The 144,179-nt window shown below is 36.8% G+C and overlaps 8 protein-coding genes across 11 annotated transcripts in view; 3 read left to right on the forward strand and 5 right to left on the reverse strand.

Moving 5' to 3' along the window:
- Positions 1 to 11,179, reverse strand: part of LOC100892588 (non-structural maintenance of chromosomes element 3 homolog) — a 24,150-nt gene extending 12,971 nt beyond the window's left edge. The window contains exons 1-9 of one of the 2 annotated variants that reach the window (XM_030972705.1): positions 10,991 to 11,179; positions 10,789 to 10,850; positions 9,158 to 9,341; positions 7,463 to 7,526; positions 7,097 to 7,176; positions 3,154 to 3,263; positions 2,710 to 2,789; positions 2,338 to 2,383; positions 1,525 to 1,587 (exon numbers count right to left, since the gene is read on the reverse strand). In XM_030972705.1, coding sequence (XP_030828565.1) covers positions 1,525 to 1,587; positions 2,338 to 2,383; positions 2,710 to 2,789; positions 3,154 to 3,263; positions 7,097 to 7,176; positions 7,463 to 7,526; positions 9,158 to 9,313 — 599 coding nt within the window. In that variant the 5' untranslated portion in view covers positions 9,314 to 9,341; positions 10,789 to 10,850; positions 10,991 to 11,179. The remainder of the gene's footprint in view (positions 1 to 1,524; positions 1,588 to 2,337; positions 2,384 to 2,709; positions 2,790 to 3,153; positions 3,264 to 7,096; positions 7,177 to 7,462; positions 7,527 to 9,157; positions 9,342 to 10,788; positions 10,851 to 10,990) is intronic. The other variant, XM_003726635.3, reaches the window with a different exon arrangement.
- Positions 11,180 to 17,802: 6,623 nt separating this feature from the next.
- Positions 17,803 to 27,764, forward strand: LOC100892656 (NADH dehydrogenase [ubiquinone] 1 alpha subcomplex assembly factor 3). Its single transcript, XM_003726636.3, has 5 exons — positions 17,803 to 17,932; positions 24,766 to 24,970; positions 25,622 to 25,688; positions 26,198 to 26,298; positions 27,429 to 27,764. Exons 1-5 carry the CDS (start codon positions 17,850 to 17,852, stop codon positions 27,516 to 27,518), a joined length of 546 nt encoding a protein of 181 aa, XP_003726684.2. The 5' UTR covers positions 17,803 to 17,849; the 3' UTR covers positions 27,519 to 27,764.
- On the forward strand, positions 18,302 to 22,576 carry LOC105443402. Its single transcript, XM_011676497.2, has 2 exons — positions 18,302 to 18,586; positions 19,601 to 22,576. The coding sequence occupies exon 2, from the start codon at positions 19,601 to 19,603 to the stop codon at positions 22,559 to 22,561; it is 2,961 nt and encodes a 986-aa protein (XP_011674799.2). The 5' UTR covers positions 18,302 to 18,586; the 3' UTR covers positions 22,562 to 22,576.
- A 7,854-nt stretch (positions 27,765 to 35,618) lies between the features above and the next one.
- LOC583545 (store-operated calcium entry regulator STIMATE) lies at positions 35,619 to 51,686 on the reverse strand. The gene is made up of 6 exons (XM_783449.5): positions 51,405 to 51,686; positions 46,594 to 46,642; positions 38,413 to 38,511; positions 37,511 to 37,745; positions 36,909 to 36,992; positions 35,619 to 35,971 (listed from the first exon to the last, which is right to left on the reverse strand). Exons 1-6 carry the CDS (start codon positions 51,520 to 51,522, stop codon positions 35,696 to 35,698), a joined length of 861 nt encoding a protein of 286 aa, XP_788542.3. The 5' UTR covers positions 51,523 to 51,686; the 3' UTR covers positions 35,619 to 35,695.
- Positions 51,687 to 52,458: 772 nt separating this feature from the next.
- LOC583525 (dnaJ homolog subfamily C member 2) lies at positions 52,459 to 74,038 on the forward strand. Its single transcript, XM_031000232.1, has 17 exons — positions 52,459 to 52,649; positions 54,098 to 54,294; positions 55,188 to 55,263; positions 56,680 to 56,781; positions 57,389 to 57,533; positions 63,226 to 63,306; positions 64,481 to 64,638; positions 65,080 to 65,201; positions 65,830 to 65,898; positions 66,825 to 66,905; positions 68,123 to 68,208; positions 68,761 to 68,833; positions 69,668 to 69,855; positions 70,347 to 70,447; positions 71,244 to 71,354; positions 72,061 to 72,242; positions 72,679 to 74,038. Exons 1-17 carry the CDS (start codon positions 52,580 to 52,582, stop codon positions 72,742 to 72,744), a joined length of 1,908 nt encoding a protein of 635 aa, XP_030856092.1. The 5' UTR covers positions 52,459 to 52,579; the 3' UTR covers positions 72,745 to 74,038.
- LOC115929984 lies at positions 58,573 to 62,880 on the reverse strand. The gene is made up of 2 exons (XM_031000231.1): positions 60,034 to 62,880; positions 58,573 to 59,997 (listed from the first exon to the last, which is right to left on the reverse strand). The coding sequence occupies exons 1-2, from the start codon at positions 62,067 to 62,069 to the stop codon at positions 59,928 to 59,930; spliced, it is 2,106 nt and encodes a 701-aa protein (XP_030856091.1). The 5' UTR covers positions 62,070 to 62,880; the 3' UTR covers positions 58,573 to 59,927.
- Positions 74,039 to 76,201: 2,163 nt separating the features above from the next.
- On the reverse strand, positions 76,202 to 101,864 carry LOC100893690. 2 transcript variants are annotated; one of them, XM_011676496.2, is made up of 9 exons: positions 101,603 to 101,864; positions 92,809 to 92,947; positions 82,247 to 82,334; positions 81,037 to 81,668; positions 79,641 to 79,830; positions 78,919 to 79,134; positions 78,428 to 78,600; positions 77,834 to 78,033; positions 76,202 to 77,333 (listed from the first exon to the last, which is right to left on the reverse strand). In XM_011676496.2, the coding sequence occupies exons 2-9, from the start codon at positions 92,936 to 92,938 to the stop codon at positions 76,524 to 76,526; spliced, it is 2,439 nt and encodes an 812-aa protein (XP_011674798.1). In that variant the 5' UTR covers positions 92,939 to 92,947; positions 101,603 to 101,864; the 3' UTR covers positions 76,202 to 76,523. The 2 variants fall into 2 exon arrangements, with proteins under 2 accessions (XP_011674798.1, XP_011674797.1); XM_011676495.2 differs by lacking the exon at positions 101,603 to 101,864 and having other exon boundaries at positions 92,809 to 93,036.
- A 10,218-nt stretch (positions 101,865 to 112,082) lies between these two features.
- On the reverse strand, positions 112,083 to 130,485 carry LOC586818 (protein RFT1 homolog). Of its 2 annotated transcripts, XM_011676494.2 has the most exons (15): positions 130,379 to 130,485; positions 127,082 to 127,216; positions 126,008 to 126,099; positions 125,320 to 125,436; positions 124,545 to 124,734; positions 123,648 to 123,749; positions 122,313 to 122,447; positions 121,550 to 121,628; positions 120,573 to 120,666; positions 120,211 to 120,298; positions 119,546 to 119,690; positions 118,608 to 118,713; positions 117,523 to 117,651; positions 116,591 to 116,711; positions 112,083 to 115,400 (listed from the first exon to the last, which is right to left on the reverse strand). In XM_011676494.2, the coding sequence occupies exons 2-15, from the start codon at positions 127,151 to 127,153 to the stop codon at positions 115,143 to 115,145; spliced, it is 1,728 nt and encodes a 575-aa protein (XP_011674796.1). In that variant the 5' UTR covers positions 127,154 to 127,216; positions 130,379 to 130,485; the 3' UTR covers positions 112,083 to 115,142. The 2 variants fall into 2 exon arrangements, with proteins under 2 accessions (XP_011674796.1, XP_791675.3); XM_786582.5 differs by lacking the exon at positions 120,211 to 120,298 and having other exon boundaries at positions 120,485 to 120,666.
- Positions 130,486 to 144,179: the final 13,694 nt, after the last annotated feature.

The raw sequence follows: 144,179 nt of genomic DNA on the forward strand, positions 1-144,179 counted from the left end.
GCAATTTGAGCTGGATAAGACCAAGATGTGTTACCAGAAGAAGCTCAGAAAGCTCGCTCAGGCCAAAACAAAATAAGCTGTGTCAGGGTGTGCATAAAACTAATTCATCTAAAGGAGAGCTTGGCATTGCAATTGGCTCAGGTGGGTGTTTCACAAAGCCTTTTTTCAATGACTAGTGAACAAAATCAGTGACAAATCTGCTGATAACCAATCAGAAGCAAGGATTTCAATAGCTTATAACAAAAACTGACATTTGTCACTGATGACAAGTTTTGTGAAACACCCCCCATGTCTCACCCAACCACTTGAGTATGAATGTATCTTGGGTTAATAGAGAATTAAATAGCATGTTAAATGGTGGGATAACATTCAATACACTTCCATGAGGTTAATTTTTTTCAGCGAGCAAAGCACTTTATTTCCATTTACACGTACCTCCCTAGCACACTTTATCTGCTCTATCCTGGTAATGTTACAATTACAATCTGCTTATAATGTTGCTACGAAGTGTCGAAGTTTGCCTGGGCCAGGCTCTCGTCCTGATCACCTGTATCAAATATGGGTCAGTAATATGAACAGGGCAAGGGGACGTCACCAACTTAAACCCAATCAGGAAAGAACACTCTTTATTAGGTCTCTAGCGTGTGAAAAACAGGAATTAGTGGGGTAATGATCACAGGAGCAACACATGTGCCTGTGCATCATCATTACATTACACAAGAGTAGATAGAAATGAGACGTACCTTTCTCAATCACAAGTTTTAACTTCAAAAATACCATCTATACAATAGACAAAAATAGATGAGGACTGATGATTATGAGGGCCATTTGATACATGCATATATTATTGGTAAAGCTATATCTTTGATGTAACATAAATACAGTAAGTCTCATAAATCAATAAAAACACCAGTGAAACCAAATGCTGCCATCTTTAAGAAGTAGTCTCCAACTAGTACACAAACAAAGCAAATATTGCTGCCTACGGCCCGGCACACACACTACACAACCAGACTATGATCCATTTGTGGAAGAATTTGCAAGAGCATTTGATGTGAACATTCAAACTTGTAAAATCTTAATGATCGAACATCTCAATAGTCATAACAAATTCTTAATTTCAACTGATTTGAAGCTTTCTTGGAGGAGGAAGCAAGAGCTTAATCAGCTCAGAATCGTAGTGACCTCAGACCAGTAGTGCGATTGTCTACAATTTGATGCCGATTTGGCTTTTATTCTAAATAGAACACTTAAATGCACTTAAATGCACTATAATTCCACTTGTTAGTATTCTTATCATTATTTAGATCCTAAGTCATGAAGAAGATGTTTGTTTACATTTCCATCTAATTTAATTACCATTTCGTCAAAATAATTCTACAACCCAGTGTGCTCGAAGAGGTCATTAAAATGCATTCAACAACAGACAGTGACAAAACAACACCTGCTTATCAATTATCTATCTCTGACACACAAATGCATGAACGGTAAACAGAAAATACGGATATATAAATAAAGACTTACAGTTGTTTGGTAAAGTCCTGCGTGATCAGTTTCCTTACATCTCCATAGACTGGGTGATCTTTCCTACATACATAAAAAAGAAATACAATCAAGACTTGCTTTGGCTTCTAAAGCTAAATCTTCATAGGAAGTTGCCTTAAATAACAAGACCTGTTTTGATTAAAGTCTGAGACAATGACTATGTGCAGGTCAAAGTGTCTGTTCATGCAGGTTTTCAATCCACATTATGTACATCTGTAGCCTACATATAAATAAAAAAGTTCTAAATTTAGAACACATGTTAATATATGTATTTGTTACATGTTTATTCAATATTTTGATGTGAAATTTAAAAGGAAGTATAATAACAATTTCTGCCTGAAAAAGCTTTAGAGAATCTAGATATTTCAAGCATCATTATCAGTTTGATGATTTAAAAAGAAAGAAAATTTTGCCTCTCCTTTTACCGTACCTCTATCATAAATGCACTCTGCAACATTTGCTGCAATCTTTTAAAAAGAGTTATCTTTTCTTCTTCTTTTCCTCTGTAATTGTTTTCTTGGCTCTCTTGCCAAATGAACAATCTTTTCCATTTGAGTCAATATATTGAAAGAAAGTTAATAAGAGCCTCTCATACTTCCTATCCCGGATTTTGTCTGTTTTTGGTCACGACAGAAACTAAAATAGACTTTGTAATTAAAGCATCCTACATTACTAAACCAGAATCAATGTGTGGTTTTTCTGGTGGGAAACATTATTTAAGTCTTCTTTGAAATTGTTATTATACATGTGATAGCCTTATTTGTTCAATTTTCACATTTTACCAGTACTTACCTATCTGGATCGAGACCAAGCTTTTCAAGAAGGAGCCACATTTGACCTTCAAGAAGAAAATATATATTATAACATTTTTGTATATTAATTTCTTGACTCAAACAGTATTGGAATCAGAGCGAAGCCAATCATGTGTATATTTATGGCTGTAAATAATATCATATTGTAATATATCTTCCTATAAGAGAACATATCAACAATACATTCAAATACATTTAAATTAAGCATTCTATGAAATATAATTGCCAATATTTTCAAAATTATCATATTACCGGTATTACAATAATTACTATAATCAACATTATCTATATCATTATTGTTGTTATTATCATATCACTTATGAATAGATTATAGAGTATCATTTGAGCCTACCATCAGACATGGTCCCTTCATTCATGAATATCAAGGCAAGGATAATGAAGAGCAGTCCAAACTTCACTTCATCATCATTCCTGCAAGAAAATAGAACAAAATAAAAGCCCGTTCACATATGAAGCAGTATAATGCACCTTTGTCCCCCTGTAATGTTTGGATAAACCTTATAACGATTCAAATCAGTGTTTGAATTAAAGAAATATATATCTGTGAATGATATTGACTTTTGTTAGTTTGGTTCAAATCAATATTTTGAAAAATTATTTACAAGAATTTTGTTTTTAACTATTAGCTAGAAATATCATAATCTTTAAAGCAAAATATATTATACAGCTTAATAAAGATATTATAAAAGTAGATATATGTCAAAACTAAACAAATCAAACAAATAAAAACAACACAAAACAAAAAGAAAAACGCAAAACATAAAAACTCTCATACCTAACAAGGTCTTGTGTAAGATCATTACTCAGTGTATTGAGTAAGAAATAACACTTGGTTTTCGTCTTGCCTCCGCCTTGTTCTGCTTCCACCAGTTCATATCCAAATATCTGCAATGATAAAACACAGAGAGTGCATTTGGAATAGATAAAGTTGAGAACTGGTCACATAATTACATTGAAAAAGAAACCACCTAGAAGATACTGGAAAGGGCTGACAACACAGTAGATAAGAACTGTGAGACCTTTTAAGCGCAAGAGACTGTCTCCCCTCTAACAAATTTAATATAAAGACAGAGATCTATAAATTCTATAAAAAAAAGCTCCTAGCTATCGGCAGAGCAAAAAAATGATAAAACTCTTTATGGCAATTTTTGCAGCATTAATAGGTTACAAGTTAAGCCTTTTAATAAAAATCAATCTCCACTTTAAAACATTTGTTGGCAGAGCTGATAGTGGGAGCTTGCCTGTATTTAAGGGCCCACACTTTTAATCCAATTAGAGAAGGGAAAACAAATTCAGTCTCATGAGGCCTGTCCTCATCATCTCAAGTTTGCCGAATAACGCACTATTTTCAGACTCGGGATATCATCCCAAAGCTCAAAATTGCTTCTTCACCAGACCGATATGCTCATCACAAACTAGGTCGGACGGGTGCAAATGAGTTCGCTATTTCCTAAATAGTGGGATATTTTGGAAACAAGACCAATATTTCTCAGGAAATTTTTTCTTGACCAAAAATATCCTCAACCAGGATTTGGTCTAGAAATATCCTGCTAATTTCAATTGCGGGCTGATGAAGATGCAAATTAACTGGTTATTTTACAATCGGGAAAGTTGAAATAGAACGTTATTTGGCAAACTCAAGCTGATGAAGACAGGCGTATGGTGAGGAACGAGAGGTACTTAATTTACCCGGCTCCTACCGGTAATCACTTTAGACTATAGAGGTGAACTTTTAAAGAAATAACTAAAACCCATAATTTTTTCTAGGGGCAGAGGCTTACAACATTAGTGAGGATACAGAAAGTGAGAAATTCATTCTGTAACTGTTTAAAGGGAATAGATGGAGTTCTGGTCAAGACTAATGATAGAAAGTACAATTCTCACAAAAGTCTGAACAAACCTTCAATGAATGCTTAAGACTGTATTTAATAAGTGAAAAATGCAACAACATTTAATCATGTACACATGTAGGTCTCATAGCTGGTTCCTGATGAGTGATAGGTTGCTGATGGTATGGAGAGAGAGAGAGAGAGCTAGCTATTTGAATTTAAATTAAATCGTTAAGCATTTATTTCAGAAAGCAATATACATGTACAATACATGACAGCCATGCTTAAAGTCGGGGTAATGATAGTGGAGCGCCAGAATTTGACAGACATGAGAGCTATGCAAGAATTCACTATCATCATCATCATCATTATTATAATCATGTGCATGTTTTTACTTAATAAACTTCACTACTGAATGAGTTTAGAAAGCAACAACGTCCTGGAATATCTATGACTAAAGTTGAGTCTGCTGCTCCTCAAAACAGCAAAATTTATTCTTTGAATAAAACGTGTTGTTACTTGTTAGGCAAACCAATCACAATCCTTGTGCTTTTAGGACTTTTAGGTAATGTTGTTTTGTTATTTTTTAAAGCTTCCTCTATATAATCAAACATAAACAGTATGTTTGGATCCATTGTATACAAGGAAACAATTTACATGTTTGTTAAACTACCGGTTTACAAAGAGAATAAAAGACAACAATTTTCATTCTTACATCAAGTTTTACATCAATTTCACTTTAAAGGGGGAACCAAGGGTGTCTTATAATCTGGTGACTCATTTGCAACAGAGTGATCCTTATCCAGCCACAATACTAACCACAAGGACAAAGCTCTGTCGCCCACCATTGACTCCTCTTTCTTTTTAGATCCAAGTCACAAGACACAGGAGAGAGAAGAAAGGGCGTATTACATTCTGATTCAAGGGAGAGCTTAAAGATAAAGAGGAGTACTGGGCATGCAAGTCCAATGTAAAAGAATCTGTCTGGTAGTGATTGGATAATTCTGATTATGTAGCACGTTTGAAGTATTTGGTGTATACTGTGAGGTTTCAGAATCATCAAAATGACAAGAAATTGGCCCAGTCTTGCTAAATGTCCTATGCATAGTACACCAAAATATGTATGTGGGGCAACAATAACATGTGGCATGAATGTGTGGTCCAAACACTTGAGCTATCTTTTGCAATATGAAGACATTTGAAGAGCCATTCTTGTGAGGACACATTTTTCTCTCTATGATAATCTTCCACACTAACATATGAAAAGGCTGACAATTATGTTCACCTTTCCAAGAACTCAATCTTGTCTTTATATAATAACCATGGACAAAGGATAAGATTGGGCAGGAACGATCCTGATTGATCGGACTTTCAAACTGATGAGATCAGCCTAATCCGTTCTTAATCCACCATTATCTTGTTTTGTAAAAGGGCAATTTCTCTCAGATGTTCAATGCCATTGTATTTATGCAGTGCTTACAACTTGCTAAATTCAGCCTTGAAGTACTGTACTGAGGTTACACATTCATGCAAAACATCAATGTACAATGATTGTATACAGTGTAGATTAATAAGAAAAGGCTAAAGGACTATATTCTCTGAAGAAGGAAGCAATTTGATGCTGGACCAAACACTATACCTAATCCTGAACTAACCTAAACAAAGGTCTTAAAGATAAAGTTGAGTTCTGGTCATGTGATTGCATTGTGAAAGAAACGTTGTGGAATCGATCAGAAAAGGTTGATCACCTAGCATTATTGGTGTGTACTGGAATTATCAAAATGATGAGAAATTTGGCCCAAGTCTTGGTAAAGTTACAAGCACTGTACACAGATATATGTATCTGGGACTACAGGAACATGTGGCACAAAATTACATCCTGATTTTTATGATGTTACATGCCATATTTGAAGGCATTTGAAAAGCCATGCTTTTTAGGGAACATTTTTTTATCTGATGTTCTTTCACACTTGCATTATAGCTTAATTATAGTTTATACAATGATAACGCTCACAAATTATTTTGTTCACCTCTTCCCAGAACTCAACCTTCTCTTTAACATTATATAAAACTTTTAACTGTGGCCCTAAAATTGTTTCAGTATTTGGCACAATAACGTTGGAGCAAATATTGCCTCAACAAGTGTTAGGTCACACACACATTATATTCAGTGTACAGCATCCCCAGTAGAGAGGGCAGCATTCACTCTTTTGCACAGAGAGCTTCAAGCTCAGAGCTGCCAACCTTGTGCGACCAAAAAAAAGAATCATGATGGCAAAAAAAAGGAATTCATAAAAACAAAACTTATAACCAAGCGCGACACACTTCCAATGCAGAAATGTTCATTCATCATGCTGTTTTTTTCCATACAAGCAGGAATTTTTTTTGGTGGTTATTTTGGTATTATCGGCATTTTATTTATATAAATTTTATAAAATTAGTTTTCTCTTGAATTTGTGATCGAATCACCATTTTAGGGCTGTTGTTTGACGTACGGTATGTAAAAAAAAATAAAAAAATAAAATAAAAAAAATAAATAAAAAAAGGTATTTTATGAAGAAAAAACGTAATACCATAATTGGGAGGAAAAAATGGAGTAATTCCGGCACAAACGGAATGGTTGGCAGCTCTGCAAGCTGTACTTGTGAGTGTGATGAGATATGCAAATAGCAAATGTTAGCTTCTCACAGGTAATTCTAAACAATAAAAACTTGAATATAATCGTCAATTAAGCAAAAATACACAAATGACTGCAGGAAAATTGTGTTTTGCGTGAAGAAAAAGTGAGCAAATTTCATAAAACATGAATATTTGCTTATTTGTCGTTGAACCCGTTCAATAGGTCTATTTAATCAATTTTTATATTCAACATATTCAGTGTCATCTTACCTCATCTAATTTGAGCTTTGCCATTCGCAGAACTTCCGGTAGAATAGCCCTGTGTTCCTTTAGTACATTCTTGTTCAAATCTGTTGAATACAAATAAAAAACCAGTAAACACTCAATGAGAAAATTCAATCAAAGTGTTTTCTCTTTCAAATTTGAAAGCATAGAACACAGTCTTCCAAATCATCAGAATCTAAGCTGAACCAATCAAAATGAAGTTTACTTACAGTTTATTAAAGGATACAGAAGATTCACTGATCAGTAAACACAACAATTATTATTTCATATCATCAACTGGCTATCAGATTAAAGCACTTTGAAAAGTAATGACTACCTGATATGTTAAATATACATTTAGTGACTACATACCTGATCTTTTTACTGGGTTCTTCTTTGCTTCCATAATCATCATGTACTGTACTAGATCGCTCACCTGTAACAACACAATTGTTCACAAGGAGTTGTCAAATACGAAGTTTTGTACAATGCGTTTTCTCAAAATGTTCTTTATTCTCCATGCCTAAAAATTGCAAAATGTTAGATATTGTTCAGTATTATAGTTCTCATTTGCATTGTTGAGGAAACCCAGAATTAAATAAATTCAAGCAACATACATTGCACTTTTCATCTGAGTGTTACTGGCAAAGGAAAGAGAAATCAACATCAGAGGAAATGTTTCCCCTGCAGGCAGTCCACTTAAGTTTGGCTAGTGAAAGATAATAAATTGTCTGAGAGATCAGAAGGGTTAAACACATTTTTGGAAATTACTTTGAGGTAAAAACTCTAAAGGATGACAAAAGGATGTTGACCTTGATATTAGGTTGGTTTTTTAAAAAGGAGAAAAATGAGAGAAACAAATTAGTGACAGTTTGAGAAATATTCAATTAAAATTAGGAAAGTTATGAACTGTTGAAGACTTGAAGTTGTCATCAGTGGAACACAAATTGGCAACACTGTAACGTATTGTGACACTTGTGAGCTCCTCTCAAATTTGCTCTGTACAGAAAATTGATTTTCTTAGTTATTGATGACGTAATAGGTTTGTGTCATACAGGAGTAGCATAAAAACATATTTGCGATAATTATATGTAGAGTGAATGTTTGATTACAGAATTTTCTTATGGGAAAATATACATTTGTTGAGGTTTTTTAGTACAGGGCAAAGGGGAGGGGCCTCACGAGATCGGAGATACGTCACCGAGTTGTCAATTTGTGATTGATTGATCACACCCTCAAAAAAGTATAACTAGATTTTCTATAGTTTTTGTGCAAACTTTCACTGAGCTGTTTCTTTCATTATTCTGCTTCTATTAAACCAACTCAATATCAGTGTGGACTTCACCTTTAGCGTATCTCATTGGTCGATCTTTTATTCTATACTACCTGATTCCATTCCCTTTTTATGCTCTTTAGCAAAAAAATAATCAACACGTATCTCACGAGGTCCCCTCCCATTTGCCCTGTACACTCAAACTACCATCACTAGAGTACCATAGACAGAGGGCTGATTTTCTTCAAATATACAAAATCATGAACGGATTTGAGGCTGAAGAGAAGAATGACATGTTTGAAATCATTGAAGAATCCAGAACAAGGGGACACAGGCTCAAAAAACTGCAAATCTAAGATGAAGCAGATGTCATTTTCAGTGCGGAGCATAAATAGCTGGAATAACCTTCCTGAAATTGCCATTAATGCCTCATCAATCAATAAGTTTAAGTCAGAACTTTAGAATCATTGGAAGCACCATCCGCTGAAATACTACCCATACCAATGCAAATCCAAAGCAGTAAAGAGGGGCACATACATGTAAGCTGAAGCTTCAAGCCTCAACACCAAAGTAAAGTAAGTTTAAGTAAACACCTTAAGTTCTTTCAGCCAATTTTATGATTTACAGTACAGGGATGTTTAGTGTATTTGTTACATGTTAAAAATTCATATTTTGCCATAACACTGAATATCATCGGATCATACCAGTTACATTCCACAAGTACTTGACTTTAACAAATTATAATGTAAACGAAAAACCTCAATTTTTTTTCTTCTAATTCTTGGTCTTTTCACCTTTTGAGCGATGACTTCTTTTGGTAAACTATCTGCTGCCCTCTTTGCTTGTGTTAGTGACTGTGTTTGTTGTGTACTCTGAGACATGGTGTAGTCCATTTCCTCATCCTCCTCCTCCCGCCTTCGACTACTCGGTCCTGGATTCCCTCGAGGCATCTTGGAAATATACTTGAAGATTTGAGTTCTGGAATGAAAAAAGAAAAGGATAATGTTCAAGTATTTTCTCCCATCTTCATATTCATAAGTGAAATTATATAAGATCAGGTAATAATAATAATTATTATATCATGGTAGCAGAATCACAACGAAAGGTTTTCTCTTGAAATAGATATTTTTAAAAAAAGAAAAAAGGATGGGGGACGAGTAACTAGGAAGCAGAGATTACAGTCCTAGATACCAAGCAATGATAGCATCGTCAGAAGCATGGGTGCTGGAAAAAGGGATTTTTCAAGGGCTTTTTAAGTTGTGAAATCCATACTATGTGTGACTGTGAGGTGGGTTTAAAACCCAAGGGCCAAGGCATCAGAGAAGAGAGGATAAAGCATATTCTCCTCTAGGCATGCAACAGCCTCTTCCAGGCTATGTCAGGATGTGGAACATACTACATTAGTACATAGACCGAAAGCATTGAACAGCCTCTTATATTGAAGGAATATGGTAAACTTCTGTTCTGTGTAATGTAAGAACCTTGAACTTGGCATTATCACTCCAGCAAAGCATAGAGAGTCAATGCTAATGCGTATTGACCTCTAGCACAGCATAGGCCTACATGCTGTGAGGCAGAGACCTAGAAGTCTAGACACAAATATACACACCACACAATTTCGCATAGACTCTACACAATCATGTCGATGCAGCTGTAAGCAAAGTTTGCCACTAGACTTACAATTTTAATTTTTAAATTATTCTTTTTAACATCAGTAAGTTACAAAAATGTATTTTACTGCTATTTAGGTGTCATCAATTGTCACTAAAGTACTGATTTTGAGTGAAATCAGTTGAGTTTTGTACAGTGGTGTTTGAAATGTTGAGAATCAAAAGCACAGCTTTTACTACACAGCCAGGATAGTGATGCTCCTATGTGTGGACATTATTCTCTTTTGCAGCTCACTCTGCTCTGGAAGCGCTGCACTGCCTTAATTAGACCGAATTTTCTGTCTCTTCGTTCGTTAGCCTCTTAATGGGGTAGGGTCAGCTCTAAAGAGAGAACCGACCCTACCCAAATAAGAGGCTAACAAACGAAAGAGACGGAAAATTCAGTATTACTGGGATGTATGCTATGGGGAAGGTTTTATTCTGCCTACAAATACAAATTACTATCTTTCATGACAACTCCCACATTGAATTTAACATCTCCACTCCACACAGAAAAATGAATCACTCGTGCAGATCTTGACGTCAGACTTGCCAACTCACTAGCCTTAGACTTATAGTCAAACATCATCATCATGTTACATAAGAGATATTAGATCTAGATCTAACTGTTACTGTTAGACCTAGAAGTCTAAGTTACAACAATGTAACTTCCATTCTCATCATCACCATCTGATCCAGACATTAAATGATCAATCATGATCATCATTACATCAGCATAGACAGAAAAAACCGTCTGATATGGGTTATTTAGTTACCTGTACTTAGCAGTCTAGAATTCGACTTGTACTTTGTAGAAAAATAAGATTAACGATTTCCACTGAAATAAAGAAAGAAAGAAAGAAAGTGCATCCCATTTGACAGTTGCAGTTGACATGGTTGATGAAATTCAAGAGTACGGTAACCCACTAGTGGACACCGAGGGGTAAATGAGTTTCGTATAACTTTATGCCAACTTACAACTTTCCAAGGTATGAAGCTTGAAGGTATGATGAAGTGCAACCGAAGACGTCAACAGAGATAGTTGACAAAACCGCGCGCGACAGTCTAGCTAGCTAGCTGTGTACGGGGGACTTGACCGGGAAAAACAACTCTTGATCTTGCTGATCGCAGGATTCGCAAGAACCGCGGCCGCGTGAAGATTGTGTATGGAAAGCTGGTTGTACACAAAAAAAAAAATATTGAAAAGTCAATTCAAAATTTAAAAAATAGACCTATACGTTCTAATTCCGGGTGGGGGGGGGGGGGGGGGGGGTGGGGTGATGAGTAAAAAATAGTTATTACAAAAATAATAATTTAGTGCTCATCCCTCCCCCTGCTGATGCTATCATAATATTGGCAGATTTTTTCTCAAAAAATAGGCAATTTTTCACAATTTTGTAAAAACCGGACCCATGTTTAGTCATATTTTGTAAAAAAATGGGACCCATGTTTAGGAATTTATTGGGAAAAGGCGACCTATTATAGAGCGGCACATCCCCGTATATGAGTCCTCCTCCCCCCCCCCTTTCCGGGTATAATTTTCCCCATAATATGCTATTGATTGAATTTGCATGGCAGGTGCAGAATTTTCAAATTCAAAAAACGGGGGAGAGGGTGGGGGGGGGGGGGTTAAATTGTAAATCAAAAATGTTAACTATCCTGGAAAAGCAGAGTGAAGTACAAACAAAATACTTGGGCTGAGATTTGCATACTGATCAATCTAATTAATCACATGTTGGACCTCCTAATGAGTTGCGCAAAATAATGCTCTTTAATTATTTTTATTTTGAAAGAAAGACCGTTGGTCTATAATATTGTAAAAAATACACGAAATGAGGTATCACCTCCCAACCTGAAGAATTTTTGTTCGAGATTTGAAGTCCTGTAGATGCATGACATTTTGTTCATTTTGGAAAATTACAAAAAAAAAAAACTTAATTAGGAAATGATACGTACTGCACAAACATCCAGGATGGGTGGTGGATCCCAAAGCTTGTATTCCCTCTCCCATCATAGCCAGAGAAATATCTGAGTTTTGGAATGCCCCAAGGGTCATTATGATGAACTTAATTTATCAGTGCAAGGAAATTAAAAGATAGGAAAATTCATTATTAGTATTATATCATGCATCAAAAATAACCCTGAGCCTCCGAAGTATGTGTGTTTGTGTCATCGGGAGGTGGGGGGGGGGGCGGGGGGGGGGGGGAGGAGGAGGGACTATTCAAGAGATAGTGAAGCAAACGGAACGGATGCAACTTCTTGATTGACAGTCAAGTTCAAGTTTAAGTTTATTTGTCTTTCTTCTAACATGAATGTAATACAAAAAGTAACGAGTTCATATAATGCGTTTATAAAGTGAGCACTAAAAAAAATGTCCCTCGAAAATTTAAAAATCGCACCCCCCCCCCCCTTGAGCACCAGAGGAGGGGGCTCGTCTCCAAATAAAGGTAACATTAATGTGTTTGTACCTGTTTTTTCACAGGGGTGGGGGCCGCCCGCCCCCCCCCCCCCCTGGAGCCGCTTTACGAGACCGTCAGCCCGTAGACCGAAAATGTCGGTCTCTTGTGCCTTATAGTCCCTTTTCAGAGGGTTCACTAATATAGACCGACATCCCACAATACCAACAGCCCACGAGACGGTTTCTTTGGCCTCTGGCCACTTCTTTTTAATTCTTTATTTTTTCATATTTTTTTCATGGGTATAGTTGGTTTCGTGGGCTGTCGGTATTGTGGGATGTGGGACATTTTGGAACTTTCTTCTTTGTTGTATTTTTTGTTTTTATTTTCTTTGTTTTGTCAGTCTCGTGGACACTGCCCTCTCCCCCCCCCCCCCTCTCTCTCTCTCTCGCTCTCTCTCTCCCTCTCCCTTTCTCTCTAGCTCTCTTCATCTATTCCCTACTCACTCTCTTATCTCGCTCTCTCTCTCTTTCTATCTCTTCATCTTTTCTCCCTTCCTTACTTTTCCTTTCTCTCCCTCAATTTTAGCATAACATTGTTTAGCACACTACATAATGATATATTAGCTCAAATGCGAACACACCCGTAACCACACTCGCTTCAATCACTTTTTGTTTGTCTTATTATTCTAACTCATACTTTTCAATATAGATTCACATCAATAGAATGATACTATCAAACAAACTCGGTAAACTGAAAATAATTAAACAGCAGACACATTTGTGGGATATATTTCTTGATTTATTTTTACAAAAAAGACTATAAAAATATACAGATTCTGAAGTTCACTAGAATCAATGTACAATATTTAGTTTTAAAATAGTCAAAAATTACTTAACAAGCATAAAAATGTGGTCCAAGACGTTTAAACAAAGAAAAATCAAATAGTTGATCTAAAAATTTATTCCAAAAGTATTAGACCAAGCTAAATAATCATTCCAAAGCTATAAGTTCAAAACAGTCAGTCCAAAACAATATTATATTCCAAAAGGATTAGTCCAAAACAGTTATTCCGAAACAGTAATTCAGTTCAACGCAGATATGAAGACAGATGGAGATGAAGAATGAGAGATGACATTCCATATGCACCATTTTAAACTAGAAAAAAAAAAAAAAGGGGGGAAATCTACAATGTATAAGATTAGTATGCACATTTTGATGCCCACTTTTCTTCATAATTAATATTCAAATTATTGCAATGATATTCATAATTTAGATTATGCAAATCGATGATAATAGTGCCCGACCCCCATTTCCTCCCCCATCCCATCTTCTTCTTCTTTTTCTTCTTCTTCTTCTTCTTTTTCTTCTTCTTCTTCTTCTTCTTCTTCTTCCCTTCTTCTTCTTCTTCTTCTTCTTCTTCCCCTTCTTCTTCTTCTTCTTCTTCTTCTTCTTCTTCTTCTTCTGCTTCTTCTTCTTCTTCTTCTTCTTCTTCTTCTTCTTCTTCTTCTTCTTCTTCTTCTTCTTCTTCTTCTTCTTCTTCTTCTTCTTCTTCTTCAAGCTTTGTTGTCGATTTCGAACCTATATGGAAAAGACAATCAAAAATATTGAAAGGAGAATTATGCCTGTATAAAGAAACACATCCTCTATTCAGTACGTGGTGGAACTGAAAATGTGTTATTATAACAAACCTTCTTCGCAGAGGAAGATGATGACGAATCATCGTCCATCTTACGCTTCCTCGAACTCGAGGTGGAAGATGGAACGAGAGGGACATTGATGGAAAGAGCAGGTCTGCTCTCAACAACGTCCTCATGTTGAGAAAACTCATCGTCCATCTTACGCTTCCTCAAACTCGAGGTGGAAGATGGAACGAGAGAGACGTTGTTGGAGAGAGCAGGCCTGCTCTCAACAACGTCCTTGTGTTGGGGAAACTCAAAGAGATACTCTTCTTTGAGTTTCACTTCCAATCCAAGGACATCGTTGAGTGGAAGTCGACGTCGACACCCCGATGGAGTAGCCGACGGTGTCGACGGTTTCGACCCCGACTTGAGTCGATGAAGCTCTTCAACCGCGATTTGGTTGAGGAGCTTCGACAACGGGATGATGAGCTGACGCTTGCCACGATGGTATTCAAAGTAGCCGTAGAAGTGAAGAGAGTGTCTATCCGTCCGATGACGATAGCGACGAGGGATGTATATGTAAACCTTTTCGCGGTTTGGAAGTCTCCGCTTCTCGACAAACTCGAGATTGGACATCTCGTCTTTCACGCTCTTAGCGAGGAGAAGAAGATGACCCTGAAGCTCGACGTCTGCTCTCAGATGACCCTGGTGGATAGGAAAAAAAGAAGGGAAAGATGAAAAGAATGAATTAGATTAAAATCTGCATGAGTTTGGTTAAAATAATAATAAAAACAGTAATAAAAGTAAGTAAGAAGAGAGATAAAGTGAAAAACGAAGGCGTTCGTTATGCAAAATAAAAGACTGAAATTAAATTGAATTTCAAAAGAAGGAAACATGAGTAAAAGAGAGGAAAAGAAGGAAAATAAGAACTTAAAAGATGGAGAATTATATGAGATAAAGAGAAAAAAGGGATTATAAGAGTGAACGAAATGAAGCAAAATATAAAAAGAGAGAAAGAAGGGGGGGGGGGGGGAAACTGGAAGCCTAGAGAAACTTGAGAAATAAACGTAAAATATAACAGAAAAGGAAGAGAATTTAAATGAAATTTAAAAAAGAAACAAGAAAAAAAGAGGGTGAACAGATTAACGCCTTAATCTTTTTTCTCTTCATTTCTCATGAGTCCATCCTCTCTAAATATTCTTATCTCACTTATTAGTACCCCTCTCTTCAACTATTATTATGCTCAAACAAATTATTTATCAAGTTAATGCGTCAACATCCGAAGTTATTCATTCATTTGTGATTATGCAATGCAATTCTAAAAATTAAAAGTGGAGAGGGAGGGGAAAAATAAAAGTGAAAAAAACAAACAAAATGTAGAGCCCATGGAAGGAAACTAAGAGTGAATAGGATGAGAAAAGGTGGAAGTTAAAGGAAGAAGAAATCTAAGAAAGAAAAGACTGTACAAGAAGGTTGAATGAAAATCAAGAAACAAATAAGAGAATATAAGAAGAACGAATCTAAAATAGGAGGAATAGAAGTAAAGTGGAAAGGAACTAACAAGGAGAACAAGGAGAACTATATTTTGTCCATATTTATTTCGCTTCATTTAAACTTAAATGGGGAACAGTTACAAGAACTTGACTAAGGCCCAATTAAAACACCTATATCGTAATTGTGTCTGAAAAAAAAAAAAAAAAACGTTTTATCACTTATGGTACACTGCGTTTCAGAAAACCCAACTTTGTTTACCCTGAAAATGTTTGAATATTGGCAAAGATGATCTGGATGAAAATGGGTTAAATTCGGTTATTAATATTATGCCGATACCCAATATTTTATAATCTAAAGTGGGCTACGTCTAAAACTAAAAGTCCGACTCGCATAACGAATTTCCTTTCTGAAGTCAAGTAAAAGTAGTAAAAAAATCACATATCGAGAAACAAATGACTCAGGGTTTGTCGGATAAAATATAACGGCATTGCCCGACATGACATCGCTTGATACACGTTAACTTTGTGTCTACGGTCATACTGTTACTGGTCATACTCATACCGTAGTTTGAGGACTCATAACGCTGGTAATTCTCAAATTCTCAATCTGGCAACGGATCTAGAGCTTAAAATTGCTTAGATGTTGACAATAACGAGAAATGAGACGCACAATCGACCAAAATTAGGCAAAAATTGGCTGAAAAGGCAGAGAAAAGTATAGTGAATAAACACTACGAGAACAATATAGATATTGTGAGGAATGTAAACAAAAATTGCTAAGGATATTCAACATACGCGCTTTAATGCGCTTATTCTTCACATTGCACATGCGCTCGAATCTATGACGAAACAATTACTAGTTCACGTGACGATCTCTTGTTACTATGCTTATTTATGTCGGAGACACGTACATGGGGGAGGGGGGGGGGGGTGCATGATAACCTCAGAAAGCTAACATATGGATTAATTAATCAATTAATTACAATGAGCACTTATAATTGCTTTGGCCCTTGAACATTTGAAAAATCGCACCCCCCCCCCTTGAGCGCCAGGGTAGGGGGTTCATCTAAAGATTCAAGATTCAAGATTTATTTATTTATTTCCACTTACATGAAAAAACATTTCACTCAGGAACAGTAGCAACAAGTACATCGTCAATTAGCATAAATACATTAACAATGAAACAGTTATAAAGACTTTAACAAATGTGGAAAAGAGGTGGTCTGTTAAAAAGCAGAGCTTGTTAAAACACATATCACCTTTACAGGAACAACTTTGTTTTTTAAGAAGTAGGTTACAATACAGGGGAGGGGGACTAACAATACTAATCTAGTTACCTATACTGACTATAAATAAATATATCAGATCTACCACTAATTTACAGAATATGGTAGACTAAACAAGAAAACAGAATAAAGATAACGGAATAGTAAAGAAATAGGGGAAGGAGGACAATGTACAACACGGGGGGGGGGGGACAATGCTAATCCAGATCTATTCACTGTAGGTGTACAGTAGATGAAATTTCAGCTTACGTTTGAACTTACAGAAGAGCTTACAGACTGCCTAACTGGTAACCCCGGCCAAAAAGGAGGTCAAATTAACGTGTTTTTACACGTTTTCTTCCCCATGGGAGGAGGCCCGGGCCCCCCGCCCCCCTGGATCCACCACTGGAAGAGACTATGCACAAAAGGAGACGATAAGAGTGATAAAAACACGGGCCCAGTGGTAAAAAAGTGGGAGAGGGAGAGATCGAGACAGAGAGATGGGAGAAAGAAAAAGAACATATCTTCACTGCAAGTAAATTAATTGTCCCTCCTCTCTCTCATCTCTGAAGGTTTCAGGAAAAAGAAAAGAAATAAAACGGCTAATTAGAAAAGCTGGTTACAGTACAGGCGATAAGGAAGAAAAGGCAAGTCGGCAGTTGCTATACCGGTACTTGAGGAATCGGGATTATGTTGAAATATAAATCACGGCCCAGCATCACAATTTGGAGCATATAGATATAGTTAGTCAGTGTATTGAAAGGCACATTATTCATCAGCAAGGCTACATGAATGATTATGATTTAGTCATTTATTTTCGTTATTCAGCATTTAAGTCGGGCCCCGGTTTGTTTGTCTAAGCATATTACAGATCGTGATAATTGGATGAATTATAATTATATTAATTATGATTATAATAATGATACGATGCAGCGCTCCATACACATATGGACTTGTGTTAACACTTCCAGAAAATGGATTATGATATTATTAGCATAGCGTGTACATGTGAGTCTACCTCTGCACATGTGAACGGACTTTCCATTACTCAATCGCTGATCATGGCTTGTGGTCTCACGAGAAGTCTAGCCCAGAAAGCACTCTTTTATGGAAAGTGTCTTTCCAGTTCTTCAACTGGCAATAGGTAATTGTAAATTGAATTAATAACTTGTTATTTCTGTTAAACATATGACTGTCTATACCGGTTTGAAAGTGCGCAATTAAGTGAAATACTGGAGTCATAGAGAAAGTGTGTAGTCCCGTATACTGAATATTGTGTTTTTGATTTTATGGGTTCGTTTAATGATCGATGACGCTCTTCAAAATCAGGGTTTAATAGTCATGTTTATTCACCCATAACAGCATTAGTATATTTTGTGGGTAAGAAAATAATTTAAGACACCCTTTTTTGATTCTCACAATTTAAACACCACTGTACGTACTGTAGAGTAAAGGAGCCCGTAATCGGCCAGCTCCAGTTTTCGGCCGATTGGTTGGATGCAAGGTATAGGTATGTTGCAATCTCCGCGGTCAGCGGCGGCTAAATTGTGTCAGTGAGAGTGTTCGCGTGCGTAGGAGGGGCTATGGGGATGTCCCCTAAAATGCAGATTTGTCATTGGTTATCGCAGGAATTTTCTTACTACGTCATATTTTTTACGTAGAGGTAAATATAATCTTCAAAATGATGTGCGTCGAATTTCCTGAACTTCTTGGATTAGTTTGATACCATCATCCTGAAAGTGACACTCGTTTTCAACGCTTTCCAAATCACCCATCGCAAGTTCTAACATCAGAAAAAGTAAGTCTAATGTTTAATTTATATTATAATCTTGTATTTGATAAAGTTTTATGTCATTCCTATGATGCGAAATATGAAATTTTGGGCCCGGAATTGTGCTCTGTCACTGCCGAGTCGATCGCAATTGTGTTTGATTGTTGTGGTCCGTGCGGGCGGATACGAGCGTGCATTGACCCACCTGTGATAATACATGTAGTGAGATACGATATACGTGACGAAATACGTGCAATGAAAACAAAAAGTTGTTTTTCGTTCAAGATTTTGCATATAAATACTTGTCATAAACTTACAAATATGCAATATTTTATCTTCTTAACTATTATGATTGTAATATTTCTCGTTGATTTATGAATTTAACTATCGTGAAATACGATGTTTGTCGATTCTTGAATATATGTCGTGTGGGAATTTGAGTGTATTTCGTATTTTGATTCTGTGTGTGTTGGTATGCTGCGCGTTTTCGTGCAACGGTGTGCCTTGAAATAAGACTGTATAAAATGCCTATTGCTGCATCAAACTTGTCCGTAATTGCGCTATGATATCTTTTCGTCACCGTAGCTCTACGTGCTCTATGAAGGGATATTATAGCGCGTGATCTCCTTGTGCGTTAGGTTTGTTGTTGTTTTTGTTCATAAGGATTTATTAAACAACTAGTAATATTATAGTCTCGTTTTCAGAGCTGTTTCAATAATTGAATACAATTATAATTGATCAATGCAAAAATAAAATTGTAATCATGAATTATCGTCCTCCTTTCTTACAAAATAATCAGGAAACACATGTTTTTTTAAATATAAAGAGCGCTAGAGCAATATATTATTCACACAATATTTTTAAAAGCAATATAGTTTATGTAACTGTCAAACTTGAGATTAATTTCCCCCATGACACTGCCCTAGCTCCCAACCCACCCCCACCCCACACGCACGCACACACGCACACACACACACAAATACAGTTAAGTAATGACAGAAACTTTGCAATAATATTTATTTTCCATTTCATTACATTTAGATGCCTCCAAAGAAGCGACACAAAACCGGATTGGATCTCGCTGCCCAGCCTGGCGTAGCCAGAAGTCATCTCGAGTTGAATTTCCCTGACCTGCCAGCATCCCCGAGTGATCTGAAAAATGGACATGTGCTGTGCTTGTATCTTTTGAACGATAAAAGTCAGACTACTACCGAGAGACAGCTGAGCTCCCATTTCTCCTTGCATCATGGGGAAGGCTATTCGTATTCAGCTATATCAAGTGTGCAGGTCCTTGTTAAAAAGACTTTGCTGAAGTTTAAAAAACTGAACAATCCAAAGGAATTTGATGTGTTCTCAAGTATCTGTGATGAAACTTTCAAACTCAAGAAGAAACCTGAAATAATTGCATCCAATGACATTGCTCAATCAGCTGCTATTGGTACAGACCCCTCATCCTCTTCTGCTTCCCATTCTGAGCCCTCGACATCTGGATTGCAAGAGCCAATTCGCCATGAGAAATCTCTGGACACAACAGCCAGCAGTCATGATCTGCCTGATCCAAATGCAGCAACACCAACATCAGAAGACACCATTCCACAGCCTACTCCAACAACTTCTGGTGCATCGACAAGAAGCAGAAAAGAACTTCTCACCCCAAGAAAGGAAAGACTGAAGAAAAGACTAGAGTTTGCTTCTAAATCCAAAGCTATTCTTGCAAGAAAGTACCAAGAGAAATTCAGTGACCTTAAGACAAAGTTAAAAACTCCAAAACGTGTTATCAATCAGTCATTGAAAAGAAAGCAAAAGATCATTGAAGGCAAGGATACAAAAATCACGATACTGAAATCGAAACTACAGGGTACTGAACTGGCTCAAAAGCTTGCTGAAACCAAAGCTGAACTCTTGAAACTAAAAAAAAAACACAGAAAATTGCTCCAGATCCGTTATGAAAAGAAAAAGGAGACTGTTCCAATCCGCAAATACAGGAAACTGCAGAAGAAACTGAAGGACAGAGAGGAAGACGTAAGACAACACGAATTTAATAACCTTCTCCTGCAGGAATCGCTGGAAAATCTCGAGGCTGCTGGTAGCACTGTCAGGGCTAAAATTGACAAAAAGACTTACTCTTCAACAACAAGAATGACTGTGTTTGACTGCATTGTCAGCAACACACCAACTGCCAGCATTCCAGTTCTAATAAACCAGATCTACCTAAGAAGTGGACGAGAGCTCGACCAAGTTCCACAAAGGAGCACCGTTGAACTAATGGCGAGAGAGCTTGGGGCAATTGCAGAGCTGCAAGCTGCGGAAGCTTTACTTGCCACGAAGGATGCCACTGTTGGTTTCGACGCCACCACACAGGAAGAGATGCATATAAACAGCATCCATTTCACCACACCGTCGACATGCATATCTGCAGCTGTGGATGAGTTGGCTGGCGGCACAGCAGACGATTATGCACAGCATATCTGCGACACTGTGGATAATCTAAGCGATACATATTGCTATTTCAATGACAACGCAAACGTACAAGAGACTAGAGAACAATTGATTAATAACATTACGAATACGATGTCGGACAGGTGTGCTGCCAACCACGCAGCAATTAGAGTGGTGAACAGAGAATGGGGCAAGACATTAAACGAGCTCAATTGCCACCTTCACCCTCTTGACTCCATTTCCTCTTCTGTTCGCTCGGCCTTAAAACAGCATGAGGAGACGTCACAAGGCAAGGTCTTTGGCAAGGACTGTCTGGCAGCAAACGTCATCCTCCAAATGAACAAGCTACGCTACAAAAATGCCAAAGGGGACCCCAGAGGCTTTGTTGCCTTTTTAGATGACAGGCACATTCCTCGTGGTGTCCTTCCTCGCTACCGTGGTAACAGGCTTCACATCATCTTCCACATCGGTGGAAAGTTACTGGAGTACTACGATGACTTTGTTGCTCTCCTACGTAGTGGCACATCATGTGGTGGCCTAAGAAATGCCATTCTCCATGACTTTACCATGGATCAAGCCCAATTAGAACTCCAGGTGTTGGGCCTTCTTGGGAAGCACTTGACAGGCCCATGGATGAAGAAGTTTTACACTTCAAGCCAAAATGAAATCAACCATGTGGATGGAATTCAGGTCGTCAAAGGTGTGATTGGCACCTTGAAGGAAGCGGCAGAGCATCCAAGAGACATGTTGACAGCCTCTGAGGATTTCTTCAATGAAGAACTTCATGTGGACCCAACTCTACAGGCATTACGAGAGCGTCCAGCAGATGACGAGTTCAGTTCTATGATGAGCAAGTGCCTGCAAGCCATCATTGTTGTCTTGGAAAGGCAATATTCAAAGTATTTCCAGGTGGACATAACCGAGAAGTTACGTGAGGAGGTGGCTTCTGCGAGGTCCCATAACATCGACTCTGAAGAGATCATGGGGATGTTCAGTGCCATGAAGCAGAAATGCCCCAATGCGACAATGTGCTATCTGTCGTGCAGGATGAGGGCCTGCAAGAATAGAACAGTAAAATATCTCGACGAGTTAGAGGAGGCAAGAAAAGAAGATGTGCTCCAAAAAGCAGTAAAGTGGGGCAGGATGCAGAGGAATAAGCGGAAAAGGAAACAAAGAGAGCTGAGACAAGAAATCATCAGGAGACAAAAGGACAAAGAACAATCACACGAAACGAGGGAAAGGAAAAAACTTGAAAAAAAATTGAAAGAGACTGACCTGGAAAGTGTTCGCATTGCTTTTCCTAACTTGGAATACTCAGAAGCAAAGTGTGCCATCGTAGAGGATATCCTGGGTGGCAGGATAGTAGGTAGAAAAGCATGCCATGCATGGTATGAAAACCAAGTACATGCTGTCTACAATGCTAAGTGTGAAAAACTTAAAAATCAAACATACAGAGTAGCATATTGGTCACAATCTGAGATGTACGACGATGCTACTGACTATGACATCTCAATGTTTCAGATGGCTGCTGATGTCCTGTATGGGGATTTGGTGTTTTGCTAAGCAGCTGTAAGTAAATGCCACATTCTGTTGATTAATAAAAGGTTAATTCAATTAAGTTCAAAATGGGTTACTCGTTGTAGAAAATTTCTTCGAGATATCTCAATTTTCTGGAGTCTGTCTGGAGTCTGTCTGTCTGGAGTCTTATCAAACAACGACTGTAATTACCAACAAGGCAACACATTGTTTATTACTACATATCTGGGACTCTAGTGTTACTTTTTCTTATCCAAATTGTTTATTACTTCATATCTGGGACTCTATTGTTACTTTTTCTTATCCGAAGAATACCACATTTTGTATTCACAACGGTTTCTGTCACAGTGGCCATTCACGTAATTAACTAATTTGACCTAATTAGTTAATTAACCATTTTAATACTATGTCATTTTGTAAGAGATGTATCCCATTTTGTTCGAAATGGGTAAATCTATAATTGTAGAAAATTTCATTAAGATATCTCAATTTTTAAGAAAGTTATGACATTTTAAGTCGTTCAAGTGGTTATTCTCGATCACAGCTTTTGTCTTTAGCTCATGTTGAAACAATAGAGAACAAAAGGTCCATTTCCGAACCTTAAAATGTCCATAACTTTCTTAATACATATGATATGAAAGTGTATTAGGTATCAAATGAAAGGTATTGACAAGCTCTATATGATGAGATAGATTACAAGCACTGTTTTTAATATTTAATTTTTTTGTAACATCCCTACAAGGTAAAATCACTCTAAAATACATCGCATAATAGCATAACACATATCCCACACATACCATACCATGCCAGTGTCACTGAAGAACCACATTTGCAATGGAAAATATATCCTAAAATATCACATTTTAGCGATGTAATCGCCGGTCCCGCTACCCAAATCTGAAAAATCGAGTATCTTACGCGTGTCTGTAAGAAATATGGGTACCATAAAATGAGCTTTATTTCAAGTATTTTTCAGATTTAAAGCCCGATTTTGTGCTAGTCGCAAGCTCAAAAGTATGTCATCGCATGTATTAAATCAATGCAGCCGCACACCGCGACGCACACACGATATCTCTGTCTAATTCAGATTCCAACTTCCGATCACCGCTGTGCCTGTCTTCGGCCAGGCGAGCACCATGGAGCTCCGGCGTGGGATACCTGCTCCGCCCGCTTGTGCTGTACATCAGCGCGGAAACGCACGGCGCGCGCGAGCGCTTCCTATTGACTTTGTACATGCGGCCGTAAACTGAAACGCTCGGCCGATAACGGGCTCCAAAACAGTGAAAATTGAAATGAATATTGTCATGGCAATTCGTGATTTTTTTCTGGGATTCTTTTTTTGTTTAAATAATAATAATATTTGCTTCATGATTTGAACAAGAAATGATAATAAATAGGAAGTAAAGAGTCCTAAAAATAGGATTTTGTCTTAAGTGGCCGAAAACGGGCTCCTTTACTCTACAAACTCACAAAAATTCACTCAAAATCGGCACTTTTGGAAAGTTTTTCTTTGTTTTCACGGAGGTGGGGTTGAAATTCCTTTGGAGTTCTCCCGAAGCTATACCTCTGATGTAGTTACATTGGCATTCCATCTTAAGTTGTTTTGGATGACGACGCCGAGGTACTTGGTGTTCGTGATTTGGGCAAGAGCAACTCCTATCAAGTTGTATGAAGTATGGATGGAATGCCTGTTTCTGGAGATGCGCATGGTGGTACAATTGGAAGGATTTAACTTTGTGCCTCATGTTTTTACCCAGGTGACCATTTTTTCATGGTCAAGTTGTTAGTCAAGTATAAAGGCGTCAGTTGTTAGTTTATCATAGATATTTTTTACCAGGTCATGGAGCATCGAGATCAGCTGCGTTTCTCATGACCTAGCTTTACGGAATGCGTGTTGGTTGTCTGAAATAATGTTCCACTTGGAGAGGTGCATAATTAGGTTGCTATCAATGATGTGTTCAAGAAGTTTACGTCATGTAAATGTCAGCGAGATGGGCCGATAATTTGAGGGTCACAATTAAATAATGTATACTGGTACTAAAATTGTGATAATATTTTAGGAACCTTTTAATTAAATAATCAAGAAATTTCAAGGAGGAATAACTTTGATACAAAGGCAAGTGACAAGTGACAAAACTGATGAAGGCTAAGTGTTACAGAAAGTTAAGATCACTCTTCAATTTATTCCGTGTATATGATTTTGTTCTCCCAAACATCTATATAATCTGCAGGTTATTGAACACAACCTCACTATGCCTTGGCAAGCTCCAACCGACCGATGATGAATTCTACACAAAAACAACAATCAGCCTCCTCTCAAAGGAGACCTCAGATGTTCCCTTCATTTCAAACTACAGCATCCAAGGTTTTACCATCAGTGGAGACAAGGTCTATGGGCCGGTGGCCATCTTGCCCAGGAGTTTGCTATCATGGAATGTAAGTAAAAAAGTGAAAATTGATTGGATTTAGAATGATCAATTTCTAGGGAAATTATGGGGGAAGCTTGATAACATTTTGAATGGCAAAGGCCTGATTTTATTTGAAGTAAATATTTTGTCCTTTTTATTTTGATTGTAGTGAATGAAAACAATATTTTAATTAACAAATAATTGCATGGGGGAAAAACTAGCCAATGGAACTATAGGGCTTAATATTCTGTACTGGTATGTCTATTTTGTTGCTTAGGTTGATAGAGAATTCATGCTGCTGCTAATTGAAACTTGTTAAATGCATTGTAAAATGTCAGTGGTAATCCAGTGGTAATGGGTATTATTGGTATGCTCTGTATTAGTTTAAATATAGACTGTATTTCTATGAAAGGACAAAATATGAAAACTATTAAATGTTAAAATATTTCAAAGGCATCATTTTATGCAAAATAACTCAAGTGAGATTCATAACCATCATCATAATTCTTGTATGAATTGTAATCTTTCAGTCATCAATTAAAATTATATTATTCATGATATAATCCATCAATTTTAGAGTACTCAATTAGATACACACATTCATTTTAAACAAGGTATTGAAGGACTTTGTAAGAGAATGGAATATTAAAACTCCCCTCCCCCTGTTGTTTACCTTTAGATTGCTGGATTGCACGATATTAATGAAGACAGTCTATCATTGTTTCATCTGATAGAACCCAAAATAGGTGAGTACAGTTTGTATTTCATATGATTTCACAGGGGCAAGGTATTGAATCTCAGGCAACAAATTTGATATTCGTGTACCTGTACTTTTAATCATTAGAAATTTACACTTTCTGTGTTTATTTTTGTTAATGAATGATAAATCCTCTTATTGTATTTTCCATTTGTTATGCCTGTCATGTTGTCTGAATATTGATTCTGAAAATTTTGAAGGTAACAAAATACATGTACACCCCCCCCCCCAAAAAAAAAAATACTCAACAAAGAAATCTGCAAATATTAGTCTACATATTGAATATTGTAAATCATTACAATACAAACTTGTTTCACATCACTTTCAATGATTTTCTGTCACTTGAAAAAAAAGGAACTGATGGACAATTCAAAATCATTATTTGATGTATCTTCCACCAATGAACTTTTCATTATAAGACATCAATATTTATATTCATAGTCAAAAATTCTTATCTAAAAAGAAACTCAAAGCAGTTGCATCTTCTCTTGATCTCAGAAATCTTGGTGATAGGAACTGGAGCAACACTTCAAAAGTTAAGTCCAGAGCTACACAGGTTCATGAGACTGAAAGGAATAGCATTAGAGGTTCAAGAAACGGTAAGATCAGACCAAGTTTTATTCACTACATTCATTTATATTTTTGCAACCAACTTCTATACTGTTCTGCAAAGCCAAGTGATAATTAGAATTATATTTTGTATGAAAACTATTATTCGGAAACATACAAGTATAAAAATAAAATACCCAATCCTGTACTCAAGTTGACTCACTTTTGACTAGACTTGGGTCTTGACCTCTGCTGTTTCGATGTGACCATGAACTCAAACTTAGAGGCTGTTCACACCGGCAGAGATAGCGCGGTCTAGCGCGGGCTATCTCTGCGGTGTGGAAGGTACAACGTCGTTTCGGTCCGCCCAACAGCGAGCCACGGCGAGCCAAAACGGCGTGCCAGTACTGGAGCACCTCTTGGGGGTGGTCCACGAGAGATAGCGCGGCCTAGCGCGCGATAGAGCGCGCGCTAGACCGCGCTATCTCTGCCGGTGTGAACAGCCTCTTAGCTGTAGTGGCTCTATTATCATACTTGCTTTAAAGGCCATCTGTACTAGTTTGGCCATGAGGGATTAGACCACACAGCGTGGTCACTGACAGGTGGCTATCTCATCAACTCGGCTCTCAATTAACATGAGAAAAAGAGGATCGTGGGGGACCAACGGTCACTGATTAGGCATTTTTTTCTATATAGAGGGAGCAAGTAGCTACAAGTAGGACAGTGGGGCTTTAATCAGTAAGTCAGCTCAGGGTTGAACTCCAGCCTGTTCTTAAAGCTTAACTTGATTTGGTGTCAGTCACAGTCAGGGGAGACTGATGACTTGTTTCCATGTTGATTTAACTCCACTCTGGACTTTAGCTTTAGGGACTCGACTACAAACTGGTTTGCATCATGATCTCTAGGTGGACAAACATATTTGATATGTAACTTTGTAGTCTGGTTAATTTGTCAATTACTGTAATAATTTTTTTTTAAATTATGAAACAATATGTCTTTTATGTATATTTATCTGTATCTGTATCTGCATGTGAAATGCGAAACCAATAAACTCAAACATTACACATTGATACAAGGTTAGGGTTACTTGTGATGGGGAAAGGAGGGGGGGGGGGGTATTCTGCAAATGTTGGTTTCAAAATGTCTAACTTGCCACTATTCTGTTTGTTCCTCTTTATAGTCTCATGCCTGTGCAACATTCAACTATCTAGCCAGAGAGAGCAGAGTGGTAGCAGCAGGGCTTTTACCACCAGAACAAGTAAAACGATGATCCTTCCCTGGAGCTAATTTGCTTGGTGATATTTATTGACTCTTAATGGCCCAGTGTTAGTTTTGGGGGACTCGTTCCCCTAATAGCCTGATGCTGAATGTTAGGACTTCTTCACCAAAGAGAGGGGTTAACCATCTCCCAAATGGCCCTGTTGTTGAATTGAAACCTTCTGGTGTATGAGTGCAGAGACAATGGGGAAGGCAAAAAGAATGTTGCCTAAGGGAAATTCCACAAATTATGAGACATAACAACAAAAATTTAAATCAGTATTTCTTCTATCTTTCGTATGCCCAAGATGGTTGAAATTGGGATTATATATGCCTAGATAGAACAGTAGAATCATTTTGTACCATTAAAGATAAAGTTGAGTTCTGGTAATGCGACTGCAAAGTGGAATCATCAAAATGATAAGTTTGGTCCAGTCTTTGTAAAGTTACAAGCACTGTACACAGAAAGATGTATATGGGACTAAAAGAACATGTGGCATGAAAATTTGTCCTGATTTTTATGATGTTACATGCCATATTTATCATATTAAGGCATTTGAAGAGCCATGCTTTTCAGGGAACATTTTTTTTTAAATCTGATGTTCTTCCACACTTGCATATTACAATGATAACGCTCACAAATTATTTTTCACCTCTTCCCTGAACCTTCTCTTTAAAGTTGATCATCTTTTCTCACAAAAATGTAATGTAACTAACCACTGAATTGCCCCTATGCATTCTGGGCCATTTCAATGGATTTTTACGTGGGTCAATTTGGGGTGTAGCATGGTACAAGCTGTTAAAACGGAGATTGGCGAGGTGATGGGGATGATGATCCTAATGCTCTATGTGTAGTATTGGTTATTTTCACTAAACTAGACTGTTACCGAATTCACCTTTTTACTTCATGTATGGTTATGGTATGGCACATGAATCCATGTTAAAATCATCCTGTAATTTGTGTGAAAGTGAAAATTTTCTAAACTTAGGCCCTACATCACAATCCCGCAAAAAATGTGTATTCATGTTTATATACATGTAAATGATATAGAATATTATTTGCAATAAAATCTTGTACAAGGTACATTCATATTATTGGAAAGGAAAGAAACATTTTTCATGAATAAACAAAATCATGAATAAAATGCCATTCTGTGTATTTCTGTCTTCTAGTGTTTCTACTCTAATAATTACATTGTAAGTTCTACTTGGATGAATTTAAGTGCTTGGGGTTTGTTATATTAGTTTGTTTCCATGTATTGCTGCTCAAGTTATCTTGGGTTATACAGGGCTGCACCCCCTATTTTCTTAAAGGTAATACAAAGTTTTGGGAAATATTGAAAATTGGGTGGATAGTAATTCTTTACAATTTTGATATATTTGGATGTATTATAAGCATCCCCTATGGATGTATTATAAGCACTAGAAAATTTAGACCCTATTAGAATATAACAATTTACCGGTGCTCCCGGTAAATTTTGATAAATTTCAAATAGCGCCTACGGCTATACAATGGTAACTGCGACCATGAAAATCACAGAATATGTAGTTGGGATATACAATTTCCAAACGGGAATAGCTAACCGGTCAATCTTAGTCAAGAAACGTTGTTTCACAGCTAAATTAATATCTTGACCTTGAGAGGGAGCTATACAACATAAAGAGTTTATTATTTACAATTGCATAACTTAAGACTCAATTTCAACTGCGATAACAATCAATGAATATTGTAAGATTACATATGCTTCCAATATGTTCATTTGAACCAATTTCATGACCCCATACCAAAACTTTGTATTACCTTTAATGTTATTAATACTTTTTTTTAATTCATTATGTTTTGTTTTTTGTTTGTGGGGGGGGGGGGGTCCTCAAAGCGCCGAACACTGGTTAATAAGAAGCAAGTAGTTTTCAAGTGCATGCATTAGGGCAACTATACAGTCTTAAGCAAAAATAAAAAAAATATTTATTGTAATATTTCTGGTACATTATATTCTATTCATCCTACATATCACACGATGATGGCCAAGTCAACGTGGAAATTGGATAACTTCATGGATAAACAAAATGAGTATAGTTTGTAAAAGGCTCGTCACAGGCTGGTCACATTCATGTATCATTGATTATGAGACCGATACAAGCTCTCAAATCTGTCTAGGTGTAAAAGGTATTGGACATCCGTTGCTCACTGATATGCTAATGATTATTGAGCACTGATTTACTTATCAAATATCATTTATACTTTGACCAATTTTTATAAGTTAAACTATCATGATTGTTATTGTGACCAGGCTTAAAGGCACACTGTCCTACTTGTAGCTACTTGCTCCCTCTATATAGAAATCTTCCCCAATCGGTGCCTGTTGGTCCCCCATGATCCTCTTTTTCTTATGTTAAATGAGAGCTGAGTAAATGAGATAGCCACCTGTCACAGTGACCTCGCTGGCTCGCTGTGTGGTCTAATCCCTTCTGGCTGAAGTAGTAAAGCCTCCCTTTAATGATCACATTAAAATGATTAAAAGTAAAGCATTTGACTCTTATATATATTTGTGCTTGATATCATATGTATAAAATAAGTATAAAATTCAAATGAACACAATGTTTAACATTTGCAAAAATAAGTTTTTATTGATCTTAAACATACTTTATACATATAGAATATTAAACCAATAATATTACTGTCAATCAACAGATTGCATTACATTTCCCAATAAAAAATCATTTCATACAAGTATCATTTTAAGGAAACCAAAACCTTCATACTAAGTTACTTTTATTGTAAGTTTGAAATGTGAATAAAATCAGTGGAAATTTGAAAAATATGAGCAATACGGAAATAACTTGTCACTAGAGGGTGATATTCTATTTGTTGAAATCATTTATGGACAATTGTCCGTGCCTTTTGGACTTCAAATTTCTAAGCCTTTCTTGTGATTGAGATAATCTAATCTCATGAAAACAAGATATAGTGTGCAGAATGATATTCTACTTGACAGTTAATGAGGTCGGACCATGAACACAAATGAATCCAAAGAAAATGAAAGGATTGTGAAATTTCATGGTCAGAAGGTATGGAGAGTTATCCATATGTCATCAAATCAAATATTGCCCTCTGGTGACATGATATTTCAAAAAGTTTGAATTTCCTTACCGTTATTCCATTTTCACTGAATTTATTCAAATTGTTTAAACTTTAATATAAAAGTAACTTGGTATGAAAGTTTTGGTTCCCTTTAATAGAGAAAGGGGGAGTAAGAATGGGCATAATTTCTCTGAGTTGGCTATCACAATGATCCAACAAATTAAAAATATTACGTGAGGCGCTAAAATTAACAACACTAATCGATATTCATTGATGCGTACAGGAGAGAGAAGCAGAAGAAAGTGACTATAGAGATCCATTGAAAGTTATTTTTGTACATGAAAAAAAAGTGTTTGGTGATATGACAGTAATATTCACTATCTCTGAGTATATTAGCAAACTGATTACAGCTGTATGGTAAGTAAGTAGCAATGATAATATTTCATGATTACCGTACTATCATTTTCACTAGTTAGTGTTGTGATTTGCAATACAATTCGTTTCTAGTAGCTACATGTAAATCTGAAATGTATACCTATGAAGGCAAAATCAGATGACAGACAGTACATGTGTAACAAATGATTTTATTAGTATTTAATTTGAATATCATGGTTGGATAGTAACAAAATATAAGTAATATGCACAATACATCATCACAAATGGTTAATGTACCACAGGAAGAAAAAAAAGTCTTGACAAAATAGATAATCAACCTGTTTAAGCAAGTCACATTATTGGAATAATGTCTATTATTCATATTGCCATAATCGACATCTACTACATCTACATTGTTAAGTATCATAAAATTACTCTGCAAAATATAATCTTTGGTTATTGAACACCAATATCTCTTGATAATATCTCATATTTATTGAGGTGCATCATTCAACTCCATTACCTTTAAATATCTTCCCAAATAAACAATCATCGGATTATTAAAAAGAAAATCAATGACCTTTACAAGTACATGTATATAAATGTAATTATACATGTAAGTAGTTAATTACTACAAATTTTACGTTCATTTAATAGGCAAGAGCTAAAATGAGTTGCTAGAATGTACATAACTTAGTAAAATACTATTCGTAATAACTTGTCAACATTTAAATTTAAAACAAGTAAAATTTCATAACATTTGGTAAATAAATCCATTTTTAACTTTTGAGTAAAATGATTTTACATGTATTTGAAACTCAATTATTATATTTGAAAAGAATTACCAGCTATTTTGGGGGTAGGGGGAGGTGGGGGAGCAGGTGGAATCTGTTTGCCAAAGAAAGGTCCATGAAGTCAATTTTATAGCTCCAATCCGATTTTTGATATGTATCATTAAAAACAAAACAAAAATATTTGTTAATATATCTTTCTTACCTTACATTCTGTAACACTTAAGATTCAATTTTGAATCATAGTCCAAAGGATAAACTTATTTATGGCATTCCTCAAATATAAGTAAGATTCAGATATTTAGTCAATTTTTGACGGGTCTTTTTCATCGCAACTTGTTGAACCTAACAGTATCATACTATCTCAGAAACAGTAAATTAATTCTGCATAATTCATGGATTTGGACATGGTCTTTATAAACAACATAGCATAAGGCGAAAATATAAAAGAGGGCATACAAAGAATAGAATTAACATTCGAGATGTAACATTAAAGAGTACCTCTGGCACCAAAAATAACTTACCTTCAATAAAAGTAGAAAAATCAGTCAACTAAAAAGATAGTTGAGAAAGTTTTTGATTTTGAAGCACAAATAGAGACAAAGTTCCATCACTGTCTTAAGTTTGTGATGGCATTCCCTCACAGTCTACAGTTGTGATCTTTTTTAGATCTGATAAATTTCCTCTTTATTTCCAAGAAAATGATTTCCTCGAGCCGTTACCCAATTTCAATGGTAACGTGCTTTTACATGTTTAGATAACATTATAATAAGTAACTTCTTTCATCAACATGAAAAGAGCAAAGGCATGAAAACATTGTTTTTTAGAGTACAATATGTAAAATTTGAAATATCAAAGTATACAAACAACTTGACGAACAATCAAGGAATTATATCTAAAATCCATGGTCAAATTTTCTCCTCTTTGTGGTGATTTTCATGATCATTTAGTAATTACAAAAGACTTTCTTATATTTAAGTTTCATGGTTTTCCTCAAACTATTTATCAAACTTTTGATCCACTCTGACTTCTGCTTCCATTAAACACAACTTATTTTAGGGGCATGGAGTTATCCTTTATCAAATCACTTAAACTATATATTCCACGGAACATACAAAATACTATGAAAGGCATTGTACAAAATATCAAGGTTACAATAGGTTTCTTACATTAAATAAATATATGCTATTAAACATGTACATTGAAAGATAAAAATGAGTTAAATGGCAAAAAATACATACATAAACTACAGACATGAAGGCATGAATTGATAGAATGTGATATAGGCTGATACATGAAAAACTCATAGTGCACCATTGCACATAACATTGGAAAGAGCATCATGGCAATGTATTGCTAGTACTGCAACTAAATAATCTATCCTCTCTTCATTTTCTGTAAAGATACTTTTCAACTTTTTAAAAGTAAAAATTAAAGTGGTTTAAACCTTCAGCTTCTACAAATTTCATGCAGTGTATGCATTCACTCACTGAAAGAAAAAGATAATCATTTAATAATTTGTATTCTTTAAGAAAGATCTGTAATATAAAGTCATTTCCTGTTGATGTTTATCATTATAAGTTACAACAGTATGCATTTTCAACAGAACATAGCACACAGCAATGCACAATTTAGAAACCATCTGAACATTTTTAAAGTGACTCAGACAGTACAAAAGGTAAAACTGCTTGAAAAATCGATTAAGAAATTTATATCCAAAAGTTTATAGGTCAGTGTGTTGAAATTATATGCCCTTCTATTTTTCATAAATTTACTTGAGGAGAGGGAGAGGAGGGGCAGGGGGGGGGGGGGGCATTAAACCTATGTATGCTCTTTTTAAAAAGAAAAATACTTTCCTTGGTGTTCGCTTTTATTTTTGCTTTTGTTAGAAATATTTTATGAATATATCATTAAGAGTATGGCTCAACAGACAATGTTATATTTAGTCTGTTCAGAGCCAGATTGGTGTTAATACTTTCTCAAAGCACATGACTAACGCTCTTCTGGCTCCAAACAGAAGACTAATCATCCTTTGGCAAGACATTAACCTACATTTGCCACTCTCCACCCAGGTGTTAAATGGGTATCGGCAGAAAGGAATTCCTTGAATGCTGTGAGCGCCGCAACAGGTCGCCTAGCAGAGCCGGGGTAATATTGGAGCGCCTAGAGCACCTTGCATGGTGGATATGTGCGCTATATAAATATCCAATACATCTATTATATAATAATGATATAATAAATACAGCTTTCAAACTTTGAGGCAGTATCTTACTCTGGTTGGCACATGGACTGTTATCCACTTTCTTTCATATGGATGAAAGTGTCTGTACTGGTATATAATTGTTTCAATCTACCAAGCTGTACTTCTTTCACACAGTACACGTGTCACACAAATATATTCATATATCTCAAATATAGATTAGAAAGCATTCAGTTTATATCATTCTAGAAACATGATTGAGATAATTGCAATGGTAAGAGAACCCGAAAAAGAAGAAGACATAGTGTATGAAAGATAGGAGACTAAAATGATTCTTTAGACAGAGCCTAGAGTGAGAGAAAGCAAGAGAGAGAGAGAGAGAGAGAGAGAGAGAGAGATGAGATAGATATAAAAAGAAGAAAGAGAGCATAAAATATAGTATACTGCTTATCACAAGTTGGCAAAGTGCCTTTCTTCTGAGTTATATTTGTGCTTGGAGATGCATACTGCTGCACCTAATTCCAAACAATAACATCCATATTTGGCAAGCAAACAAGTGGGGTTAATTACCACTCGTAACTGAGAGCCAAATTTATATATGAACAAGGTTCATATGAGTACTATATTAAAACTATTAATAAAAGGGGAACAATTGCCACACCTGCAAAAATATTTCAAGTACATGTACATAATTACTTAGTGCCTGGGAAAGGAAGTCATTAATATTACTGTTTGCATGGAGCAGTATTGCTGAAAATACTTATTTTCATAAAGGTCAAGATAAAATGAATAAATTTGTAAAATCACAGTCCCTCAACTCAATTTAAATTCAAACCTTATCTTGATTAAGAAAATTCATGGTATACAGCTGTATATAGAAATATAGATACGGTAAGGCATTTTTGTAATCGATCTAGAATTATTATGGGGAAGGGGAAACAAAGCTTACAAACTTGATTTTGAATAATAATAATAATAATATTCCATTCTTGTATGCCACATTATTAAGTAACATCTTTATATTATATACACTTCAAAGATCTTTGGAATTATCATGGATATCCTTCATTGCTTTTTCATATGGCTGCCATATTAAATTCATGAATTGTATAAATACATTTCTTATCATTTTTATGCTTGAAATATTACAGTCCAAGTTTAATGCCTTGTAGTGCCATAAAAATTCAGGGTTTTATAGCACAACTACACCTAGTCGCCTACAAAGGAGTATTATTATCTTGGCTTGAGCCCATTTCCCCTTCGGCACCAAAAGCATTCAAGGAATGGATTCCTACCAGGTTCCTATACTAAACCTGGGTGAAGAGTGACAAATGTAGATTAAAGTCTTGCCAAAGGATGATTAGTACCACGGTGGGACTCCAACCACCAACCATGTGATCCACAGTCTGGTGACGTATCCACATGATCACGACACCTCTACATGTAGATAAATGGCAATTAGAAATGGAAAAAGTAGCTTGGCGCAACAAAGGTCCTACGCATACCGGTACTCACTTATCTGTGTGTTACAAGATGCAGAAATGTGAAGCGTAGTAAATCACCGCATATGTTAAACATACTCTCTTACCTGTATAACACAGGATACAGATATGTTTGGCGTACTCTACTTAGGTTGTTTCATTATGCTGCAGCCTTTTCAAAAGACAGGCTTTATGAGTATTTTCTATAGCACTTTGCAGAATAAAACATTTCAATACAACAAAATAAATTACCCAAATCCCCTATAAATAATTTTCTTTTATTCTCTTCCCACTCAACCTCTCCTCTTCTGGCTCTCTGACCAATAGCGACCCGTTCGATGCCTTGGTGTCGTCATCATCACATGAGACCAGAACCTCTGACTCTGATCCGTCCGACGACTTTCCTGGCACGCTGCGGTAGTAATGCACTCTCTGCTTCCGGTCTTTCCCGTTCAAGCCCCGACTCTCCTTGTCGTGACCTTTCAACTTTGACCTCTTTCCCATCAAGAGGTTATCAATCACCCAGAACATAATTGTCTGTGAAGAAAACAAATGTTTACCATGATGATCTTCAATGTAACTGTTTGACACAGACTGCTATCACATGACTCCTAATAAGTATTTAAGATTCACCAACACATATAAAAATAAGTGTAAAACAGTTAAATGTGAATCTGTACAAATGTTGGAACAGTCTGCTATATGATAATGATAATGCAGATTTTAAAGTAAACATTAAAAAATACATTGTCACTTATCAATTCATGTGTGGTCCCCTCATTTTTGTTTGCAATGTTGTAATTGAGTCCCCTAAAGATAATGCGTACCTAATTAAATTAATCGAGAAGGATGGAGTCTTGACTTGAGCTAGTGACTTTACTGAAGTCAGCTTTTTCCAACTGACAGAGGTTCAACTTAAGTTTGAAAGCTAAGCTTGAGTCATGAGTCAAGTCGTGTCTTGAGTTGGGAGGAGTCTCTCCTAGATGTGACTTGAGTTAGATCTCATCTAGGTCAGACTCCAATAAAGTTGAGTCAGCTGAAAATGCCAGCATTAGCCGGACTTGAGTTGAGTCCTTGACTTAAAGTGTACCAATCCAAAGAAAATCTTTCTTAGGTATGTTAGTAGTTCCATGACGTAATATGATATTAAATATATGAGCTTCAAACATTACTTCTGTAAAGAGACTTTTGAAGTTTAAATACACACTCAAGTATTAAACATAAACACAACTTGTGAGAAGACTGCTTGAGGCACCTATATGTGCTCGCATAAAATACGGCCCGCACAGAACCCAAGTCGACTTGGATTCCATGTGAGCCGTTTTATGCTATTCTTTATTTCCTTCGAACTCCTTAATCCCTAGCCCAGCATAGGCCGGATAAAGTTAATAAGGTTGATTTTGTTTATTCTAGGTGATTGGTAGACATTACGTTATTCCAATACTGCATTGTGGGTAACATGAAGTTTACTTACGTTCACAATGAATGGTATGATGAGCATCACCAATGTCAACTCTACTTTAGGATTATGTATAGGACTCAGTAAGATTTCAGCGACCTGTAAAAACCAAACATATAACACCTTCATTTCTAAGACGAAAGAGATCAAAGAATAAATGCTATTTGGAGTATAGTGATTGGAAATTGGGAGTTGGACCTAAGACAGATTTGGATAAGGTTTTAATACAAGGTCTCGTATGGTTTGGGATTGGTCTAATACATGCAGTTTAGGATCAATGGCTTCTTAACTACTGTATTCAATTTGACACTGTATAAATATGTTTCCTCTCTCTGCCAAAATGTCAATGCTTTACTGTATGTTTAAATAAAGATCCCTTTTAAAAAAAAAACCTGACAACAAAACAGGTATGGATTGTACTTTTTTTTCTTCTATGGAATACAATTTTAAATGAAAGTATGGCAGATTGTATAACAGCTTACAACTATAGCTAGGGCAACATTAGCATAAGGTTTTTCTTGTCAAAGATATAGGGATATATAATGTGACTTTAAAAGTATTCAATAACATAGTTTTACAGTAAACTTGACAGAAGAGATGATGTCACAATGCCTCACCTTTGTCCAGAATGGAATAAACGTAAGTAGAGTGATGCCAATCTTTTCTATGATGACGATGATGATGAAGACACCACACTGTCCGATCCAAGCATCCCATTTGGGAGGGTCCCCGTACTCTCCAAACATCAGTGCCTTGCATGCACACCTTATAAAGATCCTCTGGGCGATTCTCACTTGTAGGTAGATGAACAAGAGCCCGGCGGTGGAGTCCAGTAAGAAGTATATGACATACCTAGTGTATAAAGATGGGGATAAATAGAAAACGAATGATCATAAAACACTGGGCTGAATATGCTTAAAAAGCAATAGCCTAGTAATTTGCTTTTTTATTTCTGTGTATAATATAAAGGACAGTACACAGGAGTTGCTCTGCAGGAAGCCATGCAATGAGCAACATCAGCTCTTCAATGATTGCTTCAATTTGATGTTTCTTTTCTCAATCATTGATAATAATAATAATAATAATATTTAATTTTTATATAGCGCTTAATAAAAATGTCTCTAAGCGCTTTACAAATATACTATTTATACAAAAATCATCTGGAATCATGGACAAATCATCAAAGTATCCAACACATTTTTTCATACAAATATAAAGGACAATACTTCCAACACATTTAACTGATTTCATTCCAATTTCCTTTTCACAATCATTAAAAAATACATGTAATCTCACTATTCATCGGATGGACTGCAGAACAATGGGAGAAGGAGAGGAAAAAAGATGGTCCAACCAAAGAAAGTTGGAAGGACAGTATAAATGAAAATAGACGAACGTGTTACAGATAGAGTTAGATGGAGAACGGTATCGAAAAGTCCCAAAGTCCCAAAGGGTGCCCAAGGGCTAGATGATGATCTCACTCTAAATAGCATTATTGAGGAAGATAAAGCCATCTTACCAAGTACAGGCATCTCCTCTCACGGAAATCATTGACAATAGAATGTTGAAGACATGGATCAGGCCAGCACCAAGAGCCTGTTTGGAGGTATCGAAAAACCTGCAAACATACAAAACAAATCATTAAATTGGCAGAATTTATAAGAAGATCATCAAGTCACATGTTTACCTGAAGAGTTTTACATATATTTGAAGTTCATCCATTTGTCACTCATTGTATTCATCTGATAACTCATCTTGTCATTAAACATGTGATAAATCACTCCGTTAAAGATCAAGCCTTCATGTGCAAATTCATAATTAAAGCAAGTTTCTTTGTAAAAAAAAGTGTAATAGGTACATTATGCAGCATATAAAGAACATAACTCTTTTAAATTTCTTAACTGAACTTTGCACTGTCCTTCGTTTGAAGGATTACAAATTTATTTGGATTTTATATGTTTGATGACAGTATTATTCCTAAAATAATTTCTTGAATAATCAGATATTCACTTTCTGACAAATTACGCAATCTCTATTTCGGTAAAACTTTCCAACTTTTATATTTTTACATCAAGTATGAAGTAGGCCTACCGTAATTGTATGAAAACAGTCATAAAAATATATATACCGGCAAGCTGTATTTCTTTGATAAAACATAACTCCTTGAGATTTCATTAACACTTCATTACAAGAAATGAAGTACCAGTATACAAAGCAGTCTGTGGAATATGGACTTTTAATTTGAATAATGTAAATCAGTATAGAATTAGCCTATGCAGTACTGAGCTACATGTGTACAATGTGTACACATACATGTACAATGTATGTACAGTGTACATGTACATGATTTCACATTCTGAAAAAATTATGATTTAAATTAAATTCTGGATTATGCAAACAGGAAGGTATGGGAGAGGTGATAAGGATAATCTACAGTGTACATGAATCTAGCACACTCACGTTTGCATTGAGAGTACACTACGTCATGTTATTGCTCACACGCTACACGCATTATGTAAACAAAAATCAATATTAATGCCTGTTGTCATTCTGACTCTACAATGTAAAGCATGCATGTACAAACAATGTATATTGCATACCGGTACATGTGCATGAAAGAGCACAACTTGTAATGCAGTACTTACTTGCTACCTCACTTCCTTCCCAGCTTTTTATTAAAAGTCAGGAAAACACGGATTGAAACCTAATCTACACTCTCGTTAATGTTGAAAATAGTTGTATAAACCATCAAAAAGATATAATAAATATATATCAAATTAAAGGAAATTTAGTATACTCTACTAACATCAAATAAGATCCAGTATTTATTTCTCATGCTTGAATGGCACATTTATTTAACAGTAAGAAGGTTTGCAAAAATTGCAAAAAATAGAGCAAGTAGCCATTCAAACATGTGCACCTGTAAGATATTCTTGTTCAACAATTGATGGCAGCAACGAATGAGTAACAATATACAGAGGATGGAGCTCTAAATGTCAACTGTAATTGTCTCAGCACTACATTGTTTTGACAAACACAGTCAAGATCAGAGCTCTCCTTACATGTTTCTCATGATTGTTTTTAATAATTAGACTCTACATGATGAAAATTTATGCTCATCAACATTTGAATGGCCAGATGGCCCATTTTGCAATTTTCTTTCAGGGGCTTATTTTCTGTTAAATGGCTATGCTCACTCATGCGTGAATGATATAATTCCAATTCTCGCTACCCCAAATAGCGATTCTGCCGAGATCCGGGGAAAATCCTGAAAACGCGCATTGCATTATGGGATAGCTTTTCGACATTACAGCTTCCTGTGCAGGCGCTATATTACTAGGCGCGATAGCGCAAACGTAAAACGCCGTCGCCACACAACGTGTATGCACCGAATATGTCGTCTGCTCGGTCTTGTTTTTTTTTCGCAAATATTTCAACGTTTATTTGAACATTTCATTCGTTGTTTTTTGCGTCTTTTGACATCAGTGACGATGGTTTTCTTTTGTGAGGCTGCACAGTGCTGGGCTCATGATTCCAAGCGTAAGAACCCTGAAGTTCATCGATTTTAGCGTGCGTGAAAACTCTGCACAGCGAACACAGGCGCTAGCGCCAGCGGGATGGGACTCTATACCGGAAGTTGTAGTGATGACCCGAGAGAGTGAAAATTACCTCGTCTCGCGAATTTCGAGATTTTCGTACCTATTTAGGGTAGCGAGAATTGCAAATCATTTTAAAGAGGATTATTGTATATTTCTTTTTTCTTATATACAGTGTATGAAAGATAATTTTCATTTTTCAATTAATTTGAAAATCTTTACTATAAAAAGTGTACTTTCTTTTTTTGCTGAGTGTACCGTACATTGTACCGTAGTTCAACAGTGGTCTATAGTCTATACACTGTCAACATAAAGTGCATGTGTACTGTAAACTGTTTATTTATGTGTAGAACATCATATCAAACAAGACAAGTAGATTCCATATTGTCTACCTTTAAACACAAATCTGGCCAAGACACCTGAACATTCTTACAACAAATTTCCAGCCAAAAACCGGTTACCATGGTAAGGCAGCTGCAGGAACTATACAGATTTGGAACTATACAGGTATACAATGTACATGTATAATGTCAAACATCCTAACCCATGGTTTCCTCTCTATTTATTAGCGCACAATATTGTTTTTCTTGGCTATCAACTTAAATGCAGTTGGTCTTTCTTAGAACAAATTTATGATTATATTCTTTGAAATCTTTGTACACATTCAGCTTTCATACAACAAGAGGTTGGGGCTATCTCAGGACCCTCATTTATTGCATAAAAAGTTGCATTAAAAAACTAAAGACAACTTGATTTTCAACCAATCAGGATCGCTCATTTGGGATTTGCGTTTAATTTTTTAAGTTGTGATTAAAATATGAAACTTTTTAATTATATATATGCAAGAGGGCCCTGAAAACACAAGGGGACAATTCTGACTCTACAGCTCTTTTGGAAATTCCCAATTTGACATTAATTTGAGATTCATCAATGCAAATAAAATATATACTGTATACTATATGGAATCTATAATAATAATACGCTAAGGCTCCGCGGGGGGCGCGACGTCTCGGCGAGCCTTTGTATTCTATTGTTTTTTAATGAGATCGCCGACCCAAGTTGGTGCGGCTATCTCCTCCTGAACCCTCCCCTCGGGGTACCCGTGCCCGGTGCCGTCGTCCGCGGGAGAGTCTACTCTAGCGAATTGGCTATACTCCGCCCGAGGTCCTCCTCCGTGTCGACGTCCAGGGCGAAAACAGACGCGACATGCATAATGCAGGATATGCGTGACGACAGAGATACCTCATGGATATTCAACATGACATCCGTAGACACACGACCGATGACCATCCACTCACATTAAGTTGCGTATTAAATGCACTATGCACAGGGTCGGGCACAAGCCACAGAGATACACACGAAGCTTCCCGTCCACGTCCAAACTTAGAGACCTATTTCCATCATTATTGCCGCGATTTGTATATAGTTTTCGTGAATGTAGGTATGAAATGAAAGCTTATTTTGTGATTATTACGGCAATGTATACTAAAATTTGATTATCATTTTCTAAAGGAAAGTTTTCCCAAGAAAACCATTGGACTGACAGTTCCGTCGCAAGCTGCCTTCAGTCAACACAAAGTGCAGTGCTGATGTGTAGTGTGTGTGAGTTGCGATGAGCTTGCAGTAAGCTCCAACACCGCGCACCATAGGCGTCCGACGCCTGCGGCGCCGGTGTTGAGCTTAAGGAGTTACGCTGCAGTGTGTGTGAGTTCACCTAAGCTTGAGTCGAAGAGATTTGACACTTTGAAATTGTTATCTGTTGGTTTGCATCATTATTGCCGCGATTTTAATATAGTTTCGTGAATAGATTTACGAAACCTGAGCTTAGAATTAGTAAAAGTATTACTAATGTCTACGTTTTTAAACGACTGTCAGATTTTCTTGTGAAAATTTTACTTTGAAAAATGATTATCGAAATTAATGGTCAGAAATATTCACAATCTAGGTTCTATTATGTTAAAGTTCTTGCATCAAATCAATGCATGAAAACTTAGTTATTGAACTAGAAAAATGTTTTGTTTTTTTAAATAGGCAATTATGAAGAAGGAAGCCTGAAACCTAATAGCCTACTAAACAAATCTCAACAAAGTGTAGGCCTATCCTTATATGATTTAATGAAAAAGTAGCCCCAGAAAAAAGAGCCCCCGAGAATTTCCCTAAAATTTGAAATGGAGCCCCCGAAATGAAAAACTTAATTTTTTGCCTGCGCCCCCCTCTAGAATCCCGCGGATTTCCACGGGTCCTGAGTTGCGTGTATATATAATATAGGCGTGGGGTCCACGGGTTTCAAGGGGCCATAAACCCCCAAAAGCTTGGAGGTTACGTTCTTCAAAGTTGGGGGGGGGGAGAGATCAGATCGCAGCGAGTTGAGTGTATATATAAAATAGGCGTGGGGTCCACGGGTTTCAAGGGGCCATAAACCCCCAAAAGCTCGGGGGTTTTAGGCGTTTAATTAGGGTCAGATGAGCATATTTTTAATACTTTATTTGTGACACTTGCGGGTCACTAATTGGCGTGGGGTCAATACGTAGAGTTGCGTAGTGTTGCGTACCAACTACGCTGGCCTACGTCACTATATGCTGAGGGACGGAAAGGGGTACGCAAGGTGAACGAAAACAATTCAACATGTTTAATTTTTTTTGCGTACTTTCGGCGTAGAAACTTGACGCAGAAAGTACGCCTTTTTACGCAACACTACGCTACATGCCTACGCAACAGTACGCTACCCTACGCCAGATCGACTAAGCAGTAAAAGCTTTCCACACAGTAAGCAACCATAAGCAAACCTGTACGCCAGCCTACGCATAACCTACGCAGGGACTATTTTCCCATTAATACGCAGCCTAATTTCTGCGTAGTCGGTACGCCACACTACGGAACGCTACGCAGTTCCAGTGGCTTAAAGAATAACTACCGGTACAGTTGGATTGTTTTTTTAAATTTAATGTAAGGCCAAATTAAAAAAAAAACATGCTTATAGCGTCCTGTTTTTTTGAAAAATGGGAAGGAGGAGGCGCTTTTTTTTTTTTTTCTTTCAAAATGGCCGCTCCGTACATTTTCCCTAGCATTCGGGCTATTTTTCAAGATGGCGGCCGAAATTTTTTTTTTTTTTTTTTTTTTGTAAATCAAAAATACATTTTAGCAGTGCTTTTCTTTTTTTTTTCTTTCAAAAAAAATTAAAAAAAAAAAAAAAAAAAAAAAAAAAAAAAAAAAATAGGAGGCGGCCCCCAAAAAGGAAGCAGGCGGGGACGCTAAACATGTATATTTTGTAATGGCCTGAATGGCAAATAACGTTATTGGTGGTTTTAATTTAGACATTCTCTATATATCTATTTACACCGCCCTCCCCCTCTAGAATCCCGTGGATTTCCGCGGGTCCTGCTAGTTATAAATTATAAGTTCAGAAACAATGTCATCCATGATCAGTACGCACATGTATAAGTATGTAATTAAGCAAATAATGACACATGTATATATCAAAATACTTTCACTCAAGGTTTGCTACATTAAAATACAACCTTCCCTACATGTACATGTACATACCGGTATGCACATGTACATTGTACATTGTATGCACTACACAGTAACACACAGTATCAAAACCTTGTTAATTACATTCAGTCGACCAAAATTCAATATCTGCCAATACCATGTGGACGCTTTTAATTCTTCATTCCGAGTGACAGGCAGCGTGCCCATAATGTAAGCAATACAGAGGAGACACCTCAATAACCTCAACAGTATGCCAAGCAGCCTCAAGTTTCAATTAAGAGGATAAATGAGATGTAGCAGTTAATTGGATTGTCAGTTAGAACTATAATCCTATCTCGATACACAGCCTGCTGCTGGCATTCAGAATCTAATTTTGAAGCTGCTGTATGCAATATCTGCAAGAGATTATACATTAACTAAAGTAATAACTATTCAGCTATATGCATAAGAACAAGTATAAATTATTTGTATTTTTCTCATCCACATCCTGCAAATTATGAGAAGAGGACTGGAGAGGGTTGTAAATCAAGTACATGTATAAGTGTACATTCTAAGGAATACAAATTATGCTATGAGGTCTGTTCCAACTTCCAAACGTTACAAAAAAGGTCTGGTTCATAATTTGTATGCAATTGTAAACTATATTCATATTTCATAACAATTTAAAAACAGGTTTTTATTATTGTTGCTGTTACTTTCTGGTCTAGAAGTCTACATGTACATATTGGACTTGACTTGATCTGATTTGTTTATTTAACAACAGCAAATATTAAGTACAATTCATTTCATACAATTATATTTAGATATTATACAATAAGGGAGTTTACAGATACAATCTGCGTATGAGCAGATAAAGGTCATTTGTACCAAAATGGTAAAAACCACAGAGATGAATACCGGATATGCGCTCATGAAAGTTATGTGACATTATTCATTCATGCACTAACGGTACATTCTATGATACGCAGGTGGAAGTATTCTTTTCAAGAAGTCAAACAAAAGGTATTCATGAAGCACATCTAGGACTTTGGCAGACATTATTCAAAAGATGCTCAAAGTGGAACTTCTCCATGTGTAAAAGATCTGTGGATATTTGGGGTCATTTGTACCATGTGCTATCTGTAAACTCCCTTATAAGAGACATGGATTGGTTGGTAGAAGGGACCAGATAAACAACAACAAAAATAAATAAATAAATAAACAAATAAAGGAAGCACTTAGATAAAGTAGAAGCGGATGAAGGAACAGAAACAATGGCCTGAATTTACAAAGGAGGTTTCGATTTAACCCATGGCTTAAACCTTCATTTTATAACCCATGGTTTAAAACTGAATTAGCACAAAATAAGCGTACTTTGCCTTGTGCGCGTCTAATATTGGACCTCTGACTTGTGTCGTGCTTATTTTGTGCTTATTTTAAACCATGGGTTATGTAAATGAAGGTTTAAACCATGGGTTATGTAAATGAGGGTTTAAACCATGGGTTAAATCTAAACCTCCTTTGTGAATTTGGGCCAATATGTTTTACTTAGCCTCATGCAAGATGTTTTACAGGTAAACTCAATCAAAAAACATAAATATATGAAATTACAGACTTTAAAAAAAAAACCTCAAGTGTGACATTATACCCTACTACTTAAATTGCCTGTGCATTATACGTCAGGAGACAAAACATTTATTAATTGGATACATTGTTTCAATCTAGTTTTGCTGCATATAATTTGACATAAGTTTGGTTCAACATTTTTCACATTTTCCAATATTGCTCTATAAATTATGTGTTTATGCACTTACATGTCACTGGTAGTGATAACAAAACACATACCAACAGGAAAGCAATAATTACTACGCATACCTGTACAGTGTATCTAGGCACAATTAATCTTTCCCCAAAATGTCAATTCCATTTATTTGTTTCACTTCTCACTTCCTTTTCACACCAACACAATGTCATACTGGGATCCATCAGATTATTATAATCAATCATCCATGAAATATGGAATGTAGCCACATGTCCAACGATTATAAATTCTCTATTGAATGTCCATAATCTAATGTATGTACCCATGTCAACTCACCGATGTGTGAAATGCACTGCATACAGTACATGTACATCTTCATATTGGACTCTACACTGGTATTTCCTCAAAACAAAATATGTCAGGAACACTGCGCATTATTCATGAACAATTAATAACAAATTTTCTGGAAATGCTTTGACAATCAGAATACCATCTGAAGTTGTACCTGGCATTCTAAGCTATCAATTTTACCTTAATCCAGTCATTCACACATACATAAATAGGGTATTTAAACTGACAAATATCTAGGAATTGATCAGAAAACATCAAGGTAGGCTTCCCTATAATATTCTCTGTTTATTTCTCCTCACTTTTATACCGTATAAACAGAACTTTCATGCGATGAAACTTTTGGGAGTCATACATGTATGTATAAATGGCCATTTCGCTGCAAGAAAATGTGGCAAAAACAAATACTGTTGCATGAATTATTCGCAGCATGACAATTTTGCGAATCTGAACCATTTGTGAATTTCACAAACATTTCATGCATGCAAAGGTTCTAGTTTTTCTGGTTGTAAAACTAACTTACCAAATCTTCCAAGGCCTTCTCTCATCCTTGGGTTCTCTTAGTCTCTTAACTGTAAATAAAAAAGACAAATTCAAGGTAAATTGGGACAGTCAAAATCACAAACTCAAATAGACTTTAGGTTTGACCTGTAATGTGAAAGATTTCCAAGCAGTGTTCTATCATAGAATTGGGTAACTTGCAACAACATGACAAACAAGTACATGTACATACATGTATATAGTAAAATCCCTCCTGGTAACTCCAAGCACTCAAACAAAATATTATGGCACTCGCTCTTTCAAACATTCTTTGGCCGAATTGTGGAACAGCTTGCCTGATATTGTCAAACAGGCAAGCACAACAGAGTCATTTAAATTTTAAGACTCTGTTAAAGACCCCTTTTTGTAGATTGTTAATTTCGCTCCAGCTGTTTAGTGACTTCTTTGGTTATAGTATCATGTAGTACATGTACATATTTAATATTTAATTTAATTTTCATTTAATTGTCATTTAAAAATGTGTATTACCTGAATGTACAAATTATTACATACGCATGTAAAGCTATTAAATACATGTAGGAATTGTGTATCATTACTGTTGTTTGTAATTAATTATTTTCATCTTTCAGGTAAAATGTTCATTTCTATTCCGCCCTATCTCTATTTCCTTCTTTTCTAAGCGCATAGGGACTTTCTTTGTGTTATATGCGCTATACAAATATCGTTCATTATTATTATTATTATATATCTGACATTGTGCTTTACAATAATTCATCAATCTCCAATTAAGAATTTAACTGTGCTGTATTATTTTTGACATTTCTCCACTACAATGACATATTTGCTACATAGATTGTAGTAAGATGACCTTTTGACAATTTTTAACAATTACTGCTGTGAGTTGAGATACACCCGATACAAGCATGTACATGTACCTGCCTACATATATTATCATTTTCCTTTTCATAAAAGCTCTTGAATTTTTTTAATCAAATTAATATGGTAGTTTCAATATTTCAAATAAATTGTACTACAATTTCATTTACCTGTACATGTAACCAATTTTGTACATTTGCACATATATGCTTCTGGAGAAAAAAAATGCATCTGCTTTTAAACATGACTTTGGCTTTGGCTTGAATAAGACTGATCAGTGGATGAATATATGCAGGTAGTATTTCACTAAAATACTCATCGGCTGAAACTGACCTCTCTGTCATTTGTGCAATCCATTATTTAGAGCTTCAGATGATATGCTCTACATTATGTGAGTCCATTTGTGGACAATTTGGGGATGAGGCGAAATGGAAAAATGGAAAAAAATAAAAATATGGATGGCAAAGAAAGACCAGTTACATGTACATATTATGTACATATTATGTACATATTATGTACATGTATACCCTCCTCCCCCAATATCAAAGAGCTTGATGAGACTAATACTAATACACCCCCTGTCTGTAGATGATACACAACCCATGATAAGATTTATTCATGAATCCACACCGCAAGCAATTTTTATTTCATATTGTGTCTATTGAACCTAAATTTACAAGTACAGTACATGTATTCTTAAAACCATATGCAATCATGTTTGTGGACGGGCTGAAATGTATTCTAAACACCAACTGAACAAAATTGATCTATCTGTGTACACACCATAAAGATTCACCCAATACAATCAGCATTATTCAACTTGTCTGATATTTACGCAGTCTAATTTTAAAGGGGAAGTCAACCCGACTGTCTGTACATTGTACATGTACATGTAAGCTGACATAAAGTCGGCTTTAAAAGCAGAAAATGACTCAAATAAATCTTTTACAGTTTTCTCAAGAAACTTGTGATTCATCAATGATCAAGCACAAGATGACAACTCTTAAATTTCCCTAGTTTCCAGCTTTTCTTACTTTTCGGTAAGGACTGACAATTTCAGATATTTTTCTCAATAGTACAGGTACCTGTGCCTTACAAGTTGACCTTCATTTCACACATCCACTCTAGATACAAAAATACATCTATACTTTCATCACAAACAATGGAAACTGATATTTTGACAATTTGTATTAGAAAAAAAAAACATGTACATGATGTACATGTAGCTTCTTCTCACAAGGAAGATCATAATGTTGCTGATCTGTATTTGGTCAATTACAAATTTTAAAAAGAGAACATTTTTATCTCATCAGATTTTCCTCAAACTTTGACTGATAAATCACCTTGTCCTTTTCTGTTTATCAAAACTAAGATTGTATGATACAATACATGTAGGCCATTCAGCCACTGTTTGTGATTGCTTTTACAAACAATACTACACTGTTAATCAACTAAATTGACCTGGGTGACATTTAGATGCACTCAAATATATTTATAGCCTGACTAAGTGGTCTGCTGACTCTACCACACAAAAGCATGTTTACATTGAAACTAAGTCGTGTCAAAGGATGTCAGGATTTTCCCTTTAAACCGTGTCACCAGCTCCTTGTGAATTTTGAAATATCTGTTTACTGTCTTTAAACAGATGGACAGTTTTGAATAAACACTTTAAAAATGGACATGGGGTTACTTCAAAAATCTTTTTGTTGTTGACAAAGAGAAAGAGACCCCTAAATAGCAAATCGTTTACCATTTGAGAGAAGAAGACATATGAAAGAAAGACCACTATCAAATCAGTCCAACATGTATTGTACATATGTGTGCAAAGTTGCAAAACACAAATTTTCTTCTTGTGTACACTGAATGTACCAGTAATGTGTTTAAAATCACATACATGTTGTATGTATGAACAATTGTACCTTACTGAACTTTATGCAAAAGGCCCACAATTCACACTGTGAGAACATTACAATTTCCATTTTGTTGTAAATACCCTTTACTGGATTTGATGTCATGTCCCCCTCTCTTTCCCTTTCTCCCTCTTTCAGCTCATAGCGCCTCCTTCCCTCTGTCCTGTTTCTCGCTCACTCTATCTGTCCTTATCTCTCTCACTCGCTCACTCTTTCGCTCTCTCTCTCTGTCTCCCCATCTTTTCACAGCTCTATGCCAAGGATCATTGCACATCAGTATGCTCTCCCTGCAGGGTATGAATTTATAATGACATCACAAAATACCCTGCTAACATGCTGCCTCTGCAACCTTTTATAATCCTTTACTGGAGCACTCATTATGCTGTACATTCCTAAAATTCATAAACATGGTTTTATTGGTAAAGAGTTGAATATGCCCAAATTATTAAAAAAATGCAATTTACTATGTAACTGAAGAAGAAAAAATTGGGTCAATAATAAAAAATAAAATGTTGTTGTTGTATTTATGTATTCAAATTTTATAAAAAAGCAGTATCAGACTGGATTATCAGTTGATGAATTTACTTTGTATCATTTCATCTTCTGGTGTATTATCCCTTGGTCACAGATTCAAATACCTAAAACTTACACTGAATGTGAATAACTACAAATAAATGATATTTTGTCAAACGGCTTGGGTTATTTATACATGTAGTACATTTACATAATAATAGATACAGTAGCTTGGATATTTCATACAAACAAGAAAGAAAAAATACACTTGTACATGTCCCAAACTATGCACAATTGCACATTTGTATGTAAAATATGATCTCCTATGTATGTACATGTACTATGCAAACATGAGTTCTCCTTTTCAATCCATGTGATTTATATTATTAAATAACAAGTGTACATGTACATGTATGTGAGTTAGTTTAATATTTTAATTTGAATTCATATACTACCCACCTACTGCATGATCAACAATTTATAATTACTTTGAGCTACATGTACATGTACATGTACCATAGTTTCTCTCCAAGTGGGACTTTCATACCCAGTAGTACTCAAATTAATTTTGAAAGGTGCAAGTAAGATCCGTGTGTAAAATAGCAAGAACAACAAATTAATATAAATGTACATGTACATTAAAAAACACTGCTATTTTTTATTGTATGTACATCATGTAGTCTACGCTTTTTACAATTAATACAAAGCGTATACTTTGCATTACAATTAATAATCAATTAATTTAATTTCTTTATTATCTTCATTCACATTTTCCAAAATTATCTAAAATAAAATCCCATTTTGAATTGCAAGAAGAAAAGATTATAAATGTAGGTCTTAAATAAGTTAAATTATCATGTAGAATTTTTTTTCTTTGACTTTATTTGAACTTGCTTTCAAAGTCTTATAGATTTTTACTTTCTCATTACTTTAACCGGATTTCTTTTTAAAATCTTTAAACAATAAGAGCTTTATTAGTCTTTGCTCTTGAGTGGTTTTGTAAAGTTCTGCAAGGTTCATTTTAACTTTGATTTTTGTTTTTCTTATATCAGAAAGATGAAGCAATGTATATTGCAAGTCACTTTATTAAAATGCTTAAATAGCCAAATGGCTATGTGGTATATATCACAGATAAAGTTCTTATTTGTAAAAAGTTCATAATGCCTAGTCTACTTGTATTTTTTTTTTGTATGTTAAAAAAAAAAAAAATCCCAAATCATCATCATCATCATCAAAAGAAGATGAAAAAGAAGAAAGGAAAATGAAAAAGAAGGAAGGAAGAAAGAAAAAAAAAGAAGAAGACAATGAAGAAAAATCAGAGGAAAAATCAGAAGAAAAAAAGAGAAAGAAATTTAAGAAAATCAGTAGGCCTATATGGTTAAGGGTATATTTGTATAAGAGTAGGGGGAAACCCCGGTGTAGTACTTCATCCACACACTTCAATCAGGCCAAGTATATACGGCATCTGCAAGAATCTTCAGTATTGAACAAGGCAGATTATCTTGAAGAAGAAGAAGAAGAAGGGTTTACTTACGTATCAAAAAACTGAAGGCAAGAAATGCAAGAATCCCTTGCTCGAGCATTCCAAAACGATCTGTGAAATTTTCCGGTTTGCAGTGGTCAGTGGACGATTCATTTGTGGGCATTGCCATGATTGTACCTTTGTTGCTTTGACTTCAGTGAAAGAGATCTCCTCGTTGACCCTTTTTTTTTTCAATTTAGAAATTTTAGTTTGATTAGTTCTAATTGGTAAAATAATTTGGTATGAATGTTGAAAAGCTAAATCATGGAATTATGCCATCTGGATGGGACCTAGATCGTCTCTAACAGTTAGACTAGATCTATATCCTGTTTAAATGGAATGTTGAAATCTTCTATTATCTAGAGTCTAATTTGTTACTGATCTACTGGCTGTTGTTGTTGGTTAACAAATATCCATGTTTTTTCCCCCGGGGGTTTTCTCAACAGAGTAGATGTCTAGAGTCTACACGTCACATTTATTTGCAGCAGCTTGCAAAGCAGGGCGAGTGATCGCGATCCGCGATGACCGACACCGCGGAAGTGCAGGCGGCAAAACTGTTCATCGTCCGATGCTAATGTAATGAAATTGAATGGCTGTGGTTCTTGCTCACTCTTCGCAAATCAGATAACTAAGGCTAGGCGTCGACTAATGATGATCATCAATTAATTAAATGGTCAATCAAAAGGTACTCAAATAACGCTGAAATGTAAAAATATAGTCCGATTAGCTCCATACTATTACTTTTGGCCTGTCGGTCGGTCTGATCTGTCGGTCGTTTCGTTATCAAGTTATGACAAGCCTGATGACGTAGCTTAGATATGAAAAACGATTTCAATACTTAATTGGATCTCTCTGTACCAAATATGTTATTATCAAAGTAATCGAAGAGAATTTTGAATAATTTTTTGTGAAATTTTTATTACTTAATTTTACTCATCTCATTTACAGGTGTTTTTTGTTTTAGTTTGTATTTAAGTCCATGCATAAACTAGCTGAGAGATTGGCCTGCCATATTAAGAGCGCATTACGTACGCGTACCGCGCGTTATACTCTACACACAACACATGTGCTATACATTACATGTACTGCTATGATAGCTGTACACATGCAGCCTACTCTAGATATCTTGCCTTTTCAGACTGTTTTAATACATTTCATCTCTCAGTTCGTGTTACCCCGGCCTCATCATGGTTATGTTGCTGCTACCACCAGCAATATCAGACACAGATGAAACAGAAATATATGGCACCCTGACCGGTAAGTCAATTTGTTTTATATTTCTGAAGCCTGAACTGTTCTTGAAATTGAATGTTATAATTTTTCTAGACTCAGCTCAATATAATTTTATAGAGACTTGTACTTGTCAATGTCATAACAATAACATTATCAACTTGATGGCATTGAAAATGAAGGAAAGGGACCTAAGCGAAGTCATAGTTATTCACCTCATTTAAAATTTGAGTTTTTAACAGTCTTACAATTAAAAAACAAGTCGACTTGATGTCATGTAGTAGATCTATGTACCTTTACAAAATTCAAGGTTTTGTTTTTTGTTTTACGGCAAGTTTTAAAACTTTGTTGGCATTGCATTGTTGCGAAATTTTGGCTGAATGCAAAATTACTTTGTTGAAAAAACAAGACAAAATAAGCTTGAGCAATATCCAATTAAAATTAAGTTGTAAACTTTTGAAGTTGTCATATCATCAGTGAAACACAAATTGGCAACTCTGTGACGTTTTTCGCGAGGTCCTCTTCAATTTGCTCTGAACAGAAAATCTCATAAGCTTTTAGTTTCTTAGTTATTGGTGATGGAATAGATTTTGATTCATACAGGGGTTTATGTAATAGGCTGTGGATGATAGATCACATATTTGCAATAATAAATTGAAATTATTTAATTTAAAAAAAAAGGGAAAATAGAAATTTCTTGATTGATCAAGTAAAGAGCAAATGAGAGGGAACCTCGCAAGATACATGTACATTACAAAGTTGCCAATTTATCAGTACCGGTATGTTATATGTCATGTATTTCAGCAATATAATTATGTGCAATATTTATGATTGGCACAACAGGTTCTTCCATTCCTTCTTATATTGCTTGTACTTGTATCCTTCCTCTCACTCTCTCATCCCTTTTCTCTATTTGAACTTGCTACTTTTCAAATTTCCTTTTCTCTTCTTCAGTTCTGGTCTTTCCTCTCTATTTCTATTTCTATTTTACTCCCATCCCCCTCTCTCTGCTCTCTCTGCCTCTTCCTCTTTCTCCCTGCCTCTTCCTCTTTCTCCCTTTGTCTCTCCTATCTCCTCCCTGTTTCTCTCTCACACTTTCTGTCTCTCCCTCCTCTCTACCTCTTTCTTTTCTGATGATGTTTTACAGTACAACATGTTTTTACATGCTTTTTTGTATGTTTGATGTAAACTTGCATTTTTAGTCTTTGGACTTTTTGACAAGTCTTGAATAAAACCTCATTTGAATTGAATTGAATTGAATTTGTGTTGGATTAATTGATCGGAACTTCAAATTTTCTGACTTTACTTATTTTTAATCATGTTTTGCTCAAACCTTAACTGATCTGCTGCTCTCATTTTTCTGCTTCTATGAAAACTAACTTACCGGTAATATCAGGGTGGACTATCCCTTTAAGTTCAGGAGTTGTCCTTATGATCATCAATTATCCCGGACCTTTTTTTTCTTTCTTCATCAGCTCCAACCTCGGTCCAAATTGAGCCTGTTGGACGATGGTTTGAAGTGAGGCTCCACAGACAGCGCAATCACCTGTCAACATCGTACACAGAATCATTGCCAAGTGATGATGACGAGGAGGAGTCCGCCGAGGAGGATCTCTATGATGATGATGAAGATGATGCTATGCTCCAAACTTTAGATCCCAAGGAGTATAAGGTAGAGGAGAATATGAACTTGGTGTTTCGAATTTCAAATTGGTGACAATTGGACAAGTTATGAAAAGCCTTGGAAGATAAACCCATTTTGGTCTAACATGAAATAAAAGAATGTAAAGATTACATTGATATAGAACATGCTTCAAACCTTAGTAAGATCTTAAGGAGTGGTAGGTTTTTCAGTCTGAAGCTAATTTGACAACTAAACAAAATAAAAATAGGTATATCTAACTTGCGGCTTTAAAGTTCAAACTAGTGGAAATTGTTTTGAAAAGTTCTTGAAAGTCTTGGAAAAAACAAACAATATTATTAGTCTGACATGGAATCAAAAGCATTTGAAGCCTGTATTGACATTACATTGAAAATGCACCGGCCCTAAAATTGTTCTTGAGGAGTAGAAGGTATTTTAGTCTGAAGCTAATCTAACAACAAAAGAGAATCAATAACTTGCTTCTTCAAAGTTGAAAGTGATCTAGTAACTTGTTCAGACAAAGTTCTGGAAACTCTTGGAAAATAAACACATACTGGTAGGTCTAACATAAGATGTCAGTGTCTGAACTTGATTTTGAAGTGAAAATACAAAAACACTTTTTTCTTGCAAACTTTTGTTCTATGTTACATCATGAAGTGATCCTGGGTATGGATATTTTCTTGAAATAAAGTGAACTGTATCAGGGCAACTGATCCCCTTACGTAAAACTACTCTTCTTTATATGAGGTGGTTCTCCTTCTAGGGAGTAGTTTTCCTCTATATATGTGTGCGTGTGCATTTAAATCAAATGTCACTTTCAATATGCAGGCCTACTTATAGTCGACGATCTTTACACAAGTTGAACGTGCTATATTTCAGATGATTTACTAAATAAAAATACTATGTTCTTACTTCTCTAACAGGACCATGATCACTATGCAATACTGGGGCTCTCTAAACTGAGATACAAAGCAACACAACATGACATCAAGAAAGCTCGTAAGTTGGCCAAGTGGAAACCTCAACTATTATTTCTGAAGTATTTTGTCTTTTTTTGTCCTACACATTTCGAGATATAAGGATCACAGTTGACATTAAAGATTTAAAGTTTCTCTTATCCAAGTTAGTAGGGCTGATTGATTTCAAACAATTATCAGGTATGCTAAAATCTTTGATGTAGTCAGTAACGTATGGTGCAAGATATCTTGGATTTCAGGTTGTCCTATGGTGATACATACTATCCGTCCGTCCCACTTTTTCCGTAAGTCTGTCCGTCCTTCCCACTTTTTTGTGAGACAAATTGATCAGATTTTCGGTAAAAGAAGGTCAAATGTCAAAGGTCGGCAAGTCAATTTTCATAAAATTATAGGTCTTTTGACCTATAGAATGAGCATAATTGCAAAGCTATTATTTGTCAAATTATAATGGGTTTAGTGTATATAAATGTAATGGCATGTCAAACCATTCAAAAGGGGATATGACCCGATTCTGATAACTAAAATCTTTTGCTTGTAAATACACAGGATAGGGTTAATTAACAATCAAAGAAACCAGATTTTCAAATTGAACCCCCCCCCCCCCCCCCGATTGATATTAAGGACGGCATTTGTTCCCTCTTGAAACCCCAAACATACCGCGGTGTGTGCAGCTGAAGATACAATGGCGTCTTATTTTGTTTACAAGCGAAAGATTCCTTTATTTTTGTATCGATGCATTTGTCATCAAAATGAAACCATGCACGGGATTTACAGTGAGGCAATAGATTATACATTTAGCCTGACGGTAGCGAAGTAGAGAAAGAACTCAAGAGAAGATGAAAACACAGGCACTGAAAATGTGTGAGATGTCATGGGACATCTTCTGCTTGTGCAAATCATGTCCATACTGTGATCTCACATATCTCAGCAGCGTTCGGAGAGCTCTTCAGGTGCTATGCCAGGGCTGTATTTAAGCGTTTTGTAATTTATAATAATCATTACTTCGATGTTTCCAAGCATTGAATTTTGATAAACTTTTCAAATCAAAGTTTCAACTTTGCAATAATGAAAATAAAGTCATTTTTTAAAATCAATGAATATCTACTTTAAGCTATTTTAGTGAGAACTTAATACCTGTAACTGCATCACTGTACAGAACAAAGTGATCAGATTTTGGGGTTGTCAGCTGAAAGGTCCTAAAGATCAATTGTCATGTAAGTATAGGCTTTTTGTTCTCATTGTGATATTCCAAGAATAATTCAAGCCATGATCTTAACTGCATTTAGACAGAGGCATATTGGAGACGCAAACGCATATGTGTGTCTTTTTTTCTTTCTATAATAACTGTATCTTAGGAAATCATTTTTAAAAGGTGACCTCTCTTTACATAATACATGTCACTTCATTGCACTGGCTTTTCTTTCTTCTTTGATAATAGACAAGCGAAAGGTTCTGAAGCATCATCCAGACAAAAGAGATGACAGGAAAACCAGAGTAAGGAAATCTGGAGATGATGATTACTTCTCTTGTATCACAAAAGGTGAGACTTTAAAGGTTGATTCGATGTTGTCAAGTAGTCAAGATTACTATCTATACATTTTTCATTAGGTAATGGGCTTTTGAATGAAATGGGATTCAATAAACATTTGCTACAAGGCTAGAAATTTAAACATAATTGGCTTCTCTTTTTTCTTCAAAGAAAGCTTCTTATGCTACAAAGATCTATGACAATCTGTTTGTATCTAAGCTATCTCTAAGCTTTAGAAACATATTTTGATTGACTGAAAGTTTTGATTCTTACTTATGTATTTTCATGCCTTGTTATGACCAAAAGAAATTCATGGCATGAAATTTTCAATATATACTATCAGTTATATTCAAATGATCCTTAATATGCATACATATAAGGGCCCAATGTTGTACTACATTTTTAGATCCATAATAGATAATGCCTCTTAAAATGCAATGTCACTGCAAGATGTTAACATTAGGGAGATGTGAGTTCGTTGAGTGGTCAACTCCTTGGTCTTTCTATTCAAATTAACATGCATTTCAAAGCAGAGTCCTGGCTGGCAGGTCGTGATGCTTATGGTCTTTCCAAGATGTACATGCATAACCCCGTCTTTCATATCACACCTTTACTTCAGCGTATGAGATTCTTGGTAACCTAGTGAGAAGACGAGCATATGACAGTGTTGATCCTGAGTTTGATAACGACGTCCCTCCAAATAACCAGCAGTCAAAGGACAAATTCTTCAAGACCTTTACTGACCCTTTCAAGAGAAATGCTAGGTGAGATTTATATTTTCATGCAGGTCGATGCATGATGATTTATGCGAGTAATGGGTTTTATTTTACTGAACAACCATTTTAGACTTGTGTTGCAGTGAATTATTCAGGACAGTTGCTCACATTTTGAGATTTTGCTCAAATTTTGATTCATAGTCTTTTGAAAATTATGAGCAGAAGAAGGAATTTCTGCACACATGATAATTTTCTTAAATTACCATTTTCCATTTACCGGTAATTCCGTTTTTTTTAATGGAAAAGAAGCATTCAATTGATTTAATGAGGAACATGATGACAAGTTGTTAAAAGGAACTATTTTTCCACAAAATTTGACAGTTTTTTTTCAATTTTCACTATTGCTTTTGGCCATTGAAGATTGTATATTGTTTTCAGATTTGTTCTTTTAAAGCCCATCTACACTTGTTTGGCCAGGAGGGATTAACTCCTTGCGTGGTCACTGGCAGTTGGTTATCTCATCAAATCAGCTCTCAATTACCATACAAAAAAGGGGACCAAGGGGGATCAACGGGTACTGCTTAGGCATTGTTGGCTGTATAGAGGGCGCAAGTAGTCACAAGTAGTGCAGACCCGCTTTAAGGAGCAAAATGTAACAATTATAGGTAAATGCAGGTGTTGTCAATTTGAAGAAGGAATTTTGATCATCTTAGCCCTTGAAAAATGTCTGTGACACGTGAGTGACTTTTTTTTAATTATTTAAAACTGCTACTTTGTTAGAAACCACACCAGAACACAATTGTATAAGTTTAAATGAAGGTTTAATATTCAGCCTACAAATCGTGGCGTCAAATATCAACAGAACAAAAAGAATAATAGTTTCTGCCACTAAATAAAACTACCTCGTGCATTAAACGTCTGCACCGTAGCACTGACTTGAAGGGTTCTGCCCATTATTCTACAGCAACTTCCCTTTCCCATTTCTTTGCCAGGTCCTTCACATTCAAAACCTCCTGGGTATGCCAGCTATTTCTATTTCTATCTACATTCAATAGTGTCACGCAAAAACGACAATTAATCTTACTGGTTTTAGGTCTCGGCTCAAAGAGGCTTTATTCATGGTGTAACTGAAATCCAAACACCAAAGGAAAAACACACCCTATTCAGGGTAACATCATTCTTAATTCTCATGTGACAATTAGCCCCCCATTTTAAGAACAATTTACTAAAGTAAAATTTCTACACAAATCATAGAATTATTGGCAATTACATATCTCATGGAATTTTTTAAAGCAAACTGTTTCAATGTTTACTGAACATCTCATTCCAAATGTACTTACTATAGCATGTTTACAATCAATATTCTGCACAAAACCTAGAGATATTGGCAAATACATATGTCATGAAAATTTGAATATCAAACTTTTCCTACAAAAATCATAGAATTATTGGCAATTACATATCTCATGGAATTTTTAAAGCAAACTGTTTCAATGTTTACTGAACATAAATCATTACATTGTCATTAAAGCTTTCCAATAAGTATCATCAGTTTCTTTCTGTGATCCAATATATCAGTCCAAGTTGTGAGTAAACGCGTATGCTAAAAACCATAGTCTCTGTGATAACAAGGAGTATTGTTCGTAATGGGACATCATCTCGGTCATTGTTTGTCGTTTGAGTCCAACCTTTGTGATACCTGAAGACTTTTAAAGATGACCACCAACAGAAGTCCAAAGCTAATTATGGCAAAACTCACATCTAAATCTGTTATAATGTCCACAATGATATAGCTCCAACACTAAAGTTCATAACGAGTATCATACATAGACACCGTTCAAAAAAAATACATTGGCATTGTTTAAAATATACATTGGCATGGTTCAAAATGCAGTGATTAACATTCCTGCATTTGCATAAACTAAAATACATGTAATACTGCTGTAATACTTTCTTCTTAATATCAACCTTCAGTAGAAACAAATATCCAGGATAATAGTGTGTATGCACTATCATTTACAGTTTGATGGTACATACATTTGTAGTTTGCAAGGTCAAAATACAATAACTGCTGCCATTTAGACAGACAAGCTCCCTATACATAAACTATGCTCGAAAAATTACGAGAAAATAAACAAATGATGTCTACAAAACTCTTGCTATCTCGTGCTAACATCGTAGATATTACATAATCTTATTAAATGCAATGTGTATCCAACAAAATTGACATTAATAAACTGTGTTAACCCATGATACATAATACACATATTCAATCATTTACAATGGTACGCAGACCAAAATAAAAACATGTGTAGTGCCTTTTACACTCTCCTCATTCCATTTGCTGCAACACTATCCTGACCCTTTACATCCTAAACCTGTACTCATCTCATGATTCTTAGTCAGATGCCTGAACAATTGGCACTTTGCGGCTGATGTCTTCTATGGTACATCAGAAAAGACCTCATGATACTCACGCAATGACTGAGATATCCCTTTCCTACGTCTCTCTTTCATGGACTCATTCACCCTGACATGCCCTATGAATTCCTTCTCATGTATGGGTGGCATCACTGTCACGTCAGCGCCATCAACATCACTAATCTGAACCTCAACATCTTCCGCTGAATCCTCACAAACCTCGCTACTCTCTTTGCTTATATAACAACAGCCAGCCATTGGCAAGTTAACCTCCTCTCTACCTACTTTGTTCCACAATGAACTCAAAGATGGATCTTTCTTCTGTTCATGAACAGAACCTGCAGGCTCTATGCAGAAAACGGGACTTCCAATTTTCAAACCCTTGAGCGGTTTGACCTTGACCTCCTTCTGAGATCGAGTTTCAACTGCCATCACCCCTGGAATATCCTCTTTCACACCAGAGATATTTGCAACCTGCTCAACTCGCTCAACTTCATCAACCACCTGCACTTCAATAGTGTCCTTGACTTCACCAATGGTACTCTCACCATCACTATTCACCTGATCTGCAACGTCACTTACTACTCTACCTCCTTTAGGTACCCAGTTCAAATCTGGATCGCGGGGTTCACGTGCACCAGTTATATCCCCAATAACAACATCAAATAGTGAATGAGGCATACACAAAGCCTCTATCTCACCCACATAGTATGGAGAATCAACTGTCAGACTCGCAACTGAGAACTCCCTTACTGTACCATCAATGAGCAACACCAACTGCTTGTACCCTATCAGCTGATCTTCATCGACTAGTTCGGATTTAACTACACAAGTAGTGCACCCACAGTCTCTCAAAACTGACACTGCTTTGTTCCCTTTTTCCAGCCTACCTGAAACTGCGGGCATATGCTTCGTCATAGCCCCTACCAGATCATAAGCCATGCCTAACTTATTCACAATGCTTTGTCTTGCCTGCTCTAATGAATTCAATCCATTTGCTTCTACTGGTAGTAAACATATACTAGCTAGACCAAGATGCACTGTATTAGCATTTGGTGAACTATCCACAGACTTCAATGAACCAATACTATATCCTGTATCCTCAACACCACTCGCGACTAACTGAGAACTGTCATTACCCTCTACTCTTTGGGTGGGGAAATCTGTCCCCTCCAAAGTCATCATTCCTTGCGCTGAATGTATCTGTTTGCGCAACGGACATTCGTTCTTAAAGTGCCCCTGGCTACCACACATATAACAACCTCTAGCAGAAAGCTTGCCTGCATCATAAGCTCTTCCACCCTTACTACTTGGTGTACGCGAGTTAAAACCCTTAGTGTTAACATTGCCCTTTGGGACACTTGGCTGAGCGGGACTAACACCACCTTGTGTACTAGTAACCGTCGGTTTGAATCCACCTGGATTGCGGGGTGTACCGAATGTATGTAATCCATGGGCCCCTACATAAACCATAGCCCTTTCAACAACCTTATCAATGCTACTATCCTGCCCCTCTCTAACAAACACTTCAACTTCCCTTGGGCAACAATACACAAACTGTTCTCTTAGAATTAAATCAAACAGGGAGTCATAATCCTCTTCAATGTTTGATAACTCAATCCAATTCTGCAAGTACCCCTTCAATCGTACACTGAATTGCCTAGGCTGTTCATGCTTTTCTGGCTTCGCCGTACGAAATTTTCTCCTATAACCATCGGCGGTCAAATGATAGAACTCCATCAACTCTCGCTTTACTGCCTCGTAATCTTTGCGATTTTCCCTTGACATTCTATTCACTACCTCCAAAGCCTGCCCTGTCAATTTAGAAATAAGGTGTAAGGCTCTTACACTGTCAGGTACCTTTTGACTAGCCATGACTAATTCGAATTTGGTAATGTATGCATCAAATTTATCACATGTGTCATCAAATTTACCAATTTTCAACCTCAAACCACCCGTATCAACACCGGCATTCTTTCTCTCCTCGACCCGAAGCTCGGCTAGCTTCACTTCCTTTTCGCGCTCTTCGCGATCACATTCTAGCTCTTTTACTCTTAACACTTCGGCGCAGCGCTCGGAAACGAACTTGTTAAGCTCACTACCCGCAAGGCTCATCTCTCGACCTAGGGTTGAGAACTCTTTTATCTGATCTATACTGGCCATTATGAAATTATATTCGAAATCACAACTGGGTATCAACAGGTACGGAACAATCCCCGTAGAATCTATTCAAGAAAACACTGACAACCATCAAGACTCTTGTTGTAGAGGTCTAGCTTAATTCCCAAGACAAGAACCCGTGAAAAACTATCCACCATTTGTCTTAATTAACATAGACATGCAATATCAAGACCCGTCTCAAAGTCAAAGTATGACAACAAGTATGACAACAAGTATCCCTGTGCATCCAACCTGGATTAACTCATGCTCACACACAGCTAAATCCAATACCATGTCCAATTCAGGTCATTGAAACCCAGTACAGCCCTCGCACACAAACCTGTATACACCGCTGCAATAAACAATGCCTACGGACACCCATGCACATAACACGCATACCTGAAATCTGAATAACAATCTACACACGATCCCGTATACCGACGCAAATCACCCACCGCAAATACTGTACGTCTATTGACGATACACGCACTGCTGAAACCGTGGCGAGAGACACACCACACCGAACCGCAAAATCACTCCTTTTGCTAACATCCGTCTCTCTTTTCCAATACAACCTACACGTACAGTGTAACGGATATTTAACCAACAAAATGGGATATAACATACGAGACCTAAAACTTTGGTCCTGGCAAGGTCGCCATAAATTGTCACGGAAAAACGACAATTAATCTTACTGGTTTTAGGTCTCGGCTCAAAGAGGCTTTATTCATGGTGTAACTGAAATCCAAACACCAAAGGAAAAACACACCCTATTCAGGGTAACATCATTCTTAATTCTCATGTGACAAATAGCCAACCCAAAATCATGCAGATCAAAACCCCCATATACTATGTGTGTTAAATGTAAATGTATGGAATAATGCATCCTATGCTTGGCTACCTCTAATTGACCTTAGAGTAGTACATTTCCTTTGAGTAGTACATTTCCCTTCTCGCCTGGAAAAAATTCCTTTCTTGACAGTCTGTCCTGAATAAATATCAGACTGACTAGACTGGACATATAATTTTGTGTTAAGCAAAGGTTCACAAATATAACTATATATATACTATTGTCCTACTCTATAATGCTAATTTACACTCCTATTTCCACTCACTTAATTGCATATAGTAATTTAAATATTTTCTTAATTACATTCAGGTGGTCTATAAAGAAGCCTGTTCCTGATCTTGGTGATGACAAATCAACTTATAAGGATGTAAATAACTTCTACAACTTCTGGTAAGTGTAATTGATGCAGCATGAGCGATGCAAATTTTTGGTATATTTACATCAGATAGCAATGGATCATCATAAATAATATATGCCTTGAATTATTTGTAATTGTAATTAGAGGCTTGTGGGTAAGTCACCTGACTGGATTACTATATACAGAGCTCAAAACCCTGCCAAACATGAACATTCTTTGACAAGAAAATAAGACATCTCAATTTGCTGCTCTCCACCCAGGTGAGGTAAACGGGTACTAGGTAGATTATTTAAAGCTTGCGTTATGATATAATATGATAGTTTGGATTAAGCACAGTAGAGTCAATTTGTATACTACGCTATACTGTGTGAGTCAAAAAAAAGTTTACACCTATAAAATTGCTTATTATTTTTAAAATCATCTATGCTCAGTAAATTATACATTTCATGAAAGAGAGTTTTATCCCAAATCATTTGGTATCATTTTTGTGTGGTATGTGTTCACGCTTGGAGGAACAGGAGGCATTGTTTGCGAGAGTGCAAAAATCGAATTGCGCCAAAGTGATGCCTACAGTATGTATTATGTTGGGATTAGCGGAGTGAGAGAATGAATTGAATGTATCAAATGAAATGCATTGCATATGCTTTTTGCAGAAGCAAAGTCACACACACACACACACACACACACACGCGCGCGCATAATTGTTTGTAGATATTAGATATTCGATATTTGATATGTGTGGCATGATTAATGTTGTTAGGGATGCTATTTGAATCTGCAAAGACCGAATTAATACCGAAATCCCAATTGTTTTATTCAAACATCACATAAGCAACTTTGGTGCATGTCGATTTTTGCACTCTCGCAAACAATACCTCCTGTTCATCCAAGCATGAACACATACCACACAAATATGATACCAAATGATTTGGGATAAAACACTCTTGCAAAAGATGTATAATAATTTACTGTTCACAGATGGTTTTTAAAATAATTAGCAATTTTCGAGGTGTAAACTTTTTTTTTTACTCACACTGTAGATACATGTCTGTTATTAGCATTATCGATATTATTATCACTAATTTAGGATTGGGAAACCACCAACTTATTATGATAGATTCTGTAACGTTTTTTTGTAGAGATATGAGAGCTCTTTTTACATTAGGAATATTCTTTTGATTATCTGTTAACAATGCATTTTGTCAGGTACGACTTCCAATCGTGGAGGGAGTTTTCCTACCTCGATGAGGAGGAGAAGGAGAAGGGAGAATGCAGAGAAGAGAGGAGATGGATAGATAAACAGAATAGGGCTGAGAGACAGCGGAGGAAGAAGGAAGAAAATGCAAGGATGAGATCACTTATTGGTAAGGTTTAAACTTGTGATTGATGGAGTGATATCTCTTCAAGTTCTTGTGCAGGTCTTCATTCCTCCATTTCAACAGAGACAATAGAATTAAAAACAAAAAGAGAACTTGAACTTGGGGTGACAGAGCTTTTATAGCTGCTGCACCCAGGTTTATAGAACTCCCTACCCCATTCAATCAAAATGTCAGCCAATCAAAATTTGTTCCAAAAAAACTTGAAAACCCATCTAATGTCTGAATTCCTTAGTTAAGATGTACTGTATTTCACAATCTGATGTAATTAACATTGTTTAATTATATGTAATTACGTTTAAGTATCTCCTCATTTACTATCATGTTTAATTTATCTACCTTGTTAGGCGCCTTGGGCATCCCTTGGGGTGGATATGTGCGCATCATAAATGTTATTATACTTATTATTACTACTGTTGTCCTTTGTAGACAATGCCTACGCTTGTGATCCCCGCATCAAACGATTCAAGGATGAGGAGAAGGAGCGCAAGGCTAGCGAGAAGCGAGCCAAACAAGAGGCAGTCAAAGCAGCAGCCATGGAGAAAGAAAGGGTAAGAGGCTTTCTTCTAAAATCTATTAAACCTTGGGGGTGTTTCACAAAGACTAAGATCGACTTTAAGTTGGACTTCACTATGGCAGGCCGTTAATTCCACTGTTTGCTCTCACCATTTACTGGTATTGTTCTCTCAATGAATGTATAAATCGTGGTCACAAATCTACAGAATTTACCTTTTTTGATGGTTCATTATTGAAGGAAAAAATATTATCTAAAGATCATAATTGAGAGACCAATGGTGAGAGCAACCAGTGGCATGAATGGCCTGCCATAGTTAAGTCCAACTTAAAGTCGATCTTAGTCTTAGTGAAACACTCCCCTTGTCTTGTAACCATTGATGCTTTCTATGAGATGCTGGGTCTTCTCCATGAATGAGATTGCATGTGAAGTACATGATAATGACAATATGTCCTGAGCACATTTGAGAAAAATGTGGCTATGTGGTATGAGGCATAGCTTTGGAATAAAACAATATCTATCCGTCCTGAACCCATTGGCGGATACAAATAGTGGTACATAAGTATGAAGCAATAGCATGAAGATGTTGTGTAGCTCTGGAAATGTGTTACAATGTAAATAATATGTTGTAACAAAAGTGCATTGACTCCTGATTCTATTCTCAGGAACGGCTGGCTGTCCTTGAAGCAGAGAGGTTAGCCAAAGAGAAGGAAGCGGAAGAAGCTAAAGCAAAGGTGAGATAGTATAATAATGATAATAACAATAAAAACGGTGCTTATAAAGCGATTACCACCAAAGTCTCCCAGCACTATAACAAACAAAATACAATGAAAAAAACAATTACGTATTAAATAAAACAAAAAAAATACAAATACACCTACGGTACAAATTACAATACAAATGAAATATACATCAATGTGAACAGAGTAAGTTATTCATCAAAAACAATTTTGAATAAATGTGTCAGTATGTACACTGTTATGACGGTTCCCACTTCTCCTTGGGTCTCATCTGAGATTTGGGTAGATATGTAGAACTTCTAAGCAATTGCTTAACGATTCCGAGGCTTTTTAGGTTTGTTTTTTTTCTCTCTCCTTCACAAATTTATTTTTTACAAAAATCATTGATGGATGGTCTTGATTTCATGTATTATTTCCCAGATGCTTCTGGATGTATTAGAAACATAGATTTTTTTAAAGGGAATAGTTTTATATTCAAAAGTTTCAAAAGACCTATATAATTTTCTGGGAGCAAGTATTTGCTTTTTAATTCCTTTGTATTCTGCAATCTGCATGAATATATCAGATCTTTGGTCAACAAATTAAGGTTTGAGAGAGAGAGAGAGAGATATATATATATATATATATAAGAGAGAGGAGAGGGAGAGACAGAGAGAAAGAGAAGAGAGAAAAAGAGTGAGAGAGAAATAGAGAGAGAGAGAAATAGAGAGAGAGAGAGAGAGAGAGAGAAAGAGAGATAAGAGGGGAGTGAAAGACAGAAATAGAAGAGAGAGAGAGAGAGACACACACACACACACACACACACACACAGACAGACAGACAGACAGAGGAGGATACAGACTGAGAAGGAGAGTTTGAATATCATCCAACTTCGTATACCTAAGCATTGTATTTTCATTTAATTATGCCCTATTTATTAGGCACAAGCAGCCAAGAAGGGGAAAGAGGCACTCAAGAAAGCCATGAGGAAAGAAAGAAAAGCCTTGAGAGAAACCTGTAAGGTAAGTGTATTAACCGTAGACTCACACTATCTAACAATGACTTGCTAGTATTTCATTATGTCATTATACAGTGCAAGTGGGACAGCTGCAGGGACGAGGGGGAAGAGGTGGGGGAAGGATGGCGGGAGGGAAAAAGAGGGGCCCAAGTCCTCTAACTGAATGGCAAAAGAAAAAATAGAAAAAAGTGAAAAAGAGTGAAAGGGAGTTCACAAGGCAGCCATATTGATGGCCATGTGAACTCATATTCAACCACTTAGTGACACCTAGAGACAGAGCCTCCCCTCCCCCTCCCCCTCCCCTCCCCCTCCCCTCCCCTCCCCCTCCCCCTCCACAATGATGCTATCATTCAATGTCCTGTAATTAGCCGATTCTGTTTATGGTTCTGGTTATTAGAAAAATATTTCCAGTCTTCAGACTGTACTCATAATTTATGAAAACTGTTGTGTGGTCATAATAGAGTGCTACCAGGAAGAATCATTTATCCTTTGTCATAGCAAGTATTTCTTTGATTGGGATGAAATTAAAGTTAAGCTAAATGCATTTATACAACTCACTCCCAGATCCTAATCAAATGATTGGTCATGCGCGGTACAGGGTGATTTATTTACTGAGCCTATTGCACTCGTTTTCATGAAAAGGAGTGCAATATTTTCCAGTACTATTGAACTTGTATAGAGCGCAGTAGTGCGCGTAGAGGTTAGAGCGCTTAATACTGCGTGAGCATGAGCCTATTCTTGCGCAGCACTATGCGTAAATGGGTATAAAGGTAATTAGTGCGCTTGCTATATCTATAGCTTTGTGTGCGCACTAAACTAAGCCTCATTAAACTTGAGATTTATTTGTCAGCCATATACTGTCACAAAACAATCTTGAATGAATTCTTTTTACATCAAATAACAAGGATCTAGGAGTTTTGTTGTATAAAACAAATGATGTTGATGCTGTGTGTATCTATTGCACTCAGCCTTACGGCTTCGTGCGATAGATACACACAGCCTCAACTCGAGTGCGGATAGATCGTATAATGAACTCATGCGCATGCATCATTTGTATAATATATTCTACTGGACACAATTTTTACAGACTCACCCAGTTGTCAATTACTCAGATAACAATTGCTCTCATGTCTGTATAAATTATACTTTGCTATAATTTTTTTTGTCTCTCTCTCACTCTCCTCTCTCTCTCTCTCTCTCTCTCTGTGGTGTTTGTTACAGAAACATGGGTACTTTGCTCCTGAGGATGGCCTTGTGAAAGCAATGGAAGACATGGAGAAGTTATGTGAAAGATTATCTTTGGTCAGGTATGTGGAGTCTTCTGTTTTGAACATTGTTCTAGAATGCTGTGAAAATTCTCATCACTGGTACTAATGATCTTCATTGCCAGCTATACTTAACACTGGTTCTACCACCCGTGCTCTTCCAACAATTGCTCCGCAGTAAATGTCCTACTATAAGCAGATTCCAAGTTTCAATCCAGGACCCAACACATCCTAACCCTAACCTTATATTTTTGACAAAAGAAAGCCTGGAGCAAGTGTTGCCTAGGCCTTGGTAGAGTGCTATTGAGGCCTTTGTTGTGCACAGCCCTTTTTTACCCTCTTCTAACTATTCATTTACAAAACAACAAAAAAGGGGAAAAACACATTGATTCTTGCATGTCGATGTCACGGTGGACTATTAGGTCATTAACAATGTCTTGTCTGAATGGGGCTTACATGATTATTAAAACAATTCTATGATTTGAAATGATTTGGCCACTTATACTAAGCCAGGCATGATGATGCAAGGTTTGTAATTCAAAGCATACCGTTTCGTTTCTAAGACACATGTCTTTTCTTATTCATTTCCTTTAGATTAAAAGAGGTCAACGAGAGATTCAGCAAAGCAGATGAAGAAGAACAATCAAAGGCTGTTTTTGAAGAAGAGGTATGCAATTCCATCACTTTCCACACCCTTGCATGAAGAGAAGTCCAAGTAAAAGCATGCTCTTGTAACGTAGCATCTGTGATTTTCTCCTGCATACGATTAAGAAATTAAGATATGTCCAATTTTTTTAATCTTACCATAACTACAGCATTTAAAGCCCATCTATAATTTTGGTAAGCCTCTCCAAACTTGTCAGATTTCTTAGATATAGATAATAAATAGTTAGATGATAATAATAATAGGTTTCTGTGAAAGTTTTTTCCTCAATGGAATATCAAACAAGTGAACGGTAAACTATGATCTACATTGTCTGTATTATCATGCAAATTAGAATGAAAATCTACATCATCTGTGTGCATGATTGTTATGAAACTCTGAGATGGATAAAGTCATTAGTGAAGATGGATTTTAGGTTAGGGTACTATGAAGTCATGATCTTGTATTCCTTTGATACAACAGAACAATATGAGATAATATTGAATATGTTTCATCCCAATTTCCCTTTTGCTTCCAGTACAGGGGTTTCACAAAGACTAAGGTCGACCCTACGTTGGACTTAACTATGGCAGACCGTTCATGTCATTGTTTGCTCTTAACATTTACTGGCATTGGTCTCTCAAGGGACTTACAAATTACGATCATAAATCTACAGAAAATAAATTTTTTCGATAATTCATTATTGAAGGAAAATAAATTATCTAAAGATCATAATGGTGAGAGCAAACAGTGGCATGAATAGCCTGCCATAGTTAAGTTCAACTTAAAGTTGATCTTAGTCTTTGTGAAACTCTCCCGGGTACTGACATTTTATTGAAATGTTCTTCCCTCTTTCAGGTGGCTGCACTTACAGCGGAGACTGAACGAGCGCACCAGGAGGAGCTACGTAAACAGCAGGAGCTCCTCGCGAGCTCCAAGGCAGGGGATGGAGGTGATGGATCCAAGGGAGGTAAAGCCTGGAGCGAAGGCGATACACAGCTCCTCATCAAAGCAGCTAACATCTTTCCCCCAGGCACAAGCTCTAGGTATGTACAGTGAAAGGAACTTGTACACCGTATTATCGAGGATGAAAAAATTTTCTTTATCTTGTAAACTGAACGTAATTCAGCCTACAGGCTGCCAGGTTCAGTCTTTTAATTAACCATACAATCAATCAACTTGTTATCAATTACAAGTTAGAATCAGGTACTGATGTCATGGCATTTGATTGATTCTGAGCAAATTTGTTATAGAAATGTGACATTTGTTATTGATAAAAAGTTTTATGAAACGGGGTCCCGCTTTAGTACATCTTTTTTCTTCTGCAGAAGTAGTATTTCTCACTAAAACGTGTGTACTATAGGAATCTGTACAAAGAGTCCTTTTCTATGTAAAAAAAAAAATTGAGTGTCTTTATATGCAGGTTTCACTTTACCATAATTTTAAGAAAGTCCTTATGTCATTACTTGGGAATTTTTTCTGTCATGTGTCATAATTCTTAACTTCTTTTATGATGGGATTTGTGTTTTTTTAACAGGTATGAAGTGATTGCAAATTACATCAATAATCATTCCACATCAGGGAGCAACAGAGCTGCCAAGGATATCATTAATAAGACTAAGAATCTACAGAGATTAGGTTAGTACTCCGCCTATCACCTCCCCTCCCCCTCCCCACTTCCAGTTTCTGTTAGCACATCTATAATGGGTGTCAACAAACTTTTGTTATGATCACTTGCAAATTATGGTGCAGTATCCTTTCCCCCTAAAAGAAGATGAAGGAGGAGAAGAAAAAAAATGGTGGCAAATCCATAATTCGCATCAACAAGCTTGTTAAATGCTTGCTGTCAAACTTCGGTCCTCAAAAAAAAACCTACAAGAGTTTTCATTTTGCTTGTTGTTGCCCCCCCCCCTGTTCTTTTCACCATACATATAAACCTCTATGAAGGAAGCTGTAGATTAGAAGCGTTCAAGGCATTGCTTGCACAGACTGGTTCCGATCCCAACATACTTGATATTCTTGACAAGGAAACCTACACTGTCATGACTTTAAATTGTGCTACCAGTCTTTTCATCAGCCATATATATGAATCAGACTGTCAATAAGAATGCCTTTCAGTCTAAGTCCTTTCTCAATGTCTTAAGACACATTTATTCAAAATCGCATCTGATGATTAACTTACCCAGTCCACATTGATGTATATTTCATATGTTTTGTAATTTGTAGGTTTAGTTTTGTAACTTATGTTTGTTTAATATGTAATTGTTTAACATTGTATTTTGTTTGTTATAGGGGAAAGCGCTTTATAAGCACAATTGTTATTATTTATTATTATATTTAGAGAATGGTTCCGATCCCAATATCAGATATTAATAATCAAGGTTATTACACACTTACACCACTTCATTGACATGCGATTGTGTTTATTCACCAGATGGCGGTATGAAGGCAGCAGCTAACGAGAAGGCATTTGAGAAGTTTCAGCAGGCTACCGGAGCCAAGCTTAAGAAATCGGATGAAGCCCCTCCTTCAGAGAACTTTGAAGGTAAGAAAACAATCCACCCATCAGATCAAGTCAGTTAAAAATAAGGTCAATCGCAATTATGAAATTCCTCTACTATAAAGGAGAATGAATAGCGAATTATGTAGGCAGATAATACAATGCACAAATTTGATCTCTTTAAAAAGTATACAAAGTTTCGACCAGTTGATTATTTGGCAAGGATATTTCATCTTTCATTAACTTTGGGCTATGGGGAGATACACATCGCTACCAATTAATATGATATGGGATCACAAATATGTACATTACAACTCTGATTATAAATTCAAGCTTCACTCTTCTCACTAAGCCCAAGTCCAATACATCATTGTAATGCCTAAAAAAAAAAGATTTTGTATTGCCCTTTAGGTGTCAAAACATTGTTTGGTCGGTCGGAAATCTTTCTTTGGGCTAATATTTCTCAGTTTGGAAAGATTTAATACATATCTTAAGTTATTTTTAAAAAAATCCTAAAAAACAGTAAAAAAAACGAAAACAAACTTTTTTTAAAAGACAACAGTAGATTTCAAGACTTTTGGGTCGGTTGCAAAGGGCAATACAACATTTTTTTTTTTATCGCCTAATATTTAAGTACAGGTTCACAGTAAGTATTCTAGCTATTAGCTCTTATTGATTATCATATGTGTTTGCTTTTGTCGTGAAACATTTTTCATTGGTGAATTCTAATCATTGACTGTTCTTGCTTCAGGTGGAGAGGGCGCTGCTGCTCCTGCTGCTGCTGTAGAAGGTCCTAAAGCATGGCAGACGGATGAACAGAAGAGATTAGAGCAAGCCTTGAAGACATTCCCTGCCAGCGCTACAGACAGATGGGATAAGATCTCTGAGGCTGTACCTACCAGGACTAAGAAAGAGTGCATGAAGAGATATAAGGTAGGAAATGAATTGTTATTGCTTCATTCTCTGCTCAATGCCTCCCCCCCTCCTCTTTCTACTCCTCCATAATGTCTATCAAATGTTTCTTCTCTTTTGTGTTTCTTCTTTAATACCATCTTGTTTGTTTCTTATCTTCATTTTACTTTATTCATCCTCTATTTTACTGTTTTTTTGCCATACTCTTTTCATATTTTCTCCAATTCCCTCTCCCATCTTTTTTTCTCTTCCTCTTTTTCTTTCATTCTCTCTCCTGCTCAAAGGTTTTCATGCCTCTTGTGTTTTTAAAAGTTCGATTGCAATGTTCTTTTTAGTGTCCAACAAACGTTTTTTCTAGTATCTAAAAATTATTCTGTTAGTTGGTGTGCATTTTATTATTCATTGGGTGTACTTCTTATCATTTGCATTATTCTCTTTTTTTCCCTTCCAATTCTAGGAACTTGTTGAGATGGTGAAGGCCAAGAAGGCAGCACAAGCTCAGGTCAAGGCCAAAAAGCCATGATCAGTCTCAAGCCCTGACCAAGCCTTTCACCCCAGTGCTCATAGATTTACCAGCTTCTGTAATGTAACACATCTTTCACCTCAACTAATTCCTGGCTTTTTTACGAATTGATATTGGGCCATATTTATTTTACTGAAGCAAATGCTGACAGAGAACAATGGCTCTATGCATTATACGTCAAGGGGCATTGCAACTAGGGGAATTTGAACAATGGCATGTACCTCAACTTGTCCGTATAGTGCAGTCAAGGTTTACTTGATCAATGTGTGAGGCAGGCCAGAAATACGCATATGGATTTGGGCACCTATTTTTAAAAAATGGTTTAAGGAAACTTTTTTTGTTGTTCTTCTTATCCCTGTACACTTTTCACATTCGCTGCAGAGAGTAGGTTGATCATACTGGCTGTTGAATGGGACAAAATAGTTTTGTGATTGATGAAATTTATAATTTTTAAAAATTCTGCAATTGCTTCTTGCTACTTGAAGTTAGAAAAAGAGTGGAAGTGCTTATATTTGCTTGCTTTTGCTCAGTGATATTTCAAACTACCAGTATGACTAAAACTGGAATGAAGCACTGAGGCACTCTTCTACTACAAGTAGTGAAGAAGTTTTTATCATCATCATATAACATTTCCCATAACAAAGCAATGAGATATCTTAAGTCTTTGAAAGTACAGTGTATAACATACTATATGATCTAATTTTTTACCATACATAGACTTGGTTAGATTTGCCTTGGAAAAAATGGCAATTATGTCAAGATATGCCAATCTCTTTCTGTTTGAGTGAGCCATTGTTTGAATGAATGTTTAAATCTTTATCCTTTTGAATTGAGGGAATCGCCGATGTAGTAGGGACCTTATCAAATCAATTTACTGAGCTGATTAGGATTTCATTATTGTAATCAAATTGTAACTTTCAGAGCAATGGAACTATTTCATTACATAGATGTAATTTGTAATGGCATTGCATATATATTTATCTGATTTTCACTTTATTTAAGTACCGGTATCCATTTCCTTCATGTTTTCTTTTATTAATTACAAGTCACAGATCACCCCTCATCCAACAGCAACATTAAGACACATACTTTTATTGCAGTTTTCTATACCTGCTGCTGGCAAAATTTTGATGAAGAAGGCCAGGGCCCTGTCTTTAGAAGAGGTATGATTGCTCCAAATTGACGACATGTCCTCAAATTGATCACAAGAGGGGTGGGGGCAGGGTTTTCATTATGTGATATAATGAGCAACTTTTTCATGACAATGATGAATAAACAATTTTTGAAAGAAAAATATTGGCCCATGTATTTTTATTTGTTGTATCATGTTGCAGCATTGAGATGTACTCGTACTGGCAGGAAATATGTTAATGTAAACGCCTAATGAAATGTACATGCCCATTATGAAGTGCAAAACATAGATGTACATTTAATTTCAAAGTTGTTTTGTAGCCTAGAAAATCAAATCGTCACCAGTGCCATGATTACCACCAACACATTTTATCATTCAAGTTATTTTTAGACTTTATTAATGAGCAGTCTATATTCTTGTCTGACCTTTTGCGATAATTCAATTGAAAAATGCATTTTATCGCATGATGCTGCTGGATGATGTCAATGAGTCTTATTAAAGGCATTGTTTAACAATGTTAAATCTGAAATACATGGCCCTACATGTTATCAGTGTCTGTGATATGGTGTATTATTGATGCCCTAAAAAAAAATTGAGCTTCAAAAGGATCATGAAGTGCCTCAAAAAAGTAAAAATCTTTAAGTGACCGGTTTTACCATACTCTTTTTGCCCAATAGACTGTAGTGTTATAAAAACTGTTAGGAAAATGAAATTTCGATTTCCAAGCATAAATATCTTGATAATCAGACAAGCGATCGACTTGTAAAACTCATGGGATTCCTGACTGACCTAAAGGTTTTTAATTATGATTGCAGCATGAGCTAAATCCAGGATTTTGTTTCAGAATCTAAGGCAATGTTACTGAGTCACTGTAAGGATGAGTGATTAAGATCTTACCATGGAGAGACAAGAAATAATGTGGAATTAAAACTTGTGACAATCATCTTACAGTACAGAGAGAAAAACAAATGTGAAATTTTATTCTCATATCAAGGGCAGTCATTTTTATTTTGTCATTTACACTTTTAAATATCGAACATAGAATTTGTATTTTACATGGTGCATTCAAATAATATTCCTTATCACTGAATACCAGTTTTGATTACTGCAAAATACCCCTCATTTTTCTTTAGTACTTTACACATACTTGTAACAGGTATATTCCAGATTTATCAAAGTATGGCGTAAAACATTAGACAATATACACAATGCATGGACGTAACAGTAGGTCAATTCTTTGATGGTAATTTGAAAGTAAAGTCGTTTTGATTGACTGATTGTAAATTTGTTTGTTTGGTTGACTGATTGATTGATTGTTGGAGTGAGTGACTTAACTGATTGTAATAATCATTGATCGACTTCTTGATTTGGCAAGTACAGTTCTATCACATCAGTCCTTGTTTTCTTCTTCCAGAATCCACATGATCGCAAGGGGCTGTTTGATATTAACCATCACAGTGCAATGTAATACTCTTTCCATATTGAGTAGATACCGATCAACAAATGAACAAAATCTTGAATTAGAAGCAAATAAATATCAGAATTCCTGAGCTTACTCTCCTGAGCCGTCTGGAAGTATATAGGCCAATTGCAACACTATGACCAACATGTATTTCTGTTGGTCATGATGGACTTTGAGAATCACAAATTTGCAACAACATACAAAATTTATTTTGAGTAAAGGGGTGGCTTGGTAAACAATGTTTACATACACTGCTATATGTTTAACTTGTCAAAGTGGTAAGGGGCAAGATAACAAGTTTCATCGTATATTATGTTCACTCTGAATATTCTTAAATACCATTCAATCAAGATATTTGCTGATCTTGTGTCATGAACTTCTAATCTCCTTTGCATCTACAATTCGATATAAAGAGACGATATTGTATTGATTAATACTTATGAATTATTCATTTAAAAAGTAAAACAAACATTGTATTTCAGTATGTATTTCAGTATTCATTTCAGTTTTGGCAAGTTGAATATGTACACACTTAAAGGTATTTTTTCATTGAGACTGTGAATAATTCATTAGAGATGGTAACGACCACTTGCAACATAGACCCCAAAGGAAGTACTCAAACCCTCGATCCACAAAATATGGAACTAGACAAAATATATAAGGTTCTCATCCAATTTAAGAACGAGATACAATACTGGGTGAATTATTACTGCGACCATAACATGCAGAAAACAGGGTCTGCATAAAATGAAAATAATACTATAATGAGGCAGGTTTGTCTCTGATTTTTACCATACTTATCTTCATGATAATCCGGCAGCGGTATTAGTAGAGGAGATGTTATCACCCCTCCACCGACCTCCCCCTCCCCCCCCCCCCCCAAAAAAAAAAGAGATAAAGAAATCTATCGGCAAATCCATAATTATGTATGTGGGTTGTTTTGTAACCCTTGGTACTTTTGTTAGCAAATGTTTAAAGCTGTGTACCATCCCAAATTCATTTCATTACTTATTTGCCAAATATATTCTACCTGCAAAGTTTGTGGCTAATTTAATCGTTCTGACAACCCTTTCAAATGTCTTAACGACGCCCCTGACATCTGCTAATTGCAAATCTTTAAACATATACTTATGAGGTATGGATATCATTAAAATAGGTTCGCGTGTTCCGCACTTTTCTCCTTTCTCAAAACGAGGAGGAATGTGTCCTTTGCGCATCCGACAACCGAGACACGGGGCGATAGGCATGAGCATGTCCTTGATGTGAGGAGTTAGAGCTTTTACCAGAGAAAGGTCTGCCAGCCGACTTCGAGGGTGCGTTCAGACTGGTGAGCGAAGACGTTGTTTTGAGGTGAACTGACTGGTAAACTCCCGGACTAAACGTTTGACTTCTCAAACGTCGGTCTTTCTTGCTTTCATCTTTGGGTACAGCTAAGTTAGTCTTGTCCTTGTTTTCGAGAGCGTTGAGAAGTTGCCGTTTCGACCGCGGTACCACAAGCTGCCCGTTGGTGTTCATGACGCCCTGCTGACTCCCGTTGTTCTTCTGATAAATTACATTCCGGGGAACGCGTATCTCAGTCGAGCGGATCAGTCCCGTGATTGGATCCACCCGGAGTTTGACGTTGGAGGGAACGTCGGGGAAGATATCGGATGCCTTGCGCTCGATCGTCGACGTATCTATATCGGGAATGCCTTCGTAGTTAACCATGTTGTTGGGCATGTTCTGCATTTCAAGCTGCAGCCCGAGACCGAAGGCGTGCGCCATCTGAATATTCCGCTTCTCCTCCAGCCGCTTCTCTCGCTGTCTGCGTCGCAGGAATTGGCGTTGTTTTTCGCGGTATTCTCCGACGATTTCATCTCCGCCGCCGACTTTGACGCTACCGATGGATGACGTTGACGCAACATCGAGTTTGTATTTGGGTTTGCTCTTCCAGCCGTTGGGTTTGTTTAGCATCTGCAGACGATTCAGCATGGCCTCCAAGACCGGCATATAGATCTGGCAAATGAGAAAGCAATAATCTGGGAATTAGTTTTCGTGGGGTGATGAGAAGTTACCAATTCTGAAGAGAAAGTTATCAACGACTGACAGTGACAACAGCCAAAGTATTTTATATTTTCATTTTGGTGTTTAAAAACTATATCTTTCAGACAGTTACGATTGAAGTTTCCTCTACTGTACATTTCGCATTCATCCCTTTTTTCTATGTACGATGTCACGATCTAATGGCTAGTCAAAGACCACACAAATCCCCGACGCAATTCTACGTCATAAAATAACGCTTTTAGCATCGAGGACAACGGTCATAAGATTTAATTTTTGAGTTTTATATATATTTGGTGTGTTTATTCTGTCGGACACTTACGACGGAAGTTCATTCTTTGTTCGAAAGATTCATAATGGGTCTTTTGCAAGAATGTGCCAGAGGTTTGTTTCTACGTTTCGCCCATCGTTATTTTTTCACTTATCGAAACGAAAATGATAACGTCTTATAGTACCTGTTGGTCCCTGACTAGTCGCTTGACTCTTGCTCGCAGTTTGGTTTCTGCCGTTTCTTTGAGTAACGCATACGTGGTCGGACTCTTCTTGACGATCTGCCGCTCAAAGTTATTGAGGTCCAATTCAAAGGTATCCACACCTTGAAGGCACTTGACAGAGAAGCTGTAGGTAGGTAGCCGCAGCAGAACCTCAAAGTCACCTGTTAAACAGATAGAGGTATTTTTTAAAGGTAATATCACTTCATATATTGTGGATCTGTAGCTCTTGATTCATTTACAATGTCTTTATGAAGTGCTTTTATAAATATTACCCTGATCATTGGATTCAGGAGTTCGTGCAGAAATGCGTCTATTCTCCACTCCATGGGGAGTATTCCAGCCAGGCTATATTTGTTTAAGATGATTGATGATCATCCAAAATTACGTTTGCATCATACCGGGTACCTATTTAATGATACCTGGATCGAGAAAAGCAATGTCGATATCTGCTTTGTTTAATAACATAAATGCGGTGCCGGAAACCGAAGCTCCAGTCAAGTTCCTTTTCTCTTTTTTTCTTCCCCTTGTTATTTTGGTGGAGGAAGAATATATTACCTATGTAGTCTCCGGCTCCGATAACACACATGTCGGTGTTCTTGTAGTTCAAATCTTTCTCCGCCTCGGCATAAGTCTCCTTGCGTCTGACGCAGTGTTGGACCCCTCGCCGAGTGCTTCCCGATTCCCAGGAGCTGGATCCGGGATGGGAGGTCCGTGTTCCTCTTCCTGTTCTGTAAATTTACAAAAATAAACTGTTTTAGACTTTGATCTTTTATTTTCTTGATAAAATTTAAAGCACTTTCTTACCTAAACTTTGCTAAATTTGATAACGCTAGCTGCGCATAAGACATTATCTTTGACACGCTACATTTTAGTGACATCTTAAAAACTGAATGCAAACAACAACAAAATTACACAATAACAAAATTCGTTTTGCACTCGCTTTGTTTTGTATGAGTAGCTGATGTAGTCCTATACGTCAGATAAACGATTGCAATTAAATCACAGAGGAACCATTCCCGGCCACCCCTACCAGCATCCCAACTTACTTCACGTCTTTTGCAAACTGGACGTCTTTCTCTGTGCAGAACTTGGGGTACTGCGTTATGTGCTGAACAGTGTCTGTTGAGACCTTAGCGCTCCCTTGGGTGATGAAGTGAAGTCCCTTGACAGGCGCTCCTTGCCTGGCCATGGTGTTGCCATACTGGTACTGGTATCGGGTCAAGCTCATGGTCATCACGCTACGCTGACGTGGTGTCCAGTTCCTAGATGAATAGACATTTTAAAGAGAAGGTTTGGTTCCGGTGAAGGAAAACGTGAGCTTTCTCGGTCTTCCTTTGCTGTACGATAATTCCCCGTGAAAGGGCGCTTACAATATGCCCTCATAACTATTCCCCACCAACTACTAGAAAATAATGATTAATTTGGGACAAAATTGATGACATATGTTTATGACTTAATTTTGTGTGCAGTACTGTTCAGAACTATATTTCGAAGCAACATTGTTACAATTTATTTTCGATTCTATGATTCCGAAATCTCATAAAAACACATTGTTCACTTCATAATCAACCGTTCAATTTGTTCACAATGACATTTTGCTCATCAGAACCGAACGTTCTCTTAAATACCATATCTAATTCTTGTAAAAGCAACTGAACGCAATTTTATTAATATGTAAAATAACGACACGTTTTTATATCCTATTGAAAAACAAATCTTGTACTTGACTATGGACCAGTTAGAAGTGAACTAGAAGTGCTCTTCTAACCTGAAAAGAGGGAAGGTGTTGACGAAGTTCTTCTTGAGGTTGAACTCGTGTTGCTGTGCTGCCTTGAGGCATCGGTTGTAGAGCTCTCTGTTGATGACGATGAGGTTGGTCTGTTGGTTGGCTATGATGGATGCAGTCCGGATAGGGTTATTCTGGACGAGGGCCAATTCTCCAAAGCACTTTCCCGCCTCTGCATTAACAGATTAGAGCATTAACGGGAATAAAGGATGGTTTACTTTCATTAGGATTGAGACCTTGAATATTATTTTTAGATCTGAGTAGCATATGTCTGGGTTCTTGAGAATCCAGCCTCGTTTATCTACTCTCTCTCTGCCTCTCACCCCCTCCCCACTCTTCCCATCTCTTTTGCATTCAAATATGTTTGAGTATGTATATCCACTTTCTTTTATTTACCGTATATCTGTATCTTTTAATTCGCACCCCATCCTATTTCACTCTCTCTTTTGAATATCACACTCCCTTTTCACTCACCACACTCTAAAAAATATTGAGCGAAAAATTGCCCAATTTTTACCCAACATGAGGGCGATTATTTTTCAAACCAACTGTTGGGTAAATTAAATCAAATAAGATGGATAAAATATTATATATATATTATATAAAAGGACATTAAAGCGGCGGAAGGACTCGAACCGCGGACCTATTGATCCACAGTCCTGTGAAATATCCACTCGACCACGACTCCTCTACTGTAAGAATTGAACACTATTGTTGCATATTTGTTGCCCGACTTGCGTTTGCCCAGTAGCATCTGCCCAACTAATTTTGAACATTTAATTGGTTAACTACACATGTAGTAAATTGTTGGGAGAAAATATCTCAAATGTTGGACAAAAATGCCCCAACTTTAATTTGCCCAATAACATTACTCAATAATTTCACCAGTAACTACATGGTTGGTAGAAAATAACCTAATTGTTGGACAAAAATGGCCCAACTTTAATTTGCCCAATAACATTACCCGATTATCATCGGTAACTACAAAGTTGGTAAAAAATAACCCAATTATTGGACCACATTTGCCCAACATCGATTTGTAAAGTAACACCTTCCCAACTTTTTTTTTTACCTTTCATTAGGTAACTTCATATAGTTAATGGTTGAGATAAAATAACCCAATTATCGGACAAAATTTGCCCAAATTCGATTTACCCAGTAACATCTGCCCAACTTTTTTACAGTGCACAAAACCCTTGAATTATTCAATATTTCTATGAAATTCATATCAATTCATCAAAACAATGTTTTGTTCCCATAGCAAAATTCCCACATGATTTATTTGGTTCGGGCTACTCTTTGAAATCAAATTCTCTTCAAACATGTTTTCTCAGAGTCCTACTGGCTCTCAGCATATATTTTTTTCAGACAGACTAACCTAATTCACGGATGTGCACTCCAAAGAGTGACCTTTCCAACTTGGTTGTATTCTGTTTCAGTATATCCTCGTTGTCTTCATCAGAAGAATAATCGAAGTCACTATCAAAGTCGTCATCATAGTCGTCGTCATTATCACTTTCATTTCCATTATTGTAGACATCGTTATCATTTTCGTCCACTAGCATTCCATCTGATGACAATCCGCTATCCGCTTGGCTTTCGGAAGCATCGTCGTCGATGATGATTTCGATCCCATTCGCCGAACCACCGTCTGCTTTCCCGCCAATTCCATCGCCAGAAATTCGGTTGCTGTCGTCTGCCCGCTTATCATCCCGCTCCGCTGGGCTCTTTCTGGTGTTGTCGCCGGATTCCCCGGCGTTTTTCGCACTGGATGACGATGAGTGTTGGTCTTCGGCTGACTTGCTATGCTTTGCGGTCGACGGACGATCTTTTGATTGAGGCACCTTTTCTGGTGATCTTACTCGAGTACTTGGTCTAGTATTTGGTCTAGTATTTGGTATAGATTTCCTAGTCCTGGCCCGGGACGGTGGAGATTTGGACACGTTGTCCTGGTCCTCTAAAGCCTGGTTGATAAACACGGACACCGAGCCTGACAGGATGATGTAAAAGCTGCACATGGATCACAAAAACCGATACAGGTGACATCAAAGTTTGGTTTGCAAATCAGAAATAATAAAACTTAATACCATATTCTGATGTTGTGATTAAATGATAAGATATTACCGAAATAAAACTGAACGATAATTACGATGAATAGTCAAGAATGGGGATAAACATATGATACTTCTATTTATATGTACAAATCACTTTTGGTTGGAAATGTTTAGGGAAAGAAAATAAGTCAGCACCATTTTTGTTAGTTTGGGTATATTGATAATTAACTTAAGCTTATTTCTCCTCACGAGTCTTGTGTTTGTAGTACCAAACGTAATTATTACTAAATTCAAAAAATATATTTACAAACACAAATTATTTTCTTTTTGTTTTCGTTTTAAGTATAAGCCTGAACGTAGTCATTCTCTTATCTTAACCACGTTGTATCGGTTTGTATAAACATATTAACCAAAGCGGATATAATCATATAAATCTTGGCTTTCATTTTCTTTACTTTTTGTAGACCTTTGCTGGCAACATTTTCATCAAAAAGAAGAATCTATTTTGATGGATTAAAAAAAAGAGAGACTTACCAGTCACCCTTCCCTCCTTGTCTGATTATGACTGTATCTGTAGGCACGGATATAAAGTCGCAGTTTCTCACGATATCTTTGACTACATCTGCCAAAAAAAAAAGACAAATAAGAATGTAAATCGTGGTACAACTTACGTTATGTATCTATTTCATAACATTATGTAAGATAAGGGTCAAAGGGTCTGATACTAAATTGCTACTCAACTACTTGTCACGATAAATAATTGACATAAAACGGACAAAGGCCCGTCTCAACAATGAAATTGTTACAGGATATCAAAATATTTATTCAAAATATTGATATAGAATAATGGTTTTCATCATAGTTTTGTGATGTTTGTGCAGGAAGTATTAAAGAAATTTTATTTTGGTTGGAAGCCACACGTTTAATACTATATAGGGTAATTGTTTTTCTTGGGGGTATTGGCTGATCTAGGCTGAAATCATCATCTGGCTTAATATAGCTTCATCAATGAGCTCTCTCTAGATTTCATCCAATTTTTTTGTTTTCATATTCATTTCCTCATTCTGTTCATTAAACGTTTCAATATTTCATATTTCCTTAAGTAAATAAACCATACGGGGTTTGCCCTAGAAGATAACACAGTATTTTGTGTCACGACACACGAACACAGTTATAATGTTCACTTTTCACAGATAACGATAATAACCTAACAACAACAAAAAACAATATGATGACAAAAAATGAGCAGTAGCGTGGCTGGAGGTTGGCATGGGGGCACGTGCACCCCCTCCCTATCGAGTGGTGAAAAAAATTAAAGATTTAAAAAGCGAGAGAAGAGAGAAATGGAAAGGGAGAAGGGGAAAAGGACGGGGAAATAATGACGCCTGGATCACCCCGCACCGCCCCCTCATCAATAAATGTAAAATTGTAAATTAACATTTAATTTCCCGACTAAGAACGGAGCCCCCTTTTGTTCAAGTGCCCCTCAATGGGTAGACTCAGGCTACGCCACTGTAAATGGGGTTACAGCTACTAACAATTACCCCCCCCCCCCCAAAAAAAAAAAAAAAAAAAAAAAATCATGATATCAAGACGTCGATCAAACCAGTAAAGGGGGAGGGCGCTTTCTTTTAAGACGATAACTAGCTGTGTACATAACCAGGGTAAACAAAAAAGGTAAATATTAAACAAGAACACCACTTACAATTCGCGTTCATTATATACGTTTTCATTTGTACCACACATTATGTTACATGTTTGTTCTTGTGTTCATTTGAACTTGGGATCTTCACGTAGGGTAAATATTTATCGATTGTGCCTATGGCGATGGTAGATCTTTTGTGAATGTATTGTGGGAAGGAAATATGTTTAAGAGTGGCATGAAGGTGCAAACGAAGCTGAGCTAATGGGTGAAGAAATATTTGTTCAATTCCATCTTAAAGAAGAAAAGTCATGGACATATTTAAAAAAGATCGCTGTAAAGAAACGCAAACAACTTAATCATGTTCATAATCATAATCCTTGTCACAATAGGCATGTGTAACATGCAGGAAACAAATTTGTGCAATTTGGAATTGATTTTAAAGGAAACCTCATCCCAAGAAATAAATTTACTTTTTTGAGAGAGAGATTTGTTTTATTCTTGCACAAGATTCTCCACCAAAGTGTATGAGCAGCATAAAGCAAGAATAATGTAGTTTTCCAGCACGAAATAGGCATCGCCATTTTCTTGATAACGTGACGTACTATGTGAAGTCGTTTAGCAAGTAAATGAATTCAAATTTATGGATGCTTCCTTCCCAAGTGTGTGTGGTGATGAAGCATTCCATTCACCTGATATTATCCTATTTACTACAATTGCCGGAACGTAAATTGCATACATTATGTTGGTGCTCTTTTGCATGCGGTGAATGTTTATCATAAATGAAATAGATTTGTCAACTGCTATATTTTAGTATTTTTAAATGAATTAGTTACAATTGTTCCCCCGTTATATATTTTTCACCAACTATAATTTCGATCTTCTCAGCTATGATTTTCCTCATTGAAAAGTAAATGTTTTGTTATTAATTTTAAAAGTCTTTACATCTAAATCTTTGTGCATGGTACGTCACATGTTCAAGAAAATGGCTGCGCCCATGTCATGCTAAAAGGCATCACATCATGCCAAAAATATCTTCATTTATATATCTCTTGTACATTTTCGTGAGGGATATCGTACATCAAAGGGTAGAAAAACCTTTCTTTTTTCAGAATACCTACACTTATTCTTTGGGGTGAGGTTTCCTTTTATTTACCCCCCCCCCCCCCCCACTCCTTGCAATCAGTTTTTTTTTCTTTCTTTTGGGGATGTGCTTCTTTTTCACTCTAAATACTCAAATATTAAAATAAGCTACGATTATAAAAATGTTGTAACTCCTCAACCTTTTAAATGTTGATTTAATGGTTTAGTTTTTAGAATGTTACTCAGTTCAATTCGGTTATTTCAATTCCAGCAAATACATTGCAAATACATAGGTAAATACATAAAATATCTACAAACATATACGATTTAAAAAAATATATAGATCTATACAGTATTAATGGAATATATATATATATATATATAAATATAAATAAAATTTGAATGAAATTAATGAAAGGAGAAAATACAAATTTCTAAATCGAAATATTGAATTGAATTCATCTAATTGAGGTTATAAGAACGATAAGTCTTATCTTCACCCCTCTCTCTCTCTTTCTCTCTTCTCTGTTCTTCTCTTCTCTATCTCTCATTCTAGTTTTCTCTCTACCTATACCCCCCTGTTTTCTCGTCTCTCTCCCTCCCTCCCACACTCCTTTCTATTCTCTCCTACCCACCCCTCTCAATCTCTCCCTAAAAGCATCGCTATTATTCCACCGGAGCCCCTAAATATTGTCAGAGGGGATTGGACTTCATGTTGGTCTGCAACTCGACCTGTTCATCAACAAACATTTCGTGCTAAAGGGGGTAAAATCGACAAGTACGCACTTCACATTCCGCCCTCTCACATCACTCCAGAACTCGAATTTCCGTGAAGGTGTGCAAGGGCGTAGCCAGGACATTTTAAATGGGGCGGGGGGGGGGGTGTCTAGGCAGCATACGTCGACAACGAGTTTGTTTGTATGTTTCAAAGTTTGTTTAAAAAAACGGCTCACAAAAAGGATCCCTCGTTTGTCACATTTCCTGAAAACTGTTATAAAGTCGAATTTTTTGTCGACAAGTACCTAAAAAGGCCAGAGAAAACGAATTTCCTCCCAAAACAGCAACGATTGCGGCCAATCAAGTCCTGATTTCTACGTACGTGAAAGTTATTAGCAGGCGTTGAGTTCATGGAGACATTTAGGGTTAAGGTAGAGATTAAAGTTAGGGATAGTGGTATGAGAAGTTGGGTGCGGGTTAGATTAAAAAGTAGCATCTGCCCCTGTTGCTTTAGGAAATATACATTGACGTCATATTCTCGATCATCGTTAACATTTTCTAATCACTATTTATTATACTTTGCCCACTGAATTAAAGAAAATAGGAAATCTTTAATTTGACCGAAGTGTGGATGAGCAAAGGCAGAAAGATGATCAGCGATGCCATTCCCTCTCCACGCACGGCCTAGCTTCCCCGCTCATTTACAGACGCCGTTGACTTTTAGTATGGAGCTGTTAACGGTCCGAAATGTGGAGTACATGGTTTTTACTCATCACGTTTTACCCGAAACAACAATCCGAACATTTTTACAGGAGTTGCTAACATATTTCAGCAATTCCTGCAAAAATGTTCTCGTGTTGTTTTTTGTTGCTCTTTCTTTACTTTTTTGTTTGAAGTGCGATGGGGGCGGTCGGTACATCAACAGCTAGTTGGGTTAATGTTAATCTCATTGTGATCCCTGCACTCTTCTTCATCTTTCATCAGAACACATCTACTGGGAAAAGTCGTCCTGGTAGACTTCAACTAGTCTAAAATAAACAGACGCTATATCGCTCCAGGATTCAGCCATGTTCAAAACATCGTGTTTTTCCACCAGATTCTATCAAATTTACGTAATCCAAAAATTACCAGGAATAAGAAAGAAATGGATAGCTCTTTACTTTACAAAATGCAATTAGCCTTTTCTCCTCGTGTTATGCACATCGACATACATGTACGAGGCGGAGGCTCGAGAATTTTGATCACTGCGGTACGGCAACATTTGGGTAAATGTCACGTCCTATTCAGACAGCTGTACAATTGGAATATATTTTCATGACGAATGACCTTAACACTATAAATTCATGCATAGTGCACTGCTTGTGGTTTCCACCATTAAAGATGTTCTCTAGTTGTCTCGCTCGTAACAATTTAGAAACTAAGAGAAATTACATTAGAACAAGATGCTATACCTCCTCTCTGTAGGGCAAAACATTATTGCAACGACAGTCTACTGTCACAAAACAAAACAAAAACAAAACTGTCAACCCAAGTGAGTGAATTCAAATTTAATATATTTTGTCTTACAGTATATCTCAATCGATTTTATTTTCAGCCAAGGAAAGCTTTGATAAATTTGAAAAATGCTTCGAAATTTCACCATCGTTAATGGTAATCGTGATAGTTTACAATTGGCATGTCAATCATTAGCAATTTACGAATTGCACCACACTGGGAACAGGTTGTAGCTATTAAGGTATATACCCAAGAAAGATATTGATACTTTATTTTGAAATGCACACCACCTTAAATTTGAATACAATACCTCGGATTGAATATAGCAAAGTAAAAGTACCGAAAGTCGCGTGTAATAAAAAATAGCATTTAGCTTTTATTGTTCATTCCAATTGAGTACAAACAGAGAAATGCGATCAGTTTCTGGCATCACATTTCGATACACCTGATGACAATGGCGATAATATCATCACCATGATCTTTATCCCATAAGCTCGCGTGCAGTATCCATTTCAATTGATTATATCCCAAATGAGTTTAGGATCCATCATTGGTATATTTGTTTCCATATCTCACTGAACGTCAAGCGAATATCAACATAAATTGTCTCATGTATGTCGCCACTTCGACATAGTGTATGTGACAGATTGTGTCAGACGGAATTTGATAGGCCTTTAATGAGTTAATCTGTGATGAAAGCAAAGATGGAGAAAATGATGATGATGACGATGGTGGTGGACTGGTGGTGGTGGTGTGGTGATGGTTACGAGGATCTTGATGATGATGATGAGGAGGAGGAGGAGGAGGAGGATGACGGGGGGTTACGGTAAGGATGGTGATGATATCGACAACGAAGATGATGACGAAGATGGTAATGGTTATGATGTTGGTGATATTGACGAAATAATCCAACAATCAGTTTACCAATCATCCAGCCGTTTCTTTGAGGCATGCTCACAAATAAAATTGAGTTTGAAATTGGTATTTAGTTTACTACTAAGAAAGCATGTACTAGCTAACTAGCATATGCTTTTTAAACACCCACCTAGTCTATACGGCTGATTCCCATCAGAAGGACTTCGTAATTGCGGATTAATAATTCACCAAAGGGTATACCAGCGCATCGATGTGGTTTCGAATCCGGGACCTCCCGGTCATACGAAACCAATCATCTACCACTGAGCCATCACGCCTACACCGTACTTGTTTAAAGACTCCACTATAACACCCCCCCCCCCCAAAAAAAAAAAAAAAAAAAAAAAAAAAAAATACCCCCCAAATGTTGACATGAATTTTGTTCATGCATGTCGTCGATTCGACATCATGGCTTGAGACGGCATGTCTGTGGGATTAGATAGGATTAGATGAGATTAGGTAAACCAGTCTGTGATCCAAAGCTAACCAGGCTCGACACCCGAGAGACCCGGATCGGCTTACAAACCTGGGAATTCGAGACTCTTCGTCAACTTACCTGTGGGACAACTAAATATTTCCAATATTTTTCCACCAAAATTTGCCCTTTTCTCCTCTTTGTTGCGAATAAAATGCATTATAAATCTTTTCTCCTTCTCTTTTGTTTCATGCTTCGGCGTGACACTCAAAAACTTCATATTTTTCGTGAAATATTCAGGTCACTAATCCGCGATACTTTATCTTTCTTTTTTGTGGGACAGAGAGCCGAGACGTGACCAATGTCACGAATACAAGCAAAGATACATTCTTTTATAGCTCATGTCACCTGCTCTGAATGATACCACTAACTTCAACTTCTTATTTTAAATAAAATATATTGGAAAAAGCTTGGTAAGTGCTTTTATTTTGTTGGCAAACCGAAACTAGGCAGATTCTCTGTTACCAGCTCGAAAGAAGTAGTGTAGTGGTGGTTATTTTACCTGACTGCTAAGAAAGCATAAATGCTTGTTAGTAAGCAACTGACAGCTTTAGGTCCTCTCCGAGAGACCTGGTAATGAGGTGCCAAATGGCACTAGCGCATCGCCTTGGTTTCGAACCCGGGTCGCCGGATTACGAGACCACTGCTCTACCAACTGAGCTATCGCGCCTCCTAATGAAACTATTAGCAAACAGAAAAGAGGCAAAATGTATTAAATGGCAGTTCTCCGTTTGGAAAAGTTGTGTTGATTACACTGCAAATCTTTAAAAGATGCACCCCAAATTAGGAAAAGGATCGAAATAATCTGTTTAATGAATGAAGGATGTATAATAGGCTGATTTTAGCCTTAGTGGTGTGATCATAATAGAGAATAAGAGCTGATTATAATGAGCATAAAATAATGAGTTTCAATTATATCGAGCGGTCTTCATATTGCATGATACTTGAAAATAGATAACTGTAAATTAAAGGGAGGGAGGGAGGGCGATGCCCCCGAAAGATTGTATATAGTAAACCATCTTCAAAAGAGATCTTATTATTTCATATGACGGAATATTACTAAATTTTGTATAAACACATATATACAATTATACACAAAGAAATGTAATATGCAGTTGTTTGTCCAACCAAATAATTAGTATGATTTCTAAACAAAATAGGCAGTTGCGCATAAACCTGCTAGAACTTTGGGGGTAAACCGTCAGTTCTTTTAATGTTAACCGACGGTTCTCGAGACCAACAGGCTACTATGAAAACGGCCCACGAGACCGACTCTGTTGGACTTGCTGACAAGTTACGTGAAGGTTCTCGAGATCGACGACCCACGAGACCAAATGCTAGCCGAAACGACCGTCCGGCCACTCTCGCGGACCTTCTGAGTTCCTTTTTAGGATTGTCGGTCTCACAGGCCGTCGGTTTCGTAAGTTATCAGTCTCGCAAAAAGCGTCTGTTCTTTTAACAAATAGCTTACACTTTTAGCTTTAAAACACCTCTTGAATATTACGCTCAATAATGTAAACTGTGTATCTTTTCGTCCTTGCGACACCCCCTAGACCAAAGTTCCAGACAACTACCCTTAACACCCCCCGCAAGTACATCTCGGACAATTTCATCCCGATGAAAACAACAACCCTTTTATAAACCAAAGGTATATCTCCTCCCAAGTTACCCCTTGACCTTTAGGAAGAACAGAGCCGTTTTAATAATGGCTCTAAATAGAGCTTTCTAGCCGTTTTTAATTCTTGGTTTGTATTTTACTGTAAAGTGTATTCTTGTATGTATTTGAATTTTGAAAATAAAACAAAACAAAACAAAACCAAATCCCATCAGATTAGTCTGTAGAGGTTCATTGTCCCACGGGCTATTTCGGGGTATTCATTGTCCGAATGTATTTGACAGTAAGCTTTATACGGTAGGGGCAGTTGTCGAAGGGTAGGAGTATAGGATGGTAGTCGAGGGGGCAGTTGTCCAATATAATGGTCGGGCAGTGTTAGAAATTGAAAGCGAGGCAAAGGCAACCGGAGCAGGTCTCGTACAATCTCCCTATATGATCATCTTCATATCAAACACAATCTCGTAATCTCATCTTATAGATTTATGTCTAGATGTCGAAATCACACTCCCGTGAATTTGCAACAGATGTTACCGTTCATGGAGAAAATGATATTCTTCATTTCTCTCTTCTTCCAAAGTCCCTCGATAAATGAATCTGGCTTTATCTGGACGAGGAGTGGGAAGATATGATATATTCCTCAAGGTCAGAAGAAAATATGATCTTAAATTATCATAAAAGGGCGGATCAAGAATTCTGTCAATGGGGGGGGGGGGGTGGAAGCCGACAAATCTCTCGTAAGCAAACAAAAAGGTTTTCACGGTTTAAAGGTTCCTTTTGGGTCTTAAAGTTTTAAAAGGAACCACAAGAACGCAACACAATGGGGGGGGGGGGGGGGAGGTATTAAAGATACGGCACTTGTGTTTTAAAAAAGGTGGGTAAAGGTCGGTTGTGCCCCTTCCCCCGTCCTTATCCGCCGATACATCAAGTGCCAAGTAGGAGATCAACTTCTCGTCTCCGTCTCAGTTTCTATCGCTTGCGGCGTTGGGTACATAATAGGCTTTCATAATGAAACAAGATATCAATTGAAACATTAATATGAAACGTTATAGGAACGAAACACTATTTGGCACGGTAGCTTTCATCAAATATTCCGAAACACATTTGCACAGCAATGTCAATATGTAGTATCCATTAACTGTACATTCTGAACTTCTTTTGAACTTTAACATACGATCAGTGGCACATTCTTCATAAATAGACTCTGTGTACTCTATCAAATTCATTCTAAACATTAAAAATATGCTCTATGGTAATAGATGAACAATGCCATAGGAGTACAAGCCGTGGAGCTGACGGGTTGCAGCCCCCCCCCCCTCCCCGGCTCCGTCCCCCATGCATTTTGACAATTCCAATATCCAGGCATTTATTATCTCGTATTCGGGAATCGAGGTGCCCGAATAACACGGCAGCGAGATGCCCATATAAGTCTTATTATGGTGGTTTTAAACAAAATGACAAATAGCATTTCAGTCAACCATAATGAAGTGCCATTTTCACTGGCTCCCAAAATTAAAAAACAAGAAAGTTAACATACGGGCACATCCGAAGGCCTACTTATAAGACTGTAGAAAGTTCCAGGAATTTCAAGGGCCCCTTAAAATACGAGCATGGATTTTGAGCAAACGGCAACTTTGAAAGCGTTCAATTTGACCACGACATGTTTATGATTTACAAATGTTCAAATAATATCAATGTTTGCTTGAAAAGTAAACATGCACTTTGCTAATGCTCCTTAACCTAAATAATTATCAGTAATCGAAGTCCAAACATGATGTGGGACTATTATGATATGTGTTTATGCATCATAGTTTGCATTTAAGATTTATAAAACAAAAAACGTTTCATAAGAAAAGTGTGCCCCTAAATAACTGGAGTTTACATTCCTGTTTAATCATGTTAAAACAAACTGTGCTTGACATACGGGCTAATGTATTTATGTTAGTGATTTTGTTTTCATTTATTCTTATCATGTACTAAATGTTGATTGAAGTAGGGAGCATGGATGACTGATGCTAACAAACTTTTACCTTCTTTTCCTTCTTATTATTCATTTTATACTTATCCTCCTCCTTCTTCTTCATCCTCTTCTTCTCCTCCTTTTCCCTTTTTATCTTTTTCTTATACCTTCTTCATTATTCTTTTGTTTAGTCAACCTTGCAAATGTAACGGATATTTAGTACTGTATATTAAACATACGGTGCAACACGGGAAATATCAGGAAGACGAAATGCCAGAGAATTAGGCTATACAGAGTGAATTGAGGGTTTAAAAGGGGCGTATTACCGTCTTTTCTCATTGTGCTCCCTCTATCCTCGCCTTTCTCTCTTTTTCTTCTTCTTTTCTTTCATCACATTACAGTATTTGTCCACTCCCCCATACTTATGCTGCCCAGTGTATATTGTGTGAATTCGTGCTCTTGGCCAGAAAAGTAAACGATAATTATCTTCATCAATAGCCGCATCAATATTGAAACGGTTCTTCCTGAGAGCCATGCAATCATAATCGCCCGGCGCAAAGCATAAAAGGAATATCTTTCTACCTAGTATCCATCTACCTAGCCTGGGTAGAAAGTGGCAAATACAGATTCATGCCTTCCCAAAGGACATGGATACCGCACAAGGGCCCCATGGAAGAACAACGGTTCTCTGTCATTACAGCTGAAATGAAATCTGCCGTATTTGAAACTTGAATCACCGTTATGTATTTTAATCAGGCGCGTACGCAGGATTTTTTCAAGGGGGGGGGGGGGGAGGTTTAAAATTTTGAAATCGGGCCGAAATTTCGCATCGGGGGGGGGGGGGGGGGGGTCGGGGGGGGGGGGGGGGGGGGGGGAAGGACACTTTTTTTTTTTGGTCTTAAAATTTGAAAATTGACATTTTGCTTCGTTGGGGTGGGGGTAGGGTCATCTTTTTTAGGTCAGCCATGGGAATAATTTTTTTTTTTAATTATTATTATTAAAAAAAAAAAAAAAAAAAAAAAAAACCAAAGGGGGGGGGGGGGTTTTAAGGGGTTTATACACATAAAAATGCCAAAGGGGGGGGGGGGGGGGGGGTTTAACCCCCTAAACACCCCCCCCCCCCCTGCGTACGCGCCTGATTTTAATTATGTGTTTTTATGTATTTACAGAAATAAAAACAAACAAACAATCAAACAACCTGTCTTCTGTGCTTTGAAGAGTCCACTCATGTTCTGGAACCATGGTATAAGGAGATCAACCTCCCGACCGTCCCTGTCTTGGGGATCCTTCGAGATCAGAGCAACCACCTTGTCATAGTTGTGCGCCATCACACCGACCTGACCAAAGAGAAAGGGGGTAAACAGGATCAGAAAGAGTCAAGGGCGATTGCAATGCCCTATCGTACTGCCTAACATGCCTTCTTCTTCTTCTTCTTCCTTTTCTTCTTCTTCTTCTTCCTCTTCTTCTTCTTCTTCTTCTACAAACCCCGCAACGGTTTTGCCTCGTCACATCTGAACGAGCCTTTATTATTACAAAAATCGTAAAGGACCAAAAATTACAGAAAATCAGAACATGCGGTGAGCAAACATTTCTGTCAAACTTTTAAAGCGGACGACAAACTTGTTTTCTGCTCTATTTATTCTACCTCATGCACATCGAGAACAAACACTCATTTCATATAAAGATCAACACATTATGAATATAAATTAAACAACCAGCAGTGTGTGTTTGCCCAACTTCTGGCTTTTGACTGAAGTCCAATCAAGGCAACCTATTTACATTCTATGCTTCAAGATCTAGATGTTCATGGGCGTCTTTAGAACATTTTAAAGGGGTATACAAATTATTTTTATGATAAAAAAGTTAATGCTTTTGATATCGTTTATTGGGTTAATTTACAGTGCCTTCTTGTAAAACAATGCTACAATCTACAATCATTGATGAGGCCAGAGAGGTTAAACAAGACTTAATGAATGAATAAATATATGAATAAATGCAGAACTATAGTGAAAATGGTCACTTGTTAAAAAGACATCGATAGAAGTAAAATAATAATATTTCCCTTATACTTTTGAATTTGCCGTCAAGGTTAAAATGGGGCCTAAATTGGTAACAAAGTTTGCCCACAACATTTTGCCGATTTGAGGATGATCAATTTGAGCTCTTTCAAAAACACCGGTCTGAGATTTATCCGAAAAGGGGACAAATAACTTGAATCTTGAACCGTGAAACTTGATTAATCGGGCAAAAAATGGTTAATGTAAGATTGCCAACAAGTTTAACGACCCGTTAATCTTAATTATTGTATTTTTCACACCATGCGTATCGATTTCATAATGCATTTTATTGAGGCGTTTGTATTGCGTGATTTGTTGCGGTAGTGTTGCGTGGACATATTATCGGACAAACACTTAAGAGAAGAAAAAACGCCGTCAATGTTGTGATATGTCAATGTGTGCCATTTTGTTGCATTGCAATATACATTTCCATAAAGTGACATTTTTGTCCAGATGGTACAGCGAAACAAGTTGGTCTAGTCTAAACCTTTTTATTGTAAATTTACGTACACCATATCCATCATACATTACCTGATAAAGTCTTTTTGATATTATTGATAAATTACTTTTAGCACGTTTTTTTTTCCTTCCCGTCAAATAAATGAACTAGTGACGACGAAAGAAGACAAACAGATAGAGGTGAACAGGCTTCTATATATGAACAGTGGAACAAAGAGTGAGCCATAGTAACAACGCATGTACGGGTCATTCGTGATAGCAAAATAGACTTTGAAATCACATAGAAAATTATAGATACATAAAATAGGGAAAAAACAATTCACAGTCTTCAACTTTGACTCGAATATTTGCATGAACGGGAACTTTTTCACTTGTATCCCAGAGGCATTTTGTGTTTGGCACGCGCGGCTATTATCAGAAAGAAAATACAATTATTTAGACACCGGAGCCAACATGTCGTGCGGATGTCGTGTAGCATGTGTAGGTCTATATTATGCTGGACAATGGATGTTCTTTGGTTTTCTAAATACACATTGGTCACAATTCTGCTTGAATGACTGAAAGTATTGTAATATGGAAGACAGTCAGATTAGTAGTTTACAATTAGGATATGTTTGTTGATAGGTTGTCAGGGAGAGGAAAGAATCCATCAAACAATAATGGTCAAGCAAGAGTTACTGTTTGATGATCAATCAATCAGCTACTCTGTCAACAAAATGTCAAAATCATTTCATTGACTGATAATCTTCAATGGTGATTATGAATAGGAAGCACTCGATGAGGCTATCCGAAGGTTCGTAAATTTTCCATAAAAGGGGGTTCATAATTAATTCCGAAAATCAAATGAAATTCTTTAATCGGAAGGTGCCTAATTCCGTCATTTTCGGAATTATTAATTTTTTTCTTCATTTTCGGCATTACGAACTTTTTGAACTATGAACCTTCGGGAAAACGGACAAGTAACCTCATGAATAAACGACAGGGCGAAAGGTATAACATTAAGCAAAAAAATCCAGGAGAACAGAACCAGATCTCCCGATTTTTAAGATTTTGTTGCTTGCATCTCGTAACATCATTATCACAGAAAGATTTAGTATGGTCAATCAAAATAACGAAGCAACGAATGTTGAAGATCAATCAGTCAAATTAAATAAAATGTAAACAGTCAAAAGTCAATTTCATTGATTTATAATTACCATAGATCTTACATGGTAATCATGCCGTCATATCCAGCATAGGATAGAGCTGGCGTAACCCATCCCCCCCCCCCCTTCTCCCAAAAAAGAAAAGAAGATTTTGGACTGCCCAGTTACATTCTGCCTTTCCATGTAGTGGGGTTTTCGCCACCGTTTATGGTTTAAATATTTCTGCTTACATCAATGCGACAATGAGATACATTACTGTACCTTGTTCGAAGGTTGCGATTATGTTACAAGACAGTGTCTACTCTTTATTTACTATTTATTTTTACGCACTTACTTTGCATACAATTTTGGTACGGAATTGTACAATCGGCTTGTTAATTATGATTTGTAAGATATGAGTCCACCTACATTGTTTTATTACGTCAGGTTAGCATCTGGAAGCTTTCCAGACATCAGGGGCATATAAAGAATCAGAGAAGATTATTTTAATGCATTCGTAATTTGTTCGACCAAATTGATCAAACATTGAAAACTGAATTCTTGTATATCACTACTGGCGAGCTGGACATACGAATACGACTATTAAATTGTTATACTTCGCAGGAATTTAGAATCATCGATTCATTAAAGATTCCATAATGTATATGGTAGGCCTACAACTTGCTTTTTTACCCCCACCACATCTTAAGACTTCCAACCTCAGACATACCAAGGAGTTAGTAACTCCTTGGACATACCAACCTTCCTAACCCCAAATCCTTTCCATCATCGTGATAATACTTTCATGATTTACATCACACCTTTAAATCTGTCGATAATTTGATATCTTTAAAACGTATAGCGGAGGAAGGCCGACCGACACCTGATAATGTAGGAATCATAGCGTATTGAAAAAGAGAGTTGTGACAAGTGCGTCCGTACCGCTCATGGGTCATTTCAAGGAGCTCCAAAAAGTTTGCTCTCACATACAAACTCTTTGAGAGGGAACTATTTCGGCTCTCCATGTCTTTTGACCTCTGAACGAGCCTGACTTCCGTTGACATAACTATTTGTACTCCAGTAGCTATGATAGGTATCATGTGGTGAAACCAAATTCGGATTTATCGACATCTGTCGCCTGTCATCGCTCTGGGTCTCGACACCAAGTTTGATTTGCAGTTAGATCCATCAGAGTTATTCTAGTCCCTCCGTTGTAAGCAAATCGAACTGTTGAAAGAATCCTGTCTCAGAAGATAGACAAAATTAGGGCCTTAACTCCGAGTTGTTCCACTCGCTGACGGACGGAAAAGTTCAACTTTAAACAAGCACTGAGATCGGAACGAACATTATTTTAAAGGAACATGATTTCTTAATTTTAAATCATTCACTTGTATCTTGTATGTTGGTCAGGATGGCGGTTTAAAACGGGAGGATTAAAAAAAAAACGAAATAGCGAAAGGTCCAGTATTATAACAAGGCACTGCTGAGGTCGGAGTGCGTATTTAGAGAAATAAGATCTCCCGATTTTCAATTATTCACTTGCATCTCGCACATAGAGCTATGATACGGGGGGGGGGGGGGTGGGGGGGGGGCTTTGGATAACCGATAGAGCGAAAGTTCCGGGGGAGATCATAGCGCGCATTTAAAAGTACAAGAACACTGATATACCAGGTATAAATGTCAATCATTCGCTTGCCTCTCGTGATGTCATAATCACAGAGAGATTCAATATGGATATGATGGCGGTAGGAGGTTTTAGATAGCCGTTAACGCGAAAGATCACATTTAAACATGACCCTAGGGATCTCTCAATTAAATCATTCACCGGTTACCGGTCACATGGTCATGTTACAGAATGTTCAATCTTATGATATCTTAATCACTGGGGATTCTAACGGGCGGTTTTAAAGAGCTTAAAAAGCGAAAAGTTTATCTTTGAACAAGACTCAGGGGAGATCAGAGCAAGCATTTAAAGGAACATGATCTCCAAATTCAACAATTTACTTTCATCATGTTGTGATTGCGTGTTCAATTCTAGATCTTAAAAATTGGAATATTCTAAAACGAGAAAAAATTGAAGGTTTTGAATTACCGAGAGAGTGGAAGGTTCAGCATCAGAAGAGACCCTGGAGACATCGGAACGTATATTAAAGGAACAAAATCTCCCAATCGATCCATCGCTTTCATCATGTTATAGTATGTTAACATTCTATACTCTCTTTATAAAGGAGGATAAAACAGGATTGATCAGCATTAAACAAGACCCCAGAGAGAAAGACCCATTCGACACCACTTAAAGGAACACAATCTTGAAATTCAATCATCCACTTGCATTCCTCTGATCGCGTGTTTAACTGTTCATTTAATTTCATAATCACTGCAGATTCTTATGAGGATAAAGTTAAAGCGCGAGGTTTTGATTAACTAATGTTCAAAGCGAAAATGGAGTTTCACAAGTCGTCTCCGGTTGCGGAAATTCAAATCATGAATGGTTCTCTAGTTTCTCAAACGCTCCGATGGTATCACGATATGCAGTTCTCTCTCTTCCCCCCTCTTCGTCTTCTTCTTCTCCTTACTTTTCCCTTTCTTCTATTTGTTCATGCTTTGCATCACAAAAATATATGAGTTTTCGAAAAGCAAAACAAAAACAGCAAAACTATTATATGAAAGTTGCCAGCCAAAGTTTTACTTGAATTTAAAAAAAATTTAGTTTCAAATAAACATACTCAATATTAATATTGTTGTATCTTGGTTATTACCAATATTTTTGCTCTCATCGAACTGGTATTAGTGGATGAATAAATCCAAAGTCACGTCAAATCTCTGAAATTGTTAGAAAAACACAATCAAAATCCACTTAGGTAGAATTCCATCAAAGCTTATTGACTTAGTATAAAAAACGGCAACATAACTACAAATTTAGGTTGTTTCCAAATTTAACAATTACGGAACATTTGTCAATTTTATCTTTTTCGACCTTTTCGCTGTGTGACTTTAACCTTGATAGTACGCAAGCTGTTCCGGCAGAAATCTCAAAACTGAGACTGTTAAAGAAGATAATCTTTTTCTGGAAATGTTTTTCCCCGTGGGGGTCCATCAGATATAGAAACCATATTCGAACATTAATGTGAACCAGGGAGATGAAATTAGAAACAGAGGGGTTCAGAGGGATGAACAAATAAAAAGAAAGACTGAAACCAAACAACAACAAAAACACCACAAAAAACACGGAAGTACAGAAAATGTATTTACAAACTGATGTGAAGCCCTAGATATTTTGACCCAGACAACATCAACAAATATAATATATCTAATGATCGACATGAGTTCATAGCCTTATGGCTTGGATCATACCAAGTAGCAGGGTAAATAGTTATTTTAATGTTAATTGAATTTAGAATGACAATGCTTAGCTGATTTTTTTAAACACCTTTAAAATCTCAGAATAAATTAAGTTAAATGCTAACCTCAATCATTGACTACACGAACGCAATGTGTGCACAATCTCCAATTTATGATGGGTCATTGCTCTCCTATCATTTTCTTATCATGAACAAAGAAATAATGAAGTATACAGGCCATTAGACCATCCACCTGATCAGATATACTTCAGGCAGGCTCAAGTATTTGTCAAGATAGGAATGATAGGAAGTTAATAGATTAATTAGGAAACAATGGGACGGAAGCTTGATTTATATAGGTTGACAAACCTTTAAAGAAAAGAACTTGATCGATGGAACGGGTCAATATTTGACCAACTGCGGGTAGAACGGAGCGACAAAGGCATTTATGATCCGACCAGCAAAGGCACCGTGCAATATTATTGTCGGCTACAATGATCATTTAAAGGCGGATCTTTTGAAGACATATCATTACTACTGCTTCCACGGAGATGTCTTATTTTACATTGAAATGACTTGACATGGTTTATTTATTTTTAGAAATCCTCGCAGTCATCAAAACTGCATTGTGATTTGTACAATAACTGAGAATTATGAATGACTACGGGTCTTTATGTGAAAACTGGCAATGCGATTAATGGTATAATTAATCATTCTAATTCTAACATTTGAAATTAATTGTACCAAGTTTTGTCAGCCCCATTGTTATTTGAATGTTTTAGTAATGCTATGTTGATTTGGAGTAAAGGGTTTACTTGAGGTAAAACACTACCGGCTCGAAAATATTTGCATTAGCAGTCAAATGACTGAATTGCTCATAATTAAAACTTTCAGTAATCATGCACTAATAATGACCGTTTTTCAGTACAGCAGATCATTGAATTTATCAAAATCGTATGAGAAGAAGGAGCGAACAATTTGTTGTATTTCAAATGTCAATTCATATTGTTCCATCGCACCAAATATTAAGTGGGAATCTTTTTTTAGTTCTTGCGTGTGAAATTCAACTCATGGTTATGACAAATAAATGAATATACAATCATGCATTATGTATATTCATGATTGTATGAATAGGGGCGAAATGTTTGACAACCATGAAAGCCCAAGATATCTACAACAAATTTTTAGGAATATTTGCAAACTCCTATCTTCTTTGTCATGTTCGCCCTATGACTTGAACCTTCGCAGGAAACAAGCTGTTTCAATTCAAGGCAATCCTCAAAACTAAGACTCTGAGAAGATGATCAAGGGGACCCCCAGATAAATTAGACATTTGAACTAAACATCAAAAGGTTTGAACTAATATTTTAAAAGCAAGCACGTTTGAGCATCTACATCTGTGTTCTGTATTATGGTCTTTGATTTTAGAATAATACTAACAATTGCAAGGAGTCCTGCTGGTCTGTTAACATTCCAAGGGTCTTGTTTGGAATACCCAAGATTTGAAGTTTATTTTGACATTCATGTTTGTTTGGAAGGAAAGACACGAACTTTAGACGGATATACCTTTGAAATTGGGCTGCAAGTTCTTGTCGCGAATCAAAATTACATTCTTTTGAGCCCCCCCCCCCCCCAACAAAAAGAAATGAAAGAGAAAAATAGAGGTACGCACACCATCTTAGTCTCTTCTTAAACAACCATTGTATTTCCGACAACTAAAACATTTGCGGCCATCCTTCCGCCCCTTATATCTTCTCGAAATATCAGTCTGTAAATGAGAAATTCAGTGAGCATAGTACGTCACCATGGCAACGAGTGACCTTTGCAATGTACACTCTGTTTGCCATACACGACCTTGTTTTCAACCTCCGATGGCAAAACTAATAATCAATAACTAGATTCAGATTTCTCCACCCTACCTTAACACTGTCTTATGAGATTTGTTCATTGCACTGATTTTTCAAAGGCAGATCTAGGGAGAAAAACAAAATGCCCCCCTAAAAAAAATCTGGAGAAAAAAAAACATATTGTCAGATTGCACACAATACAAAGAAGGCTAATATACGGCTATCTCAGTGAAAGCATTATTTGAGAAAAAGAATGTTAGATCAAGCATTATTGCGAGATAAAATGTAAAAGTTCATTTTAATATTTATATGAAAGTGTACATTTTCAATAAAAAAAAAAACGCTCCTCTTAGTAAAGCACTAAAGTGGCATTATCAAGTCCGAAACGAAAGAACATAATAAAAGAACCGTCGTAAAACCCCATATATAGAAATAGAAGGTGGATTATCAAGAGCGTGTCATTTTGATTTATTCTCGTTTCAAAACATTCATGCTCAAAATGTTTCTTTAAAGCAGTGAAAATGAAGTTAATCATTTTCATATAATAAACAATTGTTTTAACGTACACTATTTGAATATCAACCAGTAGAAAAAGCAGAACTTAACTGATCTTCAAAGTATCATTTTCGGTCATTGTTTATGCTTCCATCATCAAACTTCCTATTTTCTCCTCCGTCACCGAATTATCCACTTCTTCAAGAAAACATTTTTATCAACTTTTTATTTCTGAGATGAAAAATTATGCATTTAATTTCACGGTAACGTTAACCGCGCAACAACTGTTCTTAAAAAAGTTGAGCAACACAGCAATAATGTATTTAGTATAATGGGGGGGGGGGGGGATGCTGCTCAATCTCGGTTAAGATATTATGGTACAACAATAAAACGAAAATGTTACTTCTGTTAATATTCCAACGAATCGAATGCTCAGTCTCTACTACACAATAATGGCGCCTCATCTCTTCTTTATATCAAAATATTCCGAAAAGAAAATAAACATGAGTAAAAAGTAGGCCCTATTTTCATTTTGTAACCAACTACTGTATATTTTTTTCGCAGAGTTTTTTTTCTTCATGTTATTTTGTTTTTACCCAACAAGGTAGTCTGTAGAGTATAGAAGACAATCAACTCTCGTTGCTCATAACAAAGGATAACACAACTTACCTCTTCTTTTTCCTCCTTTTGAGTAATATCTGAACTCCCAAAAAAGGAAGAATGTTGAGGTAACGCTGTTAATATTCCAAAGCGTCTATAGCTTTATACTACAAAGTAATGGCGCTTCAATCTCTTTATATCAAACTATTCCTACAAATTCTGGCGTGTTGTTGGCAGGCCTACGAGCAAACAACTCCAGAGGATTGATATCTTGTCGACTCGAGCAGTTGAATGTGGACTCCAAGGTACTTGAAAGAGAGGCTGGGAGCTACCTCGCACATCACCTTTTACCTCGTCAACTGATTACAAATGTTTGCAAGGTGAGGTGAGAGCATGAACACCAAATGAGGCGTGCGATACAGGGATTATGAATGGAGTTGCGAAGGTGAGTCGTTGCGGTCGGTTGGTCGGTCCAACATCTATGGCATTCTTGGGGCGGCATAGTCGTTGCTTCGAAACCATTGGCGTTGGAACACGGCCATCGAGAGGAGGAAAATTGGCTATGCAACGCTTCGAAAAACACAGTGAACTTTGTTTTTGTCACCAAAAAGCGATCTAAGTTGACGACTTGACATGATTTAATTGGTTGGAGAGATAGTTATAAAGTGGTCGAGGGGGCATTGTGGCACATCCCCTAATCAAACGGGGGACATTATAGAGAAGAGAAAGAGATCGAGAGAAAGAGAGAGAGAGAGAGAGAGAAAGAGAGAGATACAGATAGATATATTGATACAGATGTATATAGAGCAAGAATAATTCAATTAAAAAATGAAACGTCCCGCCCCCATCAGACTTTCGAATTTCATTCCCCTTGACAAGTCCAATTCCACACCCAACAATTGGACCCACGCTGTATAATATGCATAAGATGATAGCATTCCTTCAATATAATAACTTATATCAGAATATTTTTACGCTTCTTTCTTTTCAGATATAATTTGTAAAGCTCCACCCCCCTTTTTTTTCCCTTCTATGTCTCACATACCTTGCGTAGAAATCGAAAAGAATCAGTGTTTCTTTTGGGGTATCGGGCAATAACGGGACCTTCAGACAAAATAGTGCTGTCGAGTCTTGTATTACGGTAATTTGTGTGATTTTTTTTAGCCAGTTGTCTTTAATAGTAATAGTTCACTGATAATCATCAACAAAAGATGTGAAAACCCACAAAATTCTCCTTATAGTTGAATTTTGCACATTATTATATTGCACTATTATTAAACAATGAAAACAATAGATCCTTTATTTAGAAAGGACTTATTCTTCCGTTGTGGCCGACATATAGACATTATTTCCTACAATATTGACAACCCGGTCAGGGAAAAAAGTTGCCCGTGGTTATCTTCATATATTATTCTTATTATGGAGGGGGGGGGGGGGGGATATCGTAGACTTCGTTTTCGTTGAATTATCTTTCTACATGACAATGTCCACAGCAAAGTTGAGAGTTTTGTTTTTCGGCATGTTGTTCGGAATGTTAAAAGCTTTTTTGGAAACTTTTCAAACCAGCCTTTCAATTTACTTTTGCCTGTTGATTGAAGTACATTAAATCTCCTCCACCGCCAATTAGCATGATGACTTACAGCCATTGAGGAACAATAACGACATGTTGAGATTTCTCATTCGAGTCGTATCGTTAAATGGATGTGACTGTGTCAAGCGGACTAAAATCCTTCCACAAATATTTAAAGAGCGTCTTTTTATTTCCAGTCATCATCTGAAGTGTTCTTTGGAGTAATTCTATTGAAGCTTTTGTAAATATCTTAGAAAAGCAAACTGGTTAAGGAAGCTGTCCTTATATGTGTACTTGCCTACTTGGGACCACAAAGCAGAAGCACAAAGACTCTTCTGGCGATCTCTCAATATTCCAACCCCCGAAAACACGCACATCAAATAATCATGGCATATTACACGTATACTGATACACATTCAAATTTTACAATTTATTTTTACAAGTTTTTTTAAATTTCTGTTTTTACGTACAATCATATCTTTTGTTTATTTATCACCCTACCTCAGCTTAGTTTTTTATTTCATAGCCATGGTTTTCAAAATCATAATTTTTTTAAGCAGATTTATACCAACTTTCGCCGTCACATAATTTCCTATTATACGGATGTCATGTTAATGTCTCAATATAATGATTTCTAGGGCTCTCAAAGGAGCAGTTCAAACGAGAATGTATTACAAATGTTAATATTTGGTTGATTTCCTTCAAATCTGACAAACAATATTTTACCCCTTTGAGAGCAATATTGCTTCCGAGGGGAACAATTGACAAGTACAAAACGAAGAGGTTGTTTCATTCGAAGAGATCAAAAGTACATTTAAGAATTGCGTTCTAGATATTTCATGACAGGTAATGCATTCGTGTGCCTTTTTTCTCATTTTTTGTACTTTAACCACGTTATTCCTGACATGCATTTGTTGTCATGGATACCGTCGTCTGGCGTGCCATTTGTGAAAATGTGATTATTCTTTTGATTACGGCGAGGGAAAAACTTGTATGGGGTATGATTTAATTAGAGTTTATTCTGATTGTGGCTTAGGTCTATACTGAAAGCAGACGATATCAAAGTTCGTGAACATAATTATGCATGGTTTTTTTTTTGCAAAAAATCTTCAAATTTCATTATCACTTATAATCGACTTAAGGGCAGGGTATTCATCTGACAGCACTTCAGATTTATGAATGCAGCTGTCTGCTGTACATAATAGGGACTTTTAGATTTGCACGTCGACAGCTTTGACTGCAACGTGTGTCGTCATGTTAAGTCACTGCGCATGCGTCACGTCGTCTCAGTCGGCGATCGAGAATGCGTCAACCTTGATTTTCCTAAATCTAGTACGGTACTAGTATTATGCCGCGTGCGCATAAAATATACAGTTCCTCAGGTAGACAAAGGAAGATCCCTACCCTGCTATTATGTAAAAGTGTGTAGAACAGGTGTCACATGCCCATTCACCTGTTCTACACATTTTTACATAATAGCAGTGAAGGGGTGTTATTTTGTCTACCACAGCCATTGTTGAGGGTAGAATGAGGAACTGTATATTTTGTCCTCTGTCTTTGTCCGTCATGTTCATAGTGTTACTTCATGCATGCATGTATATTATCGAGTGCAATCTAAAAGATTTCTAATTGTAGTTAACATGGGCAAGTTGAGTACGTTGACACGCATGATCAGTCGGCGTACGTCGTGTTCTCATCCACTCAATCTAAAAGTCCCTAATATCCAGATGTGTCGACAGCCATGTCCCACAATGCATCATCAACTGATGACGTGCGTGTGGTGGTGCTCTATGTACGCCTTCACAGAGTAGTTCATTTCATTTCATTCATTTCATTTCTTTATTGTGTCCATAAAGGATAATTGTTTATATGCACATGAACAATCTTGCTTCAACATAAGAACATAGGAACAACATATAATTGACACATAAGAACATAGGAACAACATATAGTGGTAGCGATGTCAGTCAAAAACCCTGCCTTTCATTTGTTTAATCTGAATAATCCCATGAACATAAATTGATTGATAAATCTAGCCTGAATTCAGTGTCAAGCTCCCCCACCAAAGCACTATATCTGGTTCATATTATAGTTTCATCCCAGTAAATTATATCATTTGTAACCTATCCATTGTCCCTATGATACCATCACCAATTGTTATAAAAAATGACACATTTACAGGCAGCCAACCTGAACTTCAACTAAGGAGGAGGAGGAGGAGGAGGCCAAAACGAATACATAAATCATGGAATTTGTATTAGAAAGACGCACTTTAAAGAGAGAGATTCAACTGCTTGTAATGGAAAAAATATGAGAATATCTCAAATGTTTACATGGACTGTTTATTATACTTATGTTGAGAAAAAAATAATTCAATGTAATATGAGAAAGATTGATTTCGTAATGCTCTCACTCTCGTATACTTCTGTACATGGATAGACTATGTAAAGTAACAACGTGTATATCTTGTACGGCATTTGTTTTCGTGACACTCTGTCAAAGGTTTAATAGCAAATTTTTTCTTCTAGTTTGTGCTTGTAAGCCATTTGAAAGCTTTTAATCTCTAGCTTGAACATGATTGTATTCGTTTGTCAGATGTGAAGGTAGAAGCAAAAGACTAGCAATAACTAAACGCTCTGCCTCTATAAGCTTGAATTATTTTCTGTATGTTGCCCATTCAGTAAATACTAATCCGATTATAAGTTTTAAACGTATAATGTTTTTTATACTTCCCAAACATCATGGTAATAATCATCCTAATGAATCAACCATTCGACATAATTATAACTTTCTTCAAATGATATGCCGTTTACAAGTCCCAAGCAACCTTTAAAGAAAATCCGACGCAATATAATTCATGTTCAGGTGTCTCTCTGACTTTACACGGTCATAAAACATATTTTTAACATTCGACTCGAGAGACCGTTTGATGGCCTCTGTGTCATACCCAATTCTCTAAACGGAAGATATAAAGGACACTCGGCGATTCAATAATTCTCTTACGTCAAACAAGTCGTATTTGCACGTATTCATTGGTTGATATTTGTCGTAAATTATGCTCGAAAATGTTCTTGTTTTTTTAATTTTTTTTTTATGAAGCTGTCACGCGACTACATTATTTCTCGCTCGAGACAAACTTGTTAGGATTGAATAGGTATGACGAATGACGAATTTTATATTGAAGAAGAGAATTAGGGAGACGGCAGTGGCGGATCAAGGATTTTCCAATAGAGGGGGGGGGGGGGGTAGTGAGCACTAAAACTCGTTTTTCTTTCTTTCTTTACTCAACCCCCTCTTCCCCTTTTAGCAAAACAAAAAGAAAAAGGAAAATTTGTGGTTACCATCTTTTTTTAAACTTTTCTTTTTTGATCCACGCCTAGAAGACGGAGGCAATTAAAGGAAGAGAGTGTCAAAAGCCTGAAGCCGCTCGAACAGTTAACAAAAGTTGCTAATATTGTGGCAACCACGCCACCTCGTATAATCGGGCAACAAGGTAGTCTTTTTTAAAATTAATGCATAATGTAATATTTTTTTTGCTCGATCGCCTTGCTCGCTCACAACATTATAAACTGGAAAGTCGTTGATATCCGGGGAAGAAACGTTAACCCCCTCACTTTCCCTGACGAAATTGGGCCTAAGATACAAAACATATCTGCGTCTTTCTGGTATTAAACAAATTAAAAACTCTCATTTTATCAAATTTGGGGAAAAGTTTAAAGTTTTTAATTTACAGAATGTGAAAGATTATCAGATTATCATTAAACATACTTTTTTAATGACAACCCGTCGCAAACTCTTAATCTCCGTTAATTCTTGCATTCATACAGACACAAATATGTTTACAATAATACTAATTAAAGCTTTTAAAACAAAAAAATAATGAAAAACAGTTTTACTTAACAAATTGTTAAGGTTTTTTAAGTACACTCCCACTCTCTCTCCCCTTCCCACTCTCTTTCTCTCTCTCTTTCTCTCTCTCTCTTTCTCTCTCTCCTTTTTTTAAAGTTCCCTCTTGTGTCTTTTGCTTCCCTCTCTTCTCTCAGTCTGACGTAGTAAGATGTACAGCCGCCTTTAATGACGTAGCTGAAATGTGATCGTCCGTGTTCCGACAAATTGTTCATCTGAATGTTCCGACAAAATCACAGATGTATAATAACAATGACAAACTTACCGACTGACTGCCCCGCTAGAAGTTACACTGTGTGACTAACTATCAAGCCCTTACTGTGGGTAGAGAAGACCGATATATAATTAAGAGAAAATCCATTTTGGAAAAAAGCGAAAGTCGTCTACCACACTTATCTTGAACTAGTTCAACACTGTCTTCTTCTAAACTGACTTCACGAGGCCCACACAAGATTCTATAAAATCTGTTCCACGATTCTAGCAGTGATAGGTCAATCCAGATGGAACGAATGGGGTTGTATTGGTCCCCTTCCCTTACCACTCCCTCCCCAACTCCAATATTGTTTTAACATTGTTTTATCCAATAGCATGGAACCATATCGCCCTCCTTTCGGGATCCGTAGAGATATGGCTGCATGGGGGTAATGCCCCCCTATCTTATATTCTAGATGTTTTGATTCATGGCTTCATTTAACATTCGGTCGGCAAATGTGAATGAGCATAATAAAGTTCGATATTTGTGGTATACATAATTATGACTTGGCCACCGTCCACCACATTTGAAGAAGAAAAAAAAACACCCTATACGCTGGTGAAGCCCTCCAAAAGCAAACTCCGAGAGGGCTCCTAATTTTATTGTATTCAATCTAGCTATTTTCTTTTTAAAATCATATTGGCGTATCATGAGGGGCAAATTCCTCCTTTTATAGACGAGGGCGGAATGTGTCTTGGTAGCTCTGTTGACCCACTGCAAATTGTATTCATATTTTTTTCGGCCTTTAAAAGCCATAAGGGAAAGGGTTCATATACACTTATTGCTTGCTACAATGTAAAGGTCTATTCTGCATACACCACTACAATTCGTATTGCCCTTTCTCAACAAAATTGGTACACTTGATTACATTTTTCATACTATAGATAGTACTAGGTGTGTGAATTATCATACTGTATGACCATATTTCTCACACTATCACGATATTGTTATTATCGTCAGTATAGTACACTCACTAGTGGTTTGATATCAAATTACCCTCAAATTATAGAAAAAGATACTCTCTTTTCATTAATTAATAATGAGTAGATCGAGCCGACTCATATACAGGTGAAACAAGAGGTCCACATCGCAATTGACTGAAGATTTAACAAATGCTCCACTGTATGGTATATTGGCATTTCAAAAAAAAATCACATTTTTAATACAAATTTAAAGCAAGAGAAGTCAATTTAAGGACGATCAGATCGCACTTCTGTATATTATCATGGGGACAGCCTTAGGCCAGAATACTTTATCAAGAAATAAACGGTCCACTCAGTATGGAGCGGCTTTAAGTTCGTTCTATTATTATTCGTTCCCTTATAATGAGAGGGTGAACTGTATCTTCTGGCAGTAGGCCTATACAAGTGATCCTGCTGACTATTAAAATGCCAGGCACACGATTACCTTGTCAATTTTGCTTTAAATCATTCCATAATCATAATCACCGTGGAATTTTCCCCCGAAAATGTTTCTTTACGAAAAGCTATCATGAGCAAGTTTGGAGATTTCATCAGTAAGGCCTATTCAGAGGTGGCGGTTTTGGTTCTGTTGAGAGATGCAATATCGAAAACGATATTCAGTAATACTGGTTTCAAATTAAGTCAGTGGGCTAGTCATAGGAAATCAGGCATCCATCTTCGATGAATTAGTCCCTCGGATTGGACTTAAACCCGTAAGTCCTCCTTAGGCTTATATACAAAAGGGTGTATACTTGGTCTCTGGGCATTTCTGCAAAGCAAACAAGCAAACAAACAACACAGAAGATATATGTTTTAATGTAAATATTATAGCAGTCATTCATCTCCTACCTCTTTCCCCCTTTGAGATTCCGTATGAATTTCACTGGATATACCATCACTGAATGAGCATCACATTCGTCTTCGTGGGAGACACTTCCACGTTTATAAATCTCATGACTACCCAGAGGACTGCTATGAGCAGAGAGAAAGAGAGAGAAGTAGGACGAATGTCGTTCCCAAATGTAGAACCAAACATGACCACAACATTATTTCTCCTCCCCCTCCCACCGTTACCGAATGCTCACGGGCATCGAAAATCCAAAGCCATAGGTGGATCCAAAGGGTCATTAAAAGGGCCGTGGTCCCCTATGGAGGAAAAAGAGCATGAAAATCATCATCATTAATGTTTAAAGGGCCGCTATAGCCAGCCTCCCACCCTCACTCTCATTATCTAAAAAGCCACCCAAAATTTAACGGGTAAGCTTGGGCCTCAAAATGTCAGAACCCCTTTTTTTCCTCCCCCACCCATTCTTCTTTTGCTTCCTTGCTGGTCACATAATAATGGATGTTTAGGCTTCTTAACAACCTGTCGAAAAACCTCAGCAGATGACGCTCTTGACAAAATCTAAATACACTTATCGGGGAAAAGATTCCGCTCCCCCTTAACATGATCCTGTATCCGCCCCTGAAAACGAGTCGCTATTTTTGGAGAAGCTTCTGAGCGCGATTGTGTTACCATTAGCACCGAGAAATGCGTTATAAGTTTGATACATTTTCATGTTTCCTTAAGTGGGCTCTCCGGTGGCAGGAGGGGGAACGAAAATAAACATTTGAGAGAATATGCAGTTAAACCTTGAGCGGTGACATTCGAGAGCTCTTCAACATATCAAGGAGGTCGCCCCCACCCCATTGACGAGCATACACAGTGACTTTGTGAACTTGATATGCCCTGGCCTGCATGGTTACATTCATGCAACATATAGCGCATGAATGTAAAGTTCATGGGTACAACTCGTTTTTCCTCAGGTTCGTTTACCCGAGGGAGCGCAAGTCGAAATTAGAATGACAATACCGAAAAATAAATTGGAATTGAATTGAAATAGAATGATTAACCCCTTCCTATATTTAGATTTTCATTCCGATTCGGACACATCTATTTCATACATCGATATGTAAAAGTAAATCTGAATGTAAATTGGTTGACAGGTGAAAAATGTTGCTTCGTAATGCTTCAGTTGAATAATCACATTTCAAGTTGCAGAGAGGGAGAGGGAGAGAGAGAGAGAGAGAGAGAGAGAGAGAGAGAAAGGGGGTGGGGGGAGGGGTTGAAAGGAAGACCAATTGAAAAGGATAATACGACTATGGAGCATTTGATAGCAGTGAATAAAATGAAGAGAGGAAGAGAGAGATAGAGAGAGGGATGAAAGGAAGAACAGTTGACAAGAATACTACAATTATTGTGGAGCATTTGAAAGCAGCAAATACAATATTATAATTTACCTTTATCCCCCCCCCCCCTGTCTCTCTCTCTCGCTCTGTTAAATTTCACTTCCTGTAACCATATCTTTTTAAATACATGTAGTGATCTTACTGTCTGTTGCTCTTCATTCTATCCCCTCTTCCCTTCTGTCTCCTCTTCCCTTCTCTCTCTCTATCCCTCTCTCTCTCCCTCTCTAAGCGTTTTTGGTTATACAGACTCTTTTCCATGTTAACTATACATGCACATTTCAGTAAGAGTAGTAGCATGCTCTTGGGGATCGTGACCCATGCTGCAAAACTGAGATTTTATTTGAATATAAAAGTCACCCAATTATTAGATTTCATACAAAAACACACCACCCTCAGCAGCATCCACTGGGATGAAAGCTGCATGTAGTCTTTCTAAAAAAAAATCTTTGTATTCCAACTTTCAGGAACAAAAATGGAAAATGGCAACAACAACAAAAAAGTGAGAGAGAAACATGTTCACAATAATATTTTGTTAGTGCAAGATTTAATCAAGACATTCTTGATGTAGAAAAATAGAAATGCGTTTGTAGCTACCGCTTCTTACTACAAAATAAGGCAAATAGAAAATCCAAGCTTTCAAAGCTTAAGCAAATTCAAACATAAACATTTCAGACAAACAATTTTTACAATCTATAAAGACAGGTCATCTAAGTACTTTTCATTGTAAACTTTAACCATTCTGCTTATTATAGCAATGTAACATAATAGGACACAATTCACTATTTTCTTTTTCATCACATTTCATTTCATGATGCATCAACTATATACACAGAATAAACTGTACCAACATTTCAAATGATATATATATCTGTATCTAACATTTTATGGTTCTGATATTATTTTGCCTCTTTTGTACTTGTTTTCAATAATTGGAGAAGCAGGAATGATTGTTGACACGGTTAACAGGTAATGGCAGTGTTGGTAAACGTCAGAGGGATAAACAAATAGTTTCCTTGGTTTTCTAATTGATGGATTTAAACATACAAGGGTAGAACACAACCTGTAGATAGTTCGCTCGAGAATGCCCGTCTTTCTGAGAAATCAAATGTTTAGTGTTAGTTTTATGATTCACCTGTCTAAAGTGAATCTCATGGATTAAATTGTTTTCAAACAAGTTTCAGATAAAGTAGAGGTGTCGTGGTCGAGTGGATATGTCAGCGGACTGTGGATCACAAGGTCCGCGATTCAAGTCCCACCGCGGCACTAATGTCCTTTGGCAAGACATTGATCTACATTTGCCACTCTCCACCCAGGTGTTAAATGGGTACCCGGTAGGATGCGAAAGTTAATGTGGTTTGATTAGCAATGGCGCTTGTAAAATGGCGACTGGCTGGAATGCTCCCCAGGGAGTGGAGAATGTGCATACCTTGTGTGCGGGTAAGCATGAATCCGATGACCGGGGTAATAATATGTGCTGCGTCTAGAAACAAAGTATGAGGCGCATTATAAATGCGAGCTATTATTATTATAAAGTGCTAATCAATCATCTTGATAAATCTCAAACTGACCAACAATGAATAGAAATGGGAGAAAAGTGCATTTAAAGAGGATTTTTTTTTGGGGGGGGGGGGCCGGACACAAAACTGTATTTGTTTTCTCTTATAGCTTTCAATGTTGATTTCTCTTCAGTCATTATCAATACCAACAATCTCAATAACTCAGTTGTTCACGAATTTCAGCTAGTTAAGGAAATATAGACAGCTAACATTACCTTAAAAAAAATGTTTAAAGAGCAAAATCTGAACATGATGTATGGGTCTTGTACATGTACATAAATCTCGGCATTTCAGTTAAATAATAAAACTTTATATTTTATGACAGTAATAGTAATCATTAATATTCTGAAATTTTCATTTGGCTACCAAATACTTTGAGATGGACTTCGTGGAACACCACTTTAGTAAATATACAAAAAATGACAAGATTACATATATATCACATGTCTTTAAAGAGGTGTCTTAATGTTCGAATTCATTGATTTCTACACAATTAGATTTATATATAACCAGACGGCTTAAAAGCCAAATGATAACATGCTTTCATTATCAAAGCCTGAATCAATCCGATTGTGAAAAAGATTCAATGAATGTGATCTTTAAAGATGTTCTCAGAGAACAAACAGCACAGAAATCCTGGAGAACTGACACTCAACATTCTAATTTAAAGCAATACAATTTGATGAACGTGGTGTGTGAGTTTGTGTATTGGTAACCTTTTGAGTCAAGCATTTTAAAGAGAAGGTTGAATTCTGGGGAGAGGTGAAATATAATTTGTGAGCAATTTCATTGTTATTATGCAAGTGTGGAAGAACATCAGATTCAAGAACCTTGCAGTAGGCCGAAACACCAATTCTTATATGCTACATAATCAACTCTTTCTCAATGAGATCGCATGACCAGAACTCAAATTTATCTCCAAGGCTTTTCAGAAAGACTATCAGGGCGACATTGCCCTTGGTTGTCTTTTTTTTCCTTTTATCACCTGAAATTACTCCCTTAAATAAGGCAGTCAATTTTTCTTGAAAGTTTCTACACATTACATTTTTCAGTCTTCTGTAATGCGAGTTCCTTAAAGTCGATCTTGTATTCCATTTCAAAATATCTCCTATAACCATGGTAATAACAAAACCGTATTCTGCACCCCCCCCCCCCCCCAACAAAAAAAAAATCGTAATTAACATTGCAATGTCAGAAATTGATAATGCATTACAATGTTAAGAATAAAAATGAAACACAAACAGTTACAACAAATGGTAAAGAACAAACACCACCTTTGCACCGAATAATGAGCTCCAAACACGACTACTGAAATAAAACAAACAAAATAAACATAAGTACGTCTCCGCTAGTGTACCTTGCTCTTATGAGGAATGTGAGGCAGTGGCAAGCATAAGGAAATCAATCAAGAATGACATTACCGTATTTGTTAGCATGACTTTGACTAAATTATTAAAGGTAACACAACTTCACTGGTATATAACTTGGATAGATGCCAGCATTTAGGATGTTTTCAACACAAATTAACTAAGAATGATTTTTCCTTATTTGTTTGCATGACGTTGACTTAATTGTTAATGGTAACTACATTTTACTGGGTTACGACTTGGATAGATGCCCCTTATTCAGACAATTTCACAAAAGTCCTTAAACAATTGAAGTATTTAAAGGTAGCTTAGCGAAATGAAATGGCACAAAAAGACATTTCAAGAACGCAAAAGATGGTTCAAGAACGTACAAGATGAAATAGCTAGTGATGTTTGTGTATTAAAACCTTTTTTGGGGGGACATATCTTACTCTTAAGTATAGATAAACATTAAGCCTAATTGAGATAGGACATGTATTCCAATGATGTACTTTTACCTAAATGTGATGAAATTATGATTTCCAACAATTGTGCATTTTTGGATTTTAAGATGTGTCTTTTCGTGCCACTTCACTAATTAAGCCACTCAATTCAGCCCACATCACCCTGTCATGGAGCATTATTGTCTACTAATGGAATCTCTTTTATTTAGTTTCTTAAGGTAGAGCTAAATGGGAAGTAAACTGGATATAGGAATAAAACATCCCCCAACGCTGTTTGCAAATAAATTTTGTACACATCAAAAGGATAAAATTTCATCTCTTAATTAAGTATGTATTCAGAACAGTACAACTATTAAAACAGGAGATACTTGTTCCTGTTGAAAGGCAATCATTTATTTCTAGTGTTCTTATTTTGGATTTGGTTTGCAATCTGAATGAAATTGTAGTGTAATGGTGCAAAATAGTTACCTACCTTTATTTGAAGAAGAAAAATAAATCTAAAATCTAAAAAGTTTTAGAATAACAAAACCCAAAATACCCTGAATAGAATTGAAATGAAATAGCTACCTTGTAATACATTTAACATCAAATATTGAATGCTCAAGTACAAATCATATTCTAGAAAAAATCTTTAGCTTTAATAATATCTATCTAAAAGTTTCAAACGCTGAAACACAATCCCTAGTCCTCACTATGGAGTTGTATTTTCTTTCTTTGTCACATTTATTGGAAATGTTTTACAGTAGGATTACTATGGTGTGAGGGTTGGAAAATGGCTGATCATTTTGAATATGAGGTCGCTGTGTCTGACTAATTTGGCCACAAATATTCCTGAAGCATTTTTATAATCAAATAAATCTCCAAGAAATGAACAGAACATGAATATTGTATCAACTAAATACGCTTTAAGATTCATGATTTTACACACAATTTCTTTGAGCGAAGGATCATTGAAAGGAAAAAGGACACACACAAACATCAATGCAAAATATATGATTTCTTAAAGAATCAAACATTTCAAACACCATTATTAAGCACATTATCTCTTTAACTTTGGTGTGTTTAACACAATCCGATACTGAAAGTTCACAATCAGGGAAAGGCACTTCTTGTTCGTTGGAGTTCTCGTACAGTCGTAACGATTCAGTCTACTATTCTTGGTCCCCTTTCCCCCCTCTAATCTCTTGCTGGAACCATCGTACCTTCTCCTTTCTTCATCTTCACGTCTTTCCTCTTCCTGTGTGTTTTTTCCTCTTCTCTTCCTTTCTTTCCTTCTCCCTTTCCACTGCTCCCATTGCAGACACTTCTGACATCTGGCTGCGATCACTGCACTTTCTCCTTACCCGGTATCCTTTCATCTTCATGTCTCTCCCCCTCATCCTCCTCTTCCTGTTCTATCAGTTTTGATCTCTTCTTCTTCTCCTCTTCTTTTGCTTTCCTTCTCTCTTTCCATTGCTCCTTGATGAAGGATACGAGTTGTGCTTCTGTAAAGACGATGACTATCAAGACACCCAGTAAACAAGCTCCACCGATGCCTATGTGAGTTAACCTGTCTGACCATGTCTTCTGACGGTACTTCAGCTGGGGAGCAAAGAGATAACGCTCAAATTATTCACCGAAAAATTAACCTTTCCACTCAGTGCCATAGACACATAATTTAAATCTGAACAATAAACATTTAAATATTTGGTTAAGAAAAGTTTCTTTCCTCCTGAAATAGACTGATTTACTAACATATATTTAAATTTACGGATGTTTCTTTCCTAGGGACCTAGTGACGAGTTAACCTGTTATTAATGACTGAACTACACTTCTTGAAATCCAGTCTGCATATATATTTTTACTTGTTGCTTTGTTGGGCAAGCCTTGGGAAAGCTTTTGGGTTGTCAAGAACAACCTTGTTTAAAAAGTATACATTATATTTGAATATGTTAGTAAACCAATCTATTCACAACGGTTCCATGAACTATGAATTTGATACCATGGAACACTTATTTTATCATTATAATTTATAAACAATAAAACTTCAACCATATACAAAAAACTTGTCTCAAATATTTTTGGTTATACACATAAACTTGGTGGCGCGGTAAGGCACTAAAGTTCACAGAGAGACAGAGACAGAGTCAGACAGACAAAGAGAGAGAGAGAGAGAGAGAGAGAGAGAGAGAGAGAGAGAGAGGGAGAGAAGAATGAGATCTAGGGAAGGTACAACTTTACTTTGCGTGAACTATCTTGGATTACAACTCCCATATACAAATCTCTTCAATAATTTTCTTTCAAAGCAATCATGACTTCTTTACAACAGTGATTGAAATTGATTTAAAACCACACACCTGGTACTAATTAACCAACAATTAAAATTGTCATTACAAACACCCTACTCCCATGCTTTTCTAATCACAATTTGTTGATCCAACATTAGCTCTAGTGACAATTGCTCCAGGATGCATTACTGAATGCCAAGGTAAGGGGTAGGGTTAAGAGTTAAGGTTGGGTTTAGACTGAGGTTTTAGGGTCTGTGTAGGGGTAAGGTTTAAGCCGGAGGTTAGGGTTTAGGGTCTGGGTAAGGGTCTGGGTAAGGGTCAGGCTCAGGGTAAGGGTTTAGGATTAGTGTAAGAAACTGACTGCGGTCGGAATAGCGCAGGAACATGTGTTAAACACCCCTATAATTTTATACAAGTGGTTTTTGTCCAACAATTTGGTAAACCATATAATAAAATAATTGTTCGCAAAAAAAATATTGATGACAACATGGAATGTCTTCTTACTTCTGACATGGTAGTGATTAACCATGAGAAAGCTAGAGTGATGAGAACATAGACCGATGGGAACAACCCTCTCAGTGGTCTGATCGAACTCCCAGAGTAGAACTTTGTGATGAAATAGATGCTGGGGAAAAGAAAAAAAACATAGGTAATTCAAATCACTGAATGATCTTTAAAGGAGGGATTCAGATAGACTTAATTACTCTTCTCATAAACTTTTAATGTATTTTCAGTCATTGAGAGATTATAAGATTTTGAGGAATGAATGTATGAATATCTTGTTATATTTCTATCAAATATTTCAAAAGGCATTCAGTAATTGAAAGATTTCAGTGGCAAAATGGGAATCAAACAACCTTAACATATTGAACAAGCATCTCTAGTTAATTCAGGCAATCAGGAAACAAAACAAGATTAATCACTCTTCAAACAGATTTTTAAAGCCCCACCGCACTTTTTATAGCTAAATACGCCCTCTATACTGCCAACAATGCCTAAGCGGTACCCGTTGATCCCCCATGATGCCCTTTTTCTAATGTTAATTGAGAGCTGATTTGATGAGATAACCACCTGCCAGTGACCTCACAGGGAGGTCTAATCCCTCCATGCCAAATTAGTGCAGAGGGGCTTTATTAAAGCATAACTTCAATAAATGGGATATTCAAAATGGAAATTCATCAAAATTAATTAGCCCTTGAAAATATTCAGTTTATTTTTAAAATAGCAAGTGATCTTCAAAATCTGAACCATAGATATCATGTATCTAATTATAATAATGAGCCACATTTTGTCAAAGTTACATCACAATCTAGAAAGTGATCAATGAGGTTAAAAACCCAGAAGTAAATACTACAAAATGGGGTTTAAAGCTGAAAATCTTTCATGGGTCTTACACACACGATTCTGAATACCCCCAAAATGAACGTCCAACTCACCTGTGTATAATTCTTGCGAGCATGTTGAGACAATTTGCAAGGATGAAGCCAACACTTCCAATAGTCTTAGTGAGGTACCATGATGATGTGAGAAATACGATTGAGAACCCTAGCATCTTGGTATTATACCTGCAGGGAAGGAACGTTGATGCAGGTAAATTAACAGGGATGGAGATATATTTGGATAAACCCATCAGACAAAATGCCTCCTAAGGTTGTATACACAAAACAGTGACCCAACATATGCCCTTGCAATGATTGCTCCGGCATTTTGATCATCGAAGGAACATTTATAGGGTTAGGTTTAGGGTTGGAATTGGGTTTTAAGTTAGGGTTAGGGTTAGGTTTAGGTTTAGGTTTAGGTTAAGGGTTTAGTATATTGTTGGGTCCAGGGTTGAAGTTAAGAATTTGGTTGATGCAGGAAATAGGCCCAGAGCAATTGTTGCAGGAGCAAGTACGGTATCATACAGCCTGACAGCAAACATTTATAAAAAAATAAAACAAAATTTACCTACACACTTGTTTTCACTTATCAGAGAAAAAATCTATCCCCTCTCACTATCCAATCTATATATCACCCTTGTAATGGTATTTCAGCCTAAGAGCAGCAATAAATCACCTCAAGTACCCATTAAAACCTGCATGGAAACTTGAGAGGGCCAATGATACTGTCAAAGGTAAGTGTTCTTTGTTCTATTCCTCTCTCTCTCCCACTCTCTGTATCTTGCTCTATCTTTTCTCTCCTTTTGTATCTCTGACTCTTTGGCCCGAATTCACAAAGGAGGTTTGTGGACAAACCTTGGTTTTCGTATGAATGTCATATGATGCGTTTTTTACAAACCTGGTTTGTAAAAACGCGTCAAAACGCGTCATATGACGCACGAAAACCAAGGTTTGTCGACAAACCTCCTTTGTGAATTTGGGCCATTGTGAGTGTGTCTATTTGTGTTTCTGTCAATGTCTCCCTCTATTGACCATACACATATTTTCACACCCCCCCCCCCCCTCTCTCTCTCTCTCTCTCATTCTCTCAGATGCATAAAATACTTTTAAGGAACAACATTTAACAAAATGCGAGTTGTTACCTGTCTACTTCTTGTTGGCTCATTGCAGCAAAAACGAAGCACTCAGTAGTTCCATTAATAGCAAGCAGTAAAACATAGACACAGAACCAGCGTAGGAGCTTGGGACCTGAACATTATTGGGTGAATAAAGATTCTGTTAAATCAAAAGCAAAAATGCATTTTCATATGCAAAAAATCCAGTTAGGTGCACTGATAAATGACTACACATGTACGTAAGTCATTCACAAACAGACTTCAACAACGTTTCTATGTGCCTGGTAAAGAACTTAAAACAGGGCCAGAAAGGAAGTATAGAAGGAAATAGGAAGATGCATGAAAGCAAATATTAGGGTCTGCAGTCACTTTAATTTATCTTATTAAACACTTCAACTAAATATCCTCTTTAGTTGGGTACATATATGTAAATGCAGTTGACAATTAGGTTTTCTATATTAATATGGGCCCTGAAGTATACTATCAACCCAAGTTGAACATTAGTGAACTTTAGACTATCAATCTAGGTCGAGATCTGATTTAATATTATGCACAGGGCCAGAATAAAGATCAGGGCCCCATCTTATAAAAAATTGCCATTAATTGCAACTTATTTGCAATGGATATTAATTGCAACTATGTACATAAGAGATATAAATATATCCTATAAATATTTGTGATTGATCACAAGCAATCGCAAGTATTTAAAGGACAGGGCCCAGGGAAAGGTAAATGTATGAGTTGACATCACTAAACAAGAGCGTATTAGGGCCAACCAGAAGAGCAGGCTATCGATCTAGACCAATCTGTTGGAAAACTTAGCAATGGCTACGACTAGATTGCAGGAGTACATGTGGATATATGAAGGAGTACGAACAGCAACACATGAGGACAATAGAGGAAGATAGAATGGTCTCTGGAGGCAATAGGGCTTGAATGGCTAAAGGATGTTGATTTAGACCTACCTGGGGGAGAACTAAGCACAGGACCGGCATACAGGTCCAGTAGGAGGTAGGAATAGGCAAAGCCAAAGATGAGAATGATGGAACCAACTAGAACAACAAACTTTAGCAGAGCCTGTAACACTTTGGAGGCTAACTGGATGGAATCCTGGAAAGAATGAAATAAATCAAAGCAGGATGAAAATTAAATAATTACATTTACAATAACAAAATTAAAACAATGTAATTTTAATCACTAACAGTTGTTTATTGTAATTTCTAGAATTAGTATTTTTGAAATTGTTTCTTTATATTTTTTGTTTGGTTTAGATACACCTAAAATCAGAACTGATTTTTCATAATCACCCACATTTCAATAATTATCATATTTTTGGCACTGCAACAATTTGGTATCAAACATCAGCGTTCAGGGTGGACGCCAGTTTAACATGTGTCGATCGTTTCAGGAGGCAGTCGTGCATGAACAAAGGAAAGGAGGTCAGTGGTTTGGTCATACACATTTGATCAGCATTAACATTCATAACAAAGTGCTCTTTCTTACTGTTTGAAGGTATGACCACTCTAATGTTTGTCCGTAAAGAACAGGTTACCACTCTCCTCTAAGTCCAAGGAGATGAACCTAGCAGGCTAAATTTGCTACTACATATCAAAAGCACAGAGCCAAGTACCTTATCTTGTTGCTTGAAGCTATGGCCTCTCTTCAGTGTTTGTGAAAAGAAGATGTAACCACTCTCCTCTATGGGCAAGAAGATGAACCTAGCAGGCTAAATTTTCTACATCATATCAAAAGCACAGAGCCAAGTACCTTATCTTGTTGCTTGAAGCTATGACCTCTCTACAGTTTGTGTGTAAAGAATAGGGTACTGCTCTTCTTCAAGTGCAAGAAGATTAACCTAGCAAGCTAAAGTTGCTACAACATATCAAAATCACAGAGCCAAGTACCTTATCTTGTTGCTTGAAGCTATGGCCTCTCTTCAATGTTTGTGAAAAGAAGATGTAACCACTCTCCTCTATGGGCAAGAAGATGAACCTAGCAGCCAATGCACCCAGATTGTTCACTGCATCATAGATTCCTTGACCACTGAAACTCAGCACATTCAGAAGGGTCATTACATAGCGTTCACCTAGAAATAATCAGTTCAAGGATGCACAAACTAAAATTATAAGCATACTCTAGAAGCAAGAGGAACATATTTTGTTGACATAATCCCCTTGCAATATTTCCTATTGCCAACCTGCTTGCAACGATAGCACATTTTCTGCCAATACTTCTCTGCAGACATTGCTATATCACAGATTCTTATCCAGTGTTATTTATGTTTTATTATCTGATATTTTTACCTTTCATCAATAGATAACCCAAAACAATCTATAAGATGTGTACTAAGATTTATGAATTGCAATTGCAAACAATAGCTACTTCAGGTATTAACGTAACTTGTTGACAGCTGGGCCCCGTTGCACAAAACTCACCATTGATGGTAACTTTGCCAACAATAATTATTGTCACTACCATGGACACCTTGATTTGATTGGCTGTTGAGCCTGGTTTCTATGGTAGTTGCCATTGATGGCAAAGTTACCATCAATGGTAAGTTTTATGCAAAGGGGCCCTGGGCCTGTATACAATTCAATACTTAAGTACAAAATTTAAGCTTTTTACTTAGTATTTGGCTTAGATAAAATACTTAATTGGCAGGCATATGGTTTTCTTACGCAGTATTATAACCTGCGCACGATTTTATCATTGATTGCGCGTTAGTTTTGATTGACCACGTGATGTCACAATGCTAATCAGTTAGTATTTTACTTAGATTTTGTCTTAAGTAAGTATGAGTCTAAAATGCGATTTCAATACAAGATAAGTAAATTTCTTTGCTTAGCCATTTACTTAGTAAATTTCTTACTAATGCTAAGTAATGAATTGAATACCGGCCCAGGTCCCACTGCCCTGGCAGTTCCTGTAAAAAGGTCCAAAAACAGGCCAAAATATTGTGCATCACTTACCTTCAGTCAAGAGCTGCTTGAGGAAACCTTGCTTGAAGAAACTCCAAGTCAGTCTGGCCAACTCTGGACTTGTCCAAGGCTTTAATCAATAATAACGAAAAAAAAATAGTTTTATGGCTATGTGTGCCTGCCAGAAAAGGGGTGCCCTGTCTATTAAAGACAAAGAATCAACAAATTAAGAAAAAAAATATTCAACGCAGGTAACTATGGTTGAAAAACGAATGATGTAGCATTTTAAAATGACCAGTATTGTTAAAGTGTAGTAGCTAATGATTTCATAACTTTTTGTAGGGTTGACCAACACAAGTATTGTACTTCAGGTAGAACCCCCTCCTTCTGTGATGTAGTGCATGAAATGTACTCTATTTACATCTATTTTCATACACAAAAGGGTGAAATGTGTTTATTGTTTGAATCTAAGAGAGATTAGTGCATGTAAATGGATTCCTTATTTGAATATGCCTGGGAAACCTGGAATTAATAGCCTAGTTTTCACATTTCATTTATACTGCTTGCTGTCCATACAAAGTACTTATCCTGTAAAAGTAGCATCAACCATCTACAAAATCATATTAAAAAGGAATGCACAAACAAAATAGCAAATAAGGCCTGAATGTTTATTTCAAAAACTTGAATTGGCATGATTAGCCCTCCAGATTCTGAAATTCCTTTCCTGCCTCTTCCCTCGAAAAAAATGCACATTAGCAAATTAAAAAACACAACAACGCACAACAAAATTTTCCAAATCGTTATTTCAAGGTACCTTGTCCGGGAGATGGCGGGGGAAGAAATCTCGTGCCGCTTTGATGGGAAATGAGTCATCTTTCTTGGCGAGGAATGTGGCATAGTTGGAGAAGTAGAGGAAGTATAAGAACACACAGACATAGCTGTACACAATCTGAAAAAAAGAGATAAAATAATAGAGAGTAGTTAATACAATGTTATATCATGAAATTTAGACCTAGACATGGACATATATCTCAGGACTGGTCCAAGGTATTTGATCACTTAAAGTGGCACGTTCCCGCCAGTGTAGTTATCGCTGCTCTAGTCATCGCCATCTTGGTTCCGAAGATCGACTTCTAATTTGCATACAGCTGTCAATCAAAGTACGCGCGGCCTGGCCTGCCTTCGCCAAGCCAGCTGATCGCTGACGATCGCGACGTCACGAAAGTGGGCGGAAACAGCAGCCGAATCTTAGAGCCGAACTGCGATTGGCATTACTTCGGCACATGTATGCGATAATCGGTATTGTCCGGGCATTCGGAACATGCCATCTGCGTAAGAGCCGTATTCTGTTGGTGTCAATAGGCAGCTAGCACCGTCCGCCAGCGGGTACGTATTTTGAACGCCCTCTGGAATACGGGGAACATGCCTCTTTAATGTCCAATATCATAGTATATTACAAATATAAATTGACACCAATAGAATAAACTCACTTGAATGTTTGTCTGATGGAAGCTCTAGTAGGGCTTGCAAATTATTATAATCATCAGGGCACTCTTTAATCAAACTTGTTATCAATATAACAAATTACAAAAACTGTACAAGCTACTGACATTGCATTTGATTTCTAGCATTTGTTATTGATGAAAAGTTTTATGAAACGGGCCAAGATATATGGCAATTTTAAGTGTGGTCAGTAATACATGAGGTAAAGTAGCTTAAGCTTCATATAGCAACAAATACACCATTTACAGAATTGATTATGAAATCAATTGTGTTGAATAGATATGTCCGACTAATAATTTGTAATTGAATAAAAAATCTGATTAGTGTAAAAGTAATCAATGAAATCACACACAGTTTCCTGTGCTCATAAGACAAGGGTAATCTAGCATGAATTTGATGCTCTGTGTGTAGTCCCATATATACCCATTCCATGTGTAGTGCTTTACATTCTATGTGGTTTTCAGCAAGATTGGGTCAATTTGATATCATTTTGATGATTCTATGAAGAAAAAAAACTCACAATATAATCTTATGGACAAAATAATAGACCATTCCCCCAAACTTCTAGATAGTTTCTTTCAACAACATGTAATTGCGTGACTAGAACTACTCAAAAATTATCTTTAAACTAACGTATGTCCATTACCTGAGCAATGCAGAAAGCAGTAATTCCAATTTGAGGGTTGATGATGAGGAAGAAGACAGTCAAAGAACATCTGATTCCAATAGCTATCCCTTCAATCACCACCTGGTTACAAAACAAAAACGAATACCCTGTTAGATACATTTTTATTATTTAGGTAAATTACTTCAAATCATAAGGTAGCAAAAGCAATCTTTTTGCAGAATATATACAACCTCACAGCCTCTCTTTCTACTACATTCACAACAGGTTGATTTGATGTTGTTTGAAAACTGTTACTGTTATGTTACAGAAGCAAGTATGCAAAGTTAGGCTTTGGTGCCTTGAAGAAATACCTTCAAATACTCCAAATACAATATTTGTTGTTTATAAAATTTTTGAATTGTAGGTAAAAAGGATAGAATTCAAATCATTACATCTCAAAACACCTCGAAATGAAAGAAAATGAAGAAGAAAAAAACTTATTATACAAACCCCCGCAAGTTTCCCAATAACTTTTCAAACAGATTTGGAACAAATCAATCTGAAGACCCTTTCATTAATCAATTTTGTAAAATACTTTGGTCTTCATGACTTATACACCATATGAACAAGACAAGCATAAATAAAAATGATACATTGTTTTAAAAAATACCCTGCATATCTTGATTAAATCTTGAGGCCTAAAAAAAGAGCCAACCCTAGGACTTAGGTGTTGCCTCGAGCTCAATCACAGCCGAGAAGGCAAAGACCAGCACAGAAGTGTTGTAATGTGGGATGATCTTTAGGGTGTGGTTTATATTGTAAAATGCTTCAGGGTTTGGGATTTGTAGATAAACAATAAACAAGGCAAGTGCATGCATCTGCACCAACCAAGCACAGTAATCAGAAAGGAACATCACAGTGTACATCGCTAATTACCTTGAGGCGAACAAAGAGCATGGCCTGCCCGACCACCCAAAATGGTTCAGCCACTAGTTCGATCACAGCCGAGAAGGCAAAGACCAGGACGGAGGTGTTGTAATGTGGAACGATATTAGGGTCTGGCTGGGACAAGAGGGCTATCCAGACATAGCTTAATATGGTGGCACATACCACACCCAGGGGTAACCTGAATGACAAAGATAGAAAGAAGGACATGACAAATTAGTAAGTTCCAATTCTGAACAGAATAATCTTGTACAGACAGGTCACTCTAAAAAATCTAGAATGTTGTAAAGCAGCTTTAATGTTAAAATCATTGCATGATCTTTTTCTTCTTTTTTGGCCCTTCAATATAACCAACATAGCTCAACATCCCGACTTTCAGCTAAAGGAAAAATCATGCATCATCATGCATCATGTTTAAAATAATATCAGACAGAGTCAGTTAAAAGCTTGATGGCCAGTGATGTAACAAAGAAATACTTCTCAAAACAATTCACTTCATGTCAAGTTTCTTTTTTCTTCATGCCATTATTAAAAGAATTGTGAAATTTCCCTGGTTAAGAAGTAATATTTAAACTGTACATGGACAAACAAAACAAATGTAATTTTGCATGCAATCTTAATTTATGTTTTCCAACATTTCAAAATAGATAATCGGTTAATCTAACCAGAGTTGGGTCACGTATCCCTCCATGATCATAAATTTACATTCCCCTTCATTTGTTACATAATAACCTCCTTTTTTTGGATGAAAGGATGGAGTACTCACGAGCACCATAGGAGGTTGATGACCTGTGGCCAGTAGTGCTTGCTACTTTGACTAAGACAAGCTCTGCGGAATGCCTCTCTGGCTATGAACAGGATGGTGGAGTACAGGAGCATCAATCTAGCAAAGAGAGAGAGAGGGAGATTAAAAAGAAATGTACTTTAAACAAACAAGCATTCACAAGTTAGAAGGGCAAGTCAAATAATAGAGTAAGTTATGTTGACTAAAAGCAGAGGAATGACAGTAAAAATTAGTGATAGATGGAAAGAATTGGACAAATACAAGCAATAAGAAATTCATGTATATAAGATATCTGGCTAAGTCTATATGAGAATCTCAAGATGTTGTGATAATTCAATATAGGACATCTCTCCCATCTATTTTTGTATATTGAGATCTAGCGATAATTCCCGTTGTCTTTCACAAGACTCTACCCTTGGAAAATTATTAATATGTATTGTACTAAAGAAAAAAGTCAAAGTGTCACCATATTCTTTGGAAAAAAAACCTCTGAGAAAAAGGATTTATCTAGGCATTTTAACTATCATAAACTGACCTCTTTCTTCAAATTGAATTAAAGATAAACACAGCCAATTTCATTTATTCAGAATAGTTTATTCACATACTAGTACTGTATACCAACAGACCAGACTTATAATACATAGACTTTACAATAGTCATTTTAAGTCACCTGACATTGACGACCCCCAACATGTCTTCATGCACATAGCCATACTTGATGATGAAGGCATTCAGCATGAATGTCAGAACACGGAACATCACCTAAAATAGAATACAAACATTACTGCATATGTAGTATTCCATCTTGCTTAATTGATCATGGGTAGAGTGTACAGCCTAAAACAAAAATACGAATCGATTTTAAGTTTAAGAGATGTAAATCATACATAATCACATTAAATGTTACCTCATGTTAAAAAAGCAAAGAAAGAATTTGAACATCTAATTTCAATGGGCTTTAATATTTAGACACAACTTCAGCTTTAGTATGTAATATATTCCAATGTGGATTTGAAGAGAGACCATTTACAGCAGGCCTGAAATAAAACATCCTTACAGAACCTCTAAATACATTATGTTCTAAACAAAAGCATGTTCTAGGAAGGTAGGTCAAAAATTTAAAAACTGTACTTTATATCTTCTGCTGAGAGCCAGAAGGGTGTTAACTCATAATCTCATACAAACATGTAATGCCCTTCAGGCTCTCAACAGATGATGTGATTAGAAAAAGTTGCTAAAGACACTTACAACATCCCTTAATTAAAAGGCTATTCATTTTGGTATGATAAAGCTTTGTTTGTTTAGTTTCAACTGACGGTACTGAATATCCAAAGGGATAGTCTACTTCATTTTGTTTATAAAGGTTTGTTTATTCAGTCTACGGTTACTGTAATATATCCATGAACACCTAGAAAATCTATATTATATGACTGCTTAAAGGAATCACTCTTTCTGAAGCATGCTAACTCATTAAATTGACACCATGATGATGTGGCATAAGACAATTTTTCAGCAACTTTCACTTAACTAACAGCTTGTAAAACAAAAAGATATTTTAATCTTTCCTTGGGCCTGTCTGATGCTACTATTATACCTGTAATAATAGCAATAAAATAAGTCAGAGTATTACATAATTCCAGTTATATTCACAAACTCTAATAATGCTCCCATAATGCTCATTTGATGGTTTATAAAGGGAAATGACTAAAACCTTGCCCAATTCATTTAATGATATAATAATTACCTGAAGCACCATGTTGTAGGATGCTGATCTCGCACTGCTTGCTAGCACAGACTGGTCTCTTTCTGCTGTCATCTTGGAAGGTTTTCAACTCTCCTTACAGAGTCTCAAAAAATGCAAAGAAGTCTATGATGAAGACTGAAAGATTTAGAAGAAAAAAAAAAGGACAAAGATAGGAAGATGATTAACAGCAAATATTTTTTCTTCATAATATAAGAGACAAATATGAGTGGATTAATATTGCATAGATTATAATACTATTTAAAAGGCATGCGTACAGGGTGTTCACTGAATTCAGCGAACTCCTTGCATGCGCGTTAGTACACTAAACTAATCACTATTATCATGAAGTACCTCGTTACCATCAGGTTCAGTTTCATTTCTACACTGATGACACCCAACTCTATCTCACATTTCGTCCAGGGGATGCTTCAGCTACCTTCGATCAGATGGAATCATAGTTGAGTGACATACAAGCATGGTTGAGTTCTAGTTTCCTTAAACTGAACCCAGAAAAGACTAAAATGATAGTGCTTGGATCTCGTCACAATCACTCAACTTTTCAACCTCAAAATCTGAACGTTGGTGGTCATACTATCTCTCCATCAAGTTCAGCTAGGAATTTGGGAGTCGTCTTTGACCATCTGTTCAATATGGAAAAGCATGTTTCATCCATTTGCAGAAGTGCAAATTTCCACCTTCGGAATGTCAGGAGAATCGGTAAATACATGTCGAAGCAGACTACAGAACAGATCATCCATGCCTTGGTAACTTCCAGATTGGACTGCAGTAACGCCCTCCTGGTCGGTGTCCCTTCCTCAGCCATTTCTCGTTTGCAGCGAGTACACAACAACGCAGCCCATGTTCTTACTAAGGCAGGGAAGTATGCGCGAATAAGTCATATCCTTCGTCAATTGCACTGGCTACCGGTAAAGAAGAGAATCGTGTTCAAGATTTGTCTGACTACCTTCAAGATTCTGCATGGTCAGACCCCCCAGTACCTCTCTGAGATGGTATCAGTAACGCAGTCAGTGAGGTCACTGAGGTCTTCAGAGGCTACGAGACTAGTCGTGCCAATGACAAGAACGGTTACATCTATGGAGACAGGTCCTTCGCCAAATCTGCACCCGCCCTCTAGAACTCTCTTCCTTCTCATCTTAGACAATTAGAATCCACAGAACAATTTAAATCACAGTTGAAAACGTATTTATTTATCTAATGTTTAAGTTTCATGACCTAAAGAACTATATTATGTTGAACTGTATTATTGTTTATCCAATAATTGAATTTTTGTTTAAATAAGATTTGAATTCCTGTTTATCTAAGATTTAAGTTTAATTACGTGTAGAAATAATATCTGTTGAACTGTTTTGTGTAATCTGCTTATGTATTTTGTCGCTCCTTGATCGGTAGTTTCGGATACATGCGCGTTATAAATTCATATTATTATTATTAACAAATTGGCATACAAAGACAGCTATTTTCCTGTACCCGCAGATTTTGTTTACATCACTCTTCATGCAGGAAGGCTAGGTGGTATTAGTGCTTTGAGTTGGCATGTAATTTCCTCTCTGTGTACACAGAGATTTTATCCGTAAGTGTACATGGTGATGAAATTTATAAAAAACAAAAGCAGTATTTCAGCCACGTAAGACCTGTCCCCAATGCTTCGAAATATTTACTTTTATGTACTAAAAGAAACGGACAATGGAAACCAGTGTGCATTCGCGCTCAGGGAAAACATTGCACAAGCGTTGGAACAAGGATTTTCTTGAAAAAGTTGTTACTGTAGTAAGGGTACTGCACACAAAACCCTCGCGCCTATACAAAAGTCAGACCACAATGATGGGCATTGTTTGCATAACAACAAGAAAAGAGACTCAACGGCATTGGAAAAGTTGTTACTGTAGTAACGGTACTGCACACGACAGAAACTAGGGGCTACACAAAACCATCACGCTCATGGGAAAATCAGACCACAATGCAATGATTGGCATTGTTTGCATGAAGACAAGAGAAGGGACTCAACGGCATTGGATCAACATTGTACAGTGTATGGAAATGATTATTTAATGAGTACATTGAAATTCAAACTTTATATTGTAGAGTAAAGGAGCCGGTTTTCGGCCACTTAAGACAAAATCCTATTTTTTGGACCCTTTACTTCCTATTTATTATCATTTTTTGTTCAAATCATGAAGCAAATATTATTATTATTTAAACAAAACAAGAATCCCAGAAAAAAATCACGAATTCCCATGACAATATTCATTTCAATTTTCACTGTTTCGGAGTCAGTTTTCGGCATAGCGTACCAGTTTTCGGCCGCATGTACAAAGTCAATAGTAAGCGCGCTGATCTATAGCACTAGCGGGAGGAGCAGATATCCCACGCCGGAGCTCCCCGGAGCTCGCCAGGCCAAAAACTAGTACTGCGGTGATCGGATATTGGAATCTGAATTAGACAGAGATATCGTGTGTGCGTTGCGGTGTGCGGCTGCATTGATTTAATACATGCGATGAGATACTTTTGAGCTTGCGACTAGCACAAAATCGGGCTCTAAATCTGAAAAATACTTGAAATAAAGCTCATCTTATGGTACCCATATTTCTTACAGACACGCGTAAGATACTTGATTTTTCAGATTCGGGTAGCGGGATCGTCGATTACATCGCTAAAATGTGATATTTTAGGATATATTTTTCATTGCAAATGTGGTTCTTCAGTGACACTGGCATGGTATGTTATGTTATGTGTGGGATATGTGTTATGCTATTATGCGATGTATTTTAGAGGGATTTTACCTTGCATCCAACCAATCGGCCGAAAACTGGAGCTGGCCGATTACCGGCTCCTTTACTCTAGACTGATGACAGACATTTTTGGGGGTGAAATTTTGACTTCACCAATTTATAAATGCTGAAAAACAGGTGATATTTGTTTTCTTCCTTTATCCGTGTAATGAATTTTCTACACATGTAGCATGTAGACAGTCACAGCACTAGGTGATATCAATATCATTTATTACCTAGCCACCCCAACACCCCCCCCCCCCAACACGTACACGCACACACACACGCGCACGATGATTGACTAAACATAACAGAAAACTAAATGAATGGGACAACAGTGTTATTAACGCTTACAGGTAGTGCACATTCACGCCTTTAAATCATATTTTCCGAATACTACACTCCACATTTACCATCTTAAATGAAAATTATACATATCTTAAATTACTGAGAGAAGACACATCCATTAAAATGGTGATTTTCATACTTAAGTTTCTATATATCTTACCCTTCTTTCACACATCACCCGCAGCGAAAAGACATTCTATTGTATCCTTGCCGAGACAAATAAATAATGATAAATCAGGGGGCTGGCTTAACTTGCGCATGGGACAATAAAAAGGGGTTTGCGGATTTCAATCATTCAAAAACACAATGGCCCGAATTCACAAAGGAGGTTTGTCGACAAACCGAGGTTTATGTACGTCATATGACGCGTTTTGACGCGTTTTTTTTACAAACCTGGTTTGTAAATAACAAAAGGAGGTTTGTCGAAACAAAAGGAGGTTTGTCGACAAATCGAGGTTTGTCGACAAACCTCCTTTGTGAATTCGGGCCAATGTGTAAGATTGTCTTTAAGAATAAGCAGGTCACGAAGTCTCCCATTATGAAACATTGTCTTTTTATTAGGAGGGGGTTGGATAAGATTGTTTCAAATTCATCTAAAAAATAAACGCCACTGGAGCTAGGGGGTCGATAGATTTTTCCCCCTGGAATGAGGATTTAAATAAATAGACTTTAATTATATGCATGTCACTATCAGTATGTATCTTTAATTGGTACCTTATAGAAATATATGCTGCAACCCCTCCCCCTCTGCTAAGCCTATTATTCTTATATAGCGCGGTAGTGATAGAAGTGAACATGTGTTGTCGGTTAATCATGTTTTGGAAAGACCAATGACTGATACATTAAAATTGTTGTTTCCACGGTCATACGGAGATTTTCATTTTTGTTTTGTTTAAGCTTCTGATATTAAAGTGTAACATATGGAGAAGTTGTTTTCTTGCTTATTGAATTTCCCTGCAAACTGCTCTTCATTAAAATACTGGGCATTACTATTGGTATTTCATCATTAAAGGTACCTAATACAAAGTTTTGATATGGGGTCATGAATTTGGTTCAATGAACATATTGGAAGCGTTGTCGCGGTTGAAATCGAGTCTAAAGTTAATTATAAACTTGTAAAGAATAAACACGTTATGTTGTATAGCTCCCTCTCAAGGTCAAGATATTAATTAAAAGGATAGTTGAGTCCCGTTGCAGGGGCGCTACACAAAATAATTTTTTGCAGTGAGATAATAAAAAAACTGAGTGTCAAATTTGAAAGAACATACAATTTAAATGACAAAATCATCTTTGTTTGATCAAAATAAGTTCAGAGCTGGCTGAAATATCCATTAAAGCCCCACTGTCCTACTTGTAGCTACTTGCTCCCTCTATATAGAAAATGGTGCCTGTTGGTCCCCCATGATCCTCTTTTTCTTATGTTAGTTGAGAGCTGAGTTAATAAGATAGCCACCTGTCAGTGACTTCGCTGTGTGGTCTAATCCCTTCTGGCCCAGTAGTATTGACGGTCTTTAATATAACGATTTCTAATATTTGTGTACCACCACAAAATTATATTCGATAATTTGAAAAAGCCGTTGAAAAAACGAAATAGCGCCTTTTACGTTGTATTTCAGCCAATGCCGATGTAAGATTTTTTGTTGGCTTTGTCGTACGTGTTGGTTATATTAGGGACTTTTAGATTTGCAGCATTCAAGGCAGTGTACTAAAAGGACGCCGATCATAGCAATCCACGTTGTCGTTGTGCAAATCTAAAAGTCCCTATTACGCACATCCAGCTGACCCATGTATTGTTATTATTAATTAATTAATTAATTTACGGTCACCGTGGAGCTGAATTTGTATGATCGTATTGGCTACTTTCTTCACATTTTGGGGTATAAAATTACCTTCATAGCAATTTTAGGTCCCAAAAGGGCACTAGAAATTAATGTCATAGATAAGAATAAGAGCAATAAGCATGCACTTTGAAGGCATTTGCGGTCTGAAAACAGAACTTACTCAACTATCCCTTAAAGCTATAAAACATTGTTTCTTATCGACCGATTAGCTATTCCAGTTTGGAAATTATGCAACTACATATTCTGAGATTTTCATGGTCGCAGCTACCATTGTACGGCCGTAGGCATGTACAAAGAGCAATATATCTGTAAATGAACTATCCATGGCGATCCGAAAAGGTTGATCGCGTACATTGATAATTGTATGCAAAGATTTTGAAATGCGTGCAGATTCCCCATAGGTGAAAGAGAAGAAGTGAGAGATGTTAGAAAGGAGAGATAAAAATGAATGAAAATAAAATGAATGAAACAAAAACAGTAGGAATTATACAGAGAAATTGAATAAACTGAGTATGAGAAAAAAACTAAAAAGGAAAGTGAAGAAAATCATGAAAGTCAAAGAAAAAAGGACTTTTTGTTGTCTCTTCGACGATGTCCAGCTTGAATCAAGTACTTTCGGAATCATCAAATGAGGTGCATGCATTCAATGATAATCGGCAAAATTGATTAACAATTTTTTTTAATTGCTTGACCATGGACCATTTCGATTGACTGATCTGCATTGAAGCTTATTGTGTATGAACAATACTGTATCCTTGAGGATTTTATATCGTTGAATGCACGAATGCACGGGTTGTAAACAAGCTGTGTTTAAACCAGAACGTACTTGAGGCATATCGAGTTTTTCGACATGTTAGAGGTCCGCTCACCAGATGCTTTATGCTGGTGCGATTATGCAATAATTAAGTCATCAAAATATAATATATACACAACACCTGTATATTTTATTTAGGGGGGATATATTGCATTTTGAATGTGACGTGTTTCTGCAGAACTAGTTATCAGTTTGCCTACTTCATGATCAATATCATGGATATGCTCGCACACATTTACATTGTTAATGTTAGGACTACGTACGTCATGATGAAGCGGGTGGGGGGGGGGGCACACGGGTCCTTCCCCCCAGGGCCGTAGCCAGAGTTTGATGTTTGGGGGGCACATATATGTAATCGATCAACGTCCTGGGGAGGGGTCTAAAAAAAGTTCAACCGATCTTGGAATTTTTAGGGGGGGGGGGTGTTACACCCACAAATGTAATAACGCCCACAAATGTAATAACACTTTGCCCATAAATGTAATAACACCCACAAATGTAATAACACTTTACCTTTTATTGTTTTTACCTTTTATTTACTTTATTGTTCTTGTTTATATAGCTACTTGAGTGTTTCAGAAGTAGGGAAAACTGTAATATAAATGTGTTTTGTTTGTATTTGCCTTGGAATAAATTTCGTTCTCATGAATTCACACCGTGTACCGCGTACCAATTGGTAGTCTTCAGTATAAGTAGTTAATACGTTCATCACAGTCATGAAGAAAGGTAATTCATTCACGCACTCATGAAAATATAACATCGCAATCCAACGTTTCAATGTCACAACAACAACAACAACAAAAAAACAACAACAACAAAACCTTTTAAACTAAGACCCCTCCATCTTCCAAATTAAGACCCGGTAATAAAGCATGGGATTAGAGCGTAGTCTTTACTTCAGACTCGGTTATTTCAAAAGAAATAGAAATTTAAACAAATCTTCGAAACTAAGACCCACCATCTTATTCCTCTTTTTTTCATTTAAAAATAAATTACATTATTACATATGTGGATACAACACGTCACAAATAAATGATTGGTCGGCGGTCACATGAACTGACGAATCAGTAAAAATGGTCCATATATATAACACACAGAGGAGGGACCGATTCGATGGTTCGTTGACCGTCGACGATTTCTTAATCATGTAAATATTCTAACGCCAACAAATATCCTGGAATTCAATGTTCGTAGAAAAAAAAGTAATTGAATAAGTGACCTTAAATGTATTTAAATATTGACGCTGATTGTTTTATGCATGTGATTATGAAATATGTTCACGATATGTAACATATATTTTATATATATATATATATATATATATATATATATATATATATATATATATATATATATATATGTACGCTATTAGTGACATTGAAACGTTGGATTGCGATGTTATATTTTCATGACTGTGTGAATGAATTACCTTTCTTCATGTGATGAACGTATCAATTACTTATACTGAAGACTACCAATTGGTACGCGGTACACGGTGTGAATTCATGAGAACGAAATTTATTCAAAGGCAAATACAAACAAAACACATTTATATTACAGTTTTCCCTACTTCTGAAACACTCAAGCAGCTATATAAACAAGAACAAGTCTGAAATGATAATCGGTTAACAAGCAAATAACAACGCGTACTTTCATATAACAAATCATAAATAGCTGTATAACGAGATCGCGCGAAACATATTTGCATGTTTTGAATGAACGATTGCAGAACCCTTTGACTGATAAAATATCTATATACTCTCTCAATCAATGTGAGTAAATTGCAGAGGTTATGGTTTTATAGTGTAAGATTATCTATTCAGATCTTGTCAGTGCCTGTTACTGTTAGATCTGGTCCCGGTCTGGCTCAGACAATCTGGCTATCTAGGTTATTGGCTTGGCTTAAGAGTCTAAATTCATCCCACTGTCCAAAGTCACAATATAGCCGTACGTTAATACGTTCTACTCACGCACACATTCACTTTCGTAACAGAAGAAGCAGTCCTTGCCACTTGCTTTTATTGTTCTATGCTTTTGATTTCTACAATATCTTCTGGTCTTTCTGGATATTGTACTACAATGAAGTAATTGATATATCTGCCTGATTTAAGTGCTCAATATTAAGAACGTCTCCGTCACAGTTTTGTTTATTGCTGTGATTTGTTGTAACTTTAGTGTTCTGACACTGCTCATTACCATGGAGCTACAACCACGAGAGAGGGGACTCCCCCGAAAGAAATGTCAGACATAATCTCTAATCGAGGACACCTACCCCCTGCCAACTACCCCCAGCTAACTACCCCTAGAATGATAACCCCCCCCCCCAGCTAACTACCAGCTAACTACCCCTGAACATCTACCCCGAACAATACCCCCCCCGGACATCTACCCCAAGTCAAGTACCCCCCGGACATCTATCCCCGGGCAACTACCCAGGCACGTAGCCAGAGTTTGATATTGGGGGGGGGGGGGCACATACATGTAATCGATCGAGGTCAAAAAAAGGGGTCTACAAAATTTCAACCGATCCTGGAAATTTTAGGGGGGGCACGTGCCCCCCCCCCCCCCCCCATGGCTACGCGCCTGCAACTAACCCCAGACATCAACCCCCCGTCAAATATCCCCGGACATCTACCCCCCCCCAATCCAACTATCCCCAGCTAACTACCCCCAGCTAACTACCCCCACCCTGAAAACTACCCCCGGACATCTACCCCCATCCAACTACCCCCGGGCAACTACCCCCAACTACCTTAATTTGCTTGGGGGTAGATGTCCGGGGGGGGGGGGTAGTTGGAGGGAAGTTAGTTGTCCAGGGGGAGGGGTAGTTGGATGGGGTAAGATGTCCGGCGGTAGATGTCCGGGGAGGGGGTAGTTGACTGGGGGTAGATGTCCGGGGGTAGTTAGCTAGGTGGTAGTTAGCTATACCCATGCTTTATTACAGGGTTTTTGTTTTGAACAAATTCGACAAAATATCCCTTCAAATTTATTACATTTGTGGGTGATTCAAAATTATTACATTTGTGGGTAAAGTGGTTATTACATTTGTGGGTGAAATTATTACATTTGTGGGTAAAGTGTTATTACATTTGTGGGTGTTGTTACATTTGTGGGTAAAGTGTTATTACATTTGTGGGCGTTATTACATTTGTGGGCATTATTACATTTGTGGGTGTAACACGGTCTTAGATTTGAAGATTTTTTAATTTTTTGAAATAACCGGGTCTGGAGTAAAGACTGCGCGCTATACCCATGCTTTATTACAGGGTTTTAGTTTTGAACAAATTCGACAAAATATCACTTAAAATGTATTACATTTGTGGGTAAAGTCATTATTACATTTGTGGGTGATTCGAAATTATTACATTCGTGGGTAAAGTGGTTATTACATTTGTGGGTGAAATTATTACATTTGTGGGTAAAGTATTATTACATTATTTTGTGGGTGTTATTACATTTGTGGGTAAAGTGTTATTACATTTGTGGGCGTTATTACATTTGTGGGAGTTATTACATTTGTGGGTGTATCACCCCCATTTGTGGTTGATTCAAAATTATTACATTTGTGGGTAAAGTGGTTATTACATTTGTGGGTAAAGTGTTATTACATTTGTGGGCGTTATTACATTTGTGGGAGTTATTACATTTGTGGGTGTAACACCCCCATTTGTGGTTGATTCAAAATTATTACATTTGTGGGTAAAGTGGTTATTACATTTGTGGGTAAAGTGTTATTACATTTGTGGGTGTTATTACATTTGTGGGTAAAGTGTTATTACATTTGTGGGCGTTATTACGTTTGTGGGTGTAACAGGGGGCACGTAGCCACATGCCCGTGACTACGTGCCTACTTCCCCCTGCAAAACCCAATTTATTTGTCATACAGTAAACACACATTCTAGAAATAAAAACATAAAGTTAAGAGTCAAGTTTACGTGCCTACTAATAATGTCTCCGTCAGCAATTGCATTATGAAAAAGTGACCTTAAAAAGTACTACCTTTTGTGATTCAGTCCCGTTGTCATAGAGGCCTAACGATTTTCAGACCTTTGCCCTACCCCCCCCCCCCAATTGGATCCGCCAGTTGTATATAATTATTGCGAGCTTTGTCTCTACTCGATCATGACATTACTTTCAGTGATTTGTAGGCAATGATATTGGTTGTACTGGATCCCTGTAGGCGGTATATAGTCAGAATCCAAAGCCTACATAGCTGTTCCAAAGGTATCGTCCCACCAAGCTCATAAGACTTTACCCCTTCAATGAGTAAAAGATTTGTTTTTTCCTTCGCCAATGACGTAGACAGATTTCTGCACTAAAGGCTCGGGTTCATATCTGACGCGGGAAAACAGGGGCGTTGTTTATTTGTTTGTTATGATGACGTAAAGAGTAATACGCTTCACATCGTGAATCTTTTATAATACAGAACTCAGTGATTACGTGTAAGCCAGTCTTTTGTTGTCCGCGATAGTGAGCAACAATTTTTTTATTTTTTTTTAACCAATGACGTAGATATTTTTCTGCACTAAAGGCTCGCGTTCATATCTGACGGGGCGTTTTTTGTTTGTTTGTTATGATAACTTAAAGAGTAATACGCTTCACATTGCTGAATCTTTTATAATACAGAACTCAGTGATTACGTGCAAGCTAGTCCTTTGTTGTCCGCGGTAGTGAGCAACAATTTTTTTTTTTTTTTTTTTACCAATGACGTAGATATTTTTCTGCACTAAAGGCTCGCGTTCATATCTGACGGGGCGTTTTTTGTTTGTTTGTTATGATGACGTAAAGAGTAATACGCTTCACATTGCTGAATCTTTTATAATACAGAAATCAGTGATTACGTGCAAGCTAGTCCTTTGTTGTCCGCGATAGTGAGCAACATTTTTTTTCCTTTTTTGCCCCCCCCCCCCCAAAAAAAAAAAAAAAATTGAAAATCGCTCCGACCGATATTTAAGGGGGGGGGGGTAAGAAGTAGTCATATATTTTTTTTCAATTGGGGTTGGTTAACCCCCAAAACACCCTCCCCCTCCATCACCTGCGTCCGCGTCTGCCATTAGTATAGGCCCCTATGCTAAATAATAGTTGAAATATTCCCGCTTTAGTTCAGGGACGACCATATATACCTATCTGATCATTACACATCAAACATTATCTGGCGATGCTCTTGGATGGTCCCCAGCTATGGTGGACTAACTACTACAGTGGTCACAGGAACTATGGAAACCGAATTGGTCTAAAGCAGTGACACCAATAACTGAATTATTTGAGTATGAGTTCTTGGACTAAAAGGGAAATAATATTAATGGGAGAGACCACCTCACAGAATGGAGCACTGTACTGGCAGTAACAAATATAATGCAACGTGATAATTTTGTTAAAGGGCCCATGTCATCCTAATACAAGTTTAGTTGGTGTATAGTCCTGCATACATCTCTTATTTTGATATGTAAACTTCTGAATGTGTTTCATAGATTTGTTTAAATTTGTTGAAATATTTGTTTTTTCAAACTTGCTAAGCTTCACCCTAAAAATCCTCCAGATCTCATTCCCCTTGTCACATCATCCGTCAGTCATCAATGAGCTAACTTGAGAAAATGGTATGTAACTTTGCCAAAGTTGACCACCTGTTACAATACAACAAACAATAGCAACATGTAAGTTGCTTTGTCAGACATGTCAGACTAAACTAATATTCTAGAATAGACAATGATAAGTAATTTCCCCCAGCTCAGCACACGCTCATAACATAATTGCATGCTTTCATACATGGGGGCAAGGAAAAACGTCATTGGACTATATTCATTTAGATAATATTTTCCCCTTTCTCTCTAGTGGATTTTAAACAATTTGAAAAGAGCAACATTCATCATTGAGTAAGAAACTACTGGCACTGAACCATTTTGATCAACAGTGGTAGTGGTATAGAGAAGTGGTCTGGTTTTTAAACATTCCACGCCCAGTGTGGTGATGAACCTGCATCCACCCCTGTTGTTGTTATTATCTAAGCCTGGCACTGTCTTTGTGGTTATGTGCATTGTTCAGATGTGCCCCACTTTTTCATAAAGGGCGTGACTGTGACCAGATACCATACCGAAATGGTTCATTGCACTACTGATATGACTGTGTCAAAGTCGGCAGCATCAATATACCATTCATATTCGTATTGAAAGGAAAGGTCCGCCCGCAAACCAGTTAATATGAAAAAAATCAGAAAAATGGAGAGAAACAAATTTAAAGAAAATGAGGAAATAAAACGCCCTAGGGAATATTCCGCTTAAGATCGTGTGGTTGGGCCAAATTTCACTGAGCTAGAAAAAAGGGAGGAAAAGAAAGGAACGATACAAAAGTTACGTGCCGATGGCTTTGAAGGCGGCTGAATCATTATGATGAACGAATCTTAAATCAAAACATGGGGTCGTAATAAACACGACATAAGTTTCAGCAATGGCGAAAGGGGATCGGTGCGATGACGTGTTGACCCACAAGAGTCCAATACCACCATAAGCGCACTTCAAAATCGGTATAATAATACTAGTCAGCGGAGAATCATAACTTGCATATGTATACTAACCTATCGTTTTAATTTGAATATGAAAATAGTACTAGTTGCATGATAACGAATAAAGGGGCGGATGCACAATAACTAATCTTTCAAAATAGTAAGGATCACTATTTTATTGCATTAATTGTGCCTCTCCTCGGCTGCACCGTTAAAAGAAAAAGTTCCTGTCAACCACCCCCTCACACAAACACACACGCACGTACGCTCAGTGATACTAGGAGGGTTGAACGGACTTTTTGACGATGGTATTCGAGGGGCAAGGAGAAACGTCATTAGTATACAAATAATACATATCAGTGAGGGCATTAGTAAGAATTACCCACACGAGGTACCTTTGGAACAGTCTAACACGCCCGAGGCGGTAGCCGAGGGTGTTTCGACTGTTTCGTAGGTACCGAGTGTGGGTAATTTTACTAATACCCCATTCACAGTGGTTTTGAAATTTGTAGCGGCGTTGTAGCGGAGCGGCGACACCGCCATAACACCGCTACAAATGCATTCACAGTAGAAAAGTTATCCCGCTGCAGCAGCGGGATAAATATCATGTACCCATTCACGCTGCAGCGGGTGATTTTTATTACCTCCGTAACAAACACGTGTATGCATGGCTCATGACCCGCGAGTGACCCCGATATGACCGGAAATACTTCAGCGCGGGGTTTTCGAAGAGGTCAGTGATAGGTAAGTAAACAAATCACACGTGTTTGTCGCGGTGTTATAGCGGAGAGCCTTCACACTGAGTAAACACCGCGACAGCAGCGGGACTGTCCCGCTGCTGTAGCTAGGCGAACCTAGCGATAGTTTGTCGCGGCGTTATCGCGAGGCGGTGTTATCCCGCGATAGTTTATAACGGGTCCGAGCCTTCACACTGAAGACAACACCGCGACAGCAGCGGGACAGTCCCGCTGCTGTCGCGGTGTTTGAGGCCACTGTGAATGGGGTATAATGCTCGAACAACTTGATGTGTATTATTTGTTTTATAAGATTATGTTTAATTTGTTATAAAAATGATGTTTTATAACATGATTTTACTAATGACCGGTCATTAGAATTGGATAATGACCGGATAAATCACGCGTTAGCCAAAATAAATGCCTGGTCACGTTTATGCTTTTCAACCAAACATTTCAGTGGGATCAACGTCATCATATTATAAACTATATTCATTTTGATAATATTTTCCCCTTTCTCTCTAGTGCATTTTAAACCATTTGAAAAGAGCAACATCCATCATTGAGTAAGAATCTACTGGCACTGAACCATTTTGATCAACAGTGGTAGTGGTATAGAGAAGTGGTCTGGTTTTTAAACATCCTACGGCCAGTTTGGTGATGAACCTGCATCCACCCCTGTTGTTGTTATTATCTCAGCTAGCTGGCACTGTCTTTGTGGTTATGTGCATTGTTCAGATGTGCCCCACTTTTCAAAAAGTTCAAGGCTGTGACCAGATATCATAACGAAATGGTTCGTTGTACTCACTAAAATGCTGCGTCATCATCGACAGCATCAAAATACCAATCATATTTGTATTGAAAGGAAAGGTTTGCCCCAAAAGAAGTTAATATGACGAGAATCAGACAAAAGGAGTGACACAAATTTAAATGGATTGAAGTTTTGGATTTTGAATAAAATAAAGACTACTAGAGAAGTTAATGTGGCGACAGCAAGAGGAATGAAATGAGGAGAATTAAACTATAAGTTAAGTTCTGGATTTTGAATAAAAAAATGAAGACTACTGAAAATGTATTGATGAATAGCCCAGGAAACTGCAACTATAGTGTCTTGGGGGTAATGATGTCCATTATACTAACCTAGGCTATCGCTTTTATTTGAATATAAAAATAATCGCTTTTATTTGAATATAAAAATAATCGCTTTTATTTGAATATAAAAATAGTATAGGTTGTAGGATAATGATTAAGGGACGGATATATCTGCCAATGCATAATAACTATTTGTTTAAAAAAAGTATTAAATACCACTATATTGCTCTGTGCCTCCCCTCTGCTACTCCGTTAAAAGAAAATGTTCCTGTCTGCCCCTCCCCCACTCACACTCACACACACACACACACACACACACACACACACCCAACACGCACACACACACACGCGCATACACACATGCCCATTGAGAATAGGAGAGTTGAAGGGACTTTTGAAAAATTGTATTCATTCTGATATTGTGCCCTTTCTTCTCCAGTGCAGTTTAACCGACATATTAGAGTTTCTTGTTTTCAAAGATTCCAAGCCCTTTTCATTGATGAACCTGGATCCTCCCCTGTTGTTGTTATTATCTAAGCCTAAGGGCAGGTCTGTGAACCGATACCATTATATGATGCATCGCACTACTGATATGACTGTGTCAACATCGACAGCAATTATAAATCAATCAATAAATTATATTCGTATTGAAAGGAACGGTCCGCCCCCATAAATTAAAGTTAATATGGCGAAAGTAAGAAAAAGAAGAAAGTAGATTGAAGGAAAATGAGGAGAAATTTAAAAAAAAATTATCACCTGAGATCACTGGGGAAAGAAATAAGAAGTATAAGGATCTTAATATCTTGCAGGCGTCCTTGTTTTTTTTTCCTAAAGTACTTCATTAGGTGAACTAATCAATGTTATACTTAATATAATAGTCGAAAATCAATTTCAATTTTTTAGGATTCTATGCTGGAAAAAGGGGTTTATTCATATTACAAATACCCTAAATCAAATCAATATAAAAAAAAAAGAAATTAACAGAATGTGCAAAACTGCAAATACTGTCAACATCTTAAATGTTAGTTTTTTATTAATACGTTTGCCCATTTAATTAAACTAATCGTTTTCTGTAGTTTTGATCTAGTTTGTTTTGTATATATATATATATATATATATATATATATATAGCTATTTGATTCCATTGCAAAAATTCAACATCTGTGAATCTTTTAGTCCATGAATCTCTGGACCCATATTGCAACAACCTGTATCATATCTTCATTGGTTATCCTATCAAGCCCTACATTACTCCTCTTATGTCACACATTTCTTGTGTAGGCCTCCGTAGGCCTATTATATTTACTGAATCAAATTGAATCGAATCGAATCAAATCAAGGTAAGTCAAATCAAATCGCATCAAATCAAATTAAACTTAGTCAAATCATATAAAATAAAATAAAAGCAAAGCAAATCAAATCATATTAAATCGAATTTCTCAATGGTAGTGAGACAAATAAATGGGTTATTTTTATTTGTAGTTAATTCATATTGGTGTATTAGTTAGTAAAATATTAAAGAAGATAGGAGGACAAAAATATCGTGATTTTCTGACAAAATTATATTTTCATTGTAAATATGTTAATGTTTATCAAACACGATATCAAATACTGAAAGAATGACAAAATCAAGTCGAAGGCAATTTTATTGCCCTATTGTACATCCAATCCGAATCATGTTCGGCTAACGGAATAACTTATATTATGTTGGTATGTTTCATAAGGTGATTGATAGGGTTATTGGCAATGCCTTAGGTAGTTTTTTTTCGGAAGTCTTTATAGATTTCTCAATATGAATGGATTAACTATGAAATATGTAAAGGTGTTGCGGTCTAGTGGATTAGTCTCCGGTCAATTAACCGCAAAGTACGGAGTTCTGATCCTCGTCGCGTCAATACTGTCCTTTGGCAAGACTTTAAATCTATATTTGCCATACTCGGCCCAGGTGAGGTAAATGGGTATCTGGCAGGAAATATTTCCTTAAAAACCTCGCTATAATGGCAGCCATGCTAAAACCGGGACCATAGTTGTGAAGCGCCAGGAGTGTCAAGTTTGACAGATATGAGCGCTATAAAAGAACCCACTGTTATTATTATTATTACATTTGAGAAACATTACTATTCACCAATGAGCAAATGAACCGTAACAGTAGATATTTATCACAGACAGGTCAACCTAAAAATCGATATTAAATATGAAAAGTTGTCGCAAGTGATGCAACACATGTGCCCCAAATTTGTGTTTGATAGAATAAAACGGTAGCATTTTCTTGGATTATATTTCTTGCTCTCGAACTTTCACTACTAAAACATCTCATCAGTTAAAATAACGAGGCCGATGCCAGACCAACTAATGAAGACCGAAAATAGGTTGCATTGTCCAAACTGATTGACAGTAATCTGTCGGTTTTGGGTAGGTCTCGAGCTGCCTTGGCCCCGGTCCCCCCACTCAGTGTTATTTAGGGTACGCATATGCGTGTTCCAAGCGACCCCCCCCCCTTTTCAACAAAAGTCCGATGTGTAAAGTCAATACGGGTCGACCTTTTTCTTTTGTTATACGAGCCTTTTTCAACACCCACCCCCCCCCCCCCTTTCAGCAAAAGTCCGGTGTGTAAAGTCAATACGGGTCGACCTTTTTCTTTTGTTACGAAAAGGACATTTTGGTAACACGCATGGGGTCCGTCCGTTCTCGGAGTGGGGAAGGGGGGGGGGGCCGGGGCCTTGGCGGCGTGACTGAGGTCATATTAATTCTACAATTTTATCAACGTGACTGATAATTATTGTCATTCCACAGATGAACGGGCAGCTATGGAAAACAGTTCAATGAACAATGAATAAATCCTTTTAAGTACCGAAGAAAAATTATATAAAACGTTTATTCATTTTGACACGGCTTCGATCGTGGGCAGACGACTGGAGTTCCGAACTGAATTGGTATATCTCAGTAAAGTGTTTACCTTCTGGAACAGCGCTTAGACTATT

Source organism: Strongylocentrotus purpuratus, unplaced genomic scaffold (assembly GCF_000002235.5).
Source record: "Strongylocentrotus purpuratus isolate Spur 01 unplaced genomic scaffold, Spur_5.0 spur5_scaffold_6, whole genome shotgun sequence".
Taxonomy (NCBI): domain Eukaryota; kingdom Metazoa; phylum Echinodermata; class Echinoidea; order Camarodonta; family Strongylocentrotidae; genus Strongylocentrotus; species Strongylocentrotus purpuratus.

Coding starts and splice junctions, on each gene's coding strand:
- LOC583525 (XM_031000232.1), top strand. CDS start 52,580: ATGGTTATGTTGCTGCTACCACCAGCAATATCAGACACAGATGAAACA. Junction 56,782..57,388: donor CTTCTCTTGTATCACAAAAG/GTGAGACTTTAA, acceptor CCTTTACTTCAG/CGTATGAGATTCTTGGTAAC. Junction 70,448..71,243: donor TAAGAATCTACAGAGATTAG/GTTAGTACTCCG, acceptor TTTATTCACCAG/ATGGCGGTATGAAGGCAGCA.
- LOC100893690 (XM_011676496.2), bottom strand. CDS start 92,938: ATGGCGCACAACTATGACAAGGTGGTTGCTCTGATCTCGAAGGATCCC. Junction 79,831..81,036: donor AGTGCACATCCGTGAATTAG/GTTAGTCTGTCT, acceptor CTGTTAATGCAG/AGGCGGGAAAGTGCTTTGGA. Junction 77,334..77,833: donor GACTAGTCAGGGACCAACAG/GTACTATAAGAC, acceptor CTCATTTGCCAG/ATCTATATGCCGGTCTTGGA.
- LOC586818 (XM_011676494.2), bottom strand. CDS start 127,153: ATGACAGCAGAAAGAGACCAGTCTGTGCTAGCAAGCAGTGCGAGATCA. Junction 120,299..120,572: donor CTGGGTGCATTGGCTGCTAG/GTTCATCTTCTT, acceptor TTAGCCTGCTAG/GTTCATCTTCTTGCCCATAG. Junction 115,401..116,590: donor TAATCACTACCATGTCAGAA/GTAAGAAGACAT, acceptor TTTGCTCCCCAG/CTGAAGTACCGTCAGAAGAC.
- LOC583545 (XM_783449.5), bottom strand. CDS start 51,522: ATGGCAATGCCCACAAATGAATCGTCCACTGACCACTGCAAACCGGAA. Junction 36,993..37,510: donor TTATTCCATTCTGGACAAAG/GTGAGGCATTGT, acceptor TGGTTTTTACAG/GTCGCTGAAATCTTACTGAG. Junction 35,972..36,908: donor TCATACCATTCATTGTGAAC/GTAAGTAAACTT, acceptor TTTTCTTCACAG/ACAATTATGTTCTGGGTGAT.
- LOC105443402 (XM_011676497.2), top strand. CDS start 19,601: ATGCCTCCAAAGAAGCGACACAAAACCGGATTGGATCTCGCTGCCCAG.
- LOC100892656 (XM_003726636.3), top strand. CDS start 17,850: ATGGCTTGTGGTCTCACGAGAAGTCTAGCCCAGAAAGCACTCTTTTAT. Junction 17,933..24,765: donor AGTTCTTCAACTGGCAATAG/GTAATTGTAAAT, acceptor TATAATCTGCAG/GTTATTGAACACAACCTCAC. Junction 25,689..26,197: donor TCTGATAGAACCCAAAATAG/GTGAGTACAGTT, acceptor TCTTGATCTCAG/AAATCTTGGTGATAGGAACT.
- LOC115929984 (XM_031000231.1), bottom strand. CDS start 62,069: ATGGCCAGTATAGATCAGATAAAAGAGTTCTCAACCCTAGGTCGAGAG. Junction 59,998..60,033: donor CCACCCATACATGAGAAGGA/ATTCATAGGGCA, acceptor TGAGTCCATGAA/AGAGAGACGTAGGAAAGGGA.